Raw genomic sequence first — 112,694 nt, forward strand, 5'->3', positions numbered from 1 at the left:
TTGTAGTTTCTGCTATTGTAATAGCAAAAACAAATAAAACTTTTGATTAACTTTCCCATAAAAATAGTTTTATACATATAAATATAAAAAAACATGTGTTCGCCTGCCTGGACACAGAAAATTTACTGTTTCGGCGAAATACCCTTGTGAGTTGTTGTCATAGGCACATAAACCCGAAAAATGAACTTTTTATGACAAAACGTAATTCACGCGGACTGGTGAAGTCGCGGGCAAAACCTTGTTTGATATTAAAGATAGTATTGAAACCTCAGGTACAATAAAACATAGGATGTTAAGTTACCTATTATACAAAAGTTTTTGAAAACGTAAAGAAAAAATAATTGAGCGCTAGTTACGCCACCTAGCGCTAAAATACTTTTTACTAGCTGTGGAATGGAAAGGTGAAGAAGAAACAAAACGCAATAGTAATAGACAACTGTCAAAATCCACTTTTCTCTAGAAATTTTAAAATAAATGGATAATTTCGATATTTTCAAGTGTCGTGAGGTTTCAAAATGTATGGAATTATTGATTTAATACCTGGTTTGTAACTTTTATATATTTATGTATACGGTGATAATTAATTTTTGTAAAAGTGAAAGAACATAGTATTTTGCAAAAAAAACTACAAAACTATTGTCTATGGACAGCGTCTTTTCGCCATCAAAGTTGCGAGGCAAACCGTGAATTTTTTGGATCTTTTGATCCGTTTTCATGGCTGTCGTATTTAAACATTGATGTCTGCTTTAATTCAAAAATGAGTGACTATCCTTCTATGGCTACGCTTCAAAATAATAGTCAAACGGCGGGATATGTGGATGCTCTTCAGCGTGCGAAATTGGTAAGCTTTGTATGCATAATCGTTTGCTTGCCACCACCGTCTTTATTTTACCGTTATTGCTATTTTAGAGACACCCGTTTTCATAAATTTATTAATGTTGATAGTGAACTCGCTGTCATTGGTTAGTAAAGTTGATATTTCGTTAATTTACGACGTTTTTTTTGGTATAACCTACACGGGTTAGTAAAAGCGGGCCATTTCCATGGAAATTGATTCTGAACCTGTTTTGCTTGATTGGCGCGTGAATTTTTGATGAAATGTTTGCGTAGTATTAATAATGTGTTTTTGTTGTAGGTTGCAGCAAAAATCAGCAGTACTAAACGGCCTCTAGAGGAAGGATCAGAACCAAGTGCAAAGAAATCAGCCTCAGATTCTTTTCAACAACCACAACAACAACAACAACCAGCAATGAGGTAAGACCATAATAATCATGGTATCTTTGATACAACAATACATTTCATGTACATTAAACAGAACATGACACTACATTTTACTTAGAAAATACCACATAAACTGCTATGTAAAACACCACAGTGTGTGTTGTGGTATTTTTGTAACATCAGCTGTAAAAGTTTAAAAAAAGCTTTAATAATAGGACTATAATGCACTTTAATTAATAGTCATTGAAAAATTTTTGATGTGTCACAATATTGTTTCACAATAATTTGATAGTGAATTATTGTTGAAATGTTTCATAGGAAAACCTAATAAGATATTTGTATAACATTTTTAATAAGAATTTATATTTATTGTGCATCTATGTCAGACTGGTTTATGATATTAAAGAAAAAGCTACTAACATCTAATTTAATGAAGTCAAGGGCGTTGTATGTATAGTCAATGAAGCATTTTATACTTTCATAACATAGACACTTGACCTGAGCTTGTTTTGTATTATAAGTATGTCATAGCTAGTTCGGAACAGAGGCACAATGCACAAGCCTAATGAATCCTTGAATCTCCTCCTGTGCATAATTAAGAATTTATGTGCCCAGATGCGCGACCATCTGAACTTAGCCTAAAAGTAGGGCCATCTCTAAAATTTGGCAACTAGAACAAGCTGCATGGAAACCCCGGATTTTGGAGCCCAGAACTTACATGTCAATAAGTTTTTTAAGCTTATAACAGTAAAAAGTTGGTTGGTTGTGGCATGTCTCGCATTAGTAGCATCTTTGGATGATGGCTTACGATTATTTTTGAACTCGTGACTACAAATTAAACCCTACATGCTCGCATAGGCCTGGTAAAGCGAAGCAGGGAAGTATTTTGAATAACCAATCAGATTTCCTAGTTTTCTGACTAATAATTTTATTTTTTATTTTTTTTATTTTATTAAAGGACAGCTAACAAGACATACACAATTAAATGGAAAAAAAAAACATTGAAAACAATACAAGTTTATAGTGTAGCCTTAATTAAATAATACCAGATTGTGTGTTCAAAACAATTCCGGGGAACCTAGAAGGATGGCACCTCTACATAAAAGTAATTCCCACGCTTGCCTTCAGTGCTACAGCGGCAGCGGCAGCGGCGGCGGCGGCGGCAGCGGCGCGTATCGCGGCGTCGAGTGGCGGCAACGCGCCGGCGCCCCCACCACCCCCCATGGCCCCCGATCAAGCGCTCAACGAATACATCAGGGTTCCGGACAAAATGGTTGGCCTAAGTAAGTGGCTTCTTAATCTATCGAGCTAGAATTTTAAATTACGTTAACTAAAGCCTGGTCCGTGAGCACGTAGAATCCCGTCCAATGACCCCAAGCTACCCATCCTTATCGCTCGCGCGTAATTATATTGCTGTCGCGACTGTGCGACGCGCGCCCGTAGTGAGTGTGCGAGCGCGACAGCAACATAATTACGTGCGAGCGACAAGGATGGGCAGCTTGGGGTCATTGGATGCGATTCTACGTGCTCACGGACCAGGCTTTATGATGGTTTTGTTAAAACTGCGTAATAGTGTCTCAAGTTCTCAATTATTAAATAGAGGTAGTAGGGCTTGGCTTTGCTGATGGCCATGGCTTCGCCCAGGAAGATTTTTATAGCATTATCTGCTATAGTTATGTATAAGCTATAACATTGTAAAATTTCATGATACCCAGTTGTTTATACGTTAGGAATAGGTTACAAATATCCATCCATCTATCCGCATAATATTTAGCATTTATATTAGTATAGACGGAATTAGAATAGAGAGTAGAATTTTTTACTAGTTCTTAGCACAAGGTTAACGCTAATATTCACATAGATAAATTATTGCCAAATACAATTTTAGAGCCATACATCTAGTTTGCTTACAGTATATTGCGAATTTCACTTAATAAGTACAAGACATACTTCAACCGAAGTATAGTTGATGACATTACTTATAATCATTTTGATTTATGCCAGAGCTCCCGTTAACCGATCAGCTGTTCATTGTAAAATAGTTTCTTATGCCACATAATGTTTTTCCATTCACACTCGCTGAATGAATGATGGTAAGTATTTACCATTACTGTTTAGTCAGTGTTTAATGTATAATTTTCGTCCCACATTATCAGCCATATTATGTTACGTAACCATTATTACATTAAAAAGTTATGTTTCGTATCATTATGATAAGTTATTCAGAGTTGATTACTTTGGCTATTCCTGTAATTTTATTTTCGTTAATTTCATTTATTGTGAGTAGCGCTTTGATATATTTAATCGGACATGTATGTCTTTATGTTTGTGCAAAAGAATGTTTAATAACTTCCGGAGTGATTGTTTGTAGTCATTGGACGTGGAGGTGAACAAATTACACGATTGCAAGCTGATTCGGGCTGCAAGATACAGATGGCACCGGACTCCGGTGGCCAGCCGGACAGAGTCTGCACACTCACCGGTTCTAGGGAAGCTATACAGCGAGCCAAGTAAGTGTATCTATCCATAAGTCTTTATATTATTTAAAATATTTCAAGTGTCTTATTTGCTATGTCTTATGTTATGTCTTATATTCATATCATAGCAAAGCAAAAAGGCGAAAGCATTACATTCTATTGTGATATTATTCTAAAATGTTGGTTGTAAAACACCAGAACATACATTTGTAAAGTAAGGTTGCATGTTTTAAATTGTAAGACTATATCAGCACACTACTTATGCCGGCTGCACACGTTGGTCTCAACCCCACTCGTCCAACGTGAGGATTTAGTCATATTGACACCAACTTTGGGACAAGCGTTGGGAGATGGCCGAAGCGTTTGCATTATCTAGTCTGGACGCCCAACTAACTCACAGCCTATCATCCAGGGAGTTAGTGAACCAAATAGTGAATCATCGGGGGCGGGAGAACGCTCCTCAGCACCAGGATAGCCCGGGCGGCGGCGGCGGCGGCGGCGGCTTCGGCAACGGCGGCGGCGGCATGGCGCCTCCACCGAGGGGCGGCGGCGGTCTTGGAACCACTGTGAGTATCGTCATCATTAACACCAAATCGACCATTTTAATCGTAAATTAGAGAGGGTCATGCTCTTGTAGTGAAATTAAATAACCCGTTACGATATCTTATCTAGACATTTTATCGATTTTCTTACATCTGTCGTCTAAAATCATCGATAGGATTATATCGCCACTCGTAACCTACCTCAACAGGTCATTTAGTCTCCACTACAGGAGGAGTGCAAATATTTTTCACTTGCCAAAGTGCAAATAGGAAAAAAATGTGGTGGTCTTATTTTACTTGACTGGGCCTGGAACCACACGACTAGTAGTACACTTATTTTGGAATTAACAAGTCTAAAGAATAATGACCAATATAAAGGTCAGCAAGTTTCTATTGTCATAGAAAAAACGACCGATGTGGAGAAGTGAAGTTGGCGAGTGTAGTGTAGGTGACATGATAAATCGGCTTTTTTTATTTCTGTCAAGAACTATATTGTCATTCACTATAGCAGGAGGAAATCATGCTTCCGGGACCTAAAGTGGGTCTCATCATTGGCAAGAACGGGAAAACCATCAAGCAACTACAGGAGCAGTCTGGAGCCAAGATGGTGGTTATACAAGATGGACCCAACACTGAATATGTAAGTTTTCTAATCTTCTTTTTTCTTTTTACTTAACGAATTTACAGGAAATGTCTGTTGTCTGGTACCTATAGTACAAGCTTTCCTTAGTTTGATTCTAGATGTCCAAGAATTTATTAATCCATAGATCACCGGTTAATATCCGGCTCGAAGGACCAAAATGTAGAGGGACTAAACAACTTAATTGCTCATAGAGTTACTCGGCTTTTATTTTTTTAAATAGACAATTTCTCTTGCAACAGACTTCAAGCACATTGTCTATGACAGTAGTTGATAGTGGTCCTTTCCCACAGGAGAAGCCTCTCCGCATATCCGGTGACCCGGCCAAAGTGGAGCACGCAAAGCAACTGGTACACGAACTATTGGCGGACAAAGACATGCAGCCGGGCGGCGGGCCGCGGTCGCAGTACGACGACTATGGCTCCGATCCAGGCAACGGGCTCGCTACTAACTCCACTGAGGTGAGTTACGAAAAAACAGGGCTCTTGGTAGGCATATTTTGTATTTATGTGTCCGGTCACAGTATGAAGATTGACGTCCAGTGATGACCCCGTGCTACCTTATATTGCTGTCGCGCTCGCACGCTTACTGCGACCGCCCGTCGCACAGTCGCGACAGCAATATAATTACGCGCGAGCGATAAGGATGGGTAGCTTGGGGTCATTGGACGAAATTCTATATGCTTGTCGACCGGACTTTACGTGGAATATAGACAAAACAACTGGTACACGAACTATTGGCGGACAAAGACATGCAGACAAATAATAATCGTCGGAGACAAGCTTTTAGATTGGGCAGTTGACGTTACGTTTCGCTGGTTAAGACGAATATCATAAAATCGTCCAAATTACGAACTTCAGAAAAACCGTTTGAAATGTTACAATAAAAAATTCGTGGAAATGTTTGTTTTTAGAATCTTTTATTAGATTAAATGTATGTAATAGAATGAAGTCGGTTAATAAAATGGACCATACATTAACATAAAAAAATATTTCAACAGGTACTGGTTCCCAAAATAGCGGTGGGCGTGGTCATTGGACGCGGCGGAGACATGATCAAGAAGATCCAAGCGGAGACGGGCTGCAGAGTCCAGTTCCACCAAGAGAGGGACGACGGACCCGGCGACAAAAGGTAAGGCTGCCTCGTACATATGAAGATGAGTATAGACTAGAGCATTGGTTCCCAAAGTGGGGGGCGCGCCCCTCAAGGGGAGGCGCAAAGACCTTTAAAGGGGGGCGCGGGCCATCTGTGTACTTAAGTATAAAAATACCTGCGACCGCTTAGAGCAGTGTTTTTCAACCTTTTTCATGACAAGACCCCCCTAGTATGAAAAAATTTTTGCATTTTCGCTTTTTTTCATGCATTTTATAATGTTGCAAAGATGTTTGTAGGGACCGAATACTTCAATCCATACAACATTTGCATAATTAGATTTCGGATTAATATGTCTTTATAAGATTTTTTTACTGAAGTAGTTTTTACGACCTGCGACCCCCCCTATAGAGGCTTCGCGCCGCCCCAGGGGGTCGCGACCCACAGGTTGAAATAGACTGGCTTAGGCCGTTTGTAGACATCCGTTTTTTCACCGGACGACGGACCGTCAAAAAACTGATATCCTTTGTTTGCTGTTAATTTTCTCGCCGGACCTATGTCCGATGCATGTGCACACGTTCATTATAAATCATACGCCACCGCTAAATCCGGTGAAAAAATCGGGCCGATTTTTTAACAGCAAACAGAGGCCGCTTGTAAACATCCGTTTTTTTGACCGGACAACGGCAACGGCCCGATTTTTTCACCGAATTTAGCGGTGGCGTATGGTTTATAATGAACGTGTGCACATGCATCGGACATAGGTCCGGCGAGAAAATTGACAGCAAACAAAGGATATCCGTTTTTTGACGGTCCGTCGTCCGGTGAAAAAACGGATGTCTACAAACGGCCAAAGGATATCAGTTTTTTGACGGTCCGTCGTCCGGTGAAAAAACGGATGTCTACAAACGGCCTTAGAGAATGCATTCCAGACTGCTCGGTACGACCAGTAAATAATCTTGACTGGGGGAGGGGGGCGTGGAATTTTTTATATGATCGAAAGGTGGCGCATCTCAAATAAGTTTGGGTACCCCTGGACTAGCATGTACTTGTATAGTTCTTTCAACTCACGAAGGCGAGCGAGCTTTTCTTGTTATTACGTGTACATGCACATAACGATAGTGTAATGTCCATCAAAACTTAAAAATCGAACCGTGTAAAGCTCACTCGCCTTCGTGAATTGCAACAACTATAACAGAACAACGAGCCGCTCTATGAAATGTTCTAGTGTCACCATTTCACTTTACCATTCGTAAGAACGTTACATTACATAGAAATGTTCGAGTCTATACTCACCGTAACCAGTAGGCCTAAGATGCGCGCGGTGATAACTTTTATCGACGTCAAAATGTATGGGCAAAATCGATAAAATGGCGTGATAACCGCTTATCGCGGTGCGCATCTTAGGCCTACAGTACGGCTAGCACAAAAAACTTTCCGAGTTCAAATCGTTTGCGTACTCGAATCGCCATCAAAAGATTTAGTAAGAAAACTACAACAGCGCCCTCGTGAACGTGTCGTAAAGTGAACTTAGTATGAGATGTGGTTGCAAGAAACTTATTTTGAGAATCAAAATTTAATTCGAAGCGTTAGCGTTAGCGTTTAATTCGAAGATTGAGTATCGAATTTTATCGAATACGCAAACGATTCGAAGACGAAAGTTGTTCATGCTATAGGTACTGTTTAGATGTATAGTCGATAGCAGATAGCTACCACAAAAATAATGACAGTATTTGCCAATTAATTTTGATCTTTATATCTTTTCTATAAGGTTTAAAATCAATTGCAGTTTGGCATTTCGTGGTAGTTCGATGTGCTCTCGACTGTTTAACATCAAGAAGCAGGTCTTAGTGCTTTAATGCACTTCAAGAGACAATTTAGAGTAGACCATTATGTATTATGTATGTTTTTAGATGTTACCTACAAGGCAAGCCCCACCAAGTTGAACAAGCGAGACAGATGATCGAAGATTTGATATCTAGTGTAAATGTGAGTATTTTTTTTAAATCTTAAGTTTCCGCAGACTACAGACTCATCGAACTATAGTTAACAACCCAAACTGTCGGATATCTATGACAGCTAATTTGAATGAGAAATCGGTCGATACTTAATCGTTGTAATGTGCGCACTTTCATACATATGAAGCCACGATAGCCGAATGGTGAAGGGGTCGAACTGGCCGACTCGTCATCCGAAGAACGCGAGTTCGAACCCCAGTCACGCTCGACTATTGTGGTGAGCCCACTCGTGACACAAGCGTTTAGCTAAGTACGAGGGGCTAACGGGACTATTAGTAACTAGCTTTCCGCCCGCGGCTTCGCCCGCGCGGAATTTTGTCTGTCACAGAAAAACAATATCGCGCGCGTATTTGCTCGCCGTTTAGACCTACCCTGGACTACGACAAATATTTTAAAACCAAAATCAGCTCAATCGGCCCAGCCGTTCTCGAGTTTTAATCAGATTAACGAACATCAATTCATTTTTATTCATATAGATTAATGCAAAAACAAATGACAACTATCTTTAAAAAAAAACGACTGTTAGGGTAGGTAACGAATATCGGTCTTATTCATAATAAAATGCTAATATAGGTTTAAAACCTACATTAGCTAAAACGTTTGATAGGCTTAAAACACTCTTATAAACCTCTGATAAAAAACGTTATTCATAATCGTTTACAAACCTTTGATAGCTAAAACAGAGTTTAATATTTTCTTTCCACAGACTATACAAAAAGAATGAACGAAAACAGCTTTTTTGGTGATTTAACTTGATGGACCATGTAAAATCATAGACAAATCGCAGAAAAAAAAAACAAAAAATTGGCAGCTGTGACGTTTTACTTACTGACATTGACATTTGGCACGAAAATTTAATAAAGTTTTCGGTTTTTTTCGATCAACTCCCAAGTTTTATCAAACTTTTATAAAACTTGGGATTGTATGTTCTGGATTCTGTACCTCTTACCCTGTACTCTGCAATAAGCTCTTACGACGACCCGGCTAGTTACATCGGATACTAATTATGTCCATGACGAAGGAGAACAGACCGCCTAAAAGGCAACGATCAGAAAACTGGTTGGAGGAAGATAAGGTAGTACTTATTTTTAGCCTGATAAAGTGCCTACTAATTTTTGTAGCATGGTTTTATTTATGTTTGACGCCTAGTGTTTGCTTTTCAGTATTTGCTGAAAGAGTTGGTGAAAGAAAGAGTAAATGCAATCGAAAATAAAAATACAGACACTAACACGAATAAACGGAAGGTTGCGGCTTGGGCTGATTTACAAACAACGTTGGTACATCTTTTGATTTCTGCCTTCAATATAAAATTTTGCCTTTACCTGTAATTCAAAATCCTGTCATTTCTTTTTCAGGTTTAATTCAATGTGCGCTGGTATGAACCGCTCCATTACCCAGTTAAAATCGCAATGGAGCCTCATAAAAATCAGTGCGAAGAAAGACAAGACCATTGCTAGGCAGGCTCAAATTAAAACTGGCGGTGGTCCACCATTATCAGTGCCTGACGATAGGGCTGATGATATAGCATCTTGGTTGCCCAATGAATTTGTAGTCGATGTTAACAGATTTGACTCGGACTCAAATAAAAGTGAATTAATTAACATTCAAGAGGAGGAATCAACTCAAAATACGCAAGATCAGGAATTGATAAATAATGAAGAAATCCAATATGAATTGGTGGTACTTGATGAAGAAATAGAAGATACACATGCTTGTACTACTAGAGGCATATTGGAAGATAAAGAAAATAAAAAAGTAGAGGCAAAAGAAAATAAAGCAAAACCTAATTTTAAAGCACCAGCAATCAAAAAAAAAAGGAAACTGTTAAACAAAGAAGGCTTAATTGATTTAAGCAAAGTTAGGATTTCCGAAATTGCAGAAACAGAATCAAAATGCCGGATTGAACTGCATGAAGTTCAAATGGAAAACGAACGGAAGAAAGGGAGAAACTTGGATCTTGAGCATCAATTATTACAGGAAAAACTTAAATATTACACTCACATTAATAAAGAATAATAAGTCTTTTGATGTTAAAGTTTTTCAAGTACTAACAGATTCTAAATAATAAGTTAGTTCCTCCCTTACTTCTGTTTGTTTTTAATTTGTATTTTATGCAGTTCCAATCCGCATTTTGATTGTGTTTCTGCAATATATTTAGACGGCTATGAATATGTTTACTAGTCATAACTTAATAAGAGTTTGAGATTACTATTAACTAGCTGTTGCCCACGACTCCGCCTGCGTAGACTACTATTTCTGTAACCTACAGGATCTGTGCATTTTTCCAGGATAAAAAGAAGCCTATATGTTATTCGAGACTATATAATCTATCTGTTTTAGCAATTTATTTGTTTATAAGAATTGAACTGTGATTTTTAGTAAGTAAGTTTAATAATTGTACTTAAATTAGTGATATAAAGTAAATACACATATGCCTAGTCACAAACATTCGCCTTTATAATAATAGTGTAAATTATGGTTATTTTGTTTTAAATGTAGAAGGTTGATAACCTCCGAATAGAAACGTTTATACTTAAGCAATTTCTTTGTTTTAAAGAATTGAACTGTGATTTTTAATAAGTAAGTTTGTTGAAACTAATTGTACTTAAATTAGTGATATAAAGTAATTTGTTTTGAATTTTTGCAGAATAATTGCTTTTTTAAAGAGAACTACAGGTTTTGTTTTTGTGATAGTAACAAATTGGACTGAAAATTGAAATACAGGTATTTTTCAATCAAATATTCTTTTTATTTTCATTAAGATGCCAGGAACAGTATCTGAAAAATTAAAATACAACATTTTCATGAACTCAAATGACATTACATAAAAGTAAATCGTTGGAATTTATCAAAATGTATTTTAGTACCATTCAAAAATGTTGATTTATAAAATTTTGTAGTATCAACTGCGACCTACGCCTCAACAATGAAGGTCGGTTGTCGTGAACACTGTTCTCCGTCGAAAGTTGCGGAGTTACAGGGACCTGCTCCATATGTTGTTCTGAAAAATATTATGAATTTGTCAACATTTTGTCATAAAGATTTGTATTCCTTATGTACAGTCAAATTGATAACATTTACCTAACAATGTGTCATTCATATCAATGGCTATATTATGTAATACAGCCAATGCTATGATCACAGCTTTTCCATTTTGGAGGCTTACTGGTAAGCCATGGAGTAGGCATTGGAACCGCTGCTTCCACACCCCAAAACACCTTTCAACAGTGTTCCTAGTTGAGATGTGAGCATTATTGTATGCTTCTTCTTCTGGACGACTAGGCCTTAAAATAGGTGTAAATAGATATGGCAGAAGAGGGTAGCCCGAATCGCCAATAAGGCGTCCTCTAAACTGCCTATCCTCAAATCGTTGTTTTATATTGCTCTCCATAAAAATTCGACTGTCATGTGTACTGCCTCGCCATCTAGCCACTATATCCATTATTTTGAGGTCAGCATCACAGACAACCTAAAATAAAAAAAACAGTATCCTGTAGGTAATCCATCCAATAATATAGTGTTGAATGTTGCTAAAATTTAGATCATACAAAGTAAAAATTATAGACATTATTAAAACAAATCTTTCTCTGTTGTAAACTGTATAAAATCAAAATATATTTTACCTGAACATTCAGGGAATAATAGCCTTTTCTATTAATATAGTACTGGGCCATGTCACCTCCGGTTTTTTTAATTTTAATGTGGGTGCAATCTATGGCTCCTATCACCCCAGGAAAATTTTTAATTGCTCTAAATTTGGCACTAATTCTTTCCTGCTCTCCTATAGTGATAGGCATTTTGATGAAGGAATTTGCCTTATTCGCGATTGCATGCGCGACTCTGGCGCATATCCGGCTCACTGTCGGCTGACTTAGGCCATGGAGGTCACCAGCATCATCTTGTACCTGAAAATGTATGAAAATAATTATAGCAGCCACGACAAAGGGATAAAATAAAACACTTTTTTGTGCTTACCTCACGACGTCCCCAACATCTTATGGCCACTAAAACTTGCAGTTCAGGACACGTGCCACCACCTCTAGCGCTCTGAACCAGATCATCTTCCACCAAATCTATGATGGTGCGCACTGTGTCCTTATTGAACCTATATTTTATTTTAAAATTTAGGTCCCGCAAATCGAATGGGTTGCTTCGTTGGCGGTAGAGCTTTCTACGTCGCGCTGGGTCGGCATTATTGGCTAAATGCACAATTGCATTTATAGCATTCATTTTCACAAGCAAGGATCACAGCAAGGATATTTTGAATAAATAAACCAACGAAGTGACATTCATATGAAATGACATTTATAAAAGTTAGGTTAAAATAGGTTTATTAGAGCTTTAAACAAGGCCCGAGCTCTCGATAACTTATCACACAGTTATAAGAGGATTTTAGCGCTAAATGACGATTATGAATAACAATTTTTATCAAACGTTTTATAAACCTCTAATAAGCATTTGATAAAATGTGAAAAATGATTATGAATAAGACCGTATTAGTATAAATAAAATAGTGGACTGTATAAAAAATATCTAAGACTACGCGGTAATCGTGCGTCGACGGTGGTGTCCAAAGGCGAGTGTCTGACCCGAGCGCAGCCGATGATGACGCTGTCGGCCCGAGGTGACGTTAGTCATTGTACGCCGCCCGCACGTCTCCTCCCGCGCGTTGTTGGGTTCCCAACAACGACTAATGCCCGTTTTCATCATCAATCCTTAATTTTAAGTGACCCCTATGAAAACAGAATTCCTGTTACATGTTACCATAGGGATCACTTAAAAATTAGGGATTAATAATGAAAACGAACATGAAAGTCTGTAATCTGCGGGGAATCTTAAGACCATGTTAACAGCTGTGCACTATTTGTAAATTTTTGAAAATCGTAAAGTTTTACAATATTTATTATAACACAGAGGCGAGAACAAGAAGTGAGACAAAGCGGCGGCCGCGGTGGCGGTCGCGGCGGACAAAGGAACGGCGACCGCGGCGACTACCAGCAGTGGCAGGAGAACCCGGAGATCCGGGTCACGTTCACTATCTGTGGGAACAAGTGCGGACTCATCATTGGCCGGGGTAAGTTACTCTTGTGTCATCCGGTCATTGTCAGTCGCGGACAAAGGAACGGCGACCGCGGCGACTATCAGCAGTGGCAAGAATGCCCGGAGATCCGGGTCACGTTCACTATCTGTGGGAACAAGTGCGGACTCATCATTGGCCGGGGTAAGTTGCCTGTGTCATCCGGTCATAGTTAGTCGCGGCATTTACCAGCAGTGCCGAGAATGCCCGGAGATCCGGGTCACGTTCACTATCTGTGGAAACAAGTGCGGACTCATCATTGGCCGGGGTAAGTTGCCTGTGTCATCCGGTCATAGTTGGTCGCGGCATGTGGCAAGAATGCCCGGAGATCCGGGTCACATTCACTATCTGTACGAACAAGTGCGGACTCATCAATGGCCGGGGTAAGTTGCCTGTGTCATCCGGTCATAGTTGGTCGCGGCATGTGGCAAGAATGCCCGGAGATCCGGGTCACATTCACTATCTGTACGAACAAGTGCGGACTCATCATTGGCCGGGGTAAGTTGCCTGTGTCATCCGGTCATAGTTGGTCGCGGCATTTACCAGCAGTGGCAGGAAAACCCGGAGATCCGGGTCACGTTCACTATCTGTGGGAACAAGTGCGGACTCATCATTGGCCGGGGTAAATGTCATTTGGTTATTTGGTGTCCTTAATTTCTTCTCTAAGATGTTTCACCGCACGATAAATAACGTGAAAATACTCTTATAACTTTTATGGTGAATGTGTGTCGCTGTCGCATCAGGGCAGAACTGAGTGCCGCTCAAATGCATTTGACTTCTACTGTTACTGGGCCTTCGTTCACTATCTCTGAGTAAAGTCACGAATAGCAGAGAAACCATGTCACTGACAAGACTTTGTCGCTAATATACTTCTAGTAACTACGTTGAACTTAACTAAGGAAATACTTAAATTTATTCGGAGATCGTGAAAGAGGCCTATAGTCATTTTTTAAAAGTATTTCAATCGGAGGTTAATTAAATAATTAAAAAAAGGCTTACGATACTTCATACTGATCTTATCTATATTGCACAGGCGGCGAAGTAATAAAGCAGATCAACGCGCAATCTGGCGCGCACTGCGAGGTGGACAGGCGCGCGACGGGTGCGGACCGCAATAACCGCACTTTCTTCATCCGTGGTCATCCTGATGCGGTGGAGCACTGCAAGCGCATCATCATGGAGAAAGTCGGCATGGTAAGTTGGACAATCTGTAGCTCATCGAGCTGTAGGAGCTAGCTCGCGAACTAAAGGAGCTAGCTCGTGAGCTAATGAAATTAGTTCGCGAGCTAATAAGTCACGACGCGCAAGCTAATAAGTCATGACGCGTGAGCTAATAAGATATATCGCGCGACCTTAACAACCGCACTTTCTTCATCCGCGGGCACCCCGACGCGGTGGAGCACTGCAAGCGTATCATCATGGGAAAAGTCGGCATGGTGAGTTAGTAGCTAGCTCGCGAACTAAATGAGCTAGTTCGTGAGCTAATGAAGTTAGTTCGCGAACTAAAGAACCTAGCTCGCGAGCTAAAGAAATACTATATCTCGTGAGTTAATAAGTCATGACGCGCGAGCTAATGAAGCATGGCTCCTGAGCTAGTAAAGCATATCAACGCATGGGAAGGGTACATTATAGCACGCAAAACTGACGGGTGCGTGGCAAGGCAAGGTTCTGGAATGAAAGCCACACATACAATCGCAGTCTGGCTGGAAAGTCCACTCACAAGATGACCTTATAAAGGATGCATTAAACTGAATGCTGGTCTGGAAATCATTGCAGTCTATTCAGCAGTTTCTGGAATACAATTGATACGCATTTTGTGCAGTCGTCACCATTAATTAATAATTCCAAGTTGACCATCACCCTAAACCACGTGTTCGTCAACAGCCCATAAACTTCATCCAAGACGGCGCCAACAACGGCGGCGGCGGGAACGGCGGCGGCGGCGGCGACTACTACGGCGGCGGCGGCGGCGGCGGCGGCCCGGCGGCCTGGGGGTACAACCCGCACTGGCACCAGCCGAGCGCTCAGTCGCAGTCACAGGTAACTACATCTTTTAATTTATGAAAAAAAGGAGGAATTGTTGAGGAAAGTTAAAAATATAACTTCAAATCGCTGTATGAAATCACCAGGGCCAGTGGCGGATTTACAGTTTTGCCGCCCGTAGGCTAGGCTGGGGTTGGATCTTTATTTAACTTTTATCTTCTGAAATCGAGTAAGCGTCATCTGAAATCTGCCGCCCCTAGGACGCTGCCGCTCCTTATACGGCCTATTGACAGATCCAGGACTGACCAGGGCTATTTTTTAAAGCTCTCATGGTTACCTAAATATTATGCTTGTGTCACGACTTATGGAGTGGGTTCCAATGGCGGCGGGGATCGATTCCGCGTTCCTTTATAAGTCGGCCAGTCCGTCGGCCTTCACCGTTCGGCTATTGTCGCTTAATCATATTGCTCTAAGAACATGTCAAAACGGTCCCATTCATTTAAAGTCTAAAGACTATTCAAAAAATATATTCAACTAAAAATTATATAATGCAACATATTAAAATCAAACCAGCACCTGTAGCGATGTGACGTGATAACTAAGACCTTATGACCTCTTATTCCGATAGCAATAATGTAAATATTTATACATATTTCTACTCAGTAATTCATTTCTAGTTGCTAGTTGAAACTGCACATTTTGTTAGATGTGAAAAATGGATACGGTATGTGCGATACTGGGGTCCAATATCAATGTTATAGTAGTTGTAATGGCCGATTCTTCTGCCATTTCTATTATATTCATTAATAAGCAATTTGAACTCGACATAACTAATGAAGATCGTATATTCGCAGCAGCAAGTGCAAATCAACCCAGCGACCGGGCAGCCGGACTACTCGCAGCAGTGGATTGACTACTACCGCTCGTTAGGACTCAACAACGAAGCGGAGGCTATTGAACAGCAAGCCAAGCGGCAGCAGCAGCAAGGTAGCTATCGAATATTACATTAATTACTTGTTTAATTTATAGTTATTGTCTTTAAGTTATAAAAGTTACAATCGTCTTCATACTCTAAATAATTTCGCAGTGTCTATGATATTACATTTTTAGATCATTAATATCTAACTGAAGTAACAGAAACTGTGATACCTGCACTGATTTTTCCATAAGTTTAATTATACTGTTATTACACAAAAATGGTCTAATATTGTATTCGTCACTTCCTTAGCAGGTCTTGCACAGTGTGATATGACAGGAGGTAGGTTATACACACAGTAGTGGAAATACACATTTTATATGATTATACTATACTCACGTCAATGAGGATCAGTACTGTTGTAGAAAATGCAATAAAACTAGTATCTACGTTAATCTTTAAGACATAAGAAAGATATATCTTTTTGAATTATGCAAATGGGACCATTACTTACGAAGATATTAAGTAATAAACATAGGCCGTTTTTGCCGCTAAAAGTCAACGTACGCAGGGCCGCGTGACGTCACTATATCCGAATCGAGCGCAGCCGGCGTACTATTGGGATTAGAGGTGGGCGCCACGCCGGCGCGCCGCCGCCGCCGCGAATTTTTTCACGCCGCCGCCGCCGACGACCAGCTGTCGGCGCGCCGATATTGATACTGTACAAACTATTTGAAATTTATTCCTCTCCTATACTGTACTAATTTGTGTTTCAAACGCAGAAGAACTATTTTTTTATTGAGTTCAGCGGCTATTCTAGTTCAATAAAGTCCTAGTATCACTGCGACCGGTACCGATCTATTGTGATCGCCGCTATTTTCCTTACAGTTCGCCTCCGAGTCCTGCATCCATTAGGAATTGCAGTATCTTTTGGGAGGCGATATGTTTTATATCTTGTGGGAGGCGATATGTTTTATATCTTGTGGGCTTAGGATGTGTTTGCCCAGGTGTAAGCTCCGCTTGCGCATCAAAGATCCGCAATCCGTGAGAATGTGTAGTGGCGTTTCATCTGCCTCTTGGCACATCCTGCACGTTCTTGATTCGGACAGTCCCATAGTGGGCAAGTGCTTGTTTAAGCTGCTGTGTCCAGTGAAGGCTCGAACTGAGATGCGCATTTTGATCCTACTCAGTCCTATGATCTGCTTTGAGCATTTTCGGTCATAAGCTTTTATAAGAGCTTTGGAATGAGTTAATCCTAGCGTGTCTGACCATGCCTAAAAGGATTTGTTTAAATAGATGTTCTCCAGGGTCATTCGAGCGAGACTTTTGAGAATGCCACAAAAGGGTTCTGGACCATATTGTGTTCCCTCCGCTCCCGCTCTGGCCAGTTCGTCGGCATTTTCATTGTCCACGATTCCCGCGTGACCTGCAACCCATCTCAGCGTTACTCTGTTACGTTTTCCTAGGGTATTCAGTCGACTCATGCAGTTTTCTACCAACTTTGAGATGATTAAGTTGGAGTTTAAGGCCATCAGCGCGGCCTGACTGTCTTAGTTAATGTAAATTATGTGGTTGGCATATTTTTTTCGCAGGTTATCTTCCACACATTCAATAATGGCGTAGACTTCTGAAAGGTAGAGGCAAATTTACCCAGACTTTGAGATAGCCTAAGCTTCGGCTGCTCTCCATACACGCCAAAGCCTACGTTAGGGCCCATTTTTGACCCATCAGTAAACCATATAACAGAAGAACTAACTATAATATTTATTCTTTAATGCCATATAAATTGTACACAAGGCGAACTTAATGCCATTGATATACTAATAATTGATTGAATACCTTAATACTAACTATATTAACAGTTAATCAAGTACATTATTCAAGTTACTGCTTGGTCTAGTAAATAATTGATCGCGAGAGGCGCCGGTCCCTCTTGCTGTCAAGAAAAAAATCCCTGCCTTCGTCTGGCAGATAACCCACACTATTGGAATATACTTTAAGCGAATCACTCACACAGAGATTGGCAAATATGTCTCGGAATTCAAATGGGAACCACAACCTCTGGAAGGCAACAAAGTACCTCCCTCAAAGTGTTCTCTGCTTATTAGGTCCGGTAATACATGAGTGCGAACTGACAAGAAAAATCTCAGACCTTTGCTACATGACAAGCCGGTTTATTTAAACCCATTGACACGGATAATCCAAAAAATCCACAATTCAATCAAAAAAATTAATAAGATCAAGCATTGGACGTGATCCGAGACTTGCAGCTATGCCTGCCTTTGATTCCTACTGATGATGCTGATTCATCCGACCGATTTCAGTCATGGTGACCACTTCGACTTAGCTGTCTTAGCGGCGCTGGTGCGCCCGAAGATGGCTTACATAGCCGATCTTTGCGGCAAACTCCTCGCACATTGAGAGTAATTACCCGCCGCCAACATAATTGTAGTGAATGGCGGCAGATGGACGGGATTTACATCATCGCGTTTTCCGCCGAGTTCAGTTGTGCGTTGCTCGTTGAATTCGCGGACTCGCCTCTACACAACAAAATCTCCCGCCATTCTAGGTGCTGTGCTGCCAAACCTTCCCATTGTGATTTGAGAGGGCTCATTTTGCATCTTTTCGTATGCTGCTTCTGGATATCTTTGTACTTGACTATCTGAGGTTGACCGCCATGTTTCCGCTTACCCTTCTCAAGTTCAAAGTAGAAGATTGATTCCTACTACGCTAATTGAGGACGAAAGACGCAGGAGGACAAAGTGACTGACATAGCCCACAGAATCGCTAAAATCAAGTGGCAGTGGGCGGGCCACATATCTCGTAGAGCTGATGGCCGCTGGGGCAGTAAAGTTTTTGAGTGGCAACCAACCAACGAGCCGGAAGACGTAGCGTGGGTAGGCCTCCCACTAGGTGGACCGACGATTTGGGGAAGGTCACAGGAAGTGCCTGGATGCGAGCGGCGCAGGACGTCTTTCGGCTGAAACGAAAGAACTAACGCTAAGAGAGATGGCTAAGCTAAAGAAATAGTCAAAATGGACCCTCGTAAAGCACTTGCATTTGATCTGATCATCTGAAGTCCATGGTCTTGACAATGACCACACTGAGTGAGAAGAACCTCGCAAGTCTCTTAACTTTGGAAATTATCCATAAGGCTGGCAAGTCGCCTAACGAATTCTCTTATCGCTCAATTAATGACATTTGTATTGTAAAAATTATCATTCTTGCTCGTTTATTCCCTTGCCTAAGTATGACAAATGTAATATATAATAGTATACCCGACCATAAATTTTGGCAGAAACCATACCAACCATAATCAGTACAATGTTTGAAAAAGAAAGAATCCTGTACGTCTGCTTTCGCTGCGGCTTCAGCTGGGTTTATCATAAAGAATTACTCTTTGAAATAAAAAAGTACCTTCTAGCACACTTCTACTACCTGCTGATGGATTCTTATCTCAGTGACAAACAGTTTTAAATCAAACTCGGTGACAAAATCTTCTCTTTTTAGCTGCATAGCTGGAGTACCCCAGGACTCTGTATTTGGTCCGATACTCTATAACATCTACTAGTAAAGTAGCCCAGACAAAAAGCAGATTTAAAAAAAAATACGTAATGAACAAAGGTCAAACAAGGTCACGCCGCCGACGCCGCCGCCGCCGAGGTCAAAAAGTCGGCGCGCCGCCGCCGGGCAATTTTATATCGGCGCCCACCTCTAATTGGGATGGAAAATATTTTTTTCCAGCTAAACTATCAGTTTTAGAAAAAAACTTTTAATAACATTTATTCATCAAAATAAAGTAACCCATCGACCAGTAATTTTTAAAAGTAAAAAATTTTAAAAATAAGTATCGCTATGTCCAAAGACCACATTTTCATAGGATTCGATGGAATGCGGAGACGCGGTTGGGGTGAGTGTAACTTTATGATTGTTTGTATTGAACATAATAATACATAATATGAGTGCTAATAACCAGTTTCTGGCCCGGGGGGGGGGGGGGGGGCTAGGGGGGGGATAAGTAATACCCAGCTCGGTTCAAGTCATAACCAGTTTCTGGTTCTGGCCTAGGGGGGGGGGGGGGGGGGGGCTAGCCTTACCCAGCTTCTGGCCTGGGGGAGGGGGGGGGGGGGTCAAGTCATACCCAGTTTCTGGCCTGGGAGGGGGGGGCAAATCATACCCAACTTCTGGCCGAGGGGGAAGTCATGCCCAGTTTATGACCTGGGGAGAGGAGGGGGGCGGGGGAGTCATACCCAGCTTCTAGGCTAACATTAAATAATTTCCAGGAGGGAGCAGCTGGCCCGCTAATGGGAACGGCGAATAGATAGGTAGGTACGTAGGTTAAACTCAGAAAAACTAAATAACAGGTAGGTATTGCGTGTACATCGAAATGATCTTCATAGATATTTCTTGCTTGTAGCCTAGGCAGAGTGTATCTGCCTCAGCTATACCTTATTGTTAGAAGTAAATAAATTAATACTTATACATTTTTATATTTTACTTGGAAGAAGATATGACTAACAACACTTATGAACACTTTATTTGAATAAATCGCCAAATATACCACCGCGGAGACCCCAATCGCGTCTCCGCGTTCCATTGAATCTTATGAGCGTATGGATTTTTTGCGATATTTTTCACAACTTCTATTTTTAAAAATTACCTATTGATAGCTTACTTTATTCTGATGAATAAATGTCATTACAAGTTTTTCTCTAAAACTGATAGTTTGGCTAGAAAAAAATATTTTCTATCCACGCAGTACGCCGGCAGCGTTCGGATCGGATATAGTGACGTCATCGTCCCCGCGCCGGGCGGTCAGTGAACTTTTTTAGTAATTTGGCCATAACTTCGTCAATTTTTGTCGTAGAACAAAAATTTTTGGACTGTGTATTAAGGATTTCTTAGCCCTATAAATCTGCATTCACAGCTAAAAATCGAAATGATCCTCATTGCTACAGTTTTCTACCTAATAAGTAAATATAAGGTTCAAATTATGACGACTGAGCCCTGTAAAAAAGAAAAGCACGTCGAATACCCCAACTAAATGGGAAACATTGGACTTGTTGGCGCGTTGAACTTTCGGTGAGCCTTCCAGCAGATTATAAAATAAATAAATAAATAAACATGGGTGTTTGGAAAACCGGTTTTTTTGGATAACCGAACTATATTGCGAGATGTGTAGATGGCGTTGTACTTCGGTTGATTGACGTTCGAATAATCCGATCGCTTTACTTTATTATCTTAATGTCGTGTAGTCTCCTCTAGCCCTGTCCCCTGGGTTGACAACTGTGTATTGTCTTCCATCGAAGGCCGGCAATACACGGACCGCTTGAAGCAGTCAGGGTCGACAGCTTCAAGATGCGACTGCACAATGAACTGCAGAGTTCTATGGACGCACATACGCAGTTGCAACTGATTCGGGCGGTCGACAGCACGGTGAATTTTCATCGTGCGGTCAAGCAGTCGCCAGCCATACACTGACTGCTCGAGCTGTCGACAGCTCTCGCGCAGTTACCTCCGCCCACTTTCTTCATTCCACGGCGCCCGCGCTTGTGATTTGTTGAGCAGTTAATACCAACTGCTCGAGCAGTTATCACTGGCAGCGCAGCTTCAAGCTATTGACTCTTGACTGCAAGAGCGGTCCGTGTATGTTGATCACTGACTAATTGCTCGAGCTGTCCGTGTATTGCCGGCCTAACATCGTTGTCTCCTCGCAGACATGGGCAGCAGCGGCGGCCCCGGCTCCGGCGGCGGCGGCGGCAGCGGCGGCAGCGTCACGCCCACGCCGAGCGGGGCTGACTACAGCGCGCAGTGGGCCGAGTACTACCGCAGCATCGGCAAGCTCAAGGAGGCCGAAGCCATCGAGGCGCAGATGAAGATGAAGGTTGGTACACAAAACAGGTCACCCCGTTCACAGGTTGCTACTCTGGGTTACCCACTTACAGAAGTTACTCTGGGTTACCCATTTACAGAAGTTACCCTGGGTTACCCATTTACAGAAGTTACCCTGGGTTACCCACCAAAAGTTGCCCTGGAGTACCATCCACAGATGTAGCCCTGGGTTAACCACCCGCAGATGTTGCCCTGGGTTACCCAGCAATATATGGTGCCCTGGGCTACCCAGCAATAGATGATGCCCTGGGTTACCCACCTACAGATGTTGCCCTGGGTGACCCACCCATAAGTGCAACAGATGCCGTGACGATCAGCTGTCCTACAAGAGACAAAACAGCGTCCTACAGCTTTTAGATAGGACAGCTTTTGACCAAAGCAGCGCGCTGGATTCGAAGATACAAAGGTTAGTCACTTAACCGAACCTAGTTTTTTACTACCACTAACCATTTTTCAGGATCAATAAAAGCTATTTATAATTTATTTATAGTGTAACTAATACGATCTATCTGTAGATATCTGTAAATACCATTGACAGGAAAATCAGATACAAGTTTTGAACCTATGGTTTTTAGATCACTAACAATTTTTCAGTAGCTATAAAGATAGTTATTGTGTGAAACTAATACGATTTTTGTATCTGTCACTAAGATCAGACACTTAACCTGAGTTTTGAACCTAGGGTTTTACTGCCACTAACCATTTTTCAGGAGCTATAAAGCAGATTTTAGTAAATCTATGTCTCTCAACTTTAGATATTAGGTATTTGCATCAACACGAAGATCAAACACTTAACCTGAGTTCTAAACCTAGGGTTTTACTGCGTAACCATTAACCATTTTTCACCATTTTAGGAGATAATGCTGGTTATAGTAAAATGTATACCACAAACAATAGGTGTGACTGTGATGTGCCATCGAATGTCCCAGAGCGCATAAATGAAATGAGAATTTTAGTGTACAATTCTCACATTTGGTATAGTAATCGAAGAAAGTGTGTCAAATATACGCTGAGGTCAAAAGCCCGACTGACCTTATGCCGCCTTTAGTACATGTTTTGTCGTCTACTGCTGTTAGGGTGTATTCAGTGTCCCTGATAGGCTAAATAGGTTATTGAAAAGGTCAAAAGTACCACTGCTTTGGGAGCCAAAATTATCCACACTGACAGTGTGCTGCCTTTAGTTCATGTCATCTACTGCTGTTAGGGTGTAATCTGTATCCTTGATAAGCCATATGGGTATTATAATTGAAAAGATAGGGGTAAGATAAAGGTCAGATACCAGCTCCGTAAGGCGTGATTTTGCGCCGCCTTTAGTTCATGTACCGTCCACTGCTGTTAGGATATATCCCTGATTATTATGGGTACTAAGATTGAAGGTCAGATACCGCTGCTTTAGGAGCTAAATGCCCCACAAAGCGTTACATTGTGCCGTCTACTGCTATTAGAGTGTAATCAGTATCCCTGATAGGCCATAAGGGTGTAAGATTGAAGGTCAGATACCGCTGTTTTAGGAGCTAAATGCTCATAGCGTTACATTGTGCCGTCTACTGCTATTAGAGTGTAATCAGTATCCCTGAAAGGCCATAAGGGTGTAAGATTGAAGGTCAGATACCGCTGCTTTAGGAGCTAAATGCTCATAGCGTTACATTGTGCCGTCTACTGCTATTAGAGTGTAATCAGTATCCGTGATAGGCCATAAGGGTGTAAGATTGAAGATCAGATACCGCTGCTTTAGGAGCTAAATGCCCCACATAGCGTTACATTGTGCCGTCTACTGCTATTAGAGTGTAATCAGTATCCCTGATAGGCCATAAGGGTGTAAGATTGAAGATCAGATACCGCAGCTTTAGGAGCTTACAGCTCCCCATAGCGTTACATTGTGCCGTCTACTGCTATTAGAGTAATCAGTATCCCTGTTAGGCCATAAGGGCACAGAATAAGTAATAGTACAGGTACAGAAGGATTACTCCGCAAGACGATTTAAATAAATGCGAGTCTTGCTACGACGCGATACAGTGGAATTCAGCTCGCACAGCACTACGTACCTACAATTTTATTCACCTACAAGTTTTGTCTCTTTCTATCGCGTGCCTCTGAACTCTTCTTACGCTGTTAGGGTTGCTGTCTAGTAGTGTCTAGTAAAAAAATAATTAATCTACTTATTTGTAATGAGGTACGTATGTAGGTAAGTACGCATTCATTATGGAAAACCTTGGGAGAGGCCTTTGTCCAGCAGTGGACGTCATTAATTGGCTGAAACGAACGAACGCATTCTGAGCAGTAGTCATGGTAGGTTAGGTTCCTATACTATCCTAAGAATTATTGATTACCTACATGGCCAACATACCTTTCAGCATCTTTGGGAAGCGAAAAAAAAGATAAATCCGGTAGATTTCTTTTCGAATTTAAACACCCGAACGCCGCACAATAATATTTCTTTCTCATTATGTCCATTTTTAAATATAATACTTCGATCATAGAATTAGGTACTACAACGCACGCCAGCGTCCTGACGGGCGCGCGCGTGACACTCGACTGATATAATACCCGCCGGCGGGGCGCTTCGCTGTAGGTAATTATCGGATGTACCGCGCGGAGTGAGCCAGGCCTGATAAGGGTGTAAGATTGAAGGTCAGATATCGCTGTTTTAGGAGCTAAATGCTCATAGCGTTACATTGTGCCGTCTACTGCTATTAGAGTGTAATCAGTATCCCTGACAGGCCATAAGAGTGTATGTAAGATTGAAGGTCAGATACCGCTGCTTTAGGAGATAAATGCTCCTAGCGTTACATTGTGCCGTCTACTGCTATTAGAGTGTAATCAGTATCCCTGATAGGCCACAAGGGTGTAAGATTGAAGGTCAGATACCGCTGCTTTAGGAGCTAAATGCTCCTAGCGTTACATTTACATTGTGCCGTCTACTGCTATTAGAGTGTAATCAGTATCCCTGATAGGCCATAAGGGTATTAAGATTGAAGGTCAGATACCGCTGCTTTAGGAGCTAAATGCTCCACAGGGCTTGGTGGACTACGCGTGGGACGACGACGGCGCCGGCGGCGGCGAGGCCGGCGACGAGCAGATGAAGACGAAGGTCAGTCTTAGGACCAGGGTTCCGTATTAGGGCACCCCCGCGAGGGTCAATAGCGATTGTACAAAGCGTTTCTTACCCGTTTGCTCATTTGCGTTTCATTTACGTTTCACACATGTATCCATAGCTATTGCACGAAGCTGATAGATATGAAATAGATCGAATCTTACTCGCTTGTTCTTTGGCGTTTCGTTTATACTTCGAATAAAATAAATACGAGAATTTTAGTGCGAGTGAGAGAAATTGCAGTTGAACTCATCATGGTTGCGCGCTTCATGTTTGTTAATCGAATAACAAAAGTTACGAAATTAAAACGAGATTTTAGTTTGAGTGCTTATACAACGAAACCACAAGAGAAGTTACAATGAAAATTGATGGGTGGGTCGAGTTACTAGGGCAAAAGTTTCCCTGATTGATCATTCAAGATTGAGAAGGTTAGAAAGCTGCTTTAGAAGCTATAACACACAGGGCACCGACTACACGCAGTGGGCGCAGCTGTTCCGAACCCTCGGCATGTTCAGCGAGGCTGACGCCATTGAGCAGAAGATGAAGACGAAGGTCAGTCATTGAGACTTCTTCGTGATGAGCTATTTTCGTGGGTAATGTCAGACCAATAAGGTCGAAATTGGCTCGCGTTTCATGTCTGTTAAATGAAATAGTCTGTGTTGCATTTCAATGAATAGAGTCGCGGCAGCCAAATTTTTTTCCACCGCGGTGAGTCGAGCTCAAGCTATTTTATAATTACATCCAATGACAAGAAGGTTGATATGACTCGTGTTTTTTTCACGTCTATGTTGAATAAAATCTGCATTTGAATAAAAAAAGAGGCGCGCCATCAAAATGTTGCTTCACCGCGGTGAGTCAGAGATCAATTTACATTGGCCAATACATACGGGGGGAGAGAATTCAGCTTAGGTCGTAGGTACACTTGGAAATGGTTAGAATACCGCTGCTTTAGGAGGTCATGATACACAGGACGCAGACTACAGCGCGCAGTGGGTCGACTACTACCGGACCATCGGCAAGTTCAAGGAGGCCGAGGCGGTTGAGGCGCAAATGAGGATGAAGGTCAGTCGAAGGGCATAGACGATGTGCAAATTGAACGAAAACACTTTATGTTGAGGGTAGAAAAGTCCTTTTTTCAATGTCCTAATGTAGGCTTTAAAAAGAGTTCGATTCTGTTAGATAATGCCGTTATGTGCATCCGAATTGGCGATCCTGGGTTCAAAATTGTTTATCTGTTAAAATGTAAAATTCAGGTATGGGTATCGAAATTATTCATCATTTTACAACGTCATCATTAATTCATTCTCCTTTAAAGATATGTATGGTATGTATAAATTCCCAAAAAGTAAGTGATTTAGACCTTCCACCATAAGCGACTGTAGAGCCAAACAAAATTAAATGTCCCTACAGATATAATATGAAGTTTAGTGTTAAACTATGTAATTGGCTAACACGTCTTTAAACTGCTCTGTTGATTGTTTACATGTTTTTTCCTTTTTTTTCTTTTCAGATAGAAAAGATTACTATTATTTTGCTGAACACTGTTTTTGTTTATTTAATTTTTTTTACTGTGCTGCGCGAATTTTGTGTTCGCTTACCTTGCTGTTTTTTGTTTCATTATAAAATGGCCGTATCTTTTGACTGCATTTAATATGTGATGTTACACGAAGAGATCTACTAGATACCTTAACCTGTTCTCGGGATTAAGGGTCTAGTCTGATCTGACAACCAACCCTACAAGGGTTAAGGGGTGGTTCAGAACTTCAGACAGTGATAATCACGCGGTTGCTGGACTTTCTCGTACATTTGAATCACATCGTAAGAACTTGTCTGGATCACGGTTTTTTACTCGCGCGATCGTGGGGTAACTAGAGATTCATTCTCAAAACGCGCGACTGCATGTAGACGAGAGTGTATGAATCTATCGTTTCTCAGGAACGCGTGTTACGAATCGCGCGGTATTGAGATACTAGAGGTTCATACATTCTGTCCATAGTAGTATTGCGTTTTACCAATTATTTTACAATGAAAACTTTTTCATAGTCAAAACGCGCGACTGCACGTGGACAGAATATATGAACCTCTAGTTTCTCAAGATCGCGCGATTAGAAACGCGTCATCTGGGCAAGGTCTAACCGCCAGATTAGCGATTCTTCTCAGCACTTGCCAAATGTTGGTCTCGAAGCGCTGGTAGGGTAAAAAGATTGAGACATGTAGAGGCTCTTTAAGAGCAAAATATTTGACGACTTGTAAGTACTGTATTAGTCTATACAAATAAACTTTGACTAAAGCCTGGTCCGTGAGCACGTAGAATCCCGTCCAATGACCCCAAGCCTCCCATCTCTATCGCTCGCGCGTAATTATGTTGCTGTCGCGCTCGCACACTCACTGCGGGCGCCCGTCACACAGTCGCGACAGCAACATAATTACGCGCGAGCGATAGGGATGGGTAGCTTGGGGTCATTGGACGGGATTCTATGTGCTCATGGACCAGGCTTTACCTCAATAGCTCGCCAACAAACCGCGAAGTTACCACTTCTGAACCAGGCCTAAACAAACCACCTTAAAGCCCAATATTCACATACACACCTGCTCCTCCAGCAAAGTCAGCAAGCGAGTCCAGCGCCGCCCGCGCCGCCTGCGACGGCGTCAACCAGCGCGGCGGCCATGATGTCGGGACAGTACCAGCAGTACCCGATGTATGCGGGCGGCGTGTACCCGGGGTACAACTATCCCTATGCCGGAGGAGTGGCGCAAGGCCAGGACCACCAGCAATGGTGAGTGGCGTGTTTGATAAGGTGGAAGCTGAACTTTGGCTCATTAAAGGCCGATTTACCCATATTAAGTAGATATAGGGATGATGACTGGGTAATGAAATTGAAATTCTATTTAGTCCGTCAGACAGATAATTAGAAAATATTAGACTCATATTTTTTATTTTTTTCCATAATCGAATAATTACAGTATTATATTGAGTTGAAATGTCGCGTGACGTCACTTTTGAGTAAAAATTCTACTCAAGCGTGACGTATCGCGCCATTTCAACTCGATGTAGCACTGTTATTATTTAATTATGAAAGAAAATAAAAAATATGAGTAATTTTTTCTAATTTTATCTGTCTGACGGACAAATAATTTTGTCATCTAGCCTATTAGGTAACTAAATTTTTACTTAATTTTTCTGTCAAGTTGGTGGGCGGGGCTTGTTTGATTGACACGTTTTGACACTACAACTACTATAATAATAGAAGTGACGAGATAAATTAAAATTTTAAATTGATGACCAGAAATAGACGTCTGTTTTAAGTGTGTGTAAAGCTCAGGGTAGACTCGGTTACAAGTAAAAAATAATGAAAAAGTATCAGCGTCTAGTATCTAATGCCTGTATTCACAAACATTACTATGAGGTCTCACAGTACGCGTGGGCGCACAGGGTATAACAGGAACCAAACAGAGAGCTCTATTCAACGGTATGCGTTCGATTTGCTGCTTCACATAAGCAAGCATCGTTTGTGAAAACAGGCGTAAGAATCAATTTGTTTCTATTCCGTAACAGATAGTCACAAAAAGTGCTCAAACATCTTAATAAAATTAAATTAATATTTTTTAAAGTTAATCCAAAGTTCAGCTTCCACGGAACTAGTTATGGGATGAGTTAGGTTCTTAGAACGGATGAAGTAGGCAACTAAAGCCAGTTTACATGCAATACTACATTAAATACTATCATTTTAGCCACTGCAAGTATTTATTATTCAGCTATTTATGCCGACCTGAAGCATTTGACGTCATTTATTTCCTTATTATAAAGGTGCTTACAATTAAACTGGTACTTTTTTATACAGTTCTGTTGTATAACATTACTTTTGTATTAAATAAGCGGCTATAAAATGCTACCCCGACAAATGTTACTTGGACATTACGTTACTCCGACACTACTGAATATCGACATGACTACTTCGACACTGCACTACTCAGACAAACGATATTTTCCTTTGTCTAAGTAGTGTAGTGTCGAAGTAAAGTAATTTTGATATTCAGTAGTGTAGAAGTAACGTAATGTCGAAGTAACGTTCGTCGGAGTAGCATTTTATAGCCAGTCTGTGTCAATGTGGTGTATTTGTTTACTCCAATTTTGATTAAACTAACCATAGACTAACCATTATAATATGTATGCTGAATCAATTTAGTGATTCGACCTAAAAATAAAACAATTTCACAGTAAAATTTTCAGTGACGTTAAATATTTCTTGGTCTCCAGATTATTGTTACAAAATGAAATCTATGGCTTGATTCTATGTTTAGTAAAATATGCATGTGTGCTTCCAACCATTATTATTATATCTTGGGAATACGGTGTAATACATTGTCATAACATTGTATTTAGATCCTGTGTTTTTATTTCAGGCGCTTATAATGTAAAATTTAATGTCTATTTTGGTGCATGTGTTAATACGGAGTTCTCTTTCAGTTTGCATGTTCGAATATTATTTGAACATATAAATATGCCCAATTGTAGTAATAATATATTCTGTAGTTTTGTAATATGTGTAGTAGATATTCTTTGATTGACTTTTACATGTGTAGATTGTGACTCTGTATTATTTTAAGGTATCAGAGTTAAGATATCCCTTTGTGGATTTATTAACTTTGTATCACGATTATTTATAAGCTCCTCTTTATTTCTTGCTCTTGGTTACTTATTTCGTTATACTTACAAAATGCATTCATGATTATCTTATTTTTTGTTATACGTCACATCTACAGCGTGTAATTATATGTTTTATTATGTATAATATTGACACTGCTATGTCACACATGTTTTACCATTGTTTAGTGTGTGTAGTGTTGCAGATGTAGGCCGTGCCGGGGTTGCCTGCTATCGACACATACAATACCACGTATAAATTCGCAATGTTGCCATGTCCGTTTGTTCTGATTGCAGAAACCCGGAGGACGAGCCCCCAGCGAGGCCCGAGGACGATTGTAGCGTCGCATAACAACATGGCGGCCCTTTCACACACCCACAATAAATAACCTAAAAAGTTGCACTAGTTAGCGTGTTTCACTGACGATTGGTGACGTATAGACCTACATTATGGTGTCACAATTTTAAAGGTGCAACTCTAGGTTGAACTTCTAAGAAAGTGAGATCCACATGTGGCTATATACGTCGCCAGTCACCAGTTTTAAACGCGAGTAATCTGCTGTTAATGAATTTCAATCATGGCACCAGTTACTTTTTTAGCAATTAATATAATTAACCTTAATGTACAGATACACATAGAAGCTTATTTCTTGTGGGTCGCTGACACTAGTTATTTATATATGAGATTATATCTCGAACGGACATTACGCAAAATTTCACGGCTCTGTGGTGTATTTTAGATTATAATTGCCTTTATATTTTATGTGATTCGTGCGAGTAATTTGACTTTATTATTATGCTATTTAATTGTGCCAATACTGATGTTGAAATGCCAGTCTGTCCAGGTGTAAAGTAAAAGCCACACTGCCTTTAAAGATGTAACGAATTCGGCGTACCACGGAGCTGTAGACAATGAAAGCATTGTGAACCACTGACAACCTTCGCCCCGAGGAGCCGAGGTAACGAGTGACACTCACACTTCACATAATATGTAATCTCCTAAACACATAGGAATATCTGGTTTTTACTTTTACTCTTTCGATACATCTTGATAAGTATTAGTGTAGTAGTAATTTGGCTTAAGATTAAAAACGATATATTCCAATTTGGATTTTCTTAATATTAATAACGTGTAGGATACTAAGGTAGGGTGTAAATCGATGAAACTTTCGCCGCTGGGGTCAGCTCACTAGGTAGTAAGCGTCAGTTTACATAGTATATGTATTTTTCATTCAGACTAGAATTCATAATTTGATATTAAATGTAAAATAATCGCTAAACCAAGGTAATGTAAGTGGATCTTCATTCCTAGAGCATTGTCTGCTGTCGCCCGACAGCGCCGCGGTGTGCGCTGGTCTTGTACTAATTTTTAAGATATAAAGTGTATGTTAATTGACTGTGTTCATTTTATTTATAATAATGCTTTCTCTCCACAGTCCCCGAAGGTGAGTAATCCTATGATAACTGTCGTATACACTCTCCTGTGCTGTCATGTTGATTTATTTAGTGTTGAACCACTACACATCATACTTTAGTACTGATTTATATGAACCGTGTTGTGTATACTGTTTTTACATTTGAACGAATGTTCCGTTTCATATTTGACTGTTTTATGATCTGAATTTGGGTAGAGATTTCAATCGTGAACTGAATTTATGTGGCTTTGTGTGATATTTGCATTTTTATCATGTGCCTTTCACAGCTACTAGTTAGCGGGCAAGAGCGCTCGGTCTGAATCCCACAGCCCGAGCGGACACCGCCACTGCAATGCCCTCGCCCGGACCGTTACTGTATGACCAATTTTCTACCACATTCTTGTCTCTATGGCTATGTATTTCTGTTTTGATTTTGATATGAACTGTATTGCATTGCAATGTCTTCGTATATCATGTTGAGATTCATCTCTGCCCTGTTTGTTGTCGGTCTGTTAAAGGTGGGAGACCAAAATACGTAATAGTAATCGAAAAGTAAGAGAGTTAACGCTTGGAATGCCTTTGGAGGAGAACGGGACCTGCTGTGGCGAATGGTAAACGTATAACGACTGCATTTGGGTAAGTTCTGAAAGAATATAGTAGAATTTTCAATGGTTAATAAAATGAAATGTTTTTTTTTACACAAATCTGCTAACAAGAGATTATAAAATGGGGAAATTTGAGGTCTATACTGTTTTATCAGGGTGAATACGAATAACTAACACACTTTTATATCAGTGATCTAACAAAACACAATAAAAATAAGTTACTTGTGAACACTTTTTCATATTTTTATGTTAGGTTCATTGCAGTATACTTCACTAACATTATTTATCAAAATCGAGTTTGATGCTAGTTTATACTGATGGTTTTTGAGGTCATCATTGATCATGGAAATTATTAAGAAAACAAAATATTATGTAATAAAACTTTCATTCGTAGGGTAACACTAAAACTCGTCTATCATAAAAAATATTTATTCCCAAATTTCGTACAACAAACTCTCAAAACACATGAACACATCAAATAAATAATTATGTTATAGCCCGACCAGGAACATAAAAACCCTCGCCATGTTGCGGAAAACTAATGGTACTAATTTCTTTTAATGGCAACAGTAACAGAAAACTTCATTGACATTTTGTGAATTAAATTGCTAAAATCTTTTTATAGTCGTGAAAGAAAAGTGGTTCACAATGTGTTAAAGTATTTGTCGAAGAGAAATACTAAGGGTTCGGACAATATTTTCATTAAATAATGTTTCCGACAAAGGTTGTCAAATTGACTGACATGTTTATCGTATAGTACAGTCCACTATGAAAATAATAGTTACAAATAGTTGTGTAATTGTTTCAAATACCTATTTTAAAGATTTTTGTCATTTTCTATGTGTTGAATTTTATGGAATTGGGAAAGAAGTACCGAGTTTGAAGCGTTCATGAGCAGACATTGCAGTTGAATATACAAGTTCTGAATTTGATTATTGATGAATACGGGACTATTCCCACCTCTCGTTCCCACCACTGCAACTCCTGTGTAGCCAGGATCTACAGCTTGACCGCCACAAAAACCCAACCAATGAAGGTCGGCCGAAAGGCCTCCGTACTCAATTGTGTTGATCAATCCGCAAATGTACGGGTAACCAGCCATTATTAATGGTCACAATCGCTCAGCAAAAGCGGCGCGGTCCAGTAGCTCATATTATTGATGAATAATAAAATAAATCCTACTAGCTCGATTGATGGTCTCATTTAATTTATTTAAACTAGGTTACCTATAATAATATTGTTTCGTTAATTTACGAAAATATCAAATTAGCCCGTAATCCTGAATCCTGATACATAAAGTTAGCCTATTAATTTAACACAGTTACGACTACTCAGTGTTGCACTATCAAATGCAATCGACGCGCCTCTATGCCAGGGTTTTTATGTTCCTGGTCAGGCTATACATAGACGTGCTAGTGAAACTTTAAATAAATTAATTAGTAATATCATTATCTACGTCGCTTAGTCATTTAGATAATTTGGTACTTGACACCGTTCACAAATACCTACCATAATTTTATTATACTTGAAAAGATATCATCAAAAGGTAACTAATTATTTACATAAATGGCAACACTTACCTTGACTTCGACAACCTATTGCATTTAAATTTAAAGTCTGCAAATAAAATATGATAAAAAATTATAATATCGGTTTTTGGTGGTGTCAAATACCTGTCGTCATAGAATGAATGTATAGAGGCAAATATATTTATTTAAAATAATCCAGCAATTTGATTACATTTTACGTGTTTCGTAGTCCGATTTTTACTATTTTTTCTGTTTTATTTTTGTTTTTTATTGATTTGATGCACCGTATGACTATTTTAAGATTTCGCCCAATTCTGGTTCGAGATTTTCAAGAGCAAACGCTGGATTTATTTAAAATTTTCGTCTTAGAAAGTCCACATTGGCATTTGAAAAACTTGAATTGAAATCGAAAATTGAAAAGTTATTCGGCGCATTACTGTTTTATTTTTTACAATGTGTGTGTTACCATTTACTTGCATAACTTTTTAATAGTTTTCATTATTAATTATGTTTTTTTTTATTATTTACTGATATATTTGCCCAAATTGATAAATTACTTATTTATTACTTACTGTGTGATGTTGATGATGTAATAATTGTCTATGATATTTATTTCTTGCACTATTACCGTCACTTCATTTTCACAGTTGGACGTATCGCCGGACGAAATAAACTATTTGCATGTAATGGGCTTGTTTTATTTCATTGTAGATCCTACTTTTTAATATAACTTACATTTTACTTGTAGCTCAATACTTACGACTAGACCTCAAATGCACGGATACAAAAATTGTTAAACGTACAACTTACACTTAATTACATATACGCTTATTTTAATGCTAAATAAATATTTAAATTAAAACAATCACAAAATTTTAATAATCAACGTCTTTCATAAACTCGTAAATTAAACCTACATAAGAGGACGTAGGTAGATAAGTTAGGTAATTTATTTCTAAAAAGATTAAACAGTTTAATAAACAAAGTTAAAAAACAAATCATTAGCTAAAACGAAGACAGTTTATTTTATATTTTACTTGATGCTGTGGCAGGAATAACTAGATTTTGGTACTTAGCATGTTGATAGAATTTAATATATTGATATTTTATACTTTCCGTCCTTACTTACTTCTAGAAATTGTAAGAAAAACACGAAATAGCTCAATTTTAATAGGTAGGTACAGTTCACATTCACAGTTGGTAGAAGACAACATCAGAATATCGTTATTACAGCCAAGAGTTTAGAATGTTTGTAGGTAAATTAAATAGGGTCCCAATTTAATTTATTTACTTAGATTACAAAACTTTCTTATCCTAATGATGATATCATCCATAACTTATTTACTCTTCTCGATTACCTACAACATTTACAACTTTAACAATTCGCGCTCCTTTTACATCAATCAAGTCAATTTGAAATTCTGTCCTAACCTAAGTAACCGCCTTTGATCCCAATAAGTTTAATTGAACAGCAAGACAGAATAAGTGATTCAATGTAGATTTAAATGATTGGTTAATTGCCCTTCATTTACGTAGCTTTGTCTAACTCGAAGTTAGAACTTATTTTTGGAGTTTCGAATCTAGACTTTATGCTCATTGAAGTCTTCATCATTGGGTGCTTAGTATAAAATCCTGGTTACCTAATACCTCTTTGGAGACTCATCGGAGGAGCGGGAGGCGAGAGACGCAGTGGAGGCGCTCGAAGACCGTATTAGCCTAGAGAGCCTGGACAACGGCGCGGTAGCCCAGGGCTCCAAAGGACTCGTGGCTTCAGGAACTGGAGACACTCTGTTGGCAGTTGGTTTGTATTGAAGTAAGTATGACACAATAGACAATCTGGTCAGAAGGGGCGGGAAGATATGCAACTGTGCTAAAGGTTCCAGTGCAGCAGTGTGCATTGTGCATACAGATATTTTAAATCCGCAGCAACCATAGACACCGCCATAGAGTATGATATCGTAGTTCATTTGTTCCGAAGTTCATATTTGGTTTTAATTTTTTGGCCAAATTCAAGAAATTAATGTCAGTCCTCTTGGTCACGTGTATAATTTAATTTGGTTAGGGTTTTACGGCCAAGGAAAGCTGTAGGTACCCTTAAAATTTATTTTCCACTGTACCATCAAGGGAACGGTGAGGATAGCTACTTATACATACCGGTTTCGTCTCGTTCTTGCAGTCTTCGGTCGCGTCTTCCTCGAATGCTTCGGCGGAGGCGCAGGGGCTCCGCTTTCTGCTTCAGCTCCATTCCCAGGGCCTAGAATTCAAAATGTTAGTTCTGATACCTAACATAGATCATAAGTTAGACGAGTAGTACCTATGCGTTACCGCAGCGGCATGGTGACATTCTTCATTTACCTACCTTGCTATTTATCCATTGGGATAAAAACTAGTTTTATTTTGGAAAATCTTAGGGGAAATTAACCTGCTATTAACATTGAGTGCTCCACTTGGGGTCCGCCTGTGGCGTGCTGGATGCAGAGTGGCCGCGCTGCCTTGATCCTCGCTGCATCGTCTCGCCGACCACCTATCGCTCTGTACAGAAAAATATGGGTATTTATGTTGAGTAGCTAGATGATATTAATTAGAAACGTCCTTTAAAAGTCTGCAAACTCCAGAAAATTTAAAAAAATACTTTTTCTAAGAAGGCATCGTCCATCAGGTCAGCAGGTCGATTAAAAAAAATATTCTGGGAATTGAACCCATGACCTCATATTTCAAAGTCTCTGCCTGCTACTATGTGCTCTCGACTCATCATGAGTAATGGTAGGTTACGTATTAGGTAGAGTAGGTAGGTACACTTACGAGCTATTTCCCGAACTTGGCTGATCCTCAATAGGGGCGTCGCTTTCCATCGCGCTGCTTTCTGATGCCACCAAATACATGGACCTGCACAACATAGTGTCAAACATTTAATGAAACCTACTGAATTATGTTTCTATTATGTAAGTAATCAATGGATGTTGATGTTCTATACAACACATGGTAAACGGTAGCATCTTATTGCGTTGTAATAGGTGCTATTTTCCAACAATACTGTGTAGTCAGTCTTTACCTTGCTGGCACGTAGAGGTGAGGCGGAGGGGGCGGGGCGCGGCGTGACGCGGACCGAGCGCGGCGGGCGCGGGACGCGCGCCCCAGGAGCACTGATACTGAATCGAAAAAAAAAATCTTTAAGAAACGTCATTCAGGTACGTAAAGGGTTTTGAAGGGATCTTGCCGCCAGATGTGCGGCCTACTAAATCTTGATGATGGTGTCCTTCAAGTCTTTTGAGATAGAACCAATGGAACTACGAGTTATTGACCGGGCTAGAGGGCCTTGACATTCTTTCGCGACCAAGGCGCCCAGCCCAGCTACAGTTTGAGCCTAACCTTGAGTTGAGCTAGTCTGCCTTTAAGTCTTCTAACTAATAGGTACCTACTATTGTTTGCAAATAAATAAATACATAATTATACGGGATGTACTTTTGAACAGCTAACCATAAGTAGGTAGGTAGGTAATTACAAGAAAAATAAAAATAATTATTTATCTACACTTTGATCTTAGCCAAAAGGCCGAGAAGCGATAAGTATTAAGGCATTTAAAGCCATAGAATACTTACATAATTGGTATTACATACATAACTACTTTATTAGTATAAAGCCTTGTTCAAACATATCCTAACGCTTCAGGTTCCGTGCCAGTAGGTATACTTGTACCTAGGGTTAACTACTAATAACTATGTAGGTAGGTACAGAAAAGCCTTTTATAGGATCGCTTATTTACCCACAGGCCCACAGTCTACAAGTCCTAGCGGATGAATGACCTTCTACCTGATATGGGGTCGCTATCGCTGAAGTCCAGCCACTCCCGGTGCCAGTAGTTATTGTATCTATTTAACTACTAAGTACAGAACAGCCAGCAAGGATCTATTTTTTTTACTCCCTCCCGTTTAAAAAAAAAAGGCCTTCGTAATAAGCTAAATATGCTTGTGTCACGCACGAGTAACCTCACTCACCCACCACAATAGTCAGCGGCGCGGCGAACCCGCGTTTCCCGGATCACGAGTCGGCCAGAGCCCCGATTACGCTAATTTTTAACGTCTCCAATACAGACGCGCTTCTTTTTTCGATTCTGCGATACGGACTTAGATTAATAAAAGATACGGATTGGTCAAAACAGCGTCAGCATTAGCGTAATCTGGGCACTGTTCCTTCACCGTTCGGCTATCGTAGCTTCATATTGAAGTATTGTTTGGTAGTTCACTTATCTTTGGGCGAAAGACTTTTCTACCTGATATGGGGTCGCTGTCGCTGAGGTCTTGCCGCTCCCGGCGCCAACCCGAGTCGGCGGTGGGCGCGTCGGCGGCCACTCCGAAGAGACCCGACACTGCGCCCGCCACCATCTTGCGGGCTGACTTCGCTGCGGTCTGGGAAAACAAAAGAACGTCTTAGGTACTAGGACTAACGCTCGTATTCACAAACGATGCTTGTAAATTGAACGCACAGCGTTGAATAGAGCTCTGTGATTGGTTCGTGTATCACCCTGTATTTCCACGCGCGCGCACCGTGAGACCTCATAGTAATGTTTGTCAATACGGGCGTAGGTAAGTTATTTTATTTCAAAATACTTAACTGGTCTTCCCCGCCCGACTCGACTTGTCCGCAATTTCATTGAAATCCCTGATGCTGGGGTTTACTTACGAGTATTTATCTTATTTTATAGTCATCGAACAGGTTAACTGGGTACCTACTTGCATGCAGTTAGGGTCTACAAGAAACTATTGATATTGAGGAACTTGAAAAAGATGATAAAATAAAAGACCATCTACAGACTATAGCACATCACACTTGTACCTTTTTGTAGTAAATTCGCCCGTGAAAAACTACATAAAACCCTACGGTGTTTACCTTGCCTGGATGCGAGCGGCGCGGCAGGAGGACCGGTCTTTGTGGAAATCCTTGGGGGAGGCCTTTGTCCAGCAGTGGTCGTCTTTCGGCTGAAACGAACGAACGTTTACCTTGACCGTGACCGTGCGTGATGTCGTCGCGTCTGTACATTTCAGAGGGCTTAGTGTGAGTTTACATCAAACGTCGTCACTAGCGAGCGCGTTAAAAATATATGAAGATTTTAGTTCTTGAAAGTTTCCGCTAGTGGCGCTGTATAATACGTCATACATTTAATGTGACTTTTTTACGCAGTCGACATCGAATGCATTTGACGTAAACTCACACACACTACACCCCCTGGTGACATACCGTTAATCGACTTTCTGTCAGTGGGTTGCTAACTCGCTACTACTACTTACAGTGATGCTGATGTCAATCTCAGGCACATGCCCAAGGTCCGCAGCCTTCTCGGCGAGGCTCCTCAACGCTGGATCAGTCGGCTCTGTGATAGCGGCCATCGTGACCAGCTCGAACAGGTAGTCCCTGAACACTTCCACTGGCGGCGCTACAAAGGTAAGTAAAACTAATGTAAAATAGGAATGGTCTTAGCTTTGTCACTTTGGTCTCTACTTAAAAATACTTATGTTATGTAGCTCAATAACGAATTAAGATTCTAAGAAACAAAAAGACCGGGGAATGTAGGGAAGAACAACACAAAACATGATGAAAGGCAAAACAAGATGCAGCTAAGGGTTACCAAACACTTCTAGATCAAAACGACCAAACATTTCACACACACAAAACGTTTTGTGAGTGTGTGAAGTGTTTGGTAACCCTAACCGTACAAGTACTACATACTTAACTAGCAGGCATAGCAAGCGCAATTAGTGCATAAATGAACAGGTTTCTGCGACAGTAGGAGCTGCACGAGGGATGTGACATAACGTAACAAAAAGACACCGCTTCACTACCTCAGGGGAGCTACTCCGAAAAAAGTGATCCGAAGTTTCGAATGCTGCAATCCCTCTCACGCATAGCGAGATGCCAGCATGAGCGACGTTAACAGATAGACCCGAAACTACGAAAAAAAGCGTTTCGGAGTAGCCCCTCAGGAACCTATCTACACAGTTGTGCAAAAACAACCATGAAACCATTCGTGAAACTCACGTGGGGGCTGCACTATAGGAATCGGTTGCACGTTCTGAGCCAATCCTTGGTTGATCCCTTGCATTTGGGCAGCTGGTGTCGATGGAGTTTTCTGCATTGTCAACCCTGACACGCCCAACATTTCACCGGGCGCTCCAGGAGTTTTAGCTGGCACAAAACCAGTTTGACCAGGTTGAGGTATCGCTAAACCTGGTGCTCCAGTTTTGGCTGGCACAAAAGCAGTTTGACCAGGTTGAGGTGTCGCTAAGCCTGGTGCTCCTGGAGTTTTGGCTGGCACGAACCCAGGAGTTTGACCAGGTTGGGGACTTGTTACTATTGGAGTCTTAGGAGCAGTAGGAAGTGTTGAAATTCCTGACGTCTTCACTGTGGGTGTGTGAACGCCGAGTAGATTGGACGATGACGTCACTTGTGGCTGACCAGGAACGGTTAAAGGCTTGGAACCTTTGCCGTTGACGAGAAGATCTGGCGTTGGCTGCTTCTGATTTGGGTCTGAAACTAAAATTAATGGTTATCTCCGTTGTCTAGCACCCATAGTAGCTTAGTTTGGGACTAGAGAGAGCCTAAGCGCAGTGTAAAATGTTCAAGGATATTAATTAATTAATTTATCTATGAACTTCAAGCGAAATCTCTCACTCTCCCTCACTCTCTCTTTCTTGTTGGAAGCTTTACCTATAGTTCCAGTAGTACTAAGTTCCAGCTCCGTAAAGGCCATGACGTTCAGGGCCGATGACAAGGCGGGCGCGACTCCAGTGCCGACCTCAGTGGCCAGGCCTACGTCTCCCGACACCACACAGTCAGGCGGCGGCGCGGCACCACGTCGACTTAGTGGAAAAAACAAAATTACAAGTACATAATCCAAGTTAATCCTAGATCGTGTGATGATGATGATGATGAACTTCTAGGATTAACTCAAGGCAAATTTAAGGCAAATCTCCGCCTTGAGTGATCTGAAAACTCAAAAACTCTGGTAGGTACATCCAGAGAACAGCATCCTTGGCTGCGAATCCCATAATTAAGGCAACATTTTATTAGATCATTATGGTAGGTAGGTTTATAGATCTACTTATTTTCCATAATTTGTTTTTAAATAAATTAAATAAGTAGGTAGGTACCTACTTAGTTAGGTAACTCTTATTATACCTGTGGAAACTAATAATGCTAATGGGTCCTACTGAACATTTTTGTAATGTTTTGGAGCAGAAGCCTAGGCCATAACCTATAGGCGCAGACCACCGATTTTTAGTCGGCCATTTGGGCCCGATTCTAATTTGTATGAAGAATCAATCGGTGTAATGTGCGCACTTCCATAGTCCATACATGCCCACTGATTAAATGCTCGACTAAACTATCGGCCGACAAAAAATCGGTGGTCTGCGTATAGGCTAAAGTTTAAATGTAAGTTTTGTCCATGAGTCTTCCTACAGCTTCAAAATAGGGCTTACTTCAGGGGCGCCTTAGTGGGCGTGGAGATGGACACGCGGCCCCACATCAGCCGCCGCAGCTCCTCTCCGCTAATGCCGCGTCTCCGTAACTCCGCTATCGTCACTTTGCCAACGCGCTGGAAAACATTCCTCATTAACTAGGTACTATTTTTGTTTAGACCAGAAGTTCCTACCTTATGTGGACTGTCGCCCCTTTACTTGAAAAATTGAGTGCCCCTTTTACATAGGTTAATGCGAGTTAGGCTCGGCCCGGTTTTCACCAAAGTGGAGAGGAGAGGAGATGTGTTTAAATAGAATACCTAACCAATCAAATTTCCGAACCGAAGCAGTTTTTCAAACACCATAATATTCTCTCCGCTTTAGTGGAAACCGGGCCTTATAGGAAAAAATGCGATGTGCATGGGCCCTTAGCTTCTAAGGCACCGCGAGCCGGTATCCGAGACATAGCAGGCTCTTTTGGCACGCGCCGCCCGAACGCTTTTGTAAGCCGTGCGGCGCCGCCCGCTCGCTTGTCGGCCTCTGTCAAGTTTAGTCAAAGGAACCGCGCGTATCCGCCGGCCTGCTCGGCGTTTGTTTGACAATAAATTATTTAGAAACGGAGTCAAAAGACAGCCGCGCTTACATTATATTTGTAGAATGATCATGACTAAAATCAGTATACTATTTCCTACTTAATTACAACAAATTACTTATATTAATTTAGAAAATAACAACTCAGCTATAGCAAAAACCTTGCTACGGATAGCGCTATCAATCGGCAAATCTGGAAATCTTTAGGAGACGCTCATGTTCAGCAATGGACGTCAAGTGGCTGAAATGATGATGATGATCTACCTTCCAATTGGTAAGCGCGCCCTTCCGCTGCTTGACCCTGGTCTTGGCTTTTGACTTGATGACCATGACGGCGCGCTGCTCGTAACTCCGAGCCCGATGGAGATAAGTACTCCTGGAGGAAACTCGTAAGTCGGAGCCCGATAGAGATGTACTCCTGGAGGAAACTCGTAATTCGGAGCCCGATAGAGATGTACTCCTGGAGGAAACTCGTATCCAATGACATAAAAACATCTTAGCTCGTATCTCGGAGCCCGTTGCAGCGTTGGAGTTACTCCTGCAGGAAGCGATGTTCATCGTCTTGACCCACGGGCCGTTGCCCTATGTTCAGCAGTGGACCTCCTGTGGCTGAAATGATGGGGAATCTACCTTCTAGTTTGTAAGCGCCAGGGCCGGATCGTGAATTTGTGGGGCCCTGGGCTGAAACTTCTTATGACGTTGTCACGTAAAAATATCGTCCGTAAACCGACTTTACAGACAACTTTTTTTTTTCTTTTTCAAATTATGGCCTACCTTTTAGCGGGATCTGGGGGCCCCTTGTAACCCCGGGGCCCTGGGCTGCAGCCCAATCAGCCCATAGGTAGATCCGGCCCTGGTAAGCGCGCCTTGACCCGTGTCTTGGCCTTGGACTTGATGACCATGACGGCGCGCTGCTCGTAGCTCGAAGCCCGATGGAGTTACTCCTGCAGTAAATGGTGGGCGTCTTCTTGGCCCACGGATCTTTATTCTATGTTCAGAAGTGGTCGTTTTGTGGCTAAAATCATAAGGTACCTTCCAATTAGTAAGCGCGCCTTTCCGCTGCTTGGCTCTGGTCTTGGCCTTGGACTTGATGACCATGACGGCGCGATGCTCTTAACTCGGAGCACGATGGAGTTAAGTACTCCTGGAGGAAACGGTGTGTATCCTTTTGACCCACGGATCTTCGCCCTATATGCAGCAGTGAAGTCCTGTGGCTGAAATGATGAAGAATCTACCTTCCAATTGGTAAGTGCGCCCTTCCGTTGCTTGGCTCGTGTCTTGGCCTTGGACTTGATGACCATGACCGCGCGCTGCTCGTAACTCCGAGCCCGATGGAGATAAGTACTCCTGGAGGAAACTCGAAATTCGGAGCCTGATAGAGATAAGTACTCCTGGAGGAAACTCGTATCCAATGACATAAAAAATATCTTAGCTCGTATCTCGGAGCCCGTTGGAGTTACTCCTGCAGGAAGCGATGTTCGTCGTCTTGACCCACGGGCCGTTGCCCTATATGCAGCAGTGAAGTCCTGTGGCTGAAATGAGAAATCTACCTTCCAATTGGTAAGCGCGCCCTTCCGCTGCTTGGCCCGGGTTTTGGCCTTGGACTTGATGACCATGACGGCGCGCTGCTCGTAGCGAGGGTCATCTGAAGGCCCGAGCCCGATGGAGTACTCCTGGAGGAAGCGATGGGCGTCCTCTTGGCCCACGGATCGTTCTAGGGAGACCACTATTTTGGCCCACTGGAAAATTGGGAATAAATTACTTCTTGAAAGGAGATGCAACCACGAGGCGGTGTCGAAGCTCAGGCGCGGATCCACCGTTGTGGGCACTGTGGGCATGCCCACAACCCTAATTTGCTTGTTTTAATTATGATCTATTGATAAGATCGATAGGCATGTATGTATGTTCGGGCATGTAGTGATCCAACTCTCACTTTGCTAATTTTTGGTGGCTGTGCCCACAACCTTTTTTGAGGGCTGGATCCGCGCCTGTCGAAGCTTGAGGTGTTGTGATTGATTGACTGTAACTTACAATCAAAATTTATAGCTGAGGACCGAGGACGACAGTTGACACTTTCAGTGGGACGTGGGGAACAATGACAAAATAACAGTTCCCGGGAAGACGCATGCCGTACTGTACCTACTTCGGGATAGATCTACGTTCAACAGTAGGTACAGTTAGCGTCAAATAGTTCGTGCCACCCAAACTCAGATCATTGATATGATCTGAGCTCCCAAAATAACTTCGGAGCTTCTGAACGCGTGTGGAACACCAACACTGAAAGTCCTTCAGACTCTTTAACTCCAATTTACTCCAGGGAAGTGGTACTTTGAGTGTCACGAAGTATTTGACGCTAACTGTACTACAAATGGCGAACATAATGCCGTACTTTACATACATACAAACAGCCAATCATTGGGCCAAACAGTAAAATACAAAAGGTATCCAATTTTCTCTAAATCTACCTGCTTCACCCACTCCTTCTCCGACTGCTCTATGACGTGCGCGTACGTGTTGCCCATCATAGCGATCAACATGTTGAGCAGTAGGATGGGCACGAACACCATGAACACCGCGAACACCGTCTTCGTCAGGTTCGGGTATGTGGTCTGGCCCAGCTCCGTGTACTGTTAGAGAGTTTATTTTTTAAGGAATAGTTACGTACTTAACTTACTCTACTTATGCCCGTTTTCACCATCGATCCAATCACTTAAAAATTAGGGAATGATTGTGAAAACGGGCGTTAGTCCCAAAATTCTTGTGTTACGACGAGTGAGCTCACCACAATAGTCGAGCGGTAGGGTTTGGACTTTGGATTCGCGTTCCTCGGATATCGAGTCGGCCAGTCCGACCCCTTCACCGTTCGTTCAGCTATCGTGGCTTCAAGTTGTAACTAAGTTATTTTTTTTTTAAGACAACACAAAGAAAGACGCAGACAGCATAAATTAAAAAAGGTAAGAGGATAGTTTACGTTTTTGACATAGAAAAACAAAAGAAACGACATTGAGCACAAACAACACGAAATATCGTGAACGTCAGAATGGCGGGTGTATGGTCACAGAAATGATTAATATATATATGAATTTTTAATACCTGAGGTGTACCTTTATGTACCTTTAGTTATTAATTTTGTACTTCCCTAAAACGGGAACAATTTAAATTACAAAATGAGCCGCCAACCTGATATCAGGTTGGCGGGTGTATGCTGAAATTGGACGAAACAGGTAAGTTATGGTTTTCTTATATTTACCATTATTTAGTACCTCAAATGTACCTCACAAATATATCATTATAAACCAAATGCGACGAATAATTAACGAGAAAATCGATACGAAAAAATTGATGTCCACTATTTTTTTGATGACCACCATTTCTTTTAACAAGTTAAAAAGTTGATACTGACAGATAATATAATACATACCGTAGTTAGTATTTTTAAGTGTGTTTTTTATGGCACGCACAATAATTGCGCATTTTCCAATGCCATTAATTTGCTAAAATCTAAAAGTATTGATTGATAGTAGTGCCAAGAGTGCTCTGCTGTACCTATATAGGTCTACCAGAATCTCATGGCAAACAAAAATATTGGAAAAGTGTGGCTTTCATAAGGAAATTGTCTAGGGCTTTATTGTCACCTGTCAAAACAAATTATAGATGACCCACGTTGAACTGTCCCACCAAACTCAATGACAGGGGGGCGCTAAAATCGATCAATTAAATGGTTTCCAACATGGCAAAAATCGGAACCAGCGATCCAGTATTGACGGTGGCGCCTCATTGTCAATGTCATGGATATGACAGTTCAGAATTTTGGAACTATACGAGATTTGTCAACCACTGCAAAAGTTTTGTGAATCTTCATGATTATTTGTTATTTTTGTGAAAATATCGAAAAAAACTCAAGCGAGTTATTAATAATAATAATAAATCGTTGGACAATTTCACACAGCGCCAGCTAGCCCCAAAGTAAGCAACTTAATGCTTGTGTTATGGGTGCTAGCTTAACGGATATACCTACTACTTATATACTTTTTTTTTAGATACATACATATTATACATAGTAACACCCTGACCCGTCACAGAAATTAAAATTCATCATTTAAATTTCTGTTCGGCCGGGAATCGAACCCGGGACCTCTCGGCATAGTAGTCCGTTCTGAACCACTACACCTAACGGCCGACTAAATTATTATGAGTTATGTTTTCAATGTGTATTGTAAAATATGGCGTAATTTAAACTCAATCTTTGATTTTAAAGCACATTTAGTTTATTACCCGACTGCGTCAGAAATAGGGTTATGTTTATTTTAAGTATTTTTCTTACTTAGTAGCTGCTTTATTGGGGTTTACAGGTGAATTTCACAAATTGGTGCAGAAGAATGGTGAAAATGTGAGAATGTAAAGAAAGTTGAAAAGATTTCATCAAGCAAAATCATTATTATTCATCAAGCAAGATTGAATAATAAAATTGAAATGCTGGAAGAGCGATTTATAATAAATACCTTATCTTGATCAGCTGTTGAAGAATTCAGGACAATAAATGGGTCAGCACTGGCCCATTTATTGTCCTGAAGCAGTGGTAGGGTTAATACTGGGACGTGTAAAAGTGCTTTTTTAAAGCCTACTTACAGAAATAAATGAGTTTTACTGAGTTTTTACAGAGTTTTTTTAATAAGAAATAATAAATAAATAATATCCTTGGACATTTTACACTGCGCTTCTAGTCCCAAACTAAGCAAAGCTTGTACTATAGGTACTAGACAACGGATATAAACATACTTAAATACTTTTCTTTGTCTTCATCATCATCATCATCATTTCAGCCATAGGACGCCCACTGCTGAACATAGGCCTCCCCCAATGCTTTCCATGTTGATCGATTGGTAGCGGCCTGCGTCCCTGCGCTTCCCTGCTACCTTTACGATGTCGTCGGTCCACCTTGTAGGTGGACGTCCCACGCTGCGTTTTCCGGTACGCGGCCTCCATTCCAGAACCTTTCTGCCCCATCGGCCGTCAGTTCTGCGTACTATGTGCCCTGCCCATTGCCACTTCAGCTTGCTAATCCGTCGGGCCTTGTCCTTTTCTTTGTAAATCATACATATTATACATAGAAATCACCCAGTCCAATACAAAGAAATATGTTTAGGCATACAAATGTTTGTACTGTGCGATAATCGAAACCGCAACCTCCGGAATAGTAGTCCGTTTCGAAACACTACACCAAACAGCCGACTAAAATGCAAGTGGAGTTCTTAGAATCGTTTTCTAGTTTTTTTTATCCACAACGAGGAAGCTCTGAATGAAGTGATAAGTTATAAGTATGATACATAATAAAATTAGATTTTCTGTTTTTTTTTTTTCGTCTTATTTCTTCTTGTTATTTTTTTTTCTTTCATCTTCTCATGTTTTATTTCTTTTTATCCTTTTTTTGTCTTATTCTTCATTCATTTATTCTTTCTTCGTATTTCATCTTCTTTTTATTATTTTTATTCTTCTTATCTTTCTTCTTATCATAAAGATATATATCAAGAAGAAGAAACAAGAAATAAATAAAAAAAACGAAGAAAAAAGAAAATAATAATATACAGAAGATAAAAAAAGAAATAAGACAAAAAAAACAAGAAATGAAGACAGAAGAAGATAATAATAATAATGAGAAGAACCATGGGAAAAATAATAAGAATAGAAGACGAGGGAGAAGAGACAATAAAATTAGAAGAAGAAGACGAAGACGTCACGAATAATAGTTCCAATAGGCTAAATGACAAAATTTCAATTATTATTATTTGTCCGTCAGACAGATATTAGAAAATATTAGACTCATATTTTTTATTTTCTTTCATAATTAAATAATAACAGTCCTACATAGAGTTGAAAAGGCGCGTTATGTCACGCTTGAGTAGATTTTTTTACTCAAAAGTGACGTCACGCGACATTTCAACTCAATATAATACTGTAATTATTAGATTATGAAAAATAAATGTTTCTAAAATATTTTTATTATCTGTCTGACGGACTAATTTAATTTCGATTTCATTACCCAGTCAACATCCCTATTGTTGCCACGTTGGACAACCTTATGACATTTACAGCAGGGCGCTACCACAGAAAAAAAAAAGTACTACGGCGCTACTATCAATACTTTTTGATTTTAGCAAATTAATGGCATTGGAAAATGCACAATTATTGTGCGTGCCATAAAAACACACTTAAAAATACTACGGTATGTATTATATTATCTGTCAGTATCAACTTTTTAACTTGTTAAAAGAAATGGTGGTCATCAAAAAAATAGTGGACATCAATTTTTTCGTATCGATTTTCTCGTTAATTATTCGTCGCATTTGGTTTATAATGATATATTTGTGAGGTACATTTGAGGTACTAAATAATGGTAAATATAAGAAAACCATAACTTACCTGTTTCGTCCAATTTCAGCATACACCCGCCAACCTGATATCAGGTTGGCGGCTCATTTTGTAATTTAAATTGTTCCCGTTTTAGGGAAGTACAAAATTAATAACTAAAGGTACATAAAGGTACACCTCAGGTATTAAAAATTCATATTTATATTATTCATTTCTGTGACCATACACCCGCCATTCTGACGTTCACGAAATATCCACAACTTTTCATTTCAGAAAATCTTCCACCATATGTATGGGTCACAGCATGAATAGAGTGTTCACAAAATCACCACGCACGAGTAGGAAACTAAACACTGGGACAGAGAAACAATTTTAAAACATCACATAGAGCGAAAGCCACACATAACCCGACGACACCATAGGTATCACCTCTTGATCCTGTAGACTTGACTCTACGACTCTACATGAGTCGCTCTCGATTGTCAAATTTTGAACCTACCTTTCCCTGCAAAATTAAAGGATAATTAAATACCACCGAACTCCCCCATAAATAAAATAAAATAGGTTGAAATAAAACTGAATTAAGAATAGTGTCTAGATTAAGATTTGAAGTTTTAGCAATAGACTTACACTGTAATCTCCTAAGGTAATTTGAAAGAGAGCCATCCAAGTGCTGGGGTAGCTTGAGTATAACGTCGACTGCACATTAGGGAAGCCTGTAGAAAACAATACATTTTAATATCATTTACAAGATTTTAGTATTTTTAGTAGGTACGAAACGACACAGTTTTATCTGGTTTGTAATAATTAAAAAAATACATGCAAGAAGAGACGAAGAATGAATTTCATCTTGCACGACAATCACCTACCCCTACCTATGTAAATATTGTTCAAGTGACAGGACCGGTCGTTGTGGAAAAGTCCAGCAGTATAAAGTAAGTAGGTTAGACGTCATTTGGCTGAAACGAACAACTTTGGTATTAGTAGTAAGAGATTTAGAAACCTTTGTACAAGAAGTAGAACGACTGTGAGAAGCCGAACAGCACGATGCAGTAGATGATGCCGAAGGTGAACATGTCTCCGGTGATCATGCTGTAGATCATCGTCACGAAGGGCCCGGTCAGGCGCACGGCACTAATGGAAAATTAAAAGTAAGATAAATAGCCATTTATAGCATCGATGCTAGATTATCTATAGCTGAAAGAGAAGAAGCAGTTGCAGACTACGAAGCCCGATAATTTTCCTACCTAATTTGGATTTAACTTTGGTTAAGAAATATTGTCATGATGATCATCATAATTAACCCACCCATTCTGTGTAAAAAATAAGAGTCAATAGCTATTGCTATTACTATTGTAAACAATTAATTTGTGGACTGTTAAATTGTTAAGCAGTCACTATAAATTCATTCATGTTTTCGAGCGCTATCTTCGGATATTTTTTCATTGATTACGTCATCAACACGTCACGTTATTCACCGTTGTTATTCTCTTTATCTACATGCAAAGGTGGGTGTCACAATATCAAGTAACGTCAGCGTAATAAGCAAAGTATTTATCTTATCTTTTAGTAGTAGGTACAGAGAAACACATACAGAAACAAACACCCATATTTTAAATTATTTACCCAGCAAAGAACATAAGAAGAAACCATGAGCCTGGAAGCAGGAAGATGAGGATGGCCTCTTCAGTGTTGGTTTGCTGAGAGAGCCTCGCCGGGATGCAAGCCAGGAGAAGCAGGTTCGAGGCCAGGAAAATGAACTGAGCTGGCTCGTGGATCTGAGGACAAGAAATATACCTCCCTAACTACACCTAGAAGAGGAGTTACTCGTACATTACGCTTCAACCTGTATGTATCATGATTTCTAGAATTGTTAAAGTTGGTACTAATCTTTTACGGTCTTATTCATAATCATTTTTCACATTTTATCAAATGCTTATTAGAGGTTTATAAAACGTTTGATAAAAATTGTTATTCATAATCGTCATTTAGCGCTAAAATCCTCTTATAACTGTGTGATAAGTTATCGAGAGCTCGGGCCTTGTTTAAAGCTCTAATAAACCTATTTTAACCTAACTTTTATAAATGTCATTTCATATGAATGTCACTTCGTTGGTTTATTTATTCAAAATATCCTTGCTGTGATCCTTGCTTGTGAAAATGAATGCTATAAATGCAATTGTGCATTTAGCCAATAATGCCGACCCAGCGCGACGTAGAAAGCTCTACCGCCAACGAAGCAACCCATTCGATTTGCGGGACCTAAATTTTAAAATAAAATATAGGTTCAATAAGGACACAGTGCGCACCATCATAGATTTGGTGGAAGATGATCTGGTTCAGAGCGCTAGAGGTGGTGGCACGTGTCCTGAACTGCAAGTTTTAGTGGCCATAAGATGTTGGGGACGTCGTGAGGTAAGCACAAAAAAGTGTTTTATTTTATCCCTTTGTCGTGGCTGCTATAATTATTTTCATACATTTTCAGGTACAAGATGATGCTGGTGACCTCCATGGCCTAAGTCAGCCGACAGTGAGCCGGATATGCGCCAGAGTCGCGCATGCAATCGCGAATAAGGCAAATTCCTTCATCAAAATGCCTATCACTATAGGAGAGCAGGAAAGAATTAGTGCCAAATTTAGAGCAATTAAAAATTTTCCTGGGGTGATAGGAGCCATAGATTGCACCCACATTAAAATTAAAAAAACCGGAGGTGACATGGCCCAGTACTATATTAATAGAAAAGGCTATTATTCCCTGAATGTTCAGGTAAAATATATTTTGATTTTATACAGTTTACAACAGAGAAAGATTTGTTTTAATAATGTCTATAATTTTTACTTTGTATGATCTAAATTTTAGCAACATTCAACACTATATTATTGGATGGATTACCTACAGGATACTGTTTTTTTTATTTTAGGTTGTCTGTGATGCTGACCTCAAAATAATGGATATAGTGGCTAGATGGCGAGGCAGTACACATGACAGTCGAATTTTTATGGAGAGCAATATAAAACAACGATTTGAGGATAGGCAGTTTAGAGGACGCCTTATTGGCGATTCGGGCTACCCTCTTCTGCCATATCTATTTACACCTATTTTAAGGCCTAGTCGTCCAGAAGAAGAAGCATACAATAATGCTCACATCTCAACTAGGAACACTGTTGAAAGGTGTTTTGGGGTGTGGAAGCAGCGGTTCCAATGCCTACTCCATGGCTTACCAGTAAGCCTCCAAAATGGAAAAGCTGTGATCATAGCATTGGCTGTATTACATAATATAGCCATTGATATGAATGACACATTGTTAGGTAAATGTTATCAATTTGACTGTACATAAGGAATACAAATCTTTATGACAAAATGTTGACAAATTCATAATATTTTTCAGAACAACATATGGAGCAGGTCCCTGTAACTCCGCAACTTTCGACGGAGAACAGTGTTCACGACAACCGACCTTCATTGTTGAGGCGTAGGTCGCAGTTGATACTACAAAATTTTATAAATCAACATTTTTGAATGGTACTAAAATACATTTTGATAAATTCCAACGATTTACTTTTATGTAATGTCATTTGAGTTCATGAAAATGTTGTATTTTAATTTTTCAGATACTGTTCCTGGCATCTTAATGAAAATAAAAAGAATATTTGATTGAAAAATACCTGTATTTCAATTTTCAGTCCAATTTGTTACTATCACAAAAACAAAACCTGTAGTTCTCTTTAAAAAAGCAATTATTCTGCAAAAATTCAAAACAAATTACTTTATATCACTAATTTAAGTACAATTAGTTTCAACAAACTTACTTATTAAAAATCACAGTTCAATTCTTTAAAACAAAGAAATTGCTTAAGTATAAACGTTTCTATTCGGAGGTTATCAACCTTCTACATTTAAAACAAAATAACCATAATTTACACTATTATTATAAAGGCGAATGTTTGTGACTAGGCATATGTGTATTTACTTTATATCACTAATTTAAGTACAATTATTAAACTTACTTACTAAAAATCACAGTTCAATTCTTATAAACAAATAAATTGCTAAAACAGATAGATTATATAGTCTCGAATAACATATAGGCTTCTTTTTATCCTGGAAAAATGCACAGATCCTGTAGGTTACAGAAATAGTAGTCTACGCAGGCGGAGTCGTGGGCAACAGCTAGTTAATAGTAATCTCAAACTCTTATTAAGTTATGACTAGTAAACATATTCATAGCCGTCTAAATATATTGCAGAAACACAATCAAAATGCGGATTGGAACTGCATAAAATAAAAATTAAAAACAAACAGAAGTAAGGGAGGAACTAACTTATTATTTAGAATCTGTTAGTACTTGAAAAACTTTAACATCAAAAGACTTATTATTCTTTATTAATGTGAGTGTAATATTTAAGTTTTTCCTGTAATAATTGATGCTCAAGATCCAAGTTTCTCCCTTTCTTCCGTTCGTTTTCCATTTGAACTTCATGCAGTTCAATCCGGCATTTTGATTCTGTTTCTGCAATTTCGGAAATCCTAACTTTGCTTAAATCAATTAAGCCTTCTTTGTTTAACAGTTTCCTTTTTTTTTTGATTGCTGGTGCTTTAAAATTAGGTTTTGCTTTATTTTCTTTTGCCTCTACTTTTTTATTTTCTTTATCTTCCAATATGCCTCTAGTAGTACAAGCATGTGTATCTTCTATTTCTTCATCAAGTACCACCAATTCATATTGGATTTCTTCATTATTTATCAATTCCTGATCTTGCGTATTTTGAGTTGATTCCTCCTCTTGAATGTTAATTAATTCACTTTTATTTGAGTCCGAGTCAAATCTGTTAACATCGACTACAAATTCATTGGGCAACCAAGATGCTATATCATCAGCCCTATCGTCAGGCACTGATAATGGTGGACCACCGCCAGTTTTAATTTGAGCCTGCCTAGCAATGGTCTTGTCTTTCTTCGCACTGATTTTTATGAGGCTCCATTGCGATTTTAACTGGGTAATGGAGCGGTTCATACCAGCGCACATTGAATTAAACCTGAAAAAGAAATGACAGGATTTTGAATTACAGGTAAAGGCAAAATTTTATATTGAAGGCAGAAATCAAAAGATGTACCAACGTTGTTTGTAAATCAGCCCAAGCCGCAACCTTCCGTTTATTCGTGTTAGTGTCTGTATTTTTATTTTCGATTGCATTTACTCTTTCTTTCACCAACTCTTTCAGCAAATACTGAAAAGCAAACACTAGGCGTCAAACATAAATAAAACCATGCTACAAAAATTAGTAGGCACTTTATCAGGCTAAAAATAAGTACTACCTTATCTTCCTCCAACCAGTTTTCTGATCGTTGCCTTTTAGGCGGTCTGTTCTCCTTCGTCATGGACATAATTAGTATCCGATGTAACTAGCCGGGTCGTCGTAAGAGCTTATTGCAGAGTACAGGGTAAGAGGTACAGAATCCAGAACATACAATCCCAAGTTTTATAAAAGTTTGATAAAACTTGGGAGTTGATCGAAAAAACCGAAAACTTTATTAAATTTTCGTGCCAAATGTCAATGTCAGTAAGTAAAACGTCACAGCTGCCAATTTTTTGTTTTTTTTTTCTGCGATTTGTCTATGATTTTACATGGTCCATCAAGTTAAATCACCAAAAAAGCTGTTTTCGTTCATTCTTTTTGTATAGTCTGTGGAAAGAAAATATTAAACTCTGTTTTAGCTATCAAAGGTTTGTAAACGATTATGAATAACGTTTTTTATCAGAGGTTTATAAGAGTGTTTTAAGCCTATCAAACGTTTTAGCTAATGTAGGTTTTAAACCTATATTAGCATTTTATTATGAATAAGACCGTTAGTCACTACGTTTCAAATTTTTCCGTATTTTTACGGGGTTTTTTTTATCTTAGTAGGGTTGGACCCAACGAGGCGGCTATTTAATACCTTCTAGGGTAGATGCGAAAGACTGGGGGCTAAGGGAGGAAAGAGAGAAAACCTCCCTCAGCCTTAGCATAAGCAGACAATAAAGAAAATTGTAAGGAGCTGGAAGAAGCTATCGTAATCGACAAGGAAGAAATAGCTGAAAAATACTACTCCATGTTAAAAAAATTAAAAGATCTTACCAAAGTCTTAAAGTAAGCAACCATCCCCTGGTTCTTGATCTCGTCTCCTTGCTGCAATATAATGTAACACAGGGTGCTGCAAATGGTGCCTAGTTCGCAAGCCAGACGGATCCCACTCCTGGCATCCGTCACCTCCAGCCCCCAATTGGGGTGGGCGTCTGCTTCCCCGCTGCTGTGTCGAAGGTACACGGAGACGGAGAGAAGAAGCAGGTGCAGCATCAGGATCATGAGCCGCTTGAGGAACTTTTTCTGTTGAAAAAATACCGAGAACTTGGACTTAAATCACCTGGTCATAGAATTTAAAGCGATTGGTAAAAGGGATACATACCCTTGCAAACGTCTTCCACTTTTCTTCTAACAGTCTTTGGATGATACCACCGTCCAACATGTTTAGATGCTCTTGTTTTGTACCGTTGAGAATGATGAATAAAGCTGAATTCCAGTCTGAAAACAGAAAAAAAGAAGTTGTGGACTTTTTTGCGACCTTGGTACTAGGACTAAATAATAGCTGATAAGGTACAAGACTTACTGGTTTTCCCATCTGGCAGTAAGGTGTCCAACGCATTTAGAGGATACGCAGAGCAGGTGATGTTAGAATACCGCCAGAACTCCCTGGCTGATAGCTCCAGCATCTCCCTGAATACAGAGGCGCGGCCAAGCTGACAAGCCAGGGTGAGGGGCGTGAACCCTGCTTTGTTCATACGCCCATTACTTGCAGGCACCTTCGGGTGACGTAGAGCATATCCGAACATATCCTGGATAACAAGGAAGGCAGTTAAAAGTTATAGGGAAATTGCTAGATTATCCTCCACACCACACAAAACAGTCTAGGTATCAGAAGTTTTGTGGTATCAGTAAGAAGTCGAGGAGTTCTTTCAAACTGACATTGTTTAAGTTAGAGTCACTAAAAATTTAACTTTTTTGAGTTTGGGTCGAGCCTTTGACCTCTGTGATTGAATAGTTAAAATTTGTGTTAACTAGTTTTTTCTTTTTATCTTACCAGTTTGTCGCAAACTACGACCATGTGTAAAATCATGTTCCCAAAAGAGTCTTGGGCGTCAGGATCTGCCCCAGAGTCCAGCAGCAGATTATACACTGCTTCGTTGGCGCAGCAAGCTGCCCATGCAAGTGGATATTCCCCAAGGTACGCCAAACCTTCGTAGTTCGTTTGTCTTGTAGGAGGTACTCGTTGCTGATCGCGTGGAAGAAAAAAACTACCTAAAATCATACACAAAATCTTCAGGGTCTTTTCCAGAATGTTCAAGTATAATAAATAATGGAGACTAAGATGCCAAAAATGTAATTACCGATGGCTCTCTGCATGACATCTGCTCCAGCCTCCACCAAGTCTTGGGCCAATTCGTTGTTGCTGTACGCTATTGCCAGGTGTAGGGAGCTTGCACCTGTTCCGATGTAAAAGAAAATTTTAGCAGTTCTTACATGTAAAACATGAAACATTATCCGACGGTAGTTCTTTACCTAGATATTCCTCTCCTTCCACAACATCTGAAGACAGTTTTGGAAAACATTTGACCAGAGTCCTAGCAAGTCTGGTGTGAATCTGAAATAACAATTTATATCAAAAAGAATTACGGTAAATACGTGATACCTGGCTACTGTAACTGAACTGACCAACAATATACCATGTCCTGAGATCAGGTTACAATCGAAAATAAGATTTAATAACCAATAGAAACGAAGAATAAGGAACTAGTTCATATGATTACCACAGACATAGTCTATCTAGCTGATCTAGCTGTGGACACCGACATGGTATGATGATACCTTCATGATGGATTCTCCTATACCTCGTCGAAGCCATACCTACTTCATCTCTTCCCATACCTTGGTATCGCAAATGATGAGCACGTGCAACAGAGACTCCCCCAGAGCCCCGCGGTAGCACATCTGCCAGCAAGCCATGTGGTCCTCCCATTTGGCCAGGGGATCGTGGGGGGAGAGGGACGCTTCAATCGGTAGGACCACCTGTAAAATATCATCAGTTTACAGAAAATAGACATTTTGTGTCCAGGTGTCTCGTTTATTTAACTAATGGGTTGTTTGACGATGCTGATAAAATGTTAATTGCTTACTACCTATCTGTTTCAAAGAAAAGGAGCTTTAAAACGCGAGCACATTACTCGTATCTTCTTTCTCGGCCCCTCACTGCTGAGGATCGCGACCACGTATGTATACTATTCCTCCACAGACTGCGGAGCTGATTCATGAGCTGTGTGGACCGCTATAGATGCAGACTTCCGCCCACCGTCCCCCTCACCGCGTCTGACCATCTCGTCGGTGCCCTAGCCCTGCCTCACTATAGCTTATTATAGGTGGAGTTAAATACGAGTTCGCATGGTCATCATAAGTAGTTTTAATGGTGGTTTTTTTACAAACACGTCTCTCTCTCCCAGCTCCATCCATCTACAATCTTTACCTGCTCCTGGTCTCGGAACTTCCAGCGAAGGTACTCGGCGCGGTTGATGACGCGGCCGCGTCCTCCCGCATACATGTACGCGGCGAACTCCTCACGGATCAGCTTCTCCGCTGCCACCATGCCGCCGCGAGCGTACGTTTCGAGCAATAACCCACCTGAATCACAAGGAGTTAAGTCATATATTCCTCTAGCAATGACTTTCGCCTGCGTATAGGTACTATAATATCACAGAGCATGGAATCAATCACCGTGCTCTGTGACTAATATTATGCAGCGAAGTGACCAATTCATGGGTAAACTACTCCTCTGCCGCTAACCGCCATGAGCGTACGTTTCGATCAATAGGCCCAACTGATGAACATGGTGTTCAATCATAATGTTCTTATTTCCAAACCTAAATAAATAAACGCGGAAACTTCATCTGCACGCTTCATGGTCATCCTACAGTCTCTACTCTCCAAATCCACAAATCTCCAGTAGCTTCCTTGGCTACTTAGGCATCTTTAATTTTAACTGTATGGGTGGGACAAAACCGAAAAGACAAGAAGTCGTCATATTTGATTGTTTGTCTACTAAACATTGCGGCATAATTAATTCCATAATAACAATAACAAACCAGCTGTTGCTGATAAGGGAAAGTCAGAAAACATTAGAGTAATTAAGTAAACCTCCTATGAAAAATTAAGTTCACCAGCAAAAAAGATTGGGAACTTTAGCCCGGAATGTAAAAACGTGCTAAACTCACCCTTTTTATAATCCGCAAGTTTATACAATACAGTGTGCTCCTCAGTATTCGGTTGCGATATGACCCGATCGAGAACCGAACCCGCGGCCTGCACGTCTCCCGCGGAGAACAGTTTGCCAAGAACGCCGCCCATTTTTCTGAAAAAACACGTCGCCAGCTGATGCAGGGCTTGTAGTTTAGGTAGTGATCAGGTTTATTCAGGATTCAGGAATTTAATGCAACAGCCAACCATTAGAAAAATCACCAGACGATAATATTGCCGTAATGAAACAGCAAAAAATAATGCAGCGTCACAGCACGTGATTAAAGAATTCCGGTTTTTTTTACTCATATGGCCACCCTACCTACTAAATTATGTATTCTGTGCTACTACTGCCATATCGCCCACAGGGTCACATCTGAAATAATTATCCACAATCTTCTCTTCTCTTCTTCTTAGTCGGACACTCTTGTCAGAGTGGTTATACGAGGGTACCTACACGGTGGGGTGTTCGACGATGTCATTTCCGAAGGTAGCTCTCCTAGCGATGTGCTTCCATCTCTGGGTCATATCCACAATTTTACTGTATTATTTCAGTACAATACTTGTTTTTAAGCTTTGGTTGGTTTAATTTCATTACGCACTGCTCTGACTATAAACTATAATAAAACCAGTTAATAGTCTAATCATGTACTTAGGTAAATCTCTATTTATTTATACTTACGGAAGCTTCATATTAGAGTCTGATTTACCAGAACTCTGTCTGTGTGATGATTAAACTTCTCTTCCACACTTCACGCTCTGTCCGGAAATTCATCACGGTACAAAAAACCACTAAAAGTTACCAAAACTAGGTCAATACGTCTTACATGATGTGAAATTAATTTAGGTCAAAAAACATTTCAGGCAAATATTTTTTTTATCAATGACGTATCAAAAAAATATACCAGCCAGTGTGAAATAAGTGATAACGAAGATGACACTTTAATTTCACTATTAATTATAGTCTGTAATTAATTAACTGATGGTTAAGGCCCCAGCAACTATTACATTAATTGTTTTAAGGAATAACATAATTTTAACTATCACAAATGAGGCTTGAACTCTCTAATTAGTACTAATTAACTGAAATCACTGTTGTATTCGCTTATTATTTGATAAAAACAAAAGATTAACTGCAAAACAAACTGTTAACTCTACGGGGTAGATAAACAACTGTCTTCGCCATGGCAACGAGATCTTTCGATAATAATAAGTACAGTACCCTGAGCACTAAACTCTCGGAATCGTATATTGTGCTTCGGGTACAGTCACAGAACACATTTCGCGCACAGTTCGCGTTATTGTGGTTCGCGTCTGTCAAGGTTATTGACCGCGAGTTCATTGACCGTTACATAACTATCCCATAGGGCCTACCTATCATGGTGATTTCAAATCACGGATGTGCAGATAATCTGTCAGTACCATAATTTGAAGGTGACCTAGAGGTTGACTGCGGAGGGGGGGAGGGGGAGAATGGCTTGTGTTATCAAAATGCGAATGTAACTCTGTCTGTCTGCTACGCTTTCACGCAAACCACTGAACCGATTTTGATGAAATTTCTTATTTGTTTTTTGAAACGGACGCTCGCTGAAGTTTTTCTGTGACAAACAAAGCGAGCGAAGCCGCGGGCAAAAGCCTATTTTACATTAGATGACTCATCGTTTAGCATAAATGTCGGACGATAGCACCCTGTATTCTGATTCTTGCCAAACAGTAATAGTTGTGGTAATAGGTAGACCTACCGTTTATTACGTAACTGTCATAAGTGCTATTTTGCTACAAAAATGTACATGGCTGTGCTGTAAAACGAAATGTATAACGAAGAAGTAGGTAAAAATCGTTGAACGCCGCCATTACGTTTGCCGACAGACATTTTTGCCGCGCGCCTACACTCCGGGTGTTTGCGGGGGTACAAGAAGGAGCGGGAGGGGACATCACGCGGCCGCACTGATGCCATATCTACCAACTTTTTGGTAGATCTACCACTTTTCACTTCAGTCTACCTATCTACCACCCTAGACCTAAAATCTACCTATTTTTTTAATTTTCACATATCACCACAATGTCGCGTCTATAACCCGACAATAATTAGCCACCCTGCCCCCCTAGACAAAACGCACTTTTTGATCGAATCAAAAATCGAATCCGTCAAAACTCCATACAAAAAAGGGGCTTTTCGACCACTTTTCGACTGGTTTGCGATTATAATTTGCACTTTGTCTAGACCCACTGTCCTTATCTTACTACTTAGTCTGTGGCCCAAACGTGTGAAGCCAAGTTTATATAAAAAAGTCTGTGGTAATTATTTATTTCTCTCTCATCTGTGATGATCTGTGTGTCGTTTGGATTTGGATTGTGTGTGTGATAAGCTTGCTATGTTGCGAAATAGAGTGATTTTCAACCGACTTCAAAAAAGGAGAAGGTTCTCAATTCGACCCGTATGTTTTTTTTCTATGTTTGTTACGCGATAACTCCGCCAATTATGAACCGATTTGAACAAATCTTTTTTCGGCGTATAGGTAATACCTCAAGGGTGGTCCCATTTAAATTTAATAATAGAAAAAACAACCCCCAAGGGTGGAAAATTGGGGATGAACTTTTTTATACGCAATATCTCCGCCGATTATAAATCAATTTGAAACGATTATTTTTTTGTTGAATAGGTATTATCAAAAGGGTGGTTTCATGCGAATTTGAAGAAAATATTTCACCCCCAAGGGTGGAAAATTGGGGATGAACTTTTTTATACGCAATATTTTTAATTTTTAGTTTTTTTTGTGTTTACGCATTTGAAGTCGGTTTTATTTTTTTTTAAAGTTAATTATAATGAATATATTCTTTGCTTCTCGAAAACTCCGTTTAAACGGTGCTTGCATTAATTAGCGGTTGCGTGGCGTGTATTTCTTTTTAATAATGGATATCAAACAATTGGCAACCTAGTGAAGAACATGTTAAAATTATTTAATAAAAATATGTACAACTTCAAAAAATAAATATTTTACGAACAGACCATGTATTTTTAATCTTAATTTTTTTTCTAAGTTGAGGTGGTAGATCTACCAATTTTGCATTTTACATTCTACCAACTTCTACCAACAATTGGCACATAATCTACCAATTTTCTAAAATTTGGGTTGGCAACACTGCGCGGCCGCGCGGTAAGCGGGGGTGAGAGTAGGGGGGGCCGAAGTGGAACACGAACGAACGATCGACTCTCCCCGCGCTTCATTCCGCGGCAGCTGTACAACCGCTTTGCAAGCGCGCGCGGCTAACGGAAAGCGACAAGCAAGGCGCGGCGGGCAAGGCAACTGGCGATTTCCCCTCGCCCCGCAGGCAGACCCCGCATACTGCGCGGCACTCTTGTGTTTAGTGATAGTGACTCATGTCATCGTGTGTACTTAAAACAACAATGTGTCAATTATTATTTTAGTGATTGGCTTTATTTACAAAATAATGAACTTGGGTGAAAAATTTTGTGAGTGAATGTACCTGTGGTAACCTGGTGGAACAGAAAAGGTAAACATTGCATATCCATTTTATTTTACTCTCGAGCTTAGCACATCCGACATGTAGTAGGTTCAAGTACAGGTAATTATTTGTTTAAAAACAATGCAGGCAACAATGAGATGTTAAAATAAAACACATAAAAAGGATAAAGTGTTTTTAATCTAAGCCGAAAACCTCTGTTTCTTTACGTTTTCTATGAAATCTGTCGACTGTCATCGTACTTACGATGCGGTACCGTTTGAAACCTTCTCACTGATTTCTCGAACGGAACTCGATTCGGTTTTTGTCTACCGTTATTTTACAAAAATGTTTTGTAATAAATGTCATTCTTGCTAACATAACTTTACATAAATGGTCAATTCATTATTTTACATTTAAAGTTGTCACATCTATTTTTTTTCCGGAGAATTATGCATGATAAACTCATGATTATGCATTATACCTACCTACATTAATTTATTATTATACTTCAATGTGATAATGCGAAGTTTTGTAAAAATAGATTTGATTGATATTTGACTGGTAAATCAGAAATTTAGGCTACGTATTTTATGTTGCTTTGTCATAAGGGGTCGATTCTGATAGGAACAATTCATTTGTAATATCGAATGCAACTGTACGTTTGAACCAAATACTTTTAATTTGATGCTACCGATTAATCGTTAATTGATATGTCGTGGGCCGATCATTTGATTGGCAACGTTGTGATGTGCCCGGGCATATCGTGATACGCCGACACTTCATGATCTGCCTATCTTACACCAGCCATGTCATTCAACGCTTACTTAACGTTTAACGATTTGGCTTAGTAGTAGTCGATTCGCACGAATGACGGATGTATTAAAATCGCGTGCTATCGACTCCTTCGAGAACTAGTAATCTCATACATCCGGGCGAAACACCTACTAAAACAATATTATTATTGAGAGGGGACGTTTCGCACATTCGTGCGAGTTTCGTGCGAATCGACTACTATTGTAAGCCGACGACCATTTGGCCAGCGATATTTGGGCATATAGTTTCTTACGGGTTTCCAAAAAGGTTTTAGTAAATAAAACTTTCATTTTACACTCATCACTTAAGGAAAATTATATTATTTCTATAGCTTTTTTAGCATTTGCAACATTATTTTTTTCTCTGTCTTGATTATCTTTCACTGTTATTTTCAACACAATAATCAGCTATTTGTGACGCCGCCATCTTTGTTCGCGATCTTCATGATCCGCGGAATGAAGCCCATTGATTAGTTGCGTTGTTCTCGACGATCCGTCCGACTTTATATTGGGCACATTGCGATTTGGCCGGCCAATCGGCGATTCACGATTTGCCTCGTCGATCCGTCCGACTTTATACTGGGCACATCGTGATTTGGCCGGCCAAATCATGAAATGTCGGCGATTCACGATTTGCCCGGGCACATCATGAAGTGGCCATTTCAACGATCGGCCGACGACAGAATTAGATATACCTAATAAGATTAGTCAATTATAATTAATTATCGAATTATTTTTTTATATTCAATCAATATTGTCGATCTCCCCAACAAAATCAATTGATTGGTGAAGAAATATTTATTAGATAACTAGCTTTTGCCCGCGGCTTCACTCACGTGAAATTTAGTTTGTCATAAATTAAAGCCTATATGTTATTCTGGGTTATTATAAACAACAATACTGTAAAGTTTAAACAAAATCCGTTCAGTAGTTTTTACGTGAAAGAGTAACAAACATCCAGACATCCAAATTTTTAATATCAGTAGGATGTCTCTCTTTTGACAAATCTTGTGTGTGACAGAATAATATGAAAAATCTTTGAATTATAAATTAAAGACAAATAAAAAAAAGTATTGGAAGTTACGGGGTCGATAGGAACAATTTATTTTTAAAATCAAATGCAGCTGTGCTCTGAGGGCTGAGTGTGAGGTCAAATGTATGACGGATTGTACAGCGCCCCTAGCGGAAACTTACAAGAACTAAAATTTTCATTTTTTTTAAACGCGCTCTTTTTAAACTCACACTAGGCCCTCTGCGTCTGTTCAAATGCTATAGTTATTGGTGGTTATTCTATTTTATGTTCCTCTAAATATTGGCCATGTCAATTTTTACTAACTTGTGATTTTTACAGGTTTTAACAATGGCGGACTCGAATATGGACACATTGGACCATGAGATGGCTCTATGCTATGAAGATTGTGACATGGAAATTTCTCTTACACAGCAGCTTACTGATAACAATAACCTTAGTAACAACTTTGAAGGTAAGACATCGTACCATTGTTTTTTGAGATTCCGCTCTACTTAATATTTTTGCAGTAAGTAGGTATAATAAGATTAAATAAATTATATAAAATAGAATATATTTTTTTTTTAAATTAAAAAAAAGTTAGTTACTATACTTTCACCTCAGGCTTATTATTTGACAAACATTTTATTTGTATAGTTTATTCAATCGTGTGTTTTTTTTATATCTATTAGACTATTCATGTGGAAAGCTCTATTGATTAAGATAAACTTTACTTTTTTGCAGATGGTGGTAATTCAATCATTGCTGAAGATGAAGAATATGAAACTGAAGATGTAATTATTAAAGAAGAATTTGAAATTGGAGAAGAAGGTATTATGAATACAAACAGTTTGAGTCATAGTTTAGAATGCCTCGATCCCGGGATCCCGATTGTCTATACAAAAAGACTGGATGATATGACAATTTTCAAGAAAAAAATTAAAAATGAATCTTTTAGTAATATTGTGCAAAAAGTGATACGTGAAAGTAAACCAAATCTTAAAAAAACATTTAATTTTCTACCTGAACGAAAACCTACGATCAATGAACGTCAGTTTTCTAAATTAGAAAACAAAATATTAAAATTAAATGAACTGGCTATATTAAATGTAGCCCCGTCTGAAAATACTGTACTAGATTTAGTTGATGATGTAGATTCTGTAAATGTTGTAGAGTCTGTGACTGAACGTAAACCAACCCTCAATGAACTTCAGTGTTTTAAATTAGAAGACAAAAGCTTAAAGTCAAATAAATTGGCTACATTAAATATAGCCCCGTCTGAAAATACTCTACTAGATTTAGTTGATGATGTGGATTCTCTAAATGTTGTAGAGTCTGTGCCTGATCGTAAACCTACCCTCAATGAACTTCAGTGTTTTAAATTAAAAGACAAAAGCTTGAAGTCAAATAATTTGGTTACATTAAATATAGCCCCGTCTGAAAATACTATAGATTTAGTTGATGATGTGGATTCTGTAAATGTTGTAAAGTCTGTGCATTCTGATGATTCAGAAGAGGACATGCCTTTAAAGGTACTGTCTTCAATAAAGACGGAATATGTTGACCTGACAGTGATGGATAAACATGTTAAAAAAGATACAAATGAGCTTTTGAAATTATGTAAAACATGCTGCGTACCGTTGTTAGCAAATCGTAACGTTAGTTATATTAATGGAAAGCCCTTTCTTATATACGGTTGCACCAAGAAGGCATTCATAAAAGGATTAAGATACACCGCGGGCGTTGATTTTACATACATATCATTCAGAAATTTCAAAAAGAATAAATCACAAGTGTACAAATTCGAAAAAAAAGCATTGGTTCATAGAGAATATGATCATATAGTAGCTCTTGGGTTGAATGTAGATGAATGTTGTTATAATAATAGGGAAAACGTTATTAAAAGTTTGATTTGTCCTAGTAACATGACACCAGATCTCTTGCGAATCCCGCATCGTTGTCCAAAGGATCAATGCAAGTGTTGTTGCAAACCTATAGCCAATTATCCAGAAAAAATTACACCAACATCTTCAGGTTCTTCAGGTGGTTTTGGGCTGACATTTTATAAGTTTGTTGAGACGAAAAGAAAAAATGGAACTGGTCACCTGAATGCTAATAAACCTAATAATACTATGAACCAGCCAGAAAAAAATGACTTGGAAGCAATATTACCGAAAGACTTTGACTATATCCATAAAGCTTTAAGTTACACTCCCAAAAGTTACAATGACTCTTCGAATGAAAAAGAAATAACAGACTTACCGGACGTAGATGACCGTTTAGGAATTAAAGTTCTCAAGGACTACAGTGAAATGGTCGAGTTTTATAAATTTACATTAAATGGCAAAAATGTCAAATATATTCAAATGGATTCACTTGTACGAAATGTAAAAAATAATAGCTTTAGAAATGATATTAAAGAATGTACTCGAAGTGATATAGTTTTATGTTGCTGGCACAAGTGTGATGAGTTAATTCGGTCTTTTGATTTAAAGCGCATACCTACAGTAAGGCAATTTGTCAGGACACGCCATCCTTGTCCTCCAGATAATTGCATCTGCTGTTGTAAGCCGAATTTACCTCAGCCCGTCCACAAAGAGGAACCCTTAAAACCTGCTTCAAATCATGCTACTAACTACACGAGTATGATTAAGAAACGTTGCAAATTTCTTGCCAAACGTGAAGAATCGAAGCCAAACCAAATATTACAAGAAAATAATCTATACGATTACGAGAGCATAATATTACCACAACTGGTATCACAGCACAGACCAAAGCAAACACTATCAAGTCCAAATACTCCTTTACAATCAAGGGAACCTACTCAATCTGCTCTCAATATGCCTCGAAACAATAATACGGCTGCAACTATTTATCCGAATCTGCCTCAAATCAATAATACGGCTGCAACAATTTATCCGAACCTGCCTCAAATCAATAATACGGCTGCAACCATTTATCCGAATCTGCCTCAAATCAACAATACGGGTGCAACAATTAATCAGAATCTGCCTCAAATCAACAATGCGGGTGCAACAATTAATCCGAATCTGCCTCAAATCAACAATACGGGTGCAACAATTACTACGAATCTGCCTCAAATAACTTATACGATTGCAACAACTAAGCCGAATATGCCTAAAATGAATAAAAGATTAGATCCAACTAATAACCCAAGCGTGTCTCTAGATAATAACACATCTGACTCAACAGTTAACTTATTGGTGAACAGCATTTTACAAAGGTTCAGTGATGTCCGCTTAACTATTACTCCTGATGGTAATGTTACTGCGGAACTAAATACACCAGTTCACACGTTATCAACAATGGAACTACAAATTCTGTCTAGTATACTTAATCGCGCCAAACAACAAGTAGCACAACTAAAAGCAAAAGGACATTGGAATCCCGAAGCGAACACTCAAATAAATCCCATCGGGCCGATGAATCTTGCAAATCTTAGCGATAACACAGCACCAGCAACAACTCCAGACAAAACTAAGTCAAAAGCAAGTGTGACAGAACATACAACAAAAACAAATAATGTATCAAGAACAAAAGTAGCTGCCCCTAGCTTGAATAAAAAGACATATTATAAAAGACCCATAGTGCCTGACCGCCAAACACGACAAGATGCTTTTCAGTGCTATACCAATATAAGTGCTTTAAAAATGAAGGAATACTTAGCATCTTGCAAATCTTTACTGGGTAATTTAAATCAAATGCCCAAAATCAAGCATGTGTTTTCAAAAAATCCTTGTGATCAAACAAAAGTGAATAATGATAAAGCTAAAACGAATGTCAATCACCCTATAATTAATACGTCAAATGAACAATCGAAAACTAATAATGCAAAGCTTAGTAAAAAATCTACAGTTGCAGAAGCTAAAACTATTATTAATACGACAAATAAACGATCGAAAAATAATAATGCAAGACCCAGTAAAACATCTAAAGTTGCGGAAGCTAATACATCGAGTACTGAAGGGCAAGTCAAAAGAAAAAATGCTAAAGAAAACGTTAAGTCTAATAAAAATATTTCTGGACCTCCAACTAAAAGGCGTAAAATTTCCAGAAAAATCAATATTTTGAAACCTACTGTTTCAGATCATGTAAGTTCAGATCATGTTCTTACAATAGATTTAGATGATGATGATCCGTTGAATACCGCGGTAGTCTTACCGCCTCCGTGCGAAATCGTACCACCAGGTCGAAAGGCGCCAATATTATCGAATTTGCTCAGTAAACCTGAAGTACCCCCTGGAGCACCTAACACACATCCAAATCTGATGTATGCACCTGTACCTGTCGTGGTACCAAGTATGCCAGTGCCCGGGATGCCAATTCCCAGAATGCCAATGCCCGGGATGCCAATTCCCAGAATGCCAATGCCCGGGATGCCAATTCCCAGAATGCCAATGCCCGGGATGTCAATGTCCACCATACCAACACCCAGTGTACCAGATGTCCCAATAGATGCTACAGATGTAGAACTGATACCGGATGTCCAGAACGATCCGATTACGGCTAACGATACTACGATTGCTGACGACGATTGTATTCTAGGATTTTAATTAGTCACTTGCCAGTCACTTGCCAGTCACTTGTCACTACCCAGACTGAACTTTATCCGTTAAAAAAATATGTTAATTATATGGTCATCTTAACCAAATTGCTTTCAATCCGCGAAATGTAAAAGAAATATCTGTGTAATTTATTTTATCTATTTTGTTCTAATGTGATTTGCTGGAATGAAAGTGATTTATAGTGAGAGTTGGAATTTAATTAAATGTGATTAAATTATTATTGCTCATTCATTATAGAGGGTGTTTGGCGGAAGGTTAGACAAACTTCGTGGGTGTAACAGTAAGGCAAATGACCAAAACTATAGGTACACGGTACACCCACGAAGTTTGTCTAACCTTCCGCTAAACGTCCCGTATTGTTTTGTGTGCAACTTACAAATTAGGGACCTACCAATCACCATCGCCACCTTTTTGAATATTTGGTGTAAAAAATAACAATGTTTGCTTAATATGTAATGTGGAGTTTTTTTTGTCGCGTAGGAAAATGCCCTTTACTGTGTCAGCCAAAGTACCTACCGATTATAAAAGTAAAATAATTTTAAATTGGTGATCAATATACCAAAATTGTTTAGAAAATAATTTATATTATTTCAAGTCTTATGTTTTTAATTGTGTTAAGTTTAAGATTACCTATGTAAAATGAGAAAATGATTATTATAGTATTTAATTAATAAGTTATTTGTTTTCCATGACTTTTTAAATTTAGATGCTGCAATTTTATTATACCTATCACAAATGCAGCGCCTTAATTCGAAGATAAAGAGATTGTTTTTTATAATTATTTTTATGGTTTAAAAAATCTGTCTGACTTCTCTCTTAAAACCCTAAACCCCAACGTTGGGATTTGGGATTTTAGAAACAGTTGACATGACACAAGGTTGCCCTTTTAGCCAAAGTGTGCTGGGTACGCCCATGATTGAATTATTTGTCAAATGTAATTGTAAAATTTAAATTTGAATAATCCACATATTTAATAAAAAAAATGGCCCTATGCCTATGTAAGATTAAGTTAAATTGTTATCATAGGTTTTATAGTTAAAATCTGCCTTCCATTCCATCCATGGATCTATAAAAAAAAAGTTTTTTTATGGGTTCATGTTCCATCCTACATTTGTTTTATCAAATTTATAAACTTCACTACTAAATTATTTAATTCTTCAAAGTCCAAGTCAAAAAGTTGTTTTTTCATAATATGGACCATTACTTATAGCTTGCTTACTTTGTCAAATAATATCTAATTTCTACTGTTATTAAAATATTAAGAGTTGATTTTTTTATAGGTACCTACATACCTATGTATCTGGAAACATTCATGTGATTATTAATATTAAGAACAAATAAGAAATGTTTCATTTATTTGTGTCTACTTTATTTACCTACCCCAAAAATGCTTTGTTTTACTTTCTTACCTAGTTAGGTACCTGATTGTGACCAAAGCTAGTTTTAGTGACAGCAGAATCATGGTCAACAAAGTAGCATTTAAATACACGCTACATAGGTAGGTAGCAAATCTCAAAATAATAATTATTAAGTATTTACGGAATTGCTACCATGTAGGTAGTTATGTACCTTAATTACTCAAAAATAATTATCGGAATACCTTTTATGCTAGTAAAATACATTATTACTATAATATAGCGAGTTGTTCCCAATACAAGTGTCTCTGACTACTTACCGGGAAGACTCGGTAATAACTCTGTATGACCTACAAGTATTTTTGGAAATAAATGAATTTTGTTTTTTTTTAAATATTTTAAATAATTATTGTGTAAATTCCTCTCCCGCGCAGACATGTAAAACCCGTCGTTGCATTTCGAACACATACACAACAACAAGGGGCACACGACCTCGAAACGACGCGGCGTCGAGTGACGTCACGGCCACAATGCCCCTACCTCGAGTCCCCAATCTAATGTTACTCGAATGGAACTCGCTCGCTTTATTATCGAGAATAATAATCACTACAAGACCAACTTTTTATGCTCAAAATGTAGATGGTAGAGTGAACCGAAGAAAGTTATACGTAAGTAAGTAAATTCAATTTACTTAAGTAATTTTACCTTCTGGAACGGAAATATTTTTGTAATGAAAAATATTTCCTACCATTTTCTGTTACATTAGTTAAGAATATTCATTTATTTATGAGTTAAATGCGAGTTTATTGAAGTGAGTTAAGAAGACAGAGCTAATTTTGCTATTTCTCAATCATCGTAGTAGGGGTTTTAAGCCTACGAACACATACGACTGATTAGGTCACACTTTTGTAAAATATCATTCGAAGGTAAATTGTTACAAAAGCCGATATAGAAAAGAAACGAAAATAATCGATATTTACTATGACTTATTTTTAAAGAAATATTTGAGAACACTTTCTACACGTCCATGAGAGCCCTGACACACAACCTGACATTACATTGTGTAGAATATTTTTATCACATTATTAAAATGTGTATTGTTAAAACAAGCAGTAAAGAATATTCTTTAAATCACTACCAATTTGTAGCACGTCCTTACCATGTCGGTAACAGTAGTAATCAAATTCATTCGATATGTTTACTTGCGGAGCAGACACCCACCCGCACCAACGTCTGTTGCTCAAATGAATCGAAGCAGCGGAGTCCGACAAAATATTTTTTGTCTCGTTCACGCAACGATTTCCCTGGATACAAGCAACGATCCCCACCCGTGAAACAGAGCATGATCTGCCATCCCTCTCGCACTTATAGAACGCGCTCACAGCCGAGCGATGTCGATTCTTCGCGCCCAGCAATGCCGCTTTTCGCCATTTTGTTGTGATACGTCAACGTGGTAACCGCTACGGTAAAAAATGCTTTCTGTGACAGTGTACACTAGTTGAATAGTGATTCGGGTGTTAAAATAATATTGCTTGTGATGATAGAGAACTAAAAGACTGGTTTGGATTATCGCTGCGTCGAAAGGTAATGAGAAAACGTGATTTATTCATTTCAAGTTGGCGCAACGTCTGCGCTTGACGCGTTCGAAAGTCGCCAGCTGTTAACTATTTTATTTCCACGCGTAGATTTGTACTTTTGAGCCTAATCGCAGCGTGTTATTTTACACGTCCGCTCCACGTGGTATTGCAAACTAATAATAATGCAACGAACTAGTGGCGGTACTTTGCGTTCCGCCTTGAATTTGTTTTCGCATAGGGACGTGCGCTCGCAAACGCTGTCGGATCATTTGTGAAGAAGTAGGTGGGAAATGGGATGGGTGGGTGCGTAGCGCGACTGTCGGAGTTGCCATCTTGTAATTGTTTGAAATTAAAAATAGACTTTTCTGATAAACAAGGCAAAGATTCTCAAACTTTTATCATTTTCGATTTCGTGAATTAATGGCACGTGGATTATAGGTAGGTAGGCAGATGAAAGAACAAAATAAATTTATACTTATTTAATACAAATTAATGTGCTTGAAATAATTTTATGAAACGAACTGAAACTGAAAACGAAAAATATTTTTTCTTTAACAATTTTATTGTAGGTCAAAGTTAGTAGGGGGGAAACAAATATCTTTCGGTCTCATTTACGAATTAGGACTTGACTAGTGAAGACTAGATGCGAAGAGCGCGCGGGATTTTTTTTATCCCGGAATTAAGTAATTAATTTTAAAAAGTAAAGTAGGTAGGTAGGTACCTAATTAATTTTAGGAAGTAAGTAATTTTAAAAGTTTTTAGTCAACTTTTTACGAGTTACAAGGTTTTTTTTGACATGATAAGCACCCGATTGAGAAAAAGTCCTATTTTTGACCGACTTTAAAATTGAATCAATGAACTTTTTAAAGTATGGCATGCTATTGGATAGTACCTATCATATTGAATAAATTGAAAATTCAATAAAATTGCGTTGGACGCGAAGTGGACGATCATCTTTTTTGTAAAAAAAAAATATCCGCGAATCCTCGCTCAGTCGTCTTGTCAGCCGATTCAGAACCTTACGAACAGGCAGATTGGGCAGGTAGTGGACTGACACCATTAACTTTAGTTAATAAGACGCAACATTTTAAATAAACACATTGTACTGGCTCTAAAAACCGAGTTAATTGTCTTGTAATAAAATTATAGGTAGGCTTATTGTTAGTAAAAAAAACAGTCGGGAACTCATCCCGAACCATACTTACTTCCCTTGCCGTAAAGAAATAGGGATAATCGCGCTTTGACTGAAAAAAAAAGTATGTTGATTGATTATATTATTATGGGTGTTATTGTCGTGACGATTCGATAAAAAAGTGTATTATGCATGACATTATCTCGACAGATTAGTACCTACTCGAATGTTTATGAAGCGAGTGTCGTGCATCGTAATTTAGTTCTTCATAATGTTTGCGTAGGACGCGTGGGTAATGTAACAGGTAACAGGTAGTAAAGTTTAATTTGACCTACTTCTCGTAATTCGGTCCGAATGACCAATGATCTGATAGGTAGGTAAGGTATTTAGATTTACCTTAAAATAGAGAAAAATACGAGTTGTAGTAGGCATGTGGAACACGGAAAACGACTCTCTTAATTAAAGCTGATTTACAGCTGTTGTGCTGTCTGTACTACAGACAAAAAGATAAAGGTAAAGGGTGGGAGCAGCTATGCCAGAGCTTTTTTTGGCAAGTGGGGATTTTAGAACTTTTTGTGTGAAAAAAAGCGGGATTCTTTCGTCAAAAAGAATATAATCAGAAGTTGTGTGTAGTTCTTTTTATTTTAATTCAAATTAGGTACGTTTACGTGACAATAGACAGCAAAAATAGCCTCCATAGATTTTTTTATAAAAATATATTTTAAATCAGATTGACCCAATAGTTGTCTTGTTCGTCTTCCGAAAAAAAAAGAAATAAAAAAGATTCGGTCGAGTTATTCCCGAAAAGCAGGACTGGGCCTGTCCAGCCCGCGCGGAACATTTATTTTGATTTTGATTTTAAAAATCGGGACATTCCGCCAAAATCGGGACGTCTTGCAATGCTGGGTGGGAGTAAAAGCAGTCTGTACAGTAGCACAGTTGATTTTATTCTCGGTACTGTCGGTACTCTTGATAAGAAAATTTTAATCAATCTAAAAAGTACCACGCGGCCCGCGGGTCACTAACTACGAAACAAAATAGCTTGCCAGCACATTTTAAACTGTATGCAGATAACAATATGATTCAAAAGGAATAAAAAATATTAGCTCTACATTATTGATCTAAAATTTATGGTAATACCTACTAGCTTTCCGCCCGCGGCTTCGCCCGCGTGGAATTTTGTCTGTCACAGAAAAACTTTATCGCGCGCGTCCCTGTTTCAAAAACCGGGATAAAAACTATCCTCGGTCCTTTCCCGGGACTCAAACTATCTCGTGGTTTAGGCGTGAAAGAGAGACAGACAGACACAGAGTTACCTACTTTCGCATTTATAATATAAGTATAGTTAGTAGTAGATGGAGCAATTTGCAAACATTCGCGTTACTTTTGAGAAATAAGGTTCGTTTTGCTTTGGCCAAAAATATAGGAGTTTTGTACAAACGCTGAGATCTAATGAATGTTTAAAATAATAATCGACCTAGTTTCCTGAGCTTTAAGGGTTAAACTTGCTTGCGCAAGTTGCGCAATATCGGCGTAATAAAATCACGCATTCACGCTACGTCTTCTAAATAATCGAAGAACATCGCGAACAACTTTCATTGCAATCAGGGCTGCCATATTTTATTCCAGAAAAATCAAGTTCTTAAAATTATACTTTTTAGTATTTACTCTTGTTTACAAAAAACTAAAACTAAAATGAACACAAACGAGCTAGCTGTGTGAACGTCACATGGTGAAACAAAGTGATTAGGAAGTTCGGATAGTAAGTTACTAACAGTTGGCAACCCTAGTTCCCTAGTTGGCAACACTAGTTCCCTAGTTGGCACTAGCCAGTGGTTCTCAAAAGTTTACAGTCGTCACCCAACTTTCTTTGCAAGCGCTTTTATGATGTCATTATTTTGTTAGGTCAATATTTTAATTTAATTTAACCAAATCCTGCCTTTTACCCGTGGCAAATTGGAGGATCCTCATTCTGCAGTAGATTACTACTTAGATTCAAAAATAACCTTTCGTAGGTACGCCTAGGTCCACGATAGACTTTTATCAACAATTTTAAGATTTTAGAATACTAGGTAATTCCTAAGGTGGGAATCGAATCCACGACTTTCGCCTTTATTTTTAACTTCGAACTCATCCTGTTCCTCTGATTAATTTCGTTGCGGGTCCAACGACAGTTTTACTTTACTTTCCCCCGGGACAAACCTTACCTTCACTGGTTGGGTTTTTATTGGCGGTCAAGCTGTAGATCTTGGCTACACAGGAGTTGCAGTGGTGGGAACGAGAGGTCCTTGTTTTATTTTATGTTTATTTTTTCAAGTAATAAATAGTTTTAAATGCGACTCAATTCTCAAATAATAATCAGTGACTTGCCTCCATCTGCACCAAAGGCGCTACTTTCTTCCTCGTCATTAGAGTTCAATTTTCCCTGGCAGTGAGGCGTGAAAATGGCCGAATTGCCACGGCCTTCCGCTTTTTTGGTTATTTAAAATTTAGTTTGAGATGCGACTCTACGCTAGATAATTTTAATAAACAGTGACTTGTCTCCATCTGTCGCAACTTCTTCCTCGTCATTAGAGTTCAATTTTCCCTGGCACGGGACTATTCCCACCTCTCGTTCCCACCGCTGCAACTCCCGTGTAGCCGGGATCTACAGCTTGACCGCCAATAAAAACCCAACCAGTGAAGGTCAAGTTTGTCCCGGGGGAAAGTTAAACTGTCATTGGACCCGCAACGAAATTAATCAGACAGAAGAACATACATAGTTCTTCCTCGTCATAGAGTTCAATTTTCCCTGGCAGTGAGCCGTAGAGATGGCCGAAGTGGACAAGTTCAAGAGGCGGGTGATCAGGGCCGTGGCCCGCCACCTGCGCCAGGACAAGACGCCTGGAGAGGCCATGTGGAAGGCTCTGAGGAACGAGGCCGGGTGTGACTGCAAGCTGCTGTGGTAAGTACCTACTCATCATCAAAATACCTACTATTTAGTGATTAAATAATAAAAAAACTGGGTAATTAATCGACAGTGAGGTAGGTTAGGCAGGATTTCGACATTTGCGTACAAGCGACTCTAATCCATGATTTAAAAAGATGTAGGTAGTTATGTAGGTACAACAAAACCGACTAAGTAGAGCCACGTAGAGCTCAAATACGACGTGGATACTTATTTATGGCTCATACAAACAGATATTATTTGACAGATCTTGGGCTTAGGTTAATTTTAGGGGCTCAAAAATTAAGCCCAGCTTTTTTGTGACCCGGCTGATGTGATGAGGTTGAGGTCAGCGTGGGGAGTGTACCTAGTACCTAGTCCAAAACCTTTATTTGCCGAGTTACCTGTAGATAGATAATGATGATGATGAGTTAGTTTACTGTTTAGTCTAAAATATATACCTATTTTTTACTTTGACCACGACTTGATCTACAACCGGCTCCCAATTTACACGCAGGCAGCGGATGCGAGCCCTCACTCTGAAGAAGATGAAGCGGCTGGTGCTGGCTGAAGACCGCCTCAACAACATAGCGGCGGTGGCTCAAATGACGCTCACAGACTGGCTGCTATTCGACTTGGTACTCGTGCATGAAGAGATCGATGTTATTGGACAGGTAAGTACATCACTATTTCCAGCTGTCTTATCTTTTTGACTGAAACAACAGGTCAACAGGAAACTGAAAAACAACAGATTTCCGAACCGGAGCTGAACGGAGAAAAGGTCTCCTCTCTTCGTTGTAGTAAAAAGCGCGCCTGATTCTATTTTAGGCTAGTGAATTTGGTGAAACTGTGCTCTAAACTCGATTAAAAGCACCGATTCAAGAATCGCCGTGGCCTTCGTCACCGTGGGCCACGGCATATGCTGAGTGGGGTCCCGTTGCAGTGGGCATCTTGTTGGTGAATGGGTGGCACTGCTCAGTTTACTCTTGTTAACATTCGCTAACGGTGTCGATTCAATAACGTAGAGATATTTTATTTAGGGTTTTACAAATATTTGGTGCAGGCCTGTATCTGAGTAGCGATTTCTTGACTTTTTTGCACTTACTTACTTAATACACGTTATAATTTTTTTCTACAAACCTGTTGCTTACAATACTTTATTTGCAGGACTTAAAAACAGAGCCGGGCATCTTGATGGACCTGTTCAACGTCGTGAAGCGATTCCAGATCGAGGGAAAACAGGGCGAAGCCCTAACCACCGCCTGGACCGCTGCCACGTTTTATTACAACAGCTTGTAAGCATAAAACTCTATACTTACTCATTTATTTACTAAATACTCAATCATTTCACCAGATCGTCGGTCCACCTAGTGGGGGGCTACTACGTCTCTCGGATCGTGGTCGCCACTCGAAAACTTTTCTGCCCCAGCGGCCATCAGCTCTGCGAGCTATGTGCCCCGCCTGTCACTTGATTTTAGCGATTCTACGGGCTATGTCAGTCACTTTGGTTCTCCTGCGGATCTCTTCATTTCTGGTGCGATCACGCACTGAAACTCCGAGCATACCACGCTCCATCGCCCTTTGGGTGACCTTGAGCCTTCTTATGAGGTCCATAGTAAGGTGAAGATCGCGTGAGCTGCTTGGATGCGGGCGGCGCAGGACCGGTCGTTGTAGAAATCCATAGGGGAGGCCTTTGTCCAGCTGTGGACATCTTTCGGCTGAAACGAACGAACGAAAAAACGATGGGACAAATAGGGAGAGGGAGGATCATTTTGAATTTGCAGAAAAAGTCTTTCTAAGAGTAATTATTTAAAAACCTTTGTATTTATTTCAGTGGGCGCCAATGCTCGCCAATGCTGCTGCAGCGGCGGTGGTACCAGATAAAGAAGAACACCAGGAAGAATTTCTACAAGTTCTGGTTCGAGTACCGCGGGAATGCGCGGCTTGTGAGCGCCGCTAAGGCATTCCAACCAACACCTCTCCAGTCCGCGGTTGCTCAAAGGTAATAAATAAATATCCTTGGACATTTTACACTGCGCTTCTAGTCCCAAACTAAGCAAAGCTAGCTTTTTGTACTATGGGTACTAGACAACGGATATAAACATATTTAAATACTTTTTTTTGTAAATACATACATATTATATTATACATAGAAAACACCAAGTCCAATACAAACAAATATGTACATGCACACAAATATTTGTACTGTGCGGGAATCGAACCCGCAACAACCGGAATAGTAGTCCGTTTCGAATCACTACGCCAAACGGTAAGTAAGTAAGATAAAACAGGCTTCAAAAAACCTCATACTTACTACTTGCATAAATTCCGTTATTTCCTAGCTAAAACTGTAAGAAACGAAATTGCAATTTAATTAAAAAATGCTACGATAGCCGAATAGTCCTTCACTATGCCGACTCGTGATTCGGGGAACGCGGGTTTGGTCCTCGTCGCCGCTCGACTATTGTGGTGGGCTCACTCGTGACACAAGCATATTTAGATTAGTACGAGGGGTTAACGGGATATTAAATATTCAATTCAAAGGACAAAAATGCGCGACTTTTCTTTCCAAGTACCAACTTACTTTATCAGACTGTCTTCCGCTTTGTACTGAAGAGAAGTCGATCTATAATTTCGAACTCGTCATACGTTATTATAACCTGATTAATTTCGGTGCGGGTCCAATGACAGCTAAGAAAACATGAAATGGTGTCCCCTATTTTGATGCCCCTAATCATGAAATAATTAGTCATTATTATATTAGTATTAGTAACTGAAATCAGAATAAGTAATTTTTATAATAATAACTGGTCTGTTGTGTTATTTCAGATTCCCGCACATCGTGACGAAGCCCTTCATGGAGTGGGACCAGATGATAAAGGAGAAATACGTCATACTACCCGAAGAATTTGTGAGTATATACTATTACTAGTTACTAGAATTTATAAAACCTTTGCCGTAGGACCGACGACCTCATAAAGGTAGCAGGAAGGCGCTGGATGCAGGCCGCTACCAACGTGATAGCTCTGTTACGTCACACGTCACACCCGCACCAAAAAAACAAAAATATTTTATTCAGTTTGGACTACTTATTAGACCAATATTTTGGCACCACTTCACTACCGCTCAACACAGAAAATAATTAGATTATATCTATCAGTATCTTTTTGGATTGATCTTACAACACCAATAATATTAGTACTAACTTGAACTTTATATTTTTCTAATTTCAGGAGGCAAAAATAAAAAAGAAATATACCAAGAAATCTAAGCCAGCAGGTAAGTTAAAACTTACTTATCATCATAAGGAACATTAAGTAGAGTTTGTTAGGGCTAATTTTGAATTTAGGTGTTAAGTTACAATTTATGAATATCTAAAAAAAGCTGTCAGATTTTTTACCTTTGGAGAGCTAAACGCTAACCAATTAAAAATAATAATTTAATGTAAAATACTCGAGTGTCGTATTCGTATCTATTCCTCCGTGAAAACCCTATATTTGATACAAGTTTTAAATAATTCTTTAAAAAAATCATACTAAGTAAAGCCTGGTCCGTGAGCACGTAGAATTTTGTCCAATGACCCCAAGCTACCCATCCTTTTCGCTCGCGCGTAATTATGTTGCTGTCGCGCTCACACACTCACTGCGGGCGCCCGTCGCTTTAGGTACCTACCAACCCGAGTAAGTTTTAAGTTGGAAGTACAAAAAAAGTTTTGATTTGAATTGATATTATTTTATCCTTTGTTTCAGCAAATGAACCGGACATCGTTCTTGTGGAGCCTCAAATTGAAACCATCGAAGTTGAATCTGACCCAGAAGGAGACAAGGAAGACAAGAATGAATCCAATTCAAACAGGAACACGCCCGAACCAAACACGATGGCTCAATTTCCGACCATCGCGGCTTTACTTAAAAAAGAACCGATTGACGACTTCGAAATAGACGTAGATGATTTGAACGAGAATGCTGAAGAAACCAGCCACATAGACGATGAAACATTGGAAGCTGTTGGAGTGATTACCGATGACGTAGGTGACTCTACGATGACTACTGATGACGACACAAATACAATGCCAATGATATGCAGCGTAGCAGGAAATTTCAGCGAAGACTCTGTCACGAATTCCTCGAAAGAAACCGCCAATGAAGTGATGGATGAAATAAATAGCATACTGACGTCAGCAGCAACCAAACCAAACGTCAAAAGTGAACCAAAGTCACCAATACCAGACGAAACCAGCCCTGTAGTAGTTATTAGCCCTGATAAACCACAAAGTGCCAAATTAGTGACAGAAACGATAGAAGAGGACACAGATGAGTTAATGGTTATCGACGAATCGGTAAAAGATAACGTAGAAGGCAACCAAAGTGAGGTTATGACTGAAATTGACAATATTCTTGAATCTGCAATACAAGGGAAAGTGCAATCGCATAAATCTATAATTGATACGCCAGCTACTCATTCCAAATCAATGGAAGTAGATGAAACTGCGAAAGAACTTATAAAAGAATGCTCAGCAATAGATATTACTGCAGATGACGTCGAACAAGATACTATAGAAGAGATTGATGATGTTGATAAAGTCAATTCAATAGACGACTGCGTAAAGCGTGAAATTAATGATGAATCAGACGAAGATGATGAAGTTAAACTAGTAGATATTAAAAGTGTTGGAAAATCTCCAAAAAGTGTAGAAGAAAATATGACAGTTCCATTGATATCAAGTATACATGGAGGTGAAAAACCGACTGATGATTCTATGATGGATATTTCAACAGAAGTGACATTTGAAGACGATGGAATCGAGTTGGTAGACGATGGAATAGCGATAGAAGATGACGATGATTATGGGGCAGAATCGGTTGAACCTGGTAAGTATAATAAAATAATAATTAAAAGCAATCTCCTTCGAAGTAAGATGGTCATTATTGGTTCAAATCTTCTTTCATTAGTTGCCAATTACTTATTTATTATTTTCTATTTCAGAAGCATCAGAAGATAATGAACCCGCAAAATTCGATCTGAAACTATTGATGCATCCTTGCGTGTACACAATAAAATTAGAAGACATGTACGTTTTCAAAAATAAAGACATACACGAAGTGAAAGACGTGCTCACAATAGAAGCCGCTCTAATCGAGAGTAAAATGCATATCAAAAAGGAATCGATCAATGATTTAAAAGAGGAACTGCAGGAAATAATAAAAGAGGACTTGGAGGACATAATAAAAGAGAAACCGGAGATAATAATAAAAGAAGAGCCGGAGAACATGATAAACGAGGACCCGAACGAAATAATAAAACAGGAGCCGGAAGAGGACACAAAACATAGCAGCGACGAGAATTCCAGCGACGAAGACGAGGTGCCCGAGAACAGAAGGGTGAAACTAACCAGCTACATGCTCCAAAAGCCGAAGAGCCGAAGCTACAACCCGATCCAGCTGTGCAAGAACCCCGACTTCAACACGCGACTGAAGAGGCTCACAGTGGGCTTCCTGAGCTCGAACAGGAACAGGCTGCTGCTGAAATACCTGAAGCCGATGACCGTCGATCTGAGTAAAGCGTTCGAGAGCAAGCTGATAGACGGGACGATATATCTGAAGCCGGACTCGGACGGGCCCAGGATCAAACGCGAGAAGGAGGAGACGAGCTCCCAGGCCAGCAGCGCCGTGCTTCCGTCGGCTATGCCCGCGCAGATGCTCATCGACTCCACCTGCACCGCCGCGCTGCGCGACCTGCTGCCCCCGCCCTCGCGGAACCACCCCACCCCCCTCCCGGAGCGACAGAAGACCGTCACCCTCCCCGACATCAACAACATCCGCCGCATCAACCAGAACCTCCTCACGGCGGAGGTCACACCCATGCGGATCCAGGCCGGCGACGCCAACAAATACGACCCCCCCGTCCATATAGTCTCGCCGCCGAAAGCAACCCCGTTCGCCCCCGAAAACCCTAAACAGATCGAAACGCGCCCCGAGAATGTAACGAACGCTCCCGAACCCGACCCCGAAACCGCAGCCCCGGAAGCGGTTTCGGGCCCGTCGACGGCCGCCCCCGGGGAGAAAACCAGGAAACAACATACGAAACAACCGAGAGCGTTCGTCAGCTGGAACGTGTACAAAAAGCCGAGCAAACCGTGCGCCGAAGACGAGTTCCTGTTGACTCTGGACGCTCTCAGCAAAATGTTACATCTGTTCAACGAGAACGAAACGGTGTTGAAAATTAAAGGGCACAAGCCGCTTTCCAGACAAAAAATGGAATTAATGAAACGACTCTATCAATATGAAAATAACGTCGAAGACGAAACCCGCGAATCCTTCGACATCACCGAGGAGGATAAGGCCAAGGAAGCCGCGAAAGAAAAAGAAAAGAAGCGTAAAGAAAAAGCTATGGATGTGCCGCCGCCCTTGGTAGTTATCACGCCGAAAATAAACGTCGTCGAAGGACAAGAACCATACGCTCCGTACTGTTGTTGGGCTCGCAACAAAATCGTGACCGGCGGCGGCAAGGCGCTGCGAGCTCATCGCTGCCCGCGGGTGTGCCGCTGCTGCTGCCGAGATCAGTTGGCGCAACAATTCGTTGAGAGACACAAAAAACCTCCAACAATAGACATTTCTGACGAAGACGAAACTCCAAAATTAAAAAAAGTGAGTGAAAGTATAGAAACTGTCGTGCAATCGGCTCCAAGGTTGACAGTCAAGCCAGCTGAAGAATTACTACCACCACCACTAGTGCTGTCTAAAAAGAAGCCCAGGAGGCATATAGTTCATGTACCGGCTGCGATGGACGCTAGAACCGTCTCCACTTCTACTGTTTCCACATCAACCGACCTCGATTCTACAGTCCCCGCGATGGCTGTCTCAACTCCTGCCGTGAGCGGTTCGGTTAGTTTGGTCCCCACTGCAGACGTGTCCACTTCGCCCGTTACCACTTCCGTCATTGACGAACCGGGTGTTAGTCCAGTCATTCCCGACCCGGTCGATCCTGCTCCGGTCGTCCCCGCTACGGCCATCCCGACTCCGGTAATCCAGCCGCCTCCATCCACAATTGCTCCCAAAAAACTTAACCAGTCGGAAGTAATAACTATAAATGACAGTGACGACGTTACACCTCCACTTCCGAAAATAAGACCCCCTAATAAAAGACTGTACCCTTACGCCGGCATGTCACAGCTTATCCGGAAAGACACCTTTGTATACCCGACGCCGTATCGACCGCGCGTCAAGCATCAGGGCCACATCACCATAGACGCCAGCCGAAAGGAATTGAAAATCCACAGCCAGACAGCGAGCTACCGCGACGCACCGGGCATGATGGAGAAAATCCTATACCTCAACAGTAAAAAGCAGGCCGAAGGAGCCTCACCAATATTTCTGGGTCAGAATAAAATTTTGTTGACTGACATCCGATTTCCGCGTAATGATTCTGTCGGGACCGTACAGAGCATGTTGCCTCCCGTCAACACAGTGCCGGTGACGATACCCCCCACCGCGGAAGCGCCGCCGCCGCAGCTGCCTGCCGGCGTGCACATTGTCCTGCTGCCCGATGGACAGCTGACCTACTCCGTCGAGTCGGGCGTCGAACTCACCGAGCAGGACCTCGTAGCGATTCCGATCATAATAGAAGCCGTGCGAAAACAGCTCAACAGCACAAATAACGCTGGACTGAATGCCGCTGGCCAACTGGATGTTATTAACGCAGCAATCGCCGGTGTAGCAAGCTCTGCTGGTGCAGCGAGCACTACTGGTCAACCGGACACTCCTGGTGTAGTTGCTGACGCAAATTCCCAGGAGCCTGTTGACCTTACCGATGAAAACACTGATGATGCTCCTGCATGTTCAGATGTGACGACTAATCCCGAGGCGAGTGTGCCACTCGAAACCGAAACACAAGAATCTGCTGCAGTTTCGAGTAATACCGAAAATAAAACAGATTCAACGGAGAACGACAGTGAAAACCAAAACCAAATCGAAAACAAAACAGATAATGATTCCGCTAAAATAGTGAACGTTATAAATACTAGCCCAGAAAACATTCAAATGACAGATATTTCAGAAGCTGAAAAGGATAATAATAATGATGCTAGTACTGAAAATATTAGTGAAGTGCCATCAAATCAGACTGAGCAAGAAAAGTCATTAACGGAAACCAATGATAAAATCACAGTGCCTGACAATGAAACTACCACTCCAATAGAAATGTCCGATGATAATAAAGTTGATCAAGGAACTGGTGATTCAGCAGGGCCTGCTGAACCCTCAGATGTACTGGAAAATAGTTCCGAAAAGCCAGAAGCTACGACGTCGAGCAATTCCAACAGAAAAACGCTATTATCTGATCTAATGGAAATGTCGGGGATATCAGAGGAAGACATTCAAACAAGTGTTCCCGTGGTGAATCAGGTTGTTCAGATGCAGCCAGAGGTTATGCTTACAGCTCCTGCGGAGGCAGACGTTATGATGGCAGCTCCCGCCCAGCCGGAGGCTTTGCTGCCAGCGCCGGTGGATCCAGACGTTGTAATCGACGGCCCAGTTCCTCCGCCCCTTACGCCAAACTGCGCCGAGCTGTCTCCGATCATGTCATTTAGCCAACTAAAGTACGCATGCGAACGTAACGGCACATTCTTCAAATTGGACTTGAAACTTGGAACGCTCTCGAGGATATCGGTATGTTTAAAGAAAAATCCTCCTCGGAAACAGCCCTTGAAAATACTGCCGAAATCTGTGATCGATCTGACGGACGACCCAGAAGACGTGCAGGAGGTGCCACTGGAGTCAGTTGACGAAGATACGCTGCCAAAGACCGTGATACGAACTAACAAGTCGCTATTGAAGGACCCTAAGGACCGACCGACTTCCGGGCAGCCGGAAGCCGTCACACCGTTAAAACTTTTCAGAGCTATTCGTATCTTAAAAAAGAATAAACAAGAATCTCATCTCAAACCACTCATAAGTAAACCTTCATCAAGTAACGCAACTAATAATGTTCAAACAAAACAAACCAGGAAGCAGGAATTGAACGAATCTAGCTTAAGGCATGAATCACAAAGTGAAAATAATCAGGAAACGGGCCAAGAGTCGGTAGACGACGGATTAACATCTCGAGAATTGGACGAAAGCAGTCTCGATTCGGAAGAACTCAATCAATACATATGGAAAGACTCGTCAGGCAGTGAGAGCGATTCGTCCGATGATGAACCATTGGCTAAGAAAGCTAAGCGAATGAGATGTGACGAGGATCAGGAAGAGAGTAACGCTGGGGAGAAACAAATGGATCAAGATCAAAACCCAGCGATTGAAAGGCCTAAAGAGGTAGAAGTTTCGAAAGATACGAATGCACAGAACGAGGTTGAAATGGAGGTTGTTAATGATCAAATGGAGGACGAGAAAATGGTGGAGGAAAGATTGGAGGAAGATGAGGAGGTACCGGAGGATGCAGATATTGCCGGGGTCGAAGAGGTGCCTATTGCGGGAGGCATGCAGTCAGAAATGATGGAGCGAATGGACGAAGATGAGGACGACGACAACTGCATTCTTGGAGTTTAATTCCCATCACTCGTAATTTGATGAACAGCGAACAGATGATTTTTGAAATTATTGAAACTATATTTGCTTCAAATGAAGAAATGGGACGTACAAAACACGTTTATAGCATCATATTACAATTTGATATTGGACAGAAGGAAGAGAAACTTTGTAAATAAATAAATGTGTGTAGTGTTATGTAAATATGTCTTAATGTAAGTCTTTTATAAGAATGCCCAAAATATACATATTCAAACGTAAACAAGGTGTTAATACATCTGTCTATTATGGATATGCATTATTTTTTTAACTTCTTATGGCCAAGCCAAGATATTTTATAGCAGGTACTTACTTACCCTTTTTTTTAGTTCATTCTTATTTTATTAACATAAGAAACTGACACTATTGTAAATCCTATGTACTGTCACTATTGTCCATTTATGTTTATGCCTATGTTTATAACTTATGTACAGACCTATTCGTAGTTTCTTTTAATTTACTTTATTTGTTCATAACTTGCTAAATTATCCCTAAATTATGGGACTGTGATATATTTAATTGTCCACTTTAAAGTGTTTGTAATAAGTTACCTATTAGCAATTAGAAATAATATTAAAAAACATTTTGCAATAAGTGCATTAATCTCAGTGTCGTTGTATAGTTTCTGTCTAAGTACATTACAACAGTGTATTATGAAAAAATTGCAAGTCAAAGGTTATGTTATAGGGAGGTACATGGTGTTAGGTAAATGGGTATATGAGCCGACATTAGCCCATGTTAACATGGGCATATAAATGGTATGGTGAAGTCAGAAAATTGATATCTTCATTTTAACTATTTAAATTTTCATACAAATCGGATTTTATAAAAATTTTGTATGAAAATTAAAAAAAAAAAATGATATCAAATTTCTAACTTCACCATACCATTTATATGCTCATGTTAACATGGGCTAGTGTCGGCTCATATACCCATTTACCTAACACCCTGTATATTAATTAATTAACATAAAAAGACAAATAGATAGTTGTAAAGAATGAAGGATTACGGGTAACAACAAATTACCTATAATTAAACTATTTGTTAATTAATAAAGAGTATTTAACACAGAAGCATTGTAATGTAAAAGATACTAAAAGATGAATTATTCGAGAGAATCCTCTAGAATGCTAGAGATTTAATACCTACCTACATCACAAGTGTAAATGATGCTTAGTTAATATTGATTTTCATTTATTAATCATGCATTTCTGTTTTATTTAAATGTAACAAAGCGGATATGAAAGAACATCTTTCGATCATAGGGTTTATTAAAATTGTTGAGTATAAGATAAGTAGTACCTTAATTTTGAAAGCTGCTGGACGGTAAACATGTACTTTATTGTGAAGATTTCGTTTGATTCTTAATTTAAGGACTTGTATTTTGTAAACGACGACGGTTTGGTCAATTCTTAATCTGTGAATGCAGCACGAAGTCACAAACTGTAAGATTGATATAAGGAAACTTACAGTCACTCAATTCAATCAAGCTCAATATCTATACTAAAATTGATCTAATATACTTTATTTACAAATTAATAAAGAGCTCAAAGGCATTGCTGTCGCTTATATCTTGTGATTTTGTGCTACAGGAATGTGGATATGTACGGAGTGTATTTAGGTATTTGCATTTTAAAAACACTGTGTATTTATGTGACCGTAAAAAATTTAAGTTTTATGAATATTGAGTAGAAATTATGACTGTTTTTAGTTGTTGTGATAATGAATAAAACTTTTATTCGCCTATTCACTTCTCTTTTATTCATTTTATATAATAATATTCTCTTACCATATCGTAACAATCTATAATAAAGTAGGTAAGTCAACAGTTTAAAAATAAAATGGTTTTTTATTTTGAACCTTACAACAGGTTCAACCCATTGCGATTGCGCTACTATGCCATGGGATCGTCAAACTCATCAATCATGTTTAAAATAATGTAAAATATAGTTAAACCTTGGGTTTAAACTACATACGTACTTAAATTAATTAAATAAAAATCAACAGGTTTATGAGTCGTCTATACAGGGTGTTAGGCAAATGGGTATATGAGCTGACACTAGCCCATGTTAACATGGGCACGACATGGGCATATAAATGGTATGGTGAAGTCAGAAAATTGATATCTTCATTTTAATTATTTTAATTTTTATACAAATCGGATTCCATAAAATTTATTTTGTATGAAAATTAAAAAAATTAAAATGATGATATCAAATTTCTGACTTCACCATACCATTTATATGCGCATGTTAACATGGGCTATTGTCGGCTCATATACCCATTTACCTAACACCCTGTAGATGGCGTTGTGGGTCGAAATGACGATTTGGTGTTCATATTCTCCAGCTATCTTTCTAATCGAAGACAGTGTGTTCGAGTGGGATCGGTAGTTAGTGATCAGGTTAAAGTTGAATACGGCGTACCTCAAGGCAGTATACTTGGACCCACTTTATTTACACTGTACATGAGTGACATCCCAGCACTACAGCTTGAAGGTGCAGAAACGCTTCTTTACGCCGATGATACGGTCTTGCTCTTTCATGGTGCCTCCTGGAAAATCGCATATGACAATGCTGAACGTGGCTTGACAGTAGTTACTGATTGGCTAAAAAACAACCTGCTAACACTTAATGCCAAGAAAACAAAATACATAGCGTTTCATATGACAGCTCGTACACAACCACCTTCTTCAAACATACTCAAACTACACGCGCACACACAAAATACATCAATAAGTTGTTCTTGTGACGAGATAGAGAGGGTAGGTAGCATAAAATATTTAGGAATAACCATAGACGAGAATTTGTCCTACAAAGAACACATTTCCCAACTTTCTGTTCGTACCCGAAAAATGATATTCGTCATGAAAAACTTAAGAAACTCGGCCCCAAAGGAAATTCTGCTGTTAGTTTATAAGACCCTTTGCCAATCCTTACTGATGTACTGTATAAGAGTTTGGGGAGGAGCTGCTAAGTACTTAATGATCGAGCTCGAAAGAGCCCAAAGGGCAGTTCTCAAAGTAATGCTAAAGAAACCTTTCAAGTACAATACAGATCGGCTATATTCAGATGCAGGAGTCTTGAGAGTCCGTCAGCTGTTCATACTACGGGCTGCCACTGGCATGCACACTATCACCCTCAAGTCTCCTGAATACGAAAAGCTGTGTAAGCAACGAGTCTTCAAGATCCCGGTCCCAACAGTACGCACAAAATTTTACTTCTCTGTTACCGTTTTTATACAATAAAATCTGCCGCAAATTAAAAATTAAAACATTGACAACTCGCCAGGCCAAACTTGAAATAGAATCTTGGCTTAAAAACCTTGATTACCCGGACACAGAATGCCTTCTTACTTAAAGACTAAGAAACCTCTATCACACACACACACACACACACACTCACAACACTTTACACACAACACTCAACACATATCACCCAACACACAACTAAATTTACATATTTTGTTAGCTATTAATAAGAATAATAAATAGATTTTAATTATATACCTATACCTACCTACATAATTACTTAAGATGTAATTTTACTTGTCATCCTTTAATAGAGACTAATACCATTATCATTAATGTAAGCTTTGTTACTATTATTATTATGTTTTAATCTTAATTTCTTATAGCAATAAATTGCCTGACTTGTGTGTTCTCAGACCCCAAAGTAAAGATCTTCTTGTAAAAACTAAAAGGCTCCTGCGACACAAGCTATGCTTAGTGCAGAAGCCGCTAGCCATAAGAATACTCTGTACATTGATTTAATGGCAATAAACATTTTATTATTATTATTATATCTGGTTCATAAGTTTATTTTGGTATTATTTATTTTAGGTCGGTAAAAACACAGTATAACTAGTGTTAGTATACTACACTTTATCTACAATCCGATCCGATTGAATTTAGGATTTAAGACACTATTAAACAAACAGTTTGTAAAAATAAATGTACCATATAAATAAATAATATTATGAGCCAGTTTAAAAACACGATGTCACCATTTTACACCCACTAGTATCTAAATTGACACCCACTGACTAAGAAAATACACAGTATTAACAATAATAGATTGTATTAACAAAGCAGCCTATCTAATAACAACATTAAATGCTTCTACTGCTGCGAGTTCTATGGCCTTATGCACTTCATTGACTTCTGCCTGGGTAAGGGTCCGTTCAAGGTGCCTGTACACAATGCTGTAGCAGAGGCTATGTTTCTTTGACTTTGGGTGCACAAATTTGTCTTTCAGCGTCACCTGAAATGTGAAAAATAAAATATTTCAATATGCATATCATGATAAGTATGCATTTCTTACGATAAAAATAAAAATTGTAAATTATAAGAGTTAAATTCTATGGATTTCTAAATAATGCTTAAAAATCAATTCAATCCCAAGTCAGATTCTGTCCTGATAGGTACTACTGCTCTGTATATTGAGATTTTATGCTTTTAAGCCTCAATCTATGCAGATGGTATGGTATTGTCTTTTGCTATGGAATCATGTCTACTAACCTGTTCTATGATATCACCACCAATATCTCTCACAAGATCGTAGAAATCATTGCTCATAAAAGAATCAATTGTCAAAGTTGGGGGCAGCCAGAATGATATATCATTCGTACACTGTGGGTATGACGATACAGGCTTATACGTAATCTTCGCATCAATATCTTTATCCTGAAACTGGCTCAAGAATCCAGAGTCAGTACTCCACATTAGCCTGATGTCTGGTATCTTGTACAATGCCATCGCAAGTCGTTCCAAACCGAGCCCAAAAGCATAAGCGATACTGTTATTGGGTCCGGCAGCGATTAGTATTTCGTTTCGAACTATACCACAGCCCAGAACTTCCATCCATTTGTTTTCATAGAATATTTCCAGTTCCCAAGAGGGGTGTGTGAATGGAAAATAAGCTTCGACCCATCGGTGTTTCACGTCTTTTCCAAATAAAGCATGAACTAGTCCAATAAGGTGATTCTTCAACTGGGCCTCCATTAGCTTTGTAGCTTCTAGTGTATGGCAACTTTGCTTGTTTGGGTCTGTGATAGTGTTCGTGAAATTATGAGGATTCTCTGGATCAAAAGCTGGTTCAAATATTTCCAAATCTGGGTGCTCCCTGAACAGTTCTTCTTTACGTTGAGATCTTACTGCGTCCACCTGAAATGAAGAAATTGTTTTGTTATTATAGATCAAAAAATGACATAACTATGTTAACTTAGTCACATTATTTCATAAACTGTAATTACTTACTTGATGAAATACAGGAAAATGTGTAGAATCAATCTCATCTCGTCTGTACACATCGCCTATCATCAAAAAGTTATCCAAACCGGATCTCAGCAGCTCGCTCTGGTGCGCAGTCATGTGAGCACGGAATAGAACATTTTTATTCACATAATAGCAATCAGACTTGGCTCTGCTCGGATGGTCCAACGGTATCAGGAGATCATCAAAGTTCTGCTTCGTTGTAACTACTGGTGACAGGTTATCGTACACACTGAACGTTGGGTTACCTCTCTGTGTAAATGATTTGTAGAAATAGTTCACTATCCGTTGCCGGACTATGGATAGAGGGTTATTTTTCTGCAAGTGCAAGTTGCGTCCCAAATATGATATGATTTTAGGAGTAACATTGGTGTAGTCATCAGACACAAATTCCTTTTCGTTTATACGTACTGTAGACACAGATTTTGGAGCTGTGCTGTATTTGCACCGGTGGAGAATAGCAGAAAATAAATACTGTCGTCTAAATATTATGGTCATAGTGGAACTAGTAAATGTAGATGATCTTTTGTTTACACTTTAATTTAACAAACGGGATTTCTTAATTCAATAAATAAAATAGGTACATTACATTTCAGCAACTGATTGAAGAAATTCTATTTTTTCTTCATTCATCATCTTCATACTGCCAAAAATTTTTTATCGAAATTGTAAAGATTAATAAAAAAATAACTAAATGGAACAGAAAATTGTTGACAGTCCTTGTCCGAATCAATCAGTGTCTGAAAGTGGGTTGGAACTAGGGTTACCAACATTTCATCAGCGAAATATAGTATTTTCCAAAATAAGGTGTAAAAAAATATAGTACATTTAAAAAAATATAGTATTTTATGGGAAAAACAAAAAAATAGACAAATATACATTTTTTAATTATTTATTTTTATAAAAACTATATTTTTTTGCAGTTCTTGCGCTGTGTAACAGTTTTTTGTTTAATAAGTGTCATATGCTTTGTCAATTGTCACATTCAATTTTTAAATTAATATAAATCAAAAGCTCATTTTTTATTAATGATACACTACTTCTGTTTCTTTCTTCTCGCCACTTCGAATTCATAACCGAAAATATCCTTTCTGTAAATGCCGAAGTGGCGGGAATAGAGAGCAGGAATGAAATTACTTCAAATAATTTGGTAAGTCATTTTCAGTATTTTTTAAAATATGCTGCCATTTTTGGCCTGTAGTGTTGTCAGTAAAGTCACTACAGTCTTTTAATTTAGCAAAGATTTCATTCAATATCGTTATTTCAGAGTATAGGTCGTCCATTTTGATACTCAATTTTTCTTGTAAATTTAGAACTTCTAATATTGTCTCACAGTCATTAAATGAAACCTCCTTTTTTAAATTTAATTTTTGGATTTTAAATAACCAATTGCTTTCACTGAAATCAAACCATTTATTAAGATAGTCTAAACATTTATCAAGAAATAGCAAAAAAATCTTTTGAATTCCATAACTTTCTGTGGGGGGGATTTTGCTTCTAATGATTGCAACATTTTTTTTGTTTTGTAACCAAAAAAATATCTTTTTTACGTTGTTCTAGCGCAGATTTTAAAATTGACATAATATGTTGTGATAAGGATAGAAACATGCAATTTTTAGTTTTACAAAAGTAATACGATAGAGAATAATACAAAGCAATAAAAACCACCTGTTATAGGGGCATTTTTTGGAGAAATTGATCAAATAACCAAAAAAACACGAATTTAAAAGCAGAATTTTTTTCAAAAATATAATTTTTTATTATTTGTTGGCATTTTTTGTGTATTTTATGTATTTTTTTAGTATTGCCTGTTTTATTTTATTTGGAGTCTTTTTGGTATTTTTCGTTTTTTAATCGGCGTTAGCGGCGCAATAGAATTTGACGCACTTTCGTTATCACTACCACTTTCCATACCTAATTTATATAAGATTTCAACTTTTCAAAAGAAATAACAACATCTACTTGAAAACGATTCTGCCGATAAATAAAGCGGACCAAACCGACCAAAATATCGTTTGACGACGTTAAAATTTACGTTGTCAATTTGACATTGACCAGTTCGTTACGTGCGATGGGGCGGAAAGGTTCTGGAATGGAGGCCGCGTACCGGAAAACGCAGCGTGGGACGTCCACCTACAAGGTGGACCGACGACATCGTAAAGGTAGCAGGGAAGCGCTGGACGCAGGCCGCTACCAATCGATCAACATGGAAAGCATTGGGGGAGGCCTATGTTCAGCAGTGGACGTCCTATGGCTGAAATGATGAAGCTCGTTACGCAAGCGTTCGGATACACGCTATCGCCTATCGGGTATGTTCACGGACCTCATCAAAGGAAATGGTACGTGCGCAATAGGTTATATGACTTATCCATCTTAACAGTTAAAAGTTACTTTAAAGGTGCGTTCTTATTTTTTTTTAAATGATTTGTTTGTTAGATTTGTCGGTATTGAAAATATAGTATTTTTGCGTACTATATATTTTTTCAACAGTATATAGTACGCAGACCCGAAATATAGTACAATACTATATATTATAGTACGGTTGGCAACCCTAGTTGGAACTCGTAATGTTTTTACTCTTGTAAAATTGTATTTAATACGTAAGTAAATTGTTTTTTACTAAGGAGTAATATTAATTTGTAATAAGAAGTAATAGGATAGGGTGTTCAAAATTGAACCATTCTTGCCGTTTTAAAAACCATACATTAATACCACATAAATCGGAATTTTATGTATTTGACAATCAGCTGTTTTTGACATGCGAGATGTATAGAAAGTGAAGTGACAGGAAGAGCAGTGAACTTAACCTAAAATATTTCAAAATTTCGTAACATAAAATTCAGTGAATCGTTGTTTAATTTTTGAAGCGGACAAATTAACTTATAAAAAAAATTTTCAATCAATTCACGACAAGAAACGCCAATGTTCCGCAAAAAACTTTTTCAAATCGCTCAGTTAAGTTCGGTCGGATTAGCCGGGTACTATGCGGGGCAATTTAGAGCTAAAAGTGAGGAGAACGACACAATACTTATCGATGGTAAGGCAGTCAGGAACATGCCAGGGCTGCCCATTTTCGGGACGGTCTCGGCAGCCACTCCGTACACTGATAGCGGGTCTACTAAAGATCGGGTAAGTTTGTTGCAATTAGTTCCATAAATAGCCAAGTTCGAGGATAGGCTGTCTCTTGTGTGGAAGCCAAGTCCATTTCATTTTCATCGTCCTAGTATTTAAGGTTTTTTAATAAGAATCCTGCAAAGAAGTTTTCTCTAGGCCCCACAGACTTGGCCCTGCCCTAATCTGTGATAGGCACCCTAGAAGTGGCAACCATTTACTCTTTGTCTCAGTTCCAAGTAGTTTGGCCTTGCTATATCAAATATTATCGTATTTATTGTGAAGAAAACACCAAACATTTTTGTATTGATTTTATTTATTTGTTTTTAAGTAAATTATACTTACTTTTTTAACTAATTTTTTTCAGGTATCACAAATAATGAAATATGGTTTTCCAAGCTTGGACAATGTGCGGTCCTATGACGACTTTGTATTGTCTTATGACAGACGGAACAGAGTGCCTAATTGGGTTTTTGAGCATCTAACGAAGGCTCATGTTGCTAGAAACGACCAAGTGGACAGAAGTAAATGCGATTTCACTCCTGATGAAAGTATACATCCATTCTTCAGGTATGTACTTACAATATAATATTTTGACGTAACACATTTTAGGAATTATTGTTTATTTCTGCTTTGTCCCTTGATGCTTCTTCAGTCTTCGATGTGGTAGTAGAGTTAGAGTTTGCAGGCTTATTATGATCAGGGGGATAGTCGGATAGTGTGTTGTCAGGATTAAAAAACTTTATGTACACAGACCCAAACATATAAGAGAGTCTTCGTTCTTTCTCCAATATCTTCCTCACAATAGGGTCTGGAATGCCAAACATTATATCAGTTTGGTTTCTAAAGATTCTTGTATGATAGTGTTTCCACGAATGGCATTCGGCCCATTGGTTTTGTTTGGCCAGCATATTCCGAATATTGTCAAGTGTGGTGACTTTATGAGGGATAACAAGACTGCATCTGATCAGCTTTGGCATGTTACATTCTCTGACCACCTTCAGAGTGGGACCTGGCCAAGTCTCTCGCATTTGGCCAACTGTGCGTTCAAGCCACGTGACCGTTTCTTCATTCTCACACCATAGGTGGATTGACCCCCTAATATGAAGTGGTTTGCCTTTAAACTTCGGAACGAATTTATCAACTGGTTTGAGAATTTGATCAATCAGAAGATGATGAAGGGTATACATTGCCGATTTGAACTGGTCTCGTTCGAGGTTTGCGCCAGATTCGGGCATGATCACCATCTTTAGCTCGCTCGGGTCGTGAACCCTGGCACTGGTTGCCGCTAGCCTTTCTCTTCTCTGCTGTTTATATTCTTCAAGAGAGAGACCTTCCTCCACTGTAACAATATTAAGAAATAACACAACTCACTGGCAATGCTTAAAAATGACGTCAAGAGAATATGGAGCATTTCAGAAAACTAGGCGTACTCTTGCCCCATGACGGTAAGGCCTATACTGGCTTTATCGTCGCGTATGCGTCAGTTTAAACTAAAATTCATCCACGGACAGAAGGTCTTATGTGAGTATTTCTCAAAAAAAATGTACGTAACGAAACGGTAGTAACGAAATAGTAAGGCCATAAGGCTTGTTATACATTGGCGAAATATTGTGAATGCTCTTCATTTATTCAATTCGAAATATTTGTAAGTATGCACCCAAATACGGGGTAATATTAAGGGGTTAGAAATAAAATAAGGGAGTAATCATTCATACTATTTTAATAAAATTATTTTTGTTCCATCATGTTTATCCCTTTTGAGTCGTTCTCTGTAAGCTTTTTGCCTTTCGGCATTGGTTTTTGGCGGCATTCCTAAAAAAACAAGAGAAGTAATCACATAAAAACGTAATCTAAATGATTTGATAATTTTTTGCTGGTGGCACTTCTGTAAAGCAGATAGTATCCAATCCTTTTGTTATTAACGCTCTATATTTTTTTAAATAAATTAAGTAGTGAATATTACTATGCTTAGTCAGGTAATAACAGTATACACTCAGCATTATGTTGTACTTTTTCGTAACGTAACGAAATTCGTAAAAAACGTAACGAAATATTAGACAAAATGAGATCAGAAACAAGTATTTTTTTGATAAAATTTGTTACAGCAAATATAAAAGCTTACTAAATGTTCGTACCACACGTATTACAAAAAATGGTTAAATGAAGACTTACCGTTCTATATAAAATCGCTGATTTTACTGCCTGTTACGAAAAAGTAATCCCACAAAACACACACGTTTTCACTAATTTTCGCGATAGATGTTATGGCGGAGACGTCAGGTCAACAGCCATTCAGAGTGCAGCTATTGTTGTCCGTGTAAAATAAATACGGAATTGTTCAGAAACCATGGGAAAGTAGAAATAAATTGTAACTAAAGAGTAAATAACGAAATAGTAAATGAGAGCGACTCATTTTGTTTTTTTGCTTTAAATTGCCAATTCATTATGACACCCCATAGAAAATCAATTTGATACAGAAACTGCGATTACTGTAGAACGATAATACAAAGAAATTTACAATAATTTAGTTACGTATCGCATTTTATGAAACAAAAATACATGAAAAAGCTAGGGTGGCAAACAGGTTTTTGTATGAAAGGTAAAAAAGGACTATTTTTAAAATATCTAAATATTTGGTAATAAGTAGGATTATAGCTATAATTCTTCGTTATCTTAAAGATTAATATTCATCCTTCAAAATTGTGTGTGTGTTTTCTTTGTGTGATGATTTATAAATATAAAACTTTTGAACTGTTTCAAAGCACACTTTTTTTTTCAAAATGTACATTTTTTTTGAGAAATACTCATGTATCATTTTAATGGCAAAAATGGCTAAAAGTTGTTTTAATTAAATTACAGATCACAGAACAGCGATTACAAGGGCTCCGGTTTCGATAGAGGCCACATGGCCGCTGCGGGTAACCACCGCATCGCACAGAGACATGTCGAACAAACTTTCTACCTCACCAATATGGCGCCACAGGTAACAAATAAAGCTTCAACCACAACAACGCGTACAGATCGCCATCGCCGGCGCGATCATGACAATGGCAGGTCAATGACAGGTCGCGCGACCCATGACAGTCCGCGCGACCTGTCTTTGGCATAATTGCGCCGGCGATGGGCGCTCTGCACGCGTTGGTGTGGTTGAAGCATTTATAGTGTTTTAGATTGGGGACCGCGCGATGTTGTGATAAGACGGCAGCACGTCAAGCTGAGCACTGTAGTTCTTATGTAGTTGTAATAAGGTGTTATTGTGCAACGAAAATGTATAATCTGATGTGCTTTCGTCTTTACTAAATGTCAAATCCTCCAGAAAAGCCGTGGACAGAATCTCCTTATAAAGAACAACTAGCATTTTTTTATTTTTCCGCACTTTTTTCATACATTTCAATGAGAATGTTAATCAATTTTCTTTACTCTTTTAGGTAGGAGAAGGTTTCAACAGACACGCGTGGAATAAGCTGGAGAAACATGTTCGGAAGCTGACGAAGGTGTACGATAATGTGTACTGCTGCACAGGTCCGTTGTATCTTCCAAGGTAATCCATTTTTCGCATAATACGTGGACGCCACGCGACTTACCGGTGAGCCTCGAAAAATTTGTATTGTGTCTAAAGCCCGGTCCGTGAGCACGTAGAATTTTGTCCAATGACCCCTAGCTACCCATCCTTATCGCTCGCGCGTAATTATATTGCTGTCGCGACTGTGCAACTGGCACCCGCAGTGAGTGTGCGAGCGCGATAGCAACATAATTACGCGCGAGCAATAAGGATGGGTAGCTAGGGGTCATTGGACAAAATTCTACGTGCTCACGGACCAGACTATAGTGTCTCGGCAGTCAACGATTTAAGGCACTAATATATTGACACTGAAGGAAACTGTGACACCTCAATCGCCCCTGCCTAGTGTCCCTTTGTGCAGACGTTGGGCACAAGGTCAAATACCCTTGGGAGAAATGTTGCTATTCGGGATGCCAGATATTGAATTTAAATTTCATAACGTTTCATAAATAGCATTAACGGTCTAGCGCTTCTCAGTCAGGGCCTGAGTTATGGGAGCGGAACGGGAGGGGTGACATTGACATATTTGTGACGTGACAGAGCAAGAAATCTGAAGATCTGAAGTTCCGCTGACATTTGACGTTACAAAATCCTCGTACCTCTTCCATACCTAAGGCATTGACTGAATTATGCGCTAGACAAAAACATCAAATCAACTAATTGATTAGTACCTACTATATTTTTTTAGAAAAAAAAAACTTATTTATTTCAGACGCGAAGCCGACGGCAAATCGTACGTCAGATACCAAGTAATTGGCGCCAACACGGTAGCTGTGCCGACGCACTTCTACAAGGTGGTGGTGTGCGAGGCGCCCAGCGGAGCCCTAGACATGGAGGCCTACGTCATGCCCAACCAGCGGATACCGGACGAGACGCCCGTGTCTGCGTTTATGGTAAGTCCGGCTAGGGGCCATTCATTTGTTACGTAAGACTATTTTCGCTAGTTTTTGACGCCCTCCCCTAGCTAAAGTCCGGACGCCGAGCACGTCGAATTTCGTCCAATGACCCCAAGCTACCCATCCTTATCGCTTGCGCGTAATTATATTGTTGTCGCGTCTGTGCGACGGGCGGCCGCAGTGAGTGTGCGAGCGCGACAGCAATATAATTACGCGCGAGCGATATTCTACGTGCTCGGCATCCGGACTTTAGAAGCTGGAAACATTGCATTTTCGGATAGAACCAGTTTATTCTGTAACCTATTATTGATATCGTTTGAAAGTGCTTGTGAAGCACTTTCAGGATCAGTAATCAGTTTTTCGACATCTTGTATAGTTTAGAAATAATCGAGTGAGATCACTTATCATTTCCACCTTGTATAGGAAGAGCAGCACTTGCCAAATGTTTGTCTCGAAGCGCTGGTAGGGCAAAAAAATAATGAGACATGTATAGGCTCCTTAAGAGCATTTGACGATTTGCAAGTACTAATTTAATTAGTCTAAACAAATAAAGATAATTTTGATTTTGAAGACGTTTTTTTTACGAATATGTCGAGAAATGTAATATTTAAGACTAACAAATTTCTCTGATTACTTCGCAAATCTAATATGTATTATTTATTTCAGGTACCTCCTGAAACGATAGAGCGGGCAGCAGGTCTGCTCTTCTTTGACAAAATACATAGAAGTAAACTACATACCATCAACGGTAAAAAAGTTTAAAGTACATAATTATAGCTAATACTTAGGATGTTTTTGAAATTTTGTCGGAATTGACAAAGAATCGGATTTTGGACCTGTGAAGTTCAAGTATTTTTTTTCACAAAACTGATTTTTATTTCAATTATTTATCAATGTCCTCTGTTAGAAGTACCATACTAATCAGAGGTTTTGTTTGACTAGAGAACGATTTAAATACGGGTAGTTGAATAAAATTGCGAATCTTTTACACCTTATTTTGATGGTGAACTAAATAGTTTAGATTTTAATTTAGTGCAATATTAAAGGGCGACTTGCTGTGTGCTGTGAATTGTTATAGAAAATGTGTTGTAAATAAATGAAATCGTATACGTAACTTTGGTGTTTAATTACATCCCTAGTTGTAATTAATTGAATGAAACCTTTAATCTGGTCAAAATAGAACAAAATGTAGCGGTAAATAATATTGTACGTCTTCAGTTTACTATTAATAAAGATTTCGCACGCAGTGTAAAAGGCCTAACTCCAAAACAATCGTTTACGAATTTTCGTGAAATAAAACGCGTCATTTGTATAAAACGTGTGTATATTATAGTATTATTAACATGAGGCTATCATGACAGTATGATACAGTTCAGTTGTCGTCGTCTTCGTCGGAGGCGCCGTTCTGCTGCGGTTCGTCGACTCCTGCGTCGCCCATGCCTACAAAATTAAGTTAAATTTAGTAAAATTGGCGGGAAATGTTTTAAAACCTCGCTTGCATAGTCTAGGATTATAGTAATCTATACTACAAATTATAAATGCGAAAGTAACTCTGTCTATGTCGCTTTCACAACTAAACCAATGAACCGATTTTGATAGAGATAGTTTGAAAAGGACATAGAATAGTTTTTATCCCGGTTTTTGAAAAAGCGCGCGATAAAGTTTTTCTTTCACAGACTAAATTCCACGTGGACGAAGCCGCGGGCGGAAATCTAGTACTGTTTTTAAAGCTTTTTTTATGGCAAAGAATTATGTAAGTCATGGCAGGACTGAATTATCCCTTAACCTTGCAGGTGGTTTGGGAGCAGAGATTCAATCTATTTCAGATCTAGCAATTCTAGACTATGCAAAAAACCTAGCAGCCCATCCACTATTAAATTGAAGTAGATAAAGCTTATTAACATTTCGACCATGGTTAGATTTCGTGATAACAGTTTCTGTTCCGGCTTAAATTATGAGATAGATGAATAATTCTATTAAAGTACGGCCAACGAAAAGCGATACCAAATGTAAACAAACCCAATGTCATGGGTGAACCCGTCTGACTTTGACATATTTTGGCGGGAGAACGAGACATTACGACAAATACACAAGATGGGAAGAGACAGAATATATTGTCAACTCGACAGTCGTATCGACCTTTTGTATCGCTGCTAGTTGGCCGTACTTTACATCGTCATTGGGCAACAGTAAAATGAAAAATACACGCAAAGAAGACAGACAAAGCGAATAAAACAACGTAAAATGCGTCTAATAACTAAAAATGCTAATAAGTTTTACCAGTGGATGGACTGCTAACGGTCTACAACTAAAAAGTGCCGTCGCACTTCAGATCACTAGTCGCCCGTCGCCACAAATGCGTATTGTGATTCCGCAAAAACAGATCTCGAGGGGTTAAAAACATTCAATAAATTGGATAGAAGATCGGTCACATGCAAAGTTTTCGTATGAAAATGTTAGAGGCGGCGCGAATAGTGGTATAATGTGCGGTATTTTTTTTTTAATTAGGTATTAGTGTACAATGAATACATGCTTACCAAAAGGCTAGGTGATGATCACTGATGAAATGAAGTTTCAACTGATAAATTAATTAAGTGCCAAGCATTTTTTGAGTGCAGATTTTAAGAAATTTTAGTGAAGTGCAATTTAAATAAAATAATAAAATTAGACGATTATATCTAGAGCTACAAAGACGTGAGTTCTACATGCAGAAAGTGAAACTATGTAGGAAGCAATGATTTCTTTGTTTTTCTTTCGTATTATTGGGTGCTCATTTCCGAAATCTTCAAATCCCAGCATTGGCATGTTTTGTTATTATTACATATTGACGTAAGTGTAAACGTACCAAGATTCATTCAAAATATTATAGAATTTTTTGGAATTGTCATAAAAATCCAAAGGTAAAAAGGAATTTGACGACACGAGGTTTAAGCAAATTAAAAATTTAAAAGTATGGTGCAACCCAGTCTTAAAGTGAAAATCGATAAAATTTTATCGATTTCGAACGTAAAGCCCACACATTTGTCGTCTAAAATCATCGTTAGTATTTATATCACGGCGCGCATCGTAGCCCTCAAGTGAGCGTGAGCGTTACTCAAATCCGTTGTAATTGTAAAAAAAGGCTTTGAAAGTGTCACATTTAGCAACTTGTCTATGGGGGCAGTAAATGATAGCCATGGTTACCTTGGTCCTCGTCCTCCTCGGCGGAGTCACCGGCCACTTCCGCGTTCTCGGCCTCCGCGCGCTCCATCTGCCTGGCCAGTTCTGCTTCGTCCGTCGCGGTCACCACTTTAGGCTGGAATATTATCATCATCATGGTCAGTCACAAGTCACAAGTCATTTCTTTCGATCAAACACTAATAAGGGCTGATTTTTTAATCGTTGGATAACTTTGGCACTTTGACAGTTTCAGTATGGGAAATATGTCAAAATGACAAGCTTATTCTTCAGTTAAAAGATATCTTGACGATTGAAAAATCAGTCCTAAGTTATTCAATAAAGATTTATTATTACTATTTTAACAATTTGGCTCCACGTTCCACGACAATAGTGAAGGGATCAGCCAGTTTGTTGAACTATCACGGCTTTCGGACAATAATGTGGACCAGTGCTAAGAAGTCACTTTTGTCAGCCTCATTTTCAGGTCATTAAGTTTCCACTGCAGGAACATAACTCTCAATTTACCAGAAATAAATGGAGAATTTGACCTTCACTCAGGTCAAACAGGTTGAGGAGGCCTGACGTATGCATATCGTGGGTCGAATCACGAAAAGACGTAACTGATTTTTATCAATTTTACAGGAGCGACATTTAAAGATAATTTGTATGTATGGGAAATGTGAATTTCGGCCCTTTTTAACTGTCAATACTGGCTTTCTGACAAAGAATTCAGCTACGATCTTTTGTGAGGTTATACAATGAATGTTTTTAATTAACATGGTGTGTTTAACTCAATATCGCCATTTTGTTAGTTACGCCTTTTCGCGATTCGACCCACGATATTTCTCCCACAGTTTCTTCATACTTTTCATATTATGTTGATGGAAGTGTCTACTTACCGCCATCTGTACATTGAAAACTCCGCCGGCGCCCATGATGTTCTCTTTGATTTTGTCGATTGCATCCTGCAGGATTTTGAGACCGTCCGCTTTTTCGGGCGTTGATGTAGTCATTACTGAAATCAAAAAGATACACCTGTTTATAAATATATCGTCGGCGTCGTCGAACAACGACGTATCTGCAAAATGTTAAGTTTCCAGGAGAGCGTTTTGAAGTTTTGGAACCGGTTTTTTGTGTCTACAAAAAAAACTACTTAGCTGATCGGTTTCAAATTTGGGGATGTTATAAACATAAAGATGTTATTTTATATAAACTATGTACCCATCTCCAAAAATACTTAGTTTTTTGTAAAAATCACATGCGTCATTGTTCTATGGACAATTTGAGGATGTATGTGATAAACCGTCGTTGTTCTGCGAATTTTTTTAATCAAATATATGACGTATGTCACTTTTAGTCATTATTCTACGGAACTTCTGCCATGAGTACCCGTCGGATGATGAAGAAAGTTGGAGGAAATAAATAAAAAACATTGTTTATTAGGTTTGATTATTAATTAATTTATAAATAAAGACAAAAGGTATCAAAGAAAATTAACAAAAATCAAGGATAGATAAACCACATCCATATACTGCGGCAGGTTATGCAGAAGATCGAAGAGTATAACTTGCCACTATGCTTGGAGTTCGTGGACTATGAGAAGGCCTTCGATTTGATCGAGATTTGGGCAGTGCTGCAATCTCTCCCTGCACCGCGGCCGTATCGACTCTCGTTACATCGAGGTACTGAAGTACTTCTACATGAACGCATCAATCCGGCCCGAATACAGAAGCAGACCACGAGCGCGATTCCACTACAGCGAGGCGTAAGGCTGGGAGATTTTATACCTATTTCCAAAACTGTTCACCTGTCCAACTCCTGTAATGAAAGGATTCGGCATAAATATCAACGACGAGTACAACACTCACCTTAGGTATGCCGACGATAATATTATGGTCATGGCAGAAACTTTGGAAGACCTCGACACAATATTAAAGACCTTAATCGAGTATCCCAACGGGGCCTTTGGATGAACAGGGAAAAAATGAGCTTATGTCGAATGTCCATGTTGCACCCTACCCAAGTTCGGTTGGGATCTCAATTCTTGAGATTGTTGACAAGTAGGATGTCTACCTTGGACAAAAGATTTAGCTAGGTAGGTCCAACTTCGAGAAAGAGGTCAATCGACGAATCTACCTCGACTGGGCAGTATCCGGAAAACTAGACATCTTTTCGTCCAAAATCCTAAAGTGCCTAAAGACGAGTCTACCATCAGTGTGTGTTACCCTATTATAGGTCCAAAACGTTGGCTCTCAAAGAAGCTCAAAGTTGCACGGAGTGCTATAGCAAGGGTTATGTCAGTGTTTCTTTACGAGATCAAATCATAAATGAGGGAGGTCCGTAAACAAACTAAAGTCGATGACATATCCCGACAGATTAGCATGCTGAGTGACAATAGGCAGGACACATAGTACGCAAAACTTACGGCCAATGGGGCACCAAGGTTCTGGAGTAGGCGGCATACCGAAAAACGAAGCGTGCGACATCCACCCACAAACCAAGGCGGAACGATGATCTCATAAAGGTAGCAGGAAGGCACTGGATGCAAAAACTATCACCTATAAGATCTTGCATTTTTTGAATAATGTTGGGATCTGCTTGAAAGGGTAAAGGGGGCATTGATTTGACGGTGTAAGTGCTACTTAGAAATGAATAAAATAAAGACGAAAAGCTTTCTAAGCTTACCTATACTTACAGGGTGACGTGTAATAAGTGAACATCCTTGTAAGGGATAACAGGTTATTGTAACCAATTTATTTATGTAGGCATATGCTTAGGCAAAAGTCAAGCATTTCTCAGTTTTAATAGGGACATCCTAACATGGTGTTCCGATAAAAATTGAGCGGGCGCCCCTTTATCACACTTTTTTCTTTTATTTTATTACTTTTATGTTTTACTGTGTGTTTAATAAAGTCTTTTATTATTTATAGTTTGGGCTTTTTCTACCTTAGCTTACAAGCAGGAAAATTTAAAATCAGCTACGGGATATTAATTATTATTATTTTGATTTTTTGTATGGAAAAATTACATTGTGTTTTGCGTAGGCAAATACTTATCTAATTTGATTGCAAATGACATGCACTATAATCCTTTACAAGGATGTTCACTCATTACAAGATGTCATCCTGTATACGCAAAAAAAACTTTATTTTTAACACAATGTTTATTCTGAGTAACAAATCGTCAAAAAGAAACACATTAAAATCAAATTATTGTAGTCTCAATTTTTTATTTTGTTTTTTAAGCAATTTAAAAATAGAACAAAGACGCAATTGGAATACCCGTCCCTAGTACAAAGTCGGTTGTGTATATCCGACGTCAAAATTACCAAACTTTACCGAAGTACAACGATGGTTCTGATCCAACGTCAAACAAAAGTCCTTAGAACAATGTAAGTTCAGTACATCCGCCACCAAAAACAATTATTTTGTACCAAACATTCATTATGTTTATACTCATCAATCTACCTACAAATACCATAAAATAAAAACAAAAGGACACTGTTTCTTTTATTTTCGAACTTCCTAGTACAACGACGGGTGTGTACGTACGTCACAGTTTTTTTTTTCTCTGACTTCCCTAGTAAAGAGATGGTTGTGACTTTCAGTCATCAAAACGATAAAGTGTCCAAACTTATAGATATAAAGACGAAATTCTAGATACATTCAATATCAATACGAATACAAATGTATAAGCTATTCCAACAAACGATGTGCAGTCTTCCGAAGTACAATGACGCTTGCACAAACACGTCTCTGTACTGCGTTAGAATAATCACATCCGTCGGTGTTCGATTCTGTATCTTCGATATTATTACGAATTTGGAAAAAATAAAAAATTAGTTTATAAAGGGGCTATTTTAGAGTAGTTTAATGCAAAAAAACAGATTTTGACGGTTGCGATCATACGACGTTGTTCGACGACGCCGACGATATTACACTTGACTTTACAAAAAGCATCTTGTATAAAGAAAAGACAAATTAATAATAAATAAATACATAATAAATTGCTAAATATTTTTCACAATATCATTAAGAAGTAAAACATCGGAGAAGTCTTTTTCACCAGACACTTTTTTAATTATTTCATGTAACGTGAGAAGCTATGGGCTGATGGATAATTTTGGACGATATTAATTTCATGAGTTACTCGGGTATTTAGGCCATGATAATTTAAAATATACAGGCTATTTACCATATAAAGGTGGGGCAATTAAGTTGATTTTGATTGGCATATCCGCAGTGGACAGCGTAAGGCCAGCCTTCAACGCAGCCCTGACAGCGTCAATGCCTTCGTATCCGTAGCAAGCACACTCGATATCCGCACGGATCTTCACTGCTTGTGATGTCAGCTTCCTCTTGATGTTGGCAAGAAGAACATCTTTTGTTTTCTCATCGAGACCGCATTCGTTTAAAACTGAGGGATCTCTGGAAATTCATTTTTTTACATATTAATAAATCTATTTGTGATATAGCTTTTTAGTATTATTAGTATCACATGGCATCTAATATAGGCAAAAGTCATTATTTAAATCAAATATCAACATTGACAAAAAATTAATACAGATTGTACAGGCCTTATGCCTGTTTTCACCATCGATCCCTAATTTTTAAGTGACCCCTATGGTAACATATAACAGGAATTTTGTTTTCATAGGGGTCACTTAAAAATTTGGGATGATGGTGAAAACGGGCATTAGACTATTTGTTTTTGTTGTAAAGTATTCTGTATTACAATGAGATAAGATTCTACAGTGCTGAGCTTGATGTGCGGTCATCTGTACAATAAGTACGAAGTTTCTTGGAGTAAGAACTCTAATTAAAAATATTAAATTAACTCACACAGCAGCTTGTTTGAAGAAGTCGTAAGCAGACGCCTTTTTCTTATATTTCTCTTCAAAGTGCCAAGCAGTCTTCTTGTATAACTCCTCTAGCTGTTCGGAGCTTTCGTAGTGGAGGAGCTCGGCTACGTGACGCAGGATTGAGTTGACCGCCTTGGCTTTAGCATACCGTTCTGTACATTTTTCTATATCTTCTGCGGAGACTCTACGTTTTGACAAATCAATGTAACCTGTAACATGAATGTAGGATTCATTGGTGTTGTGTAAGACTATAGTCGTAAGACGATCGAGTTGTTATAAGGTTGTAGTAAAGCTATAAAAGATGTATAAACTTGTATACAGGGTGTTACTTTGCATTCTTGCCATATTTACAGAGGTTACTATATTACTGATACTGAACACAAATCCGTAAAAAAATAATGCCCGAAAAATTTTTTTTTTAATCTTGAGTATTTTATTTTATCGACAATCTGTTAAACACACCACTAATTATCGTAACGCATGCACATCACTTGTTGGCGATGGCGATGGAGACTTTTTTACTTTTTATTGTATTTTTAAATATCTATTGCAATCTATTGTCTTTAAAATGTCTTTTTGACACTTGTAAAAATCTGAGAAATCCATCAAACACAAATCACGTTATAAATAATACAAAAATGACTGAAGTGTATTCAAACAACGAATAATTTAATCAAAATGGTGCTTGGAGTGTCTGCAAGACGTCTTAGACGAAATGCTTGATGACGTACCCTTAGCGTTACACCAAATGCTCTACTACCAGCAGGATGGTGCTCCCCCACAATGAGGACGTCAAGTGCGCGAATAATACGTTTGGTGAACAGTGGATTGGACGAGGGGTCCAGTAGCTTGGCCACCACGATCCTCGGACCTGACACCAATGGATTTTTGGAGTGACTCGAAACGACTGGTATGCGCAGAAGAGATAAACAGTGTAAACGCGTTACATGAAAGGATTGTTTTAGTGAAACTGTGATACAAAACGTTTATGTGTTGCGAAAACTAAAGCGAAAAACCTACGCTTCGCCGTGCTAGACTGTGCCTTCATCAGAAAGGAGGACACTTTGAACACTTGCTTCGCAGTACGTAAACTTTGTAAGTAGGAACTTATAAATAAATGATTAATTGTGAATAAGGTGATTTCATTTCATACTTAATTTATTAATTTGTAAAAATAGGGTACAATGTTGTAAATTAATTGAAACCCTATTAATTATTACGTATTTTTGACGGTCCTAAGCCCGTAAAGTAGAAAGGAAAATCTGTAATCAACTGAAGAGTATTTTAAAATAGTTATTATGACTGGATAAAAAGGCTGGTACCCAAAGCCATAAAATTAAGAACTAGGCCACGCCCACTAGGTTTATTCCACTTGCACCTGTAGAACGTGCGAGACAAAATTGGTTTATTCCAATTTGTACTGAAAAACCAAATTTACTAAAATCTTAGTGTACTTTCTTTATGGGAGTCTCTTGTTTATCTTAAATAATAGGTATTGTTACCTACTTTTATCTCTGTGAATATGGCAAGAATGCAAAGTAACACGGTGTATTATTAGACGATAAATATACACAGTTGGTAAATTCATCCAGTTTTATTAAAAAATCAGAACTCCCACTTCCCACATGAATACATGGTGGTACATTGAACCACCAATGAATGAAATGACACCCTATTTAGTAAAATCTAGTCTCTCATTTTTTTGATGTTATATTATTTGAATGAATACTGAGTAATTCATCACGGTTTTGTTTACAATACCTTCAAAATTGTTGCATCAACCTTTTTTTCACAAAAATTTAAAAATAATTACTCAACTACTGTGTAAAATACATAGTTTTATGGCCAACCTTTTTCTTTGTCCACTCTTATAACCACCACGGGCTCAGTTTTTCCCACCCTAATCAATTTGTTGATAGACCTGATGCGTCTCCTCGACAATTCGGAAAGCAAGATCATGCCCTCAATGTTGTTATATTCGAGCAGGTGCACGTATGCACCCATCTCTGCTATTGACCGCACGTTTACCATCACTACATCCTCCACTTCTGGATATTTTTCTTGGTAAAATCTACAGGATAAAGGCATCTGCAAGAAAAATCACCATCATAACCTATACTTTTTGGAATTTAACCAAATTAACGATTAAAAACTAGAGCTATAGATCAATAAAATACCTTGACTGATTTACCGTGTCTTTTTAGTTAAATAAACACAGTAACGCCTAAAAAAATGATGAAATCGGGATTTTGTTCACGTTGACCACCGACGACAACTATTACGTTCCGTTTCAATTTGACAACAGAATTTGCAGAAAAAATACCGCATAAAATGTCAAATACAGAGATTTCACAGTAGCTCGCGTAGAACGGAACGTTCTCAGTGTTGCCATTAAAAAAAAAACGTCTCTTTACACGCAGATTGCGTTGCGATTTTCGGTTTTCAACAAAAAAGAAGATTACCTTTTAAAAATAGAGTCAAGGCCTACACGGTGTCCTCTGGAGTATGGTTTTTACGTTTTTATTTAGCAGATATGATAGTAGGTAAGGTATCTAATATACTTCGGAAATGTGAATAAAATATTTAAAAAATCTATCGACTTATCCTACCTACTCTATTCATATTGCAAAAAAATGTGCAAAAACGCTTTGTTTTTAATTCCATTGTCGCACTTTAAGTACTTTAGTAAGAGTGCATTAGCTAGGCTACCTACATAATATCTTCGGAGAGTAGAGTAAGTAGGTATTCAACTCTATAAACTGCTAATAACACATTTCTGAGTAGCCACTTCAGATCACAAGCGGCGCTTGAACTAATAATTAATATCATTAGCGATGACCATCATGCACTTGCCGACCATTTGCATCGCATTCCCGACATGAATAGTGAGGAGGTTCGGGGAACTCGGCCCAGATAGGGCGCCCTTGACAATGCGAAGTGGCGTATGAGAAATATAGTCAGCTTCAAATAGCTCGTGACACCCAAAGTGGCTAAAAAGTTGACAACACAACCTTATTAAAAAAGACGACGATCATCAAAGATATGTTTGTTTGCGTGGCTACTTTGGGCGTCACAAACTATTTCGCGATGACTGTACCTACAGGTTGATGAAAACGATATTGCGAGCCAATTAACATTCTTTTTCGAACTTGTACTCATAGGAATTGACGGTCGCTGGTTCGATCCATTCATACAACATAACTAATAATAATTAATATTTCATGAATTTTCTTTTAGTCAACCTTTGGGCTAAATGCCCAACAAAAATTTACCTTCTTCTAGATTGTGATGCTAGACACACGTTTTTGGGATTCTTGCCTTGTTTTGTGATGTAATTATCTATTTATTAGTAGGTAAGTATTAAAATAATGTAATATGTGGACCTATAAAAGCCAAAATGTTATTACACGAACCGGGAATCGAACTCTAGACATCAAATGACACGAAGACCAATTTTATTATACTTTTTAGAGGTATTGAATTAAATGTACCACTGTGCACTGTTATTACTCACTCAAAAAATTTAGGATAGGTAGATGGTACAGCAGTTAAACCATGAAAGTTGATATTCAATCCTGAATGACCTAATCACTTTTCCCATTGAATAAGATCTATATGTATTCGTAATTTTGTCATCGTGCTAGCTCATATGATATTAGTCATGTAGCTTCCAAAGAACACAACCGCAATTGCTAAACATTGGGAGTCTGTCACAAATTAATTGATATACAACATCGGGGAGGCGGGCAAATCTCTGGCGATTGATTAACAGACTCCTTTAGACATTGTTGCTATTCAGTCTACTTGGAAGCCTGTGTAGTGATGTTGTTAGAGTTTTCATTTTTTGCGGAATCATGAAACCTTTTTGGTGAGTTTTATTTTGAGCTGTACAGTTTTATTCCTTTGCTTTATTTTTTTTTCTGGAATTAGCGCGTTTTTGCAAAATGTTTTTTTTATATTTTTCATGCATAATTTTATGAAAATGATTTGAAATTTTTGTGAACACGTGAATTTGCTGATTCGGAAACTTTAAGAGTGAAGATAAATAATTGCAAGATTTCCTAAATGTTTTTTTAAAAGAACCCCTATCGATAACGACCATTTTTAAAAGCATTATTTATTTTAATGACTCTCTCCAGCCCAATTAACTTGATCGTTAAATGGGTGTTTAATGTTGTAAATGCATTTGTAAGGTAATTAGGTTTAAATTAGTGTCTCTATAAGTAGCTTAATTTTAAAAGTCGTCAGTCAAGTTGCAAATTGTCAACTAAATCATTAATTTTACAGATTACAAATAATAAGCTTCTACCTGCATAGCTACATGGCATAATCGTGATTCGAGAAAAACATTAAAAATGTAGGAAAATATCTAGCTAAATTTTTTGTTAATGCGACTAGATTTTTTCATTACACTGGTCATAATGGTTGTAGATTCGTATGTAACAACAAAAAAGGAAAGTCGATTGCATTTTATTACAACTCAAGTTCGCAACAGTAATACCTACTACCTATTCACTTTATTAATAGAGATCTTAACTAAGGATCTAAGGATCCTAGATCATCTTAGTCTAGGATATTTAGAACGAGAGGGTTCTACGCTCTGGCTAGTTATAAATCGTCCCTAAACTAAACATGCCTTGTTAAACATACTTAGTACTACGAGGAGATCCCTTTTTTCTAGGGCAATCAAGTTCCCTCTTCAAATATTCTGGCCAAACGAACTGAAAGCGTTATTTCAGCAAATGGTAATCGAACCCAAAACTTCTAGGCCGAAAGAAACTTTACGCTCTAAGAGCGCTTTCACATTAGGGCGTTAGAAGCGCGACAGCGGCGTTTTTTTATGATGTGAAGGCATGCATTCGCTGTCACATACTCGTAAAGCTAATTTCTCAGTCGCTCTCAATTACGGCAAAAAAGCGCTTAACAGCAAAATTGTGTCAATAATTTTATAAAATTAATTGTGTCCATTCGCTAAATGAAAAGGACACTTCGTGACGTCAAAATCCGTTAAACATCCATCAGAGCGATCGACGCGCGAAGGCTGCACAATTGGGGCGCGCGCGCAACCGTGCCAGGTTCAATTCGTTGTTGACCTTCTCATCGAGATTTGATGACTTGATCGTAAATGGGACGCGGTTATTGGCTATTAAAGATTTTTGTTTGGGACAAGGTTAGTAGTTTGAAATAGCTAGATTTATTTAGTGTAAGTTTGTTAAACAATACATAACAATGACAAATTTTAACAATTACTTAAATGTTATAACCTAATAAGATAGAGGAATGTAGGCTTATAACATAATTTCAAATCTTACTTATTGACTTTCAAAAAATGAGTAGATTTAAGTAGTGATAGGGTGGTAGTACTACAGCTATACTAAGCTATTGAAAACTTCTATGTTTTTTATCAACTGGAAGATTTCAAACTTCGGCTCTGTGGCTAGTGCAGTAAGAATTTATATTTAGTCTTCCGAAAATAAATCAGAAAAGTCACGCTAATAAATAAGATATGGCAGAAATCGAGATGTCTATGATATCTATCCCATCCCATATCGGGATTAGCGATCGTCTCGCGTTCAGCGTCTCACCGTTACAAGCAGGAATACTATTGGTAGAGATGACCAGCACAATTCCAATTACGGTGTGGATTGAGATAGGTTCTGACCCTGACAATGAAAGCTAGGGAATTAGGGATAGAGAGCATTGAAAAAGATTTAGGTACTTATCCTATTTCGTCTGATTGATTTCTTTGTGGGTCCAATCGTACCTACTTTTATTTTATTTTTCTTTATTATCGTACTTAAACTTTCTCATCTGATAAATCCAGCTATCATCATCATCTCAGCCATAGGACGTCCACTGCTGAACATAGGCCTCCCCCAATGCTTTCCATGTTGCCCGGTTGGTAGCGGCCTGCGTCCAACTATGAATCATGGCTATACAGAAATTAGGAGTCACAGTAGTGGCAATGAGAGGTCAGAATGGTCTAGTTTAGTACTGAAGATGTGAACAAAGTATAACGAATTTAAGTTTTCAATAATTCATTCTGAAATCTCTGTCGCGTCTTCTTTCAACAGCCAGAAATGTGACGATTTGTAGCCACTTAATTCACAATGTAAAATGTTTGCAGCTCTTCTTTGCAATTTGTAGGAGATTTGGGATAGGAATGGGATGGGATACCTTCGATATAGCAGACTCCGTACACAATTAGTGGAACATAAATCTATTGTTTCGAAGCAAAGGTTTCGATGAGGAAGCTTCTAAAAGCTTGCGAGTTTAAATTAAATAATTTTAGATTTTCTTGGCATTTTACAGGAACAAAATGTAAATGACTATTTTTAGTTCTGACCTAATTCCTACGGATTAGCAACACAGTGTCTCTGCACGGAGCGGAATTTTAAGCAGCTTGATTGGTTCGTCCATCAATCATGGTGTAGGTCGGGTTTCTTTCCGTAATGTGGGTCAATACCAATTTGTCGCATTTAGATAAACAACGACGGTTTTTTTTAATAAGTACTAGTTACCTAATTGTTAGACAAGAGTTCACCAAAAGAGAAAAATAGACCGTGGTTCTGGAAAGTCGACCGGCGTTTTATGTGAAAATTATGAACAAAGGTGTTATGGGTCATTCCATGAAAATCTGTATATTTTCGACGTCATTTTGTCCCAAACTTTTTTAAGATGCTTTTGAATACTTTATTAGTGTAAATTATAGTTTATTTATTAATTATGTTATATCTAAAAGGGCCAGTCACTTTATGCTTTATTTTAGGAGAAATTATAATTTTCAATTTTTTCATACTACATTACTCCTACATGACTTTTAATAAAGTATAAAACTTATAACCTTAACATTTATAGATAAGTTAATATACTTCATGTAGTTGTTTTGTTATTATCACTATATAAAAAATGTCATTCCCTAACTAGTAACTTAGTCCCTAGCGCCGTTTAAAGCTAGGGCCTGACGGTCTAGGGACTGACGATTTGGAGTAAAACTTAACACAAATGCAGATTAACTTTATAATATAAGATGCTTAATACGATGTGCCGAAAATAGCCGAAAAACCACACGTAAATACCATTAAATTATATACAATTTCCTATTGTAATCAATAAAGCTACTCAACTAGGGACTGACGAAGTGACTGGATCAACACATGTTTCCGCAACAACTGGAACGTTTGCACTAATTCAAAAAACGGCTGCCGCAAAGCCAGTATGGTCTGAGGATAACTTCGTATCGTACTTTAAACTCAACTAAATGTCATTCACTCTAAATACATATAAAAGCGCAAAATCATAAAATCAGTGCGTGGCGAGGGAATGACGCTAAAAGCTGTGGACTCTTTTTCAACTAAAGAAAATCAAATTATTGTTTATTGAAACTGCAAAATATTAATAGAATTTGGTGTAATATACGTTTAAATAGATTATTCGTTACTTAAAACAAAGGATGAAGTTGATGTTTCTGTTAATATGGGTTCCAAAATACAAACTTTTGGAGTACGGACATGCCTAGGGAATGACGATTTGGGTCATTTAAAAGGAATTTAAGATGTTTGAAAAATTGTTTTGAGAAATATAAATGGGTGATGAATAAAACACATTGCGAGCTGTTATTTAACCATTTTGGAATAAAATATTAACAAATATTCCATGTGAAATGTGGCGCGGACTAAGAGTTGACATATTTTTGTGGAATGACCCTTATAAGGGGTTTTTAAGAAGAAAATCATCAGCGTCAAATAGTTCGTGATACCCAACGTGCCCATAGTAGCCAAACAAAAACAAAACAGTAGTTGGATAACACAGCCTTACTCGAATTAGTTTAACAAAGACGTGCGTGCTGCGAACTTTTTGGCATCTTTAGGTGTTACGAACTATTTGACGCTGACTGTACCTAGGTAAAACGCCATAACTTTTATCTCAATTTTTAAATAATCGGGTTTTCTTTTCTGATTTACATGTTGTCAGTTGTACCTAATAACTTCAGTAAATTCATTTGTTTCAGGTTCACGGTCGTTTTGGTGTTGCATTTGGAGCATGGAAGCAATGGGCAATCTCCCGAGGAGGAATGTGAGTTCTTATTAAATCAAAGAATCCGGTTTTTGGTGTATTTTTTTAATTGATGTTGCATTAGGCATGTGAAGCTATACAGCGCCCATAGATAAAGAGTCAATATACAGAACCCATGATGTACGACTAACATATTTCTAAGAACATTGTTACTAACTCTACTAATATAGTCTCTTAAGTTCAAATTGTTACTAACCAAACTATGGACTGCTTTTGTCTGAAAATAAATGATTTTTATTTTTATTTTATTATTTATTTTATTTTATTTATTTGAATAGAGATTTCCTGGGCGCGAAATACGTTTGACATATACAGGGTTGATGTAAAACATCAGCAGTTGCATCAGCCATGTAGTCCAGCGAGATTGCTGATGTTTTACATATAATCCTATATATTATGGCGTTTGGTCTAACGATGTTGCATCTACAATTTTTTCAGTTACTTTTT

At 38.9% G+C, this 112,694-nt stretch overlaps 8 protein-coding genes, 3 long non-coding RNA genes and 1 pseudogene across 11 annotated transcripts; 6 read left to right on the top strand and 6 right to left on the bottom strand.

The window, feature by feature from the left end:
- Positions 1-429: 429 nt before the first annotated feature.
- On the top strand, positions 430-26,047 carry LOC135082705 (far upstream element-binding protein 1). The gene is made up of 17 exons (XM_063977478.1): positions 430-841; positions 1,136-1,254; positions 2,350-2,504; positions 3,593-3,731; positions 4,111-4,264; positions 4,752-4,880; positions 5,174-5,341; positions 5,881-6,011; positions 7,886-7,961; positions 12,905-13,064; positions 14,101-14,261; positions 14,952-15,107; positions 15,905-16,037; positions 21,684-21,850; positions 24,875-24,949; positions 25,415-25,504; positions 25,922-26,047. The coding sequence occupies exons 1-17, from the start codon at positions 758-760 to the stop codon at positions 26,030-26,032; spliced, it is 2,208 nt and encodes a 735-aa protein (XP_063833548.1). The 5' UTR covers positions 430-757; the 3' UTR covers positions 26,033-26,047.
- LOC135082706 (uncharacterized) lies at positions 8,536-10,057 on the top strand. Its single transcript, XR_010259458.1, has 3 exons — positions 8,536-9,065; positions 9,154-9,263; positions 9,346-10,057. It is a non-coding gene; the product is annotated as an uncharacterized LOC135082706 (long non-coding RNA).
- Positions 10,718-12,488, bottom strand: LOC135082704 (putative nuclease HARBI1). The gene is made up of 5 exons (XM_063977477.1): positions 11,966-12,488; positions 11,614-11,895; positions 11,072-11,459; positions 10,858-10,991; positions 10,718-10,768 (listed from the first exon to the last, which is right to left on the bottom strand). The coding sequence occupies exons 1-4, from the start codon at positions 12,218-12,220 to the stop codon at positions 10,861-10,863; spliced, it is 1,056 nt and encodes a 351-aa protein (XP_063833547.1). The 5' UTR covers positions 12,221-12,488; the 3' UTR covers positions 10,718-10,768; positions 10,858-10,860.
- A 6,976-nt stretch (positions 26,048-33,023) lies between the features above and the next one.
- On the bottom strand, positions 33,024-57,825 carry LOC135082656 (uncharacterized). The gene is made up of 25 exons (XM_063977448.1): positions 57,562-57,825; positions 56,858-56,994; positions 56,113-56,267; positions 55,521-55,661; positions 55,155-55,236; positions 54,983-55,078; positions 54,676-54,893; positions 54,205-54,430; positions 54,004-54,119; positions 53,676-53,924; positions 49,187-49,338; positions 48,564-48,694; positions 48,191-48,276; positions 43,657-43,818; positions 42,742-42,930; positions 40,622-40,737; positions 39,849-40,000; positions 39,180-39,674; positions 38,432-38,577; positions 37,417-37,552; positions 36,199-36,295; positions 35,949-36,032; positions 35,569-35,678; positions 35,301-35,400; positions 33,024-34,934 (listed from the first exon to the last, which is right to left on the bottom strand). Exons 1-25 carry the CDS (start codon positions 57,570-57,572, stop codon positions 34,787-34,789), a joined length of 3,735 nt encoding a protein of 1,244 aa, XP_063833518.1. The 5' UTR covers positions 57,573-57,825; the 3' UTR covers positions 33,024-34,786.
- LOC135083121 (U2 spliceosomal RNA) lies at positions 36,636-36,710 on the bottom strand (annotated as a pseudogene).
- Positions 49,459-51,186, top strand: LOC135082798 (putative nuclease HARBI1). The gene is made up of 5 exons (XM_063977559.1): positions 49,459-49,975; positions 50,046-50,327; positions 50,482-50,869; positions 50,950-51,083; positions 51,173-51,186. The coding sequence occupies exons 1-4, from the start codon at positions 49,721-49,723 to the stop codon at positions 51,078-51,080; spliced, it is 1,056 nt and encodes a 351-aa protein (XP_063833629.1). The 5' UTR covers positions 49,459-49,720; the 3' UTR covers positions 51,081-51,083; positions 51,173-51,186.
- Positions 57,826-60,089: 2,264 nt separating the features above from the next.
- Positions 60,090-65,761, top strand: LOC135082761 (uncharacterized). Its single transcript, XR_010259477.1, has 3 exons — positions 60,090-60,395; positions 62,511-62,643; positions 62,913-65,761. It is a non-coding gene; the product is annotated as an uncharacterized LOC135082761 (long non-coding RNA).
- Positions 65,762-69,545: 3,784 nt separating this feature from the next.
- Positions 69,546-84,121, top strand: LOC135082788 (uncharacterized). The gene is made up of 9 exons (XM_063977551.1): positions 69,546-69,693; positions 73,617-73,762; positions 74,262-74,418; positions 74,912-75,039; positions 75,579-75,746; positions 76,574-76,655; positions 76,978-77,023; positions 77,494-78,615; positions 78,731-84,121. Exons 2-9 carry the CDS (start codon positions 73,629-73,631, stop codon positions 83,287-83,289), a joined length of 6,396 nt encoding a protein of 2,131 aa, XP_063833621.1. The 5' UTR covers positions 69,546-69,693; positions 73,617-73,628; the 3' UTR covers positions 83,290-84,121.
- A 3,248-nt stretch (positions 84,122-87,369) lies between these two features.
- LOC135082806 (probable phenylalanine--tRNA ligase, mitochondrial) lies at positions 87,370-89,257 on the bottom strand. Its single transcript, XM_063977567.1, has 3 exons — positions 88,565-89,257; positions 87,827-88,471; positions 87,370-87,569 (listed from the first exon to the last, which is right to left on the bottom strand). Exons 1-3 carry the CDS (start codon positions 89,075-89,077, stop codon positions 87,402-87,404), a joined length of 1,326 nt encoding a protein of 441 aa, XP_063833637.1. The 5' UTR covers positions 89,078-89,257; the 3' UTR covers positions 87,370-87,401.
- Positions 89,258-91,246: 1,989 nt separating this feature from the next.
- Positions 91,247-97,248, top strand: LOC135082807 (endonuclease G, mitochondrial). Its single transcript, XM_063977568.1, has 6 exons — positions 91,247-91,708; positions 92,058-92,260; positions 94,553-94,676; positions 95,122-95,234; positions 95,968-96,148; positions 96,818-97,248. Exons 1-6 carry the CDS (start codon positions 91,502-91,504, stop codon positions 96,911-96,913), a joined length of 924 nt encoding a protein of 307 aa, XP_063833638.1. The 5' UTR covers positions 91,247-91,501; the 3' UTR covers positions 96,914-97,248.
- Positions 93,396-94,518, bottom strand: LOC135082808 (uncharacterized). Its single transcript, XR_010259486.1, has 2 exons — positions 93,866-94,518; positions 93,396-93,505 (listed from the first exon to the last, which is right to left on the bottom strand). It is a non-coding gene; the product is annotated as an uncharacterized LOC135082808 (long non-coding RNA).
- A 209-nt stretch (positions 97,249-97,457) lies between the features above and the next one.
- LOC135082833 (eukaryotic translation initiation factor 2 subunit 1) lies at positions 97,458-106,481 on the bottom strand. Its single transcript, XM_063977596.1, has 7 exons — positions 106,349-106,481; positions 106,022-106,259; positions 104,152-104,380; positions 103,505-103,737; positions 100,210-100,325; positions 99,335-99,446; positions 97,458-97,591 (listed from the first exon to the last, which is right to left on the bottom strand). The coding sequence occupies exons 2-7, from the start codon at positions 106,257-106,259 to the stop codon at positions 97,524-97,526; spliced, it is 996 nt and encodes a 331-aa protein (XP_063833666.1). The 5' UTR covers positions 106,349-106,481; the 3' UTR covers positions 97,458-97,523.
- Between the last annotated feature and the right edge of the window lie 6,213 nt (positions 106,482-112,694).

Source organism: Ostrinia nubilalis, chromosome 22 (assembly GCF_963855985.1).
Source record: "Ostrinia nubilalis chromosome 22, ilOstNubi1.1, whole genome shotgun sequence".
Classification (NCBI taxonomy): domain Eukaryota; kingdom Metazoa; phylum Arthropoda; class Insecta; order Lepidoptera; family Crambidae; genus Ostrinia; species Ostrinia nubilalis.

Bases quoted from the DNA above. Each gene is read 5' to 3' on its own strand.
- LOC135082705 (XM_063977478.1), top strand. From the start codon at position 758: ATGAGTGACTATCCTTCTATGGCTACGCTTCAAAATAATAGTCAAACG. The intron at 842-1,135 runs GTAAGCTTTGTA...TTTTTGTTGTAG, and splicing joins CTCTTCAGCGTGCGAAATTG to GTTGCAGCAAAAATCAGCAG. The intron at 2,505-3,592 runs GTAAGTGGCTTC...GATTGTTTGTAG, and splicing joins GGACAAAATGGTTGGCCTAA to TCATTGGACGTGGAGGTGAA.
- LOC135082704 (XM_063977477.1), bottom strand. From the start codon at position 12,220: ATGAATGCTATAAATGCAATTGTGCATTTAGCCAATAATGCCGACCCA. The intron at 11,460-11,613 runs GTAAAATATATT...TTTTTATTTTAG, and splicing joins ATTATTCCCTGAATGTTCAG to GTTGTCTGTGATGCTGACCT. The intron at 10,992-11,071 runs GTAAATGTTATC...AATATTTTTCAG, and splicing joins TATGAATGACACATTGTTAG to AACAACATATGGAGCAGGTC.
- LOC135082798 (XM_063977559.1), top strand. From the start codon at position 49,721: ATGAATGCTATAAATGCAATTGTGCATTTAGCCAATAATGCCGACCCA. The intron at 49,976-50,045 runs GTAAGCACAAAA...ATACATTTTCAG, and splicing joins GATGTTGGGGACGTCGTGAG to GTACAAGATGATGCTGGTGA. The intron at 50,870-50,949 runs GTAAATGTTATC...AATATTTTTCAG, and splicing joins TATGAATGACACATTGTTAG to AACAACATATGGAGCAGGTC.
- LOC135082656 (XM_063977448.1), bottom strand. The intron at 48,695-49,186 runs GTAAATAATTTA...ATTTTCCATTAG, and splicing joins CTTCTTATGTTCTTTGCTGG to TGCCGTGCGCCTGACCGGGC. The intron at 40,738-42,741 runs GTAGATTTCTCA...AATGTTTTCCAG, and splicing joins GCGCGCTTACCAATTGGAAG to CGCGTTGGCAAAGTGACGAT.
- LOC135082788 (XM_063977551.1), top strand. From the start codon at position 73,629: ATGGCCGAAGTGGACAAGTTCAAGAGGCGGGTGATCAGGGCCGTGGCC. The intron at 75,040-75,578 runs GTAAGCATAAAA...TATTTATTTCAG, and splicing joins ACGTTTTATTACAACAGCTT to TGGGCGCCAATGCTCGCCAA. The intron at 76,656-76,977 runs GTGAGTATATAC...TTCTAATTTCAG, and splicing joins TCATACTACCCGAAGAATTT to GAGGCAAAAATAAAAAAGAA.
- LOC135082806 (XM_063977567.1), bottom strand. From the start codon at position 89,077: ATGACCATAATATTTAGACGACAGTATTTATTTTCTGCTATTCTCCAC. The intron at 88,472-88,564 runs GTAAGTAATTAC...TCTTCATTTCAG, and splicing joins ATTTTCCTGTATTTCATCAA to GTGGACGCAGTAAGATCTCA. The intron at 87,570-87,826 runs GTTAGTAGACAT...TTCACATTTCAG, and splicing joins GTGGTGATATCATAGAACAG to GTGACGCTGAAAGACAAATT.
- LOC135082807 (XM_063977568.1), top strand. From the start codon at position 91,502: ATGTTCCGCAAAAAACTTTTTCAAATCGCTCAGTTAAGTTCGGTCGGA. The intron at 94,677-95,121 runs GTAACAAATAAA...TTACTCTTTTAG, and splicing joins TCACCAATATGGCGCCACAG to GTAGGAGAAGGTTTCAACAG. The intron at 95,235-95,967 runs GTAATCCATTTT...TATTTATTTCAG, and splicing joins GGTCCGTTGTATCTTCCAAG to ACGCGAAGCCGACGGCAAAT.
- LOC135082833 (XM_063977596.1), bottom strand. From the start codon at position 106,259: ATGCCTTTATCCTGTAGATTTTACCAAGAAAAATATCCAGAAGTGGAG. The intron at 104,381-106,021 runs GTTGGCCATAAA...TTCATGTTACAG, and splicing joins AAGAGTGGACAAAGAAAAAG to GTTACATTGATTTGTCAAAA. The intron at 103,738-104,151 runs GTGAGTTAATTT...ATGAATTTCCAG, and splicing joins TTCTTCAAACAAGCTGCTGT to AGATCCCTCAGTTTTAAACG.